The sequence below is a fragment of the Botrytis fragariae genome (genome assembly GCF_013461495.1).
Source record: "Botrytis fragariae strain BVB16 chromosome Unknown tig00000797, whole genome shotgun sequence".
NCBI classification, from domain to species: domain Eukaryota; kingdom Fungi; phylum Ascomycota; class Leotiomycetes; order Helotiales; family Sclerotiniaceae; genus Botrytis; species Botrytis fragariae.
The window spans coordinates 1012688-1134688 of record NW_023501013.1 but is presented as its reverse complement, the minus strand read 5'-3'; the positions used below and the strand labels follow the sequence as shown (position 1 = coordinate 1134688).

Here is a 122001-nt window from a genome sequence, read left to right as displayed (position 1 = left end):
AAGTTTAAAAACTTAATAAAAAATATACAAATATATATAAAATCATTATATCAAAAAAATCAATCCAAATCTAAATATTATATATACTAGATTCTTTTAATATAATTAAATAAAATAAATAACAATAAAGAATTTAAAGCTAACCTCCTTTTGATTTTATATTACCAAATTATTTAATAAAATAAAATATATTTAATATAAAATACAAATAAAATCTTTTCTTAGATTTAATAAAAGTATATAATAATAACAAATTCAAATATAATAATAAAAAATATGATTTCTTAAAAAAAAAGCTTCAAATATTTTATGAATTTTATAGAAAAATCGGAATTAATTAAAATAAATATAAATCAGCTTTTTCAATAATACTTTAAGGCTCTATATTATTATTCTATTTCAATAAAATTAATAATAGAAATCTGAAATTCAAGGAAATAATTATACTTATAAAAATATATTTCGAAATAAAAGAAAAATATTAGAAATATCTTATTAAATAGTATAATATAATATTTCTATAAATTATATAAAAATACCCTAATAAAATATTTTTAGAATAATTAGAAAAGCTTTTTAATATTTTTTGTATATTACAATATAAACTAATAAATTTATATTAATTAGAATTAATATTAAAAAATTAAATAATAAATACTTATTACAATATCCCCGAATATAATATTATATTATTATACCCCACTACATTATATAAAAGCCTTTATATTAATCTTTGAAATACTATTAATCAAATTAAGCAAATATAAATAATAAATACTTATATAATAGATTCAATAATTAATAATCTATTTAATATAGAAATATACTGAATGGATTATATATATAAAAGCTGAGGTTTATATTAGATTTAAGGATAATATTAAGATTGATTAAAAAAAAGATTCACCTTTTCTTATAATTATTTATTAGTAAATTCAATAAGAAAATCTTAATACTTCTAAACAATATTATGTATATTAATATAAAAATACTTTATATACAAATAACCAGAATATTGGTTAATAAATTATATAAATAAGAAATAAAAATTGAAATTTAGTTAATATATAGTAGAATAAGAAATAAATAAAGAAATATTTAAATAATATTTCTTGAAATATAAGAATAAATTAGATTTCGAATATAAAAAAAATGAAATATTAAATAAAAACGAAAATTCTGAATATCTATAAATTAAATCTTTAAATAATCAATTAATTCAATTCGAAATATACTTTATAGAAATAGAATATATTAATAATATATATATAATAGAACTTTTCAAAAAGCAATTCTTAATATATATATACCTATAAAATTATCAATTTAATTAATTATACAAAAAGATTAATAATATAAATAAAATATTTCAATTTCAAAATCAATATTTAACAAATATATTTCAAGGAATTATTTTAAATATAAAAATATTAAAAATATTAATAATAAAAGAATTTCAAATCTAAATATTAAAAAGGGAGAAAGGCATTATATATATAAAAGAAGCTGAATATAATATCAAATTCGAAAAAGGCTTAGTATAATTATAAGATAATATTACTATTTAAATACTATTTGAAAATATTATCTTTTTTATTATATTAATAAATACTCTATTTCTTATATGTTTATAGAATATAGATTATCTATAGATTATTTTTAACAATCTAGTAAATATGTTAAAATAAGGTAATAAAATAATTCCCATTATATATAAATGGGGACACCCTTTTATATTATTTAATTAAATAGAAAAGATTATTATATATAATTATTTAATAAAAATTAAACTTTAATAAATATATTAAAGATTTAAATACTTTTTTATATAAAAACTTATTAATATATTTAATTGTATAGAATATATAAATATCAATTCTCAAATAATTAAAAAACTTAATAAAATATATAAATGTTATTAATTTTATATAAAATCCTTTGGATAATTCAAATTTATAATTAAAAATAATATTAAATTCAATTATTCAATTATTCTGAATATATTTTATATTGAAAAAAAACTAATTCTTTATATTATTAATAAAGCTATTATATATAACATTATAATATTTATATATAATATAAATATAAAGATAATTTGAAATATAATTCGAAAATATTAAATTAATATATATTTTAATTTATTAAATTATATATTATATAATATTGATATAAACTTTATATTAATTAAATTTCAATAAAATATAAAAGTATTATAAATTAATATTTATAAAATTCCTATAAAAACTTATAATATAATTAGCAAAATCAAAAGATTTCATATATTTATATAATATATATATAAAATATTCAAAAAAGAATTGAAAAACGAAAATCTTGAAAAAGAAGTAATTTTGTAAATAATAATTAAAGCAATAAATAATACTATAGAATCAAATAATCTCATCCCAATCCTTTTTATATATAAAATATATTCTTATATAACCTTATATAATTTATTATTCTAATTAATTTTGAAATAAGTAAAGATATATTAATATATAATAAAAGAGATTTGAAAGATTTATATAAAATATATAATATAAGATTTATTTATTATTAGAAATAGTTTAAGTATATATAAAACTCTAAATCTATCTTTAAATTTGTTAATATAAATATGGAGAAAAAAGAAAGGCTAAATAGGATTCTATAAATTAATTATAATTATAAATCAAAATTATATAATCAATTTTTTTTATAATCCTATAGAATTTTATATAATAATAATAAAATTATTTTATAAGAATATATATAAAGAATTATTTTTAATAAAAATATTATTATTATTAAATTCACTTTTAGTAAACTTTTTATTTCTATTAAATTAATAATAGAAAATTAAAAAATCCAAAAAAAAATATATATAAATTAATATAAAAAAAAAGAAAATAGTTATATTTATATTTTATATATTATTTTGAATTGAAATCTTTAGAATATTATTTTTTCAGAATATTCAAGAAATAGATAATAAATATAATCAATTTATTATTATAATATAAAATAATCGAAATCTATTAAAAGTTTTTATTATAAAAAAAAAGTAAGAGGCATTAGATCTTATAATTAATCTTTATATAAAAGATATTATTATAATAAAAAATTAGTTATTTGAAGCTTTATAAATACAAGAAATTAATAATTTAATTATAAAAAATATTTTCAAATTTATTAAATATAATTCTTTTATATATACTAAAAAACTATTTAATTTATATTTTATAAACAAAATTAAAGAATATATAATAGATTCTTTATACAAAAAGTTATACCTAATTATTCAAATATATAATAATTCTAGAAAAAAGATAATTTTGATATAAATATTTATAATTTAAAGATTAAACTAAAGAATTATTATAACTCTAGTTTTAATATTAAAACTAATAAATATTAAGCTTATAATATAAAATGTTATACAAATATATATATAATCAAAAATATTCCTAAATCAAATTGTACTAATAAATTTATTAAAAAAACTTTAAGAAAAATATATAAAAGATATAATTATAATAATCAAGAAATTATTATATGATATTATAAAAATAGAAATATATTAATAAATAATATATTAAAAATATTATTAAGAGAAACTAAATATAATTATATTATTATATAACCTCTACTTACTAATTTCGAATTCAAAGAATATATAATTTGGAATTATAGAAATACAAATAAATAATACTCTCATTCTTATAGATTAATAATTTATAAATCTAGAAAATAAAGAATTGATATATATAGATATTAAAGTTAAACTAAAAGAATACCTTATAGATAATACCCTACTAATCTTTAATAAATATATTATATAATATATAAATAAAGACTTTATATTTATATAAAAAGATTAAAAAAAGAAAATCGAAAAAATTAATAATTTAGAGTAATATTGTAAATAAAGAGTTTAAAGAATATATATTATTATAATTTATTAATCGAAAATATTATATAATCTATTAATTACTATATAGTATTAGAATCTATTAAACAAAAATATTAAATTACTCAATAAAAGATTAGATTAATAAATATTAAATTTAAATTAAGGATTTTGCTTTATTTCTTTTAAAAAAGATTATATAAAGCTATTTATTTATTTTTGTTAATGGATTCTTTATTAATAATAAGGATTTAAACAATTAAATAAGATTTATTATTATACTTATTAATAAGAATATATCGGACAAAAATATCTTTAAGTTAAAAGGTAATATTATTCATTATAGTAATATAAAAAGCAAAAGAGTTATACACAATATACTAATATTTAAAATATATAGAATAATAATAGAAGTAAATATTAATCTTACAATACAATCTACTTTATAAATTATTATTTTATAACTTAATATTCCCAATATTCCAATTATTATATGTATAGATTTATATTCTTTATATAAATACCTTATTAAATTAGGTATTATAAAAAAGAAAAGGCTAATAATCGATATTATAATACTTTATTAATTATATAAATAAAAAAAGTTAATAGAAATGAAATAAATTAATAGATTTAATAATATTATAAATATAATAATAAAAACAAATCCGAATAAAATATTAGAAAAATTTATTAATATTAATATACTCATTATACATATAGAGAAATAAATGAAATAAGAGATTTATATAAAGGTTAATTAAATCTATATATAAATTAAAATAATAATTGAAATATAATATTAATAATATTTTGTTTTTTTATTTTCTTATTATTTTATATTATTTTAAAAAAGTTTTTAATAAATACTTCTATTTCCATTTTTTATTTTATAAAAAACAAAAACATTCTAGATATTATATAAAGCAAAAAATGTATATAAATCAATTAATAATAAAAGGCTTATCTATAAAACCAAAATTAAGTAAAAAAGATTTTTTTATTAAAAAAGAAGAAATAAAACTTTAATTAAAAGAAAAACAAAAAGAAGGTAGAAAATTACATTTACTATCAATAGAACTAATATATAAATAATTAAATTATACACATTGAATTCTATAATCTCTCTATTTACAATTTCTATAACTATTATTAAAATAATTTTATACATAATAATAATCCAGAAAAAATAATAATTTATAATAATAATATTCTTTATAAAATTTTTTAATAAAAATTCCTCAACTTTATATTAATAAACTATTTATATATAAAACCTATATTAATCTAATTTGAATAGATATAATTTGATTATAAATAAAAAAAACAGGATTTCCCAATATAACTAAAAGAGTAAATTAAAGAGCATTATAATAATAAAAAGCTAATTTTTTTTCATTAATTGAAAAAATGAGATTCTGATTATACTATATTACTATATTTGTTATATTATACAATTAAAGAGCCCTATTTATATAAAGATTAGTATATTATATATAATACTAATTTTATAATAAATATAAAGTAAATTTCAATATAAATAACTATTTTCTCAATAATAATAAAATATATATTTCAATTAATTAATAAAATTCGATTTTTCTATAATTTCAAAGATATTAATATTAATCTAAAATCTGGTATATTATCTGAAATAATCAAAGATTACCTATAATATAAAATCTTAATAGATTTAATAAATTTTGATAGATTTTAGTATAATATTTTGATTAATTTAAATTAGATTCTCTATATTTATTTAATAAATCTATAAATATAAGATTTGAACTAATTAATATAATGACTATCTGTTACAAATTCCAAATTGATAATAGAATTTATACAAACATACTTTATATAAAAAAGAAAAAATAAAGTCTATATTGGAATATATAAATAAATTATATAATAAACTATATATTTACCCCACTTTCACCTTTTAAATATAAATAGAATAAAACTGTATTTAAATATATATAACTATCTACTCTCTTCATACAAAAAGAGTAAGCAAGAATACTAATATCAATTAATTCCCTATATATTATATGTATACACCTTATAAAGTCCATCCAACAGAATTAGAATTAAATAAATATATAGCTTATAGAATAAAATCATATAGAGAGAATTGAATTTTATAATCCGGTTCTCTATATAACCCGGTTTATTATAAGTTATATTAATATAAATTTATATTAACGTGGTTTATTAGTATATAGTCTATATTAATAGGTAGTCTATTTCATTTTATATATAAAATTCATCTATATATAACCATGCACTTTCTTTATTTATTTATTAAACCTTTTAAAATCTAAATATATAAAATTTGATTATAATTATATTATAAAAATCTAATTTCTTTTTAAAAATTCGAATTAATATAAGAGTTATTATAGAAATAGTTTTTTTATAACGAAAATCATAATGATTTCTACTTTTTTCAGAATATAATAAGAAAATTTATATTAAAACTATATATTCAAAAAACTAGATCTTAATTATTATTTAATATTCTTTTTTATTAAGAAAATAATAATTAGTTATTAAAATATAATTATTAAAAAAAGCTTAGTTTTGATATATTTTTGAAATGAGCTATCTACTGATATAGGCTACGCACTAATAAACTATATTATATATAACATAGTTTATTATCAAGTAGACTACCCTGTAGTAATAGAATCCGTAATTAATAAAGTGATTCTTTCGTAATTATTATAAATTCTATAATATCTTTATTATATATTAAATAAATCATTTTTAAAGTATTAATATAATTAATTTAAGTTTTTATATTTTATAAAGTTTATTCTAATCAATAAAGACTTAGTGAATTTCTTAAATTTTAGAAAGTTGAATGAAAGTTTCGGTCTAAGGCAATAATTATCTTTTAAATAAAAAGTTTCTAGATTTTACTTATTTTTCAATCCCCCCTTTTTCTCTTCTTTTTCTTTTAAATTGATTTTCTATTATATTTCTATTTTGAATCTTTTAATGAATTCGAATAAAAATTTTGATTTATTGATATATAAATTGAAGTTAGGTTAGATTCTTGTTTATATGATATATTCTATATTATATAGTATAGTGGTATAGTTTATAATTTCATTTGAAAAAATATTTGTAGGTTTTCCTTATGTGATGTAATTTATAAAAAAAACTTTATTTCTTTTTAAATTTTTAATTAATACTTTCTATTTACCCTTTAGCTTCTATATTTATTCCTTTTTTTCTTTTTAGCTTTTATTTATTTCTTTGATCTTTTATATACATATCTTTTCGTTTATCTTTCTTTCAATTTTAATATTCAAAAATCTTAAAAGCTCTAAGGTTTTTCAAAATCCTTATTTTCTTTTTTTTAATCAAAATTCAATAATAAATAGATTATAAAAAAAACCGATTTGATTTATTAATAACAAAGAGCTTTATTTATTACTAACAAATATATATATTAATATTGTAATATATGAAATAGAAATTTGTATAAGGATTTATATTGAATTTATCTTTGTCCGGAATATTAACTTTGCCACCACAGGGCTATATCATTAAGTGGACTACTTTCACCTTAATTAATACCTTTAATTTCATATTATTTAATAATTATTAAATCAATTAATTAAAACTATTAAAAATCTTATAATTTAGAATCTATTATATTATTTTAATAAATTCTTAAATTATAATCTGGTTTTCTATATATATTATAATATTTATTAGAAGATACTTTCTTATTAAGATTTTATTATAGGAGCTGCCTCTAGGGTTATGTGGAAGTAGCTAGAAATCTCTTAAAATAGTTTAAACTAGATTTCAAATAGGAATTCAATAAGATTATAACTAATTATAATTCTTATAATTATAATAATAAAACTAATAATTATTTTTGAGTATAAAACTCTATATTATAATAAAATCTATTTCTTATATAAATTTTTATATTAAAATCAATTAATAAATCAATTAATAAGTTAATTAATAAATCAATTAGTTTTTGATTATATAATACTTATCTTATAATTCCTATTATTCTAATTTGTTCTTTTATCCTAAAACTAATCCCCTAGAATATTATTAATTCTAATAAAGCCTTTTTTACTTATTATATTTCATCTTTCCTAAAATCTATTATTCTAAAAACTATATTCTACAATTTAAAATATTCTATAACTAATATTATATATATACTTAAAGCTTTTTTAAGTGTTTAATATCTCTTAATATATTACAACTAAATTACTAAGACTCATAATACTATTATAGCCTATACATTAGTGATTCTATAGCCTATTACTAATCCGTCGTAACAGATTTCTTCTATTTTGATACTTATTATATTAAATCTGAATATCAATTTCTTATTAAAATAATATATTAAAAACCTTTTATTTAATAAACATTCCTTCTTAATATATTCATATTTTTTTTTATATATTAATATCAGCTTAATACTTTATTAGTTTTCTAAAGTATATGATTTTCTATATTTAGAAATATATTCTCATATACTAATCTTTTTATATCTTTAGCTAAAACTAGTATAATCTCAAATAAAGATATAGAAGAGTTTAATTAATAATAATCTATTCAAGATTTAACTAATATTAATTGAAAAAAAGCTTCTTTAGAATTATAAGGAATTTGAGAAATCTAGAGATTCAAATCGAAAAAAGAAAAAGTAAACATATAGATTCGAATATCTAATTTAGAAAATATTATTTTAGAATCAAATAGAACTAATCCTACTCTTCGAAACTCTGTTTTCATATTTTTATTTGTAATTGATTATTAATATACAGTTTTGAAAACTATAAAAAATTCGATATTTGAGATATAATTGATATATACTCTTATAAATCCTTTAATTTAAATATCATATTCTCGTTTTAGAGTACTAAAATATCCAATATCAAAAGGCTAAGTTAAATAACTTGAATATAATAGTAAATATATACATTTTATATTATTCTTTTTATAATAATTCTGAAATAGTATTGATTTATAGCTTTTATGTTTATTTAATACTAATATTCTATATCTACCCTTAATTTGATTTCTTATATATTTATCAAAATATTTCAATTATTTTAATTCTATTTTATTATTTATTCATTTATTACTTATAGATCTAATAATTCAATCTATAAGAAGATTGGTTTTTATATATTAATTAGAAAAATATATCTATTCTTAAATTATCAAAAACAGAGATATAATATTCCCCTTATTATTACTATATATAATCACTATTACTTATTCTTAATTACCTAATTATATAATTTTGCTTTTATTATATCTCTCAATATTAATAATAATTATACTAATATTTATAATTCCTATTATAAAGTCTGTTTCATTGAAATTCTATATATTATAATTCAATATTCCAAATTTTGTTTTTATATTTGATATTAATTAGAATTAGTTTTTAATAAACTTAGGATTCTTATAGAAAGCTTTTTGAAAGTTATAAATATAATTAAAATATATTTTTAATTTATTATAATACTTTATAAATCGATATACTCAAAGTTTTCTAATATATTTTATATTTCTTGATTCGAGAATATAATTTATTATATTCTTTATTAAAAGATTAAGTGAAAGAGGCCTCTATATTAACTATATTACTTCGTATATAAATATCTTAATTCCCTTTTACTTCCCTTAAAGGGGACTAATATGTTTATCTATAGTTCATTTAATCTAGTCTATTTAAATAACTATATTACTAATTATAATATATAATTAATATTATTGAATGGACTTTATAAGGTATATACATATAATATATAAGAAAATTAAATAATATTATTATTCTTACTTACCCTCTTTATATAAAAAGAATAAATAACTATATATATCTAGATATAGTTTTATTCTATTTACACTTAAAAAATAAAGATAGAATAAATATATAATTTATTATATAATTTGCTTATATATTCTAATATAGACTTTACTTTTTTTTTTTTGTATAAAATATATTTGTATAAATCCTATTGTCAATTTGGAATTCGTAATAGGCAACTACTATGTCGGTTAGTTCAAATCTTGTATTTATAGATTTATTAAATAAATATAAAAAATCTAATTTAAATCAATCAAAATATTATATTAAAATCTATCAAAATCTATTAAATCTATTAAGATTTTATATTATAAATAATCTTTAGCTATTTTAAATAATATACTAGGTTTTAAATTAATACTAATATCTTTGAAATTATAGAAAAATCGAATTTTATTAATTAATTAAAATATATATCTTATTACTACCAAGAAAGTAATCATTTATATTGAAATTTACTCTATATTTACTATAAAACTAGTATTATATATAACATACTAATCTTTATATAAATAGAACTCTCCAATTATATAATATAATAAATATAATAATATAGTATAATTAAAATTCTATTTTTTTAATTAATAAAAAAGAATTAGTTTCTTATTATTATAATACTTTTTAGCTTACTTTTTTAATTATATTAAGAAATCCTATTTTTTTTATTTGTAATTAAATTATACCTATTCAAATTAAATTAATACAGGCTTTATACATAAATAACCTATTAATATAAAATCAGAGGGTTTTTATTAAAAGGTTTTATAGAGAATATTATTATTATGGATTATTATTTTTTCCGAATTATTATTATATATAGAATTATTTTAATAATAATTATAAAAATTGCAAATAAAGAGATTATAGAATTCAATATATATAATCCAATCATCCATATATTGATCCTATTGACAACAAATGCAATTTTCTACTTCCTCCTTGTTTTTCTTCTAATTAAAGTTTTATTCCTTTTTTTTCAACAAAAAAGTTTTTTTTACTTAATTTTAATTTTACAAATAAGCCTTTTATTATTAATTGATTTATATATATCTTTTACTTTATATAATATCTAGAATATTTTTGTTTTTTATAAAATAAGAAATAAAAATAGAAATATTTATTAAAAAATTTTTTAAAACAATATAAAATAATAAGAAAATAAAAAAAACAAAATATTATTAATATTATATTTTAATTATTATTTTAGTTTATATATAGATTTAATTAATCTTTATATAAATCTCTTGTTTTATTTATTCCTCTATATATATAATAAATATATTAATATTAATAAACTTTTCTAATGCTTTATTCGGATTTATCTTTATTATTATATTTATAATATTATTAAGTTTATTAATTCATTTTATTTTTATTAACTCTCTTTATTTATATGATTAATAAAGTACCATAATATTAATCATTAGTCTTTTCTTTTTTATAGTATTTAATTTAATAAGATATTCATATAAAGAATATAAATCTGTATATATAATAACTGAAATATTAAGGATATTAAGTTATAAGGTGATGATTTATAAAATAAACTATATTATAAGATTAATATCTATTCCTATTATTATTCTATATATTTTAAATACTAGTATATTACATGTAACTCTTTTGCTTTTTGTATTATTATAATAAATAATATTATCTTTTAGCTTAAAGGTATTTTTATCCGATATATTCTTATTAGTAAGTATAATAATAAATCCTATTTAACTATTTAAATCCTTATTATTAGTAAAGGATTTATTAATAAAAATAAATAGCTTTATATAATTTTTTTTAAAAGAAATAAAGCGAAATTCTTAATTTAGATTTAATATCTATTAATTTAATCTTTTATTAAGTAATTTAATATTTTCGTTTAATAAATTCTAATGCTATATAGTAGTTGATAGATTATATAATACTTCTAATTAATAAATTGTAGTAATATATATTTTTCGAATTTTTTATTTATAATATTACTTTGAATTATTAATTTTTCTGATTTTCTTTTTTTAACCTTTTTATATAAATATAAGATCTTTATTTATATATTATATAATATATTTATTAAAGATTAATAGAATATTATCTGTAAAACACTTTTCTAGTTTAGCTTTAATATCTATATATATTAATTCTTTATTTTCTAGATTTATAAATTACTAATCTATAAGAATAAGAGTATTATCTATTTATATTTCTATAATTCCAAATTATACATTCTTTGAATTTAAGATTAATAAATAAAAATCATATAATAATATAATTATATTCAGTTTCTCTTAATAATATTTCTAGTATATTACCCACCAATATATTTCTATTTCTACAATACTATATAATAATTTTTTGATTATTATAATTATATTTTTTATATATTTTTCTCAAAGCTTTTTTGATAAATTTATTAATATAATTCAATTTAGGGATATTTTTGATTATATATATATTTATATAATATCTCATATTATAAGCTTAATATTTATTAATTCTAATATTGAAATTAAAACTATAATAATTCTTTAGCTTGATTTTTGGATTGTAGGTACTTATATTAAAATTATCTCTTTTCCAAAATCATTATATACTTAAATAATTAGACATAACTTTTTGTATAGAGAATCTATTATACATTCTTTAACTTTATTTATAAAATATAAATTGAATAGTTTTTCAGTATATATAAAGAGATTATATTTAATAAATTCGAAAATATTTTTTATAATCAAATTATTAATTTCTTATATTTATAAAGTTTCAAATAACTAATCTTTTATTATAATAATATCTTTTATATAAAGATTAATTACAAGATTTAATATTTTTTGCTTTTTTTTTATAATAAAAACTTTTAATAAATTTCAATTGTTTTATATTATAGCAATAAATTAATTATATTTATTATTTATTTTTTAGATATTTTAAAAGAATAATATTCTAAAGATTTCGATTTGAAATAATATATAAAATATAAATATAATTATTTTCTTTTTTTTTGTATTAGTTTATATATATCTTTTCTCAGATTCCTTAATTTTTTGTTATTAATTTAATAAAAATAAAAAGTTCACCAAAAATAAATTTAATAATAATAATATTTTTATTAGAAATAGTTCTTTATATATATCCTTATAAAATAATTTTATTATTATTATACGAAAATTCTGTAGGACTATAAGGAAAATCGATTATATAATTTTGATTTGTAATTATAATTAATCTATAGGATTCTATTTAGTCTTTTTTTTTTTCTATACTCATATTAACAAATTTAAAGGTAGATTTAGAGTTTTATATATACTTAAATCGTTTTTAATAGCAAATACGTTTTATACTATACATTTTATATAAATTTCTTGAATCTCTTTTATTACATATTAATATGTCTTTATTTATTTCAAAATTGATTAGAATAATAGGTTATATAAAATTATATAAGAATATATTTTATATATAAAAAGAATTAGGATAAAACCATTTGATTCTATAATATTATTTACTGCTTTAACTATTATTTATAGAATTACTTTTTTCTCAAAGTTTTTGTCTTTCAATTCTTTTTTGAATATTTTATATACATATTATATAAGTATATAAAATCTCTTGATTTTACTAATTATATTATAAGTTTTTATAAGAACTTTATAAATATTAATTTGTAATGCTTTTACATTTTACTGAAATTTAGTTAATATAAAGTTTATACCAGTATCATGTAATATATAATCTAATAGATCAAAATATATATTAATTTAACATTTTCGAATTATATTTCAAATTATCTTTATGCTTATATTATATATAAATATTGTAATATTATATACAATAGCTTTATTAATAATATAAAGAATTGGTTTTTTTTTAATATAAAATATATTTAGAATAATTAAATAATTAAATTCAATATTATTTTTAATTATAAATTTGAATTATTTAAAGGATTTTGTATAAAGTTAGTAATATTTATATATTTTATTAAATTTCTTAATTATTTAAAAATTAATATCTATATATTCTATACAATTGAATATATTAATAAGTTTTTATATAAAAAGATATTCAAATTTTTAATATATTTATTGAAATTTAATTTTTATTAAATAATTATATATAATAGTTTTTTCTATTTAATTAAATAGTATAAAAAGATATCCCCATTTATATACAATAGGAATTATCTTATTACCTTATCTTAGTATATTTACTAGATTATTAAAAATAATCTATAAATAATCTATATCCTATAAATATATAAAAAATAGAGTATTTATTAATATAATAAAAAAGATAATATTTTTGAATAATATTTAAATAATAATATCACTTTATGATTATACTAAGCCTTTTCCGAATTTAATATTATATTTAGTTCTTTTTATATATATAATATTTTTCTCTCTTTTTAATATTTAGATTTGAAATTTTTTTATTATTAATACTTTTAATACTTTTATATCTAAAATAATTTCTTGAAATATATTTATTGAATATCAATTTTGAAATTGAAATATTTTATTTATATTATTAATCTTTTTATATAATTAATTAAATTAATTATTTTATAGGTATATATATATTAAGAATTATCTTTCAAAAAGCTTTATTATATATATATTATTAATATATTCTATTTTAATAAAGTATATTTCAAATTGAGTTAATTAATTATTTAAAGATTTAATTTATAAGTATTCAGAATTTTTGTTTTTATCTAATATTTCATTCTTTTTGTATTCGAGATCTAATTTATCCTTATATTTCAAAAAATATTATTTAAATATTTCTTTATTTATTTCTTGTTTTATTATATATTAACTAAATTTCGATTTTTGTTTCTTATTTGTATAATTTGTTAATTAATATTTTGGTTATTTATATATGAAGTATTTTTATATTAATATATATAATATTATTTAGGAATATTGGGATCTCCTTATTGAATTTGCTAATGAATAATTATAAGAGGGGGTGAATTTTCTTTTTAATCAATTTCGATATTATTCTTAAGTCTGATATAAGCTTTAATTTTTATATGTATAATTCATTTAGTATATTTCTATATTGAGTAGATTATTAATTATCAAATTTATTATATAAATATTTGTTATTTGTATTCGCTCAGTTTAATTAATAGTATTTCGAAGATTAGTATAAAGGTCTTTATATAATACAATAGAGTGTAATAATATAATATTATATTCGGGGATATTGTAATAAACATTTATTATTTAATCTTTTAGCATCAATTCTAATTAATATAAATCTACTAGTTTATATTATAGTATATAAAGAATATCAAAAAGCTTTTTTAGTTATTCTAAAAATGTTTTATTAGGATATTTTCGTATAACCTATGAAAATATTATATTATATTATTTAATAAGATATTTCTAATATTTTTCTTTTATTTCGAAATATATTTTTATAAATATAATTATCTCTTTAAATTTCAGATTTCTATTATTGATTTTATTGAAATAGAATAATAATATAAAGTCTTAAAGTATTATTAAAAAAACTAATTTATATTCATTTTGATTAATTCCGACTTTTCTATAAAATTCATAAAATATTTGAAGCTTTTTCTCTAAGAAGTTGTATTTTCCATTATTATATTTGAATTCACTATTATTATATACTTTTATCAAATCTAGGAAAAGATTTCATTCATATTCTATATTAAATGTATTTTGTTTTATTAAATAATCTAGTAATATAAAATCAAAAGAAGGTTAGCTTTGAATTCTTTATTATTGTTTATTTTATTTAATTATATTAAAAGAATTTAATATATATAATACTTGGATTTAGATTAATTTCTTTGGTATAATAATTTTATATATATTTATATATTTCTTATTAAATTCTTAAGCTTTTTTTTAATATTTTTTATATATTCAGGGAATATTTCCTTTGGAATAAATTCAGAAAGGACTTTTATATAACTCAGATTTCCTTTAGTTTATTAGATTTGGAATTCATAAATAATAAATTGAATTCGGATGAATTTAAAGGCTTTGTGATATGCGATTTTAAATATAGCTTTAATCTATTCTTTATATTATTTCTGAAATTCGTTTTATAACCTTTATTCTTTATATTATCTAAATTATAAGTTAATAAGTCATATAGTTATATTAGTATTTATTTGAAATTTAATGAATTCTATATTTAAATTTAATTGTTTCCCCCAAAATGTAGAATTTACTTCATATAGAAATAATTTAGGTATTGGAAAAACCATATTAAATAATAATACTTGATATTATATTATATTAAGTGTATTTATCGTATAGTATATATAAAGGCATGATGGATATAGATAGAATCAATATAAATCAAACTATCCTAAAGAAAACATAATTGTAATTAGAAATCTCTTTTTAGTATATAATTCGAAAAGATAGTATAAAAAATATAGTATTTTAATTCTTTTATACAAATTATATGTAAACTAAGTCTAATACAATTTTGTTTATTTTCTTAAAAAGATATCTCTTTTTATTAGGTTTAATTTTATTATTCTATAATTGAGTCTAATCAATTATTAATTAATATTGGATAGACTTTATAAAATATATACATATAATATATAAAGAGATTAAATAATATTATTATTCTTATTTACCTTCTTTATACAAAGGAAATAGATAATTATATATATCTAGATATAGTTTTATCCCATTTACACTTGAAAGATGGAGATAGGGTAAATATGTGGTTTATCATATAGTTTGCTTATGTGTTCCGATAAATATTAATAATTTCTATTCCTTTTAATATTCCCCTATAGAAATTACTATCTTTAATCTCCTCAATTCTTTATATTTCTATTATCTCAATTCTAATATCTTTTTAAATCTTTCAAATATTACTCTTACTAGAGATTTGATTATTCTATTTATTACTATATTCAATATATTAATATAGCTAATTATTACCTTTTCTTTTTCAATAAAATCTCTAATGAAATAATAATATATATTAATATATTTTGATTACTTATATAAATATAGATTTTTAATTAAAACTATTATTTTTTAATTATTATTTAATAACTAAATAATATCTTTATATATAAATATATATTCCGTTTTTTCAAAATCTTTTAATATTTAAATTAATTATTTTTCTTATTTAATAAATATTATTATTAATATATATTCGAACTCAATATTTAATATTACTACTGAATTCTGTTTTTTATTAATTTACAATATCGATTCTTTGTAAAATATAATAATTCCCCTAGAAATACTTTTTCAATTATATGAATTATTTGCTTAATCTATATTAATAAAGACTTTTATAATATCTATTAATAGATTATATTTCTTTACAATTTGATATTATATTCCCTTAAATCTATATTTGAATTTCTAAGTAATTATAGCTTTTAGATATTATATTAAATTCTTTATTCCTATTCTATAGTATTTCACTAGTCTTACTATATATTATAATAATTAGTCTAATATAAAGGAGATATCTGATTTTGTATATATTATTAGGTAAATAAGATTATTTATAGCTTATTGATATTTAATAATATCAATTAATTTATTATTTTCTATAATAAACTATAAATATTTTTTTAATATAATACTAAATATATAATATTTTAAATTTTATAAATATAGTTTTTAAATATTCCTCTTGATTTAATATAAATAATCTATTTGCTCAATCTCTTATAACCCTAATGCCTAAAATCTTATTAATCTTTTTTAGATTCTTAATATTAAAATATACAAAGAATATAATAAAAAACTAATAAAATTAATTTTTTGAGATTAAGAAAATGATTATATTATTAATATAAATTAGTAGATTAAATTATTGAATGATATATATATATAAATATAAATTAATAAAACTTTAAATAAAGTTTTAATTAATTAATTCGAATTTTAAAAGTTAATTCTAATCTTATTTAATTTACTTAAAACTATATAAACTTCTTAATATATATAAAATATATCTATTTAATATATTGACTTTCTAAAATAATATAAGATATATTTTTTCTTTAAAATAGGATTTTATAAAGTATTCTTTATATTAAAGTATTAATACTTTAAATTCTCTTTTATAATAATTACCAAGAATAAATAAAGTGTATTGAATTATATTATAGAAGTGAATATTTTATTATAATCTTTTCTAAGAATTTAACTAAAATCTTTTATTACTAATTATGCTTTAAATTTCTTAATCTTATTATTCTTTGTTTTTATTATAAATACTTATTTAGTTGAAATAAGATTTCCTTTTTTTAATAGAATATATTTTTTTTAAATACTATTTATAATTAATAAACTAATTTCCTTTTCAATAATTTGCTTTCATTTTTTTCTATATTTAAAATTTAAGATTATTTGATTATATATAATAGGAATAGAAATATTTAGACTTTATTTTATAAAAAAGGCTATATTCTTATTTATTAAACTTTTCAAAATTAATTAAAGGTTTTTAAATAATTTTATTTTAATATTTAAATCGATTTTTAGTAATATAATGTATAGAGAACTTGAACATATAAGGAACTCGAATACTTTTAGTCTATTATCAACTTAAAACTATAATAACTTTTATTATATATATCTAATTACCTTCTATATTTATTCAAATTAAAGAAAAGCTTTAAAAGACTATAATTTCATTTCAATTAAAAGAATTTAAATTAATTAAAAAGGCTACAAAATTTTTTGAAATTTTTAAATCTATTTTAATTAATAAACTAACTAGGAAGAAAATATATTCCTAAATTTATGAAATAGCTTAAATTCTTTTAAATACAAAAGAAAATACTTTTATATAATAGATTTCATAACTTATTATTATTAGATTTTTTGTTATACTTATATTAGTAAAGGAAATAGTCAATAAAATTTGTTTTTAATATATTTAGATTATATTATTTCGAAATCTTATTTCAATAGAAATTCTATTTATAGATTTCAAAAATGATATTCAGAATTTAAAATATACTATTTATATTAATTAAAGTTTAATCAGATTAAAGAAGTAATTTCAGAAAATATTTAAGCTTAATTTAATACATTTTGTATATATCTTATTAAGTAAAAATATAAATTAAATAATATATATAATATAAATAAAATCGGATTTGGAATTGAAAATATTCAAAATATTTATATAATAATTGATTTTATTTAGAAATCAAATTAGAAAGTTATAATTAATAAATAAGAATAAATAATTATATTTGAATATATCAATATAATTAGAAATACTTTATTATCTATAATCATTTTTAAGATTTAGAATATAAATTCTATATAAATTCCAAAGAATATATTTTAAAACTAATAGTTCTCTATTAATGTAAATAAATAGATTTTAAATAGCTATAAATTAAAATAATTAAAAAAGGTTTTCAAATTAGAATCCAAGAAAATATTAAATAACTAATCTCGACTTTTGATTATAAATAACTATTTAAATTATATTACAAATAGCTTTATTATTTTCTATATAAATAATAATATTGATTTATTTATATTATTTTATTATTATTTTCATTTACTTTAATTGTTTAATATTATAATATATAAATTAATAAAACAATATTATACTTTAAAGATTAATTGATATTCTTGAATTAATATAAAGTAAATCCAAAGAACTAAATAAATAGAATTCTTTTAAAATATTAGAAAAAAAGTATTGAATTCTTTTAATATTAAAGTTAATTAAAAAGAAATTAATTTAATATCTTTTATTTTATAAAAAATACTTGATTTATTATTATTTAATTTTTCTTAATAATCTTTTATTCTATAAATGAGAATTTCTAATCAAAATCTAGATTTATTTATATTCAAAAGTTTTTTTCTAAATAAAACAAAATTAAAACAAATAAATCAAATCTTTAATATAGTTTTAATAAATAATAATTCTTTTATATTATTAATTTATCGATATATTAAAAGAATAATTAGATTTATAGAATCTCAAAATATTAAGATAATCTTATTTCGGAAATAGTTTTTTAATATTTAAAAGATAATTAAGATTCAAAAGAAAAGAATTAAAGATAAAAGAATCAAATTATAAGGTTAATTTGTTTTTAGTATTAAGAAAATATTGAAAATGATATATAAAGTAAAGAAAAAACTAAAGGAGAAAAAGCTATAAGAATAATTATATAAATATTTAATTAAAGAATCAGAAAAAGAGATTAAAAAAAAAAAGCTAGAAAATAGTTTAAGTAATTCAGAATTGGAATTAAAGGATTGTATAATTTATAGAACAAGATTGTATATAGAATAATTGAAAAAGTGTTTGAGTTCCTTATATATTCGAGTTCCCTATATATTATATTATAAGGGATATAGAAATTATAATATATTTAATAGTATTTTTATCTGAGTTTATTAAGAATATTATTATTATTACTTTTATTAGTTTTTAAATATATTTATTTAATTTATTATTATTTTATTTATATTTTTAAAAAGAATATCTTTTAAAGGGATCTATATTTATATATATAATTAAAATTTTAATTAAAGATTTATTAGTTATAGATATTATATCTAGTATTTCTATTTCTTTTATTTCTAAAAATAGAATTAGTTTTATAGAAAGATTGATTTTAATAATATTTCTTTTATTGTTTTTATTAAATTATTAAATACTATCAACTTTAAATATATTAGAAATTATAACTTTTGGGTATTCAAGGATAATAGTATTTTGTAATAATTTAAATAAGAATTCTTATATCTCTTATATCTTATAAAATCTATCTTTCGATTTCCTATCAAAAACAATATTCTCTATATTTTAAAATCCTAATATAAAGTTTCTTATTCTCAGATTTAGATTTTCCTTTCTTTTAAATTCGTTTATAATTATTTAGCTTATTTGTATAATATAATCTAGCTTTAATAAATATATTCTAATATGCTTATTAGTTATATATAAATATTCTATAAAAATATCTACTTGAACTATATTTTATAATTTGTTATATTATTAATCCTTTAGGATTGTCTTTGAATTAATATATATATAGTATTTACTTCTCTATATTCTATAATAGCTAATATTCAAAATTGATTTTATAAATACTTTAATTAAATTAATAATATTATTATTAATAATTGATTTAGTATTTGTTCTATTCTTATAGTATATATTATATTCAATAATTTTATTTTAGAATTTTAATAGCAATTTAGCTTTTTTAAATATAATTCTTATATTGACTTCAATAATATTAATATTTCTTTTAATAATTCTATTCTAATAAAATGATATTATAATAATCAATTCTAATTAAATCCTAGAATTCTATTCTTTAATAACTTAAATTAATTCTAATACATTATTAGTTCAAATAGTTATTATCTTATTATTAATATCAAATTCTAATTCAGTTTTTTATTTCTTCAATTTTAATATAACTTTATTTTTTATCTTTAAAATTAAAATCTAATTTACTTTTATCTAGCTATTTATAATTAATAGGAAATAATAATTTCCTTATAAGGATTTTGGGAATAAACTAGTAATATTGAAATAAATAAATTTTAATCTTTTTATTTTATAAAAACTAAATTGTTTTAAAATTAGATTCTTTATTTTAATAAATATATAAACTTTATATACAAAAATCTTAAATAAAACTTTAATTAACTTTTTTAATATAATAATTTTATAAAGATTTTATATTTTTTCTAAATCAAAGTAATTGAATTATCTATACTATAATAAATAGTTTTTTAGATTCTTAAATGTATTTGAAAAATTTTTATTATAATTTTATTCAATTCTATATTATTAATAATCTCTATATTTTAAAAAGTAATATCTTTATATCCTTTTATAATATTCAAGATTATATAAATTCCTTTATTTATTTTTATTTTAATAATATTTATTTTATTTTTTTGAAAATATATACAATTTGAATTAAATTTATTTTTAAATTCAGTTTTATAAATCTTTTTATTAAAAAAAAAGATTAACTCCTAATCCTAATATATATAATATCTTTGAAAATAAAATTATATCTTTATTTCCTAATTTTATTATAATAATATCTATTTAATTATAATATATAATTTTCTTACCAACTTTTATTATCTTTTTTTTATTTTTTTAATATTTCTAAATAAAAAAAGTTGATTAAATATATATAAGGAAATACTAATATTTATATATTAATAAAAAGGAATAATTTTATAAATAAGTTTTTTAAAGATATAGTATTCTTTATTATTAGATTTTTTTTTGTTTTTTTAATAAATTAAAATTAATTAAAAGATTCTTATTATTTATAAGATAAGCTTAATTACTTTTTTTCTTAGAAAATAATTTTTATTGTTAAACTTTATAATATTTATAGATCAAAGTTTATATAAATATAAAATCTTTATAATTATATAGAAAATATTTTTTTTATTTATAGAAATAATAAGTATAAGTATTAATTGTTTTTTCTTGATTTTGTTATATTAATAAATTTGATTTTCTGTTAAAAGGAATAGAAGTTACCGATACTAATCACGTGCTGTGATTAGTAATACGGTTACCTAAACAGGCTAGATTAGACGAACTATAAATAGGTATATTAGTCCCCTCTAAGGGAAGTAAGATAGAATTAAGAAATCTATACGCATAGTAATATAATCAATATAAAGACCTCTTCTATCTAATCTTTTAATAAATTATAAGCTCAATTAGTATAGTCTCTAAATATAATTAATGTGATTATTATTATAATCTAATTTATAGAATTAAAGAATATATAGTATTACTTTATAATCAGTATATAGTACTATAATTATTATTATTATTAACTTATAGAGTTGAAAAAGTATATAGTATTATTTATAAATAAAACATATATAATATAACAAAAAGGTATATAATATTAATTATACTTATATTTATAATCTATATGGATTTATTCATATAGAAAAAGAGAAAGAAAAACCTTACAAATTCTTTATATAAATATTAAGATAAACAAAATCAAAAAGTAAACGAAAAGTATTCTAAATTTTATCTAAAAGATCCACAATCAATAATTTCAATAAATAAAAATATAATTGAAAAGAAAGAATTAGTTTTATATAATTAAATTCATATTATAAAAATATACTAAAATTAAAGGAATTAAAATGAAAATCGATAATACTAAAGTTTTTCCGATTTTCAAAGGAAATAAAATTATAAACATTAGGCTCAATCTAAATAAGAAAATTAAATATTTGAAAAATAAAATTAATATATTATTATATATATATAAATTACTTAGTAATAATAATAAAATATTTATTAATAAATACAATATAATATGAATATTATAGAACTATTTAAAATCAAAGTACTCAAAAATTAATAATATTATAGTTAATTTATATTTAATAATAATCCAAATATTTATTTTTAAATCTATTAGTTATTCAGAAATAACTATTATTGAAGTCTAGAATAAATTGAAAGAATATTAATATAAGCTTAATACTATCAATTCCATATTTAAGGATTTATATAAAGATAAAGTTCTGTTTTTAGTTCTAACTAGAAGTTTTCCAAGTGAATATTAAACAATAATTAATACTATAAATATTCAAAGTATACTAATAATAAAAAACAAAATTAAATATCTTATAACTAAGGAGCTCAATATTCAGAAAATAGAACAAAACTATATTACTAATAGAAAGTATATAATCCCGAAATAATAAAAAGAATATAAAGAATCAAGTTTATTTACAAAACAAAATCAAAATAATAAAACCAAAATCTATACTTACTATCTCTATAAGCAAAAAGAACATTTTCTATATAATTATAAAGATCTTATACTTATATAAACTCTAATTCATAATTACTATAAAGCTAAGTAATAAAAAACAATATTCAAAAAGATAATCAAAATATTATTTACTAAGAAAAGAAATAATTATATTTATTTTATAAATAACAAAAGTTTTCTAATTGATTTTGATTTATTAGAAAATAAAGAAGAGTTTAATAATAAAGAATACTATATTTCTAAAGAATTTATTTATAAGATTATTTCTTCTTATTAATATGTAGATATTAATATTTCCTTATATATATTTAATCAACTTTTCCTTTTTAAAGATATTAAGAAAATAAAGAAAAAGATAATAAAAGTTAATAAAAGAATTATATATTATAATCAAATAAATATTATTATAATAAAATTAGGAAATAAAGATATAATTTTATTCTTAAAAATATTATATATATCGAAATTAGGAGTTAATCTTTTTTTTAATAAAAAGATTTGTAAAACTAGATTTAAGAATAAATTTAATTCAGATTATATATATTTTCAAAAAAATAAAATAAATATTATTAAAATAAAAATAAACAAAGAAATTTATAAAATCTTGAGTATTATAAAAGAATATAAAAATATTATTTTTTAAAATATAAAGATTATTAATAATATAAAATCGAATAAAACTATAATAGAAATCTTTTCAAATAAATTTAAGAATCTAAAAAATTATTTATTATAATATAGATAATTTAATTACCTTAATCTAGAAAAGATATAAAACCTTTATAAAATTATTATATTAGAAAAACTAATTAAAGTTCTATTTAAGATCTTTATATATAAAGTTTATATACTTATTAAAATAAAGAATTTAATTTCGAAATAATTTAGTTTTTATAAAACAAAAAGATTAGAATTTATTCATTTTAATATTACTAGCCTATTCCCAAAGTCTTTATAAAGAAACTACTATTTCCTATTAATTATAAATAGTTAAATAAGAATAAATTAGATTTTGATTTTAAAAATAAAAGATAAAGCTATATTAAGATTGAAAAAATAGAAAACTAAATTGGAACTAAATATAGATAATAAGATATTAGTTATTTAAATTAATAATATATTAAAACTGATTTAAACTATTAAGAAATAGAATTCTAGAATTTAATCGGAATTGATTACTATAGTATTATCTTATTAGAATAAAGCTATCAAAAGAAATATTAGTATTACTAAAGTTAATATAAGAGTTATACTAAAAAAGATTAAATTACTACTAGAATTCTAGGATAAAGCTATTAAATATAATATATACTATAAGAATAGAATAAATATTAGATTGATTATTAATAATAACACACCCACTAGTGATTCGTCTAGCGCGAGCACCTCAACGCAGGATGAACAATATCAATCTCTATAGACTAGTCAGACTAATCTCGAAAGCATTAAGATTAGTAATCTCCTCACTATACTTTTTCACAGGGAGCTATATTGATTTTATAAAAAACATAAAGAAAAAAGTAGCTATATACGAATTTATATAATAGTGAAATGGTCTACCTAATAATTATATTATAGTTTTTTTGGATAACACTGAACAATACTATTAAAGGCAAAAGATAATTGGTTATAGTTATACAATCTACCAGGGACAATTTCCAATAACATTCGGACATAGGGCAATTAACCCACTCTCACATATTTTCAACACCGAGGCAGTAGGTGCTCTAAAAGAACTAGAGTGTATTATCCAATTGAAGCCGGCTGAACAGATCACTATATATATCAATAGCACCTTAGTTATTTAGTATATCAGGGGTAATATCTCCAACTCATCCCAATAAACATTTCTATATTATTATAAGATTATAAGGAATAAACAAGTAGTAATCTAATAATCGCCTGGATATACTGGAATTCTTAGAAATAAGAAAATCAATTAACTTACCAATCTAGATGTTTATAATAGTTATATTGAAAACAATAATTTATTACTTCTCATTATTAGTGATATAAGCTTAATGGTCAGAATCCTCAAATAAGGAGCAAAATAGAGATAATAAAAGCGAAATAAGATCACCCTTATTAGCTAATATTATTACTAGCATTTTAACTACCAAATCAAGGAATCTAAAGAATTTACTTTTCCCCACCTTATTTTTTAGCGATTAATAGCACTTAAAACCAGATATAAGGATTTTACATCCTATCACTAACACTTTCAATATAATAACACCACCTCAAAATGCTCCTATAAATACAATAAAGAATCTAAATACCTCATACTTTACTAACACTTTCATACTCAGTTCAATAACTAATCAAACAAATCCAGCTCAATCCCATAAAATACAAAGAATATAATTGATTATCTTTTTCTTCTTTTGAAGATTTCAATAGACTTTACAATCTTCCTAGTGATTACCAATCACTTCGAGTGATTACACTCAGTTTCTTCGGAAATCCTCTGATCTCCTATTTTCACATTTGCTAATTAGGGCTACACCCTTTATCTAAAACTACTTCCTCCCTTTTCCATTGTTATATATAAACTATACTAAACAAAAACTGATAATATAAAGCCCTATAGTTAGTTTCAAATCTGAACTATCTAATATAAAATGAGTTGAATAGTATCAATATTGTAAGCAAAAAACAAATAGTAGGAGTATATATAGTGTTTTTAGTTGCTTTTTCTTTAACCTATATTACAACTGTAGAAAAACGAAACACATAGCTATACTAATACCCCCACTAATATAATTCATCCCTAGTACCCCCTAGGAGATCATAGCGAGCCCCTGCAGCTTGCCCCCTGGATGTAAATTAAAATAAATAAATAAATAAAATTAATAATAATATTATTAGTCTTATCAAAATATTTATAAAATCAATTTCAAATATTAGTTATTATAGAATATAGGGAAGCAAATACTATATATATATTAATTCAAAGATAATTCTAAAGGATTAATAATATAATAAATTACAAAATATAGTTTAAGTAGATATCTTTATAAGATACTTATATATAATTAATAAATATATTAGAATATATTTATTAAAACTAGGCTATATTATATAAACAAACTAAGTAATTATAAACAAATCTAAAAGAGAGGGAAATCTAAATCTAAGAATAAGAAATTCTATATTAGAATTTTAAGGTATAAAGAATATTATTTCTAATAGAAAATCAAAAAGCAAATCTTATAAAATATAAAAAATATAAGAATCCTTATCTAGATTACTATAAAATACTATTATCTCTAAATATCTGAAAATTATAATTTCTAATATACTTAAAGTTAATAATATTTAGTAATTCAATAAAAATAGTAAAGAAAATATTATCAAAATTAACTTTTCTATAAAACTAATTTTATTTCTAGAAATAAAAAAAATAAAAATACTAGATATAATACTTATAATTAACAAATCTTTAATTAAGGCTTTAATTATATATATAAATATAAATTCCTTTAAAAGATATTTTTTTCGAAAATATAAATGAAATAATAATAAATTAGATAAGTATATCCAAAAATTGATAAAAGTAATAATAATAATATTTTTAATAAATCTAAATGAAAATATTATCAAATATATTATAATCTTTATATCTTTTATACTAAAAATTAACTCAAATATTAAAACGAAATTATTCAAAAATTTTTAATTGATTTTGAGAAATTCAATAAATAAAAATATAATTTTTTTTATAGAATAAATTCTAAATATTCTTATTTTTATTATATATAATTAGATAATTTTAAACTTTGAATATAAGGAAAAATAAAAATAAGCTATTAAAGAGGAAATCAGTTTATTGGTTGTAAATAATATTTGAAAAGAATATATTTTATTAAAAAAAGGGAATCTTATTTTAATTAAATAAATATTTATAATAAAAACAAAAAATAATAAGATTAAGAAATTCAAAGTATAATTAATAATAAAAGGTTTTAATTAAGTTTTTAAAAAGATTATAATAAAATATTTGTTTTTATAATATAATTTGATATATTCTATTTATTTTTAATAATTATTATAAAAGAAAATTTAAAGTATTAATACTTTAATATAAAAAATGCTTTTATAGAATTCTATTTTAAAGAAAAAATATATCTTGTATTATCTTAGAGAGTTAATATATTAAATAAATATATTTTATATGTATTATAGAGTTTATATAGCCTTAAATAAATTAAATAAAATTAAAGTTAATTTTTAAAGTTCGAATTAATTAATTAAGACTTTATTCAAAATCTCATTAATTTGTATTTATATATATATACTACTTAATAACTCAATCTACTAGTTTATATTGATAATATAATTATCTCTTTAATCTCAAAAGATTAATTTAATTAATTCTTTATAATATTCTTTTTATATTTTAATATTAAAAACTTAAAGGAAATTAATAAAATTCTAGATATTAGGGTTATAAGAAATCGAATAAATAGATTATTTATATTAAATCAAAAAGAGTATTTAGAAGTTATATTTACTAAATTCGGAATTTTATATACTTAGTATTATATTAAGAAAATATCTATTACTATTTATTTATATCTATAATTTACTATAAAAAATAATGAATTAATTAATATTATTAAATATTAATAAATTATAAATAATTTTATTTATTCAATAATATATATAAAATTAAATATCTTTTTTATATTAAATTGACTATTATAATATATAACAAAATCAATAAAATATTATAAAATAGGAATAAAGAATTTAATATAATACCTAAGGGCTATAATCATTTAGAAACTCAAATATAGGCTTAAGGGAGTATAATACTAAATTCCAAAAAAATATAATTTATTAGTAAATATTATAAAAATCTTTATTAATATAAATTAAATAAATAATTAATATAATCAAAAAAGTATTTCTAAAAGAATTATTATATTTTATAAAGGATTAATATTATAAGCTAATAAGAAATAGAATTTAATAGTAATATTAAGTATTAAATTTAAATATATATTAATAACAATATTTATTAAGTAAGAGAAATAATTAGCTTAAATACTTAAAGATTTTGAAAAAACAGAATATATATCTATATATGAAAATACTATTTAATTATTAAATAATAATTAAGAAATAATAGTTCTAATCAAGAATTTATATTTATATAAATAATTAAAGTATATTAATATATACTATTATTTTATTAAGGATTTTATTAAAAAAGAAAAGATAGTAATTAATTATATTAATATATTAAATATAATAATAGATAGGATAATTAAATCTTTAATAAAAGTAATATTTAAAAAATTTAAAGAAATACTAGAATTGAAATAATAGAGATATAAAGGATTGGGGAGATTAAAAATAATAATTTTTATAAAAAAGTATTAAAAGAAATAGAAATTACTAATATTAATTATATACTATAATTAATAATATAATTATCTAAATAGACTAAATTAAATAAACTATAGATAGATATATTAATTCCCTTTAAAAAAAGCAAGATAGGATTAAGAAGTCTATATACATAATAATATAGTTAATATAAAGGCCTCTTCCACTCAATCTTTTAATATTTTCTATTATTTTTTTATTAATTTAGAATTATATATTTTCTACTAATAATATAAACTTATTCTATTTTTTAAATATTAAGTTCTTTAATAATAAGATATTTGATTTTATTTTCTATTATTAATATACTTTAAATACTTATAATATTAATTATTATTTAATATTTATATAGAAAATTTCTAATTAGAATTAAAAATAGAGTTTTGTTTTTATATAAATCCTTGAATATAGAATTGATAGTATTAAACTTACATTAATATTTTTTTAATTTATTTTAGATTTTAATAATAATTATCTCTGAATAGCTAATAGAATCAAAAATGAATATTTAGATTATTATTAAATATAAATTAATTATAATATTATTAGTTTTTGAGTACTTTGATTTCAGATAGTTTTATAATATTCATATTATATTATATTTATTAATAAATACTTTATTATTATTATTAAGTGATTTATATATATATAATAATATATTAATGTCATTTTTTAAATATTTGATCTTCTTATTTAGATTGAACCTGATATTTATAATTTTACTTTTTTTAAGAATTAAAAAAACTTTAATATTATTAATTTCTATTCCAATTTCTTTAATTTTAATATATTCTTATAATATGAATTTAATTATATAAAATCAATTCTTTTCTTTTAATTATATTTTTATTTATTGAAATTATTAATTATAGATTTTTTAAATAAAATTCGAAATACTTTTTGTTTACTTTTTGATTTTGTTTATTTTGATATTTATATAAAGAATTTGTAAGATTTTTCTTTTTCTTTTTCTATATAAATAAATTCATATAAATTATAAATATAAGTAATATAATATATAAGGAACTCGGATATATAAGAAACTTAAATACTTTTAGTTTATTACTAACTTAAAATTGTAATAACTTTTATTACATATATCTAATTACTTTTTATATTTGCTTTAATTAAAGAGAAACTTCAAAAGACTACAATTTTATTTTAATTAAAAGAATTTAAATTAATTAGAAAGGCTATAGAGCATTTTGAAATCCTTAAGTCTATTCTAGCTAATAGACTGACTGAGAAGAAAATATGTTCCCAAATTTATAAAATAGCTCAAATTCTTTCAAATATAAAAGAAAATACTTTTATATAATAGATTTCATAATTTATTATTATTAGATTTCTTATTATATCTATATTAATAAAGAAAATAGCTAATAAAATTCATTTTTAATATATTTGGGTTATATTGTTTTGAAATTTTATTTTAATAGAAATTCTATTTATAAATTATAAATGGATTTATAGATTCCAAAAACAATATCTAAAACTTAAAATATACTATTTATATCAATTAGAGTTTAATTAGATTAAAAAAGCAATTCTAGAGAATATTTAGACTTAATTTAATATATTTCACATATATTTTATTAAGCAAAAATATAAATTAAATAATATAACATAACTTATAGTGAACCAGGTTATATAAGAAACCAGATTATATTTAGTCTATTACTAACTTTAAACCCTAATAAATTTTGCTATATATATTGAATCACTTTTTATATCTTTTCAAATTAAAGAAAAGATATAGAATATTATTATTACATTTCAATTAAAGGAATTTAAATTAATTAAAAAGACTATAAAGTATTTTAAAGTTTTTAAATCAACTTTTATAATTAGAATTACTAGAAGGAAATTATATACTCAATTCTACAAAATAACTCAAATTCTTTTAAATATAGAAGAAAATACTCTTATATAATAAATTTCATAATTTATTATTATTAGATTCCCTATTATACTTATATTAATAAAGAAAATAGTCAATAAAATTCGTTTTCAATATATTCAGATTATATTATCTCAAAATCCTATCTCAATAGAAATTCCATTTATAAACTATAAATAAATCTATAAATTCCAAAAACAATATTCAAAACTTAAAATATATTATTTATATTAATTAGAATTTAATTAAACTAAAGAAACAATATTAAAGAATATTCAGATTTAATTTGATATATTTTATATATATTTTATTAAACAAAAGTATAAATTAAATAATATATATAATATAAATAAAACCAGATTTGGAATTGGAAGTATTCAAAATATATATATTATAATTGATTTTATTCAAAAATCGAATTGGAAAGTTATAATTAATAAATAAAAATAAATAAATATATTTGAATATATTAATATAATTAAAAATGCTTTATTATTTATAATCATTTTCAAGGCTCAAAATACAAATTCTATATAAATTCTAAAGGATATATTTCAAAGCTAGTAGTTTTTTATAAATACAAATAAATAGATCTCAAATAGTTATAAATTAGAATAATTAAAAAAAGTTTTTAAATTAGAATTCAAGAAAATATTAAATAATTAATCTCAACTTTTGATTATAAATAGTTATTCAAATTATATTATAAATAGCTTTATTATTTTCTATATAAATAATAATATTGATTTATTTATATTATTTTATTATTATTTTCATTTACTTTAATTATTTAATATTATAATATATAAATTAATAAAACAATATTATACTTTAAAGATTAATTAATATTCTTAAATTAATATAAAACAAATCCAAAAAGCTAAATAAATAGAATTTTTTCAAAATATTAGAAAAAAAGTATTGAATTCTTTTAATATTAAAATTAATTAGAAAAAAGCTGGTTTATATTATAGGAGCTGCCTCTAGGGTTATATAGAAGTATTTAGAGATCTTTTGAGGTGGTTTAGACTAAACTTTAAATAGGAATTCAATAAGGTTATAATTGGTTATAATTCTTATAACTAAAATAAGTAAATCGGATTTTTAATATAGTTTTAATAAATAATAATTCTTTTATATTACTAATTTGTTAATATACTAAAAGAATAATTAGACTTATAGAATCTCAAAATATTAAAATAGTTTTATTTTAGAAATAGCTTTTTAATATTTAGAAAATAATTGAGATTTGAAAGAAGAAAATTAAAGGCAAAAGAGTTAAATTATAAGATCAATTTGTTTTTAGTATTAAGGAAATATTGAAAATAGTATATAAAGTAGAGGAAAAATTGAAGGAAAAAAAGCTATAAGAATAGTTATATAAATATTTAATTAAAAAGTTAGAAGAAAAGATTAAAAAAGAAGAGCTAAAGAGTAGTTTAAGTAATTCAAAATTGAAATTAAAGGATTATATAGCTTATAAAACAAGATTATATATAGAATAATTGAAAAGTATTTGAATTCCTTATATGTTTGAGTTCTCTATATATTATATTATAATTAATATTATATATTTTTTTATTATATTATATATTAAAAGATTGGGTGAAAGAGGCCTCTATATTAACTATATTACTATGTATATAATTATCTTAATCCCCTCTTACTCCTCTCCGAGAGAATCAATATATTTGTTTATAATTTGTCTAATCTAGTCTATTTAAATAATCATATTATTAATTATAGTATATGATTAGTATCAATAATTTTTATTTCTTTTAATATTCCCTTATAGAAGTTATTACCTTCAATCTTTTTAATTCTTTATATTTTTATTATTTCAATTCTAATATTTCTTTGAATCTTTTGAATATTATTTTTATTAAAGATTTAATTATTCTATTTACTATTATATTTAATATATTAATATAACTAATTATTATCTTTCCTTTTTTAATAAAATCTCTAATAAAATAATAATATATATTAATATACTTTAATTGTTTATATAAATATAAATTCTTAATTAGAATTATTATTTTTTAATTATTATCTAGTAATTAAATAATATTTCTATATATAGATATATATTTCATTTTTTTAAGATTTTTGAGTATTTAAGCTAACCATCTCTTTTATTTAATAAATATCACTATTAATATATATTCAAATTCAGTATTTAATATTATTATTAAATTCTATTTTTTATTAGTTCATAATATTGATTCTTTATAAAATATAGTAATTCCCTTAGAAATACTTTTTTAATTATATTAATTATTTATTCAATTTATATTAATAAAGACTTTTATAATATTTACTAATAGATTATATTTCTTTACAATTTGATATTATATTCCCTTAAACTTATATTTGAGTTTCTGAATAATTGTAGTTCTTAAATATTATATTAAGTTCTTTATTTCTATTTTATAGTATTTCGTTAGTTTTATTATATACTATAATAACCAACCTAATATAAAGAAAATATTTAATTTTATATATACTATTAAATAAATAAGATTATCTATAGCTTATTGATATTTAATAATATTAATTAATTTATTGTTTTCTATAGTAGATCATAAATATAAATAATTAGCGACAGATATCTTCTTAATATAATATTAAGTATATAAGATTTCGAATTTAATAAATATAGTTTCTAAATACTCTTTTTAGTTTAATATAAGTAATCTATTTATTTAATCTCTTATAACCCTAATATCTAGAATCTTATTAATCTCCTTTAGATTTTTGATATTAAAGTATAAGGAGAGTATTATAATAAATCAATTAAATTAATCTTTTAAAATCAAAAAAATAATTATATTATTAATATAAATTAATAAATTGAATTATCAAGTAATATATATATATAAATATAGATTAATAAGATTTTGAATAAAGCCCCAATTAATCAATTTAGACTTTAAAAGTTAACTTCAATTTTATTTAGCTTATTTAAGATTATATAAATTCTATAATATATATAAAATATATCTATTTAATATATTAACTTTCTAAAATAATACAAAATATATTTCTTCTTTAAAATAAAATTTTGTAAAAATATTTTTTATATTAAAATACTAATATTTTAAGTTTTTTTTTATAATAATTATTAAGAATAAGTAAAATATATCAAACCATATTATAAAAACAAATATTTCATTATAATCTTTTCTAAAAACTTAACTAAAACCTTTTATTATTAATCATACTTTAAATCTCTCAATCTTATTATTTTTTATTTTTATTATAAATATTCATTTAATTAAAATAAGATTCTCTTTTTTTAACAAAATATATTTTTTTTAAATATTATTTGTAATTAATAAGCTAATTTCCTTTTTAATAATTTACTTCCATTTTTTCTTATATTTAGGGTTTGAGATCATTTGATTATATGTGGTAGAAATAAGAATATCTAGAATCTATTCTATAAAAAAAGCTATATTTTCATTTATTAAACTTTTTAAGATTAATTAAAGATTTTTAAATAATTTTGTTTTAATATTTAAATCAATTTTTAATATAAAAAATATAAAGATTATAATATATTTAATAATATTTTCATTTGGATTTATTAAAAGTATTATTATTATTACTTTTATTAGTTTTTAAATATACTTATTTGATTTATTATTGTTTTATTTATATTTTCAAAAAAAGTATTTTTTGGGGGAATCTATATTTATATATATAGTTAGAATTTTAATCAAAGATTTATTAATTATAGATACTATATTTAATATCTTTATCTTTTTTATTTCTGGAAATAAAATTAGTTTTACAGAAAAATTAATTTTAATAATATTCTTTTTACTATTTTTATTGAATTACTAAATATTATCAACTTTGAATATACTAGAGATTATAACTTTTAGATATTTAGAAATAATAATATCTTATAGTAATTCAAATAAGAATTCTTATATCTTTTGTATTTTATAAGATCTACCTCTCGATTTCCTATTAGGAATAATATTCTTTATATTTTGAAATTTTGATATAAAGTTTTTTATTTTTAGATCTAGATCTCCCCCCTTTTTGAATTTGTTTATAATCACTTAGCTTATTTATATAGTATAATCTAATTTTAGTAAATATACTTTAATATATTTATTAGTTATATATAAGTATTTCATAAAGATACCTATTTGGGTTATATCTTGTAATTTATTATATCATTAATCCTTTGGGATTGTCTTTGAATTAATATATATATAGTATTTGTTTCCCCATATTCTATAATAATTAATATCTGGAATTGATTCTATAAACACTTCAATAGGGCTGATAATACTATCATTAATAATCGATTTAGTATTTATTTTATTTCTATAGTATATATTATATTCAATAGCTTTATTCTAGAATTCTAATGGTAATCTAATCTTTTTTAGTATAACTCTTATATTAGCTTTAGCAATACCAATATTTCTCTCAGTAGCTCTGTTTTAATAAAATAATACTATAATAATTAGTTCTGATCGGATTCCAGAGTTTTATTTCTTAATAGCTTAAATCAGTTCTAGTATATTATTAGTTCGAGCAATTAATATTTTGTTGTTTATATCTAATTCCAATTCAGTTTTCTATTTCTTTAGTTTTGGTATAGCTTTATCTTTTGTTTTTAGGATCAAAATCCAATTTATTCTTATTTAGCTGTTTATGATTAATAGGAAATAGCAATTTCTTTATAAAAACTTTAAAAATAGATTAGTAATGTCGAAATAAATGAATTCTAATCTTTTCGTTTTATAAAGACTGAATTGTTTTGGGATTAGATTCTTTATTTTGGTAAATATACAAACTTTGTATATAGGGATCTTGAATAAGACTTTGATTAGCTTTCCTAGTATAATGACTTTATGAAGATTTCGTATCTTTTCTAGGCCAAGGTAATTGAATCGTCTATGTCATAATAGATAGTTTTCTAGGTTCTTAGATCTATTCGAGAAGGTTTCTATTATGGTCTTATTTGATTCTATATCATTAATAATCTTTATACTTTGAAAAATAATATCTTTATATCCTTTTACAATATTTGAGATTATATAAATTCCTTTATTCATTTTTGCTTTAATAATATTTATTCTATTTTTTCGAAAATATATATAATCTAAATTGAATTTATCCTTAAGTCTAACTTTATAAATCTTCTTGTTAAAAAGGAAATTGATTTTTAATCCTAATATATATAATATCTTTGAAAATAAAATTATATCTCCATTTCCTAGTTTTATTATAATAATATTTATTTGATTATAATATATAATTCCTTTACCAACTTTTATTGTTTTTCTCTTTATTTTCTTAATATCTCTAAAAAGAGAAAATTAATTAGATATATATAAGAAAGTATTAATATCTACATATTAATAAAAAGGAATAATCTTATAAATAAGTTCTTTAGAAATATAGTACTCTTTATTATCAAACTTTTCTTTGTTTTTTAATAAATCAAAATTAATTAAAAGATTTTTGCTATCTATAAAATAAGCATAATTACTTTTTTTCTTAATAAATAATATTTTGATTATTTTTTTAAATATTGCTTTTTGTTGCTCAGCTTTATAGTAATTATAAATTAAAGCTTATATAAGTGTAAGATCTTTATAATTATATAGAAAGTATTCTTTTTATTTATAAAGATAATAAGTATAGATTTTAATTTTATTATTTTAATTTTGTTTTATAGATAAATTTAATTCTCTATATTTTCTTTATTGTTTTGGGATTATATACTTCTTATTAATAATATAACTTTATTCTATTTTCTGAATATTAAGTTTCTTAGTTGTGAGATACTTGATTTTATTTTCTATTGCTAGTATACTTTGAATACTTATAATATTGATTATTATTTAATATTCACTTAAAAAACTTTTAGTTAGAATTAAAAATAGAGCTTTATCTCTATATAAATCCTTAAATACGGGGTTAGTAATATTAAGCTTATATTAGTATTCTTTTAATTTATTCTAGGCTTCAATAATAGTCATCTCTGGATGATTAATAGGCTTGAAGGTGAATGTTTAGATTATTATTAAATACAAATTAATTATAATATTATTAGTTCTTAAGTATTTTGATTTTAGATAGTTCTATAATATTTATATTATATTATATTTATTAATAAGTACTTTATTATTATTACTAAATGATCTATATATATATAATAGTATACTAATTTTATCTTTCAAATATTTGGTCTTTTTATTTAGATTAAACCTGATGTTCATAATTTTGCTTCCTTTAAGAATCAGAAAAACTTTAATACTATTAATTTCCATCCTAACTTCTTTAATCTTAATATACTCTTATAATATAAACTCAATTATATAAAACCAATTCTTTTCTTTCAATTATATTTTCATTTATCGAAACTATTAATTATAGATCTTTTGAATAAAATTCAAAATGCTTTTTGTTTGCTTTTTGATTTTGTTTATTTTAATATTTATATAAAGAATTTACAAGGTTTTTCTTTTCCTTTTTTTATATGAATAAATCTGTATAAATTATAAATATAAATATAATTAGTACTATATACCTTTTTGTTATACTATATATATTTTATTTGTAAATAGTACTATATACTTTTTCAACTCCATGAGTTAATAATAATAGTGATTACAGTATCGTGTACTAGTTATAGCATAGTACCATACACTCTTCAACTCTACGAATTGGATTATAATAATAATTATATTAATTATATCCAAAAGCCGTGCTAATCAGGCTTATAATCTATTAAAAGATTGGGTGGAAAAGGCTTTTATATTGATTATATTATTATACATATAATTATCTTGATTCCTTCTTACTCCCCTCTAAGGGAACCAATATGCCTGTCTATAGTTCGTCTAATCTAGCCTGTTTAGGTAACCGTATTACTAATCACAGCACGTAATTAGTACCGGTAACTTCTATTCCTTTTAACATTATATATATTTTATTTATAAATAATATTATATACTTTTTCAACTTCGTGAATTAATAGTAATAGTAATTATAATACTATATATTAATTATAGAATAATATTATATATTTTTCAACTCTATGAATTGAATTATAATAATAATTGTATTAATTATATTTAAAGGCTATATTATCCGGGCTTATACTCTATTAAAAGATTGAGTAAAAGAAGTCTTTATATTAATTATATTACTTTGTGTATAAATATCTTGATTCCCTTTTGCTCTTCTTAAAGGGGATTAATATGTCTATTTATAATTTATTTAATTTAGTCTATTTAGGTAATCGTATTACTAATCACAGTATGTGATTAGTACCGGTAACTTCTATTCCTTTTAATATTATTTATATTTTTGGTTTTAGATAGAAACCCTTTTATATTTAAATTAATTATATATATAATAATGATTTCCTTTTCTATTTTTATAAGATTATATTGATTTACTTAAATTTTAATATAAAAAAATAAACTATTTATTTTATAATTGAGTATTGTATAAGATATATTATATAATTGAGAAACCTTTCGAATACTTAGTTTTTTATTTTTTTAAATAACTTTAATAGCTAAAAGTAAATGTGCCTTATTATTATTAGATTGTATTATAAATAGTTAATAAAATATATATTGAAATTGAAGGTATTAATTAAGGTGAAAGTGGCCCACTTAATGATATAGCCCACTCGATGATAAGCTACGTTATATTATTCATTAAAATATCTCTTGATTAGTAAGATATTAATAAGTGATTTAGTATACTTATCATAGAGTTTCACACTTTCACTGTAAGTTCTCTAGACACTTTGTTCTCTCAATAATTTCGTTCAGTGGTATTGTTTGATTAAATAAATAGATATGAATTGAGGTTTAAGTAAACGTATTTAAAGAGGGGATGAAAGAGATGAAGGAAATGTCTTCTTCTCTTTAGGAAGAGACTGGGAGCGCTATCCTGTATTACTATGTTAGTGGTAATATAATCTCACTATTGGCGAAGGGGCTATGCACATTGAGATTGGAGACCTTTGTTACAATACTTTTTTTTACAAAATGCTTTACTTCGAACCATGAATCATCTAGACGGTACACTAGCGCGCCCTGTCATCCGATGACCCCTGATAACTATCATTTCTGCCATAATAATTCTGAGCTCTTGATTCCGGAGTATCGCGCTTGATCGAGTTGAGATAGCTGCGGAATGACTTGCTCAGTTCGAAAACTCTTTCAAAGTGTCCCTTTTCCACATTAATAGGATCACTCTCTTTATAACCACGTTCCCCTTTGGCTTCAAAATCTGCAAGTGATATGGCAGTTTGAAGTGCATTACGGATTTCTCTTCCGTTTAAACCTATACCCAAGCGTTCGGCATCCTGCTTCACATATTTCTTTGTATCCAGACTCAGTTTAATCTTTCCATCGGTTTCGTTATACATTTTTTCAAAAAGACCGTCCCAGATTTGACGACGACTCTCATCGTCAAGAGGTGGATATTCAATCACAACATGAACACGCGAGGTAAAAGCTTCATCGATCTGTCCAACTCTATTTGTCGTGAGAAAAAGGAGACCTTGAAAATATTCCATCTTACGTAGAAATGCTTCAACAGACGTTAACGTATTTCGATTTTAATATGTGGATTTTTTTTAACATACCCGAGACAATTCCATTACGAGCAAGATCTGTATGTTTACGACGTTCGAGAAAAATATCGGCCTCGTCGATGAGCAAGACGGCTTTCCATCGCTCTGCAAGATAAAACCATGAAGAAAGCTCCGTCTCGATCATATCTTCTTTGGTCCCAATATCTGCAATGGTCAAGGCAAGTAGAGGTCTACCTGTCGAAATCGCAACGCATTCTATTCAGTTCAAGTCAGCCGAATTACTCGGTCAACAATTCAAGAAATCTAAAATCTTTCATACCGACAGAGTAAGTCTTTCCCACACCAGGCGGCCCTAATATTCAATCACATCAGCGGATATAGAGGAGATTTTTGCGTCTCAGAATGGTGGTACGTACCGTGAAGAAGAATGATGACTCCTCTGCCTTTGCCTTTGATAGAGTCCGCATACCACTGCGCTTTTCCGGTATGCTGGCTAGCAGAGAGTGCCTGGATGATTTCGTGGAAGCCTTCCTTCATGACCGGCTTAGGTGGATCCGTAACGGGTTCTATCTCATGCATACGCTCGACATGCCCAGTGCCTATGTAACAATCACTCAGCATTGTACAGATATTACTATCTCCCAGGGGGTGAATCTTAGCAAGAGACAATACAAAAGTACTTACACCAAGACTTTATATCCAAAGCATAGCAGGGAATCGATGGCAACATCAAAAAGAGCTGCTCTTTCGAGAGCTTATCAAGTTCAATGCTTTTCAATTCTCCGAATTCCTCCAATTTCGCAAGTTTAGACGTTCGGGTACGTTCGGCATCACCATCTTCGTCATCTTCGTCATCATCAGAAGAACCATCCTCACGTCCCATCCATTTATCATCTGTCAATCCGCTAGGTCGAGACGTCCATTTAGAAACAGTGTCAGCTTTCATTGCAAGCCCCTGAAGATCATCGACGATAATTCTGCCATGATACTACGAATAATAAGCCTAATTGTAAAGTTTTCGAAGAAGAGATAGCACCTGTCGTTCCTCCTCTTCCGCAGTCTTCCCCTTGTAGTCCATCTGCTTATGTCCACTCTTGAGCAAAGTCATTTTCTTGAGACCTCGGTCCTCAAATTTTTTGCGTCTAGCGTTATTGTCATTTGCATCCCAATACTCTCTTGGTATTACTTTTAGGGAGGTAATATCACGCTCTCCTTCGAAACTCTCAATATCGAATGGTGTTTCGATCCGATAAGCGTGATAAGACCATTCAAGATACCAGACAGAGACGTTCCAGTTAGTTATCTTGGAAGACTTCCTCTTCGCCTCCGGATTGACTCGCAGTATGATACAGCCAATCCACTCATTGTCGAACTTGTAATAAGCAAGTGTTCCTGGCTTGAGAAGATATCGAAGTCCATCAAAGCTCACTGTCGGAACTTTATTTTTCAATAAAGGTAGGATTGGTTGAAGCAATTTCATTGATTGTGGCTTAATGTAATCAAGAAGAGCTTTGAGGTGTTCTGCTTTCTCTTTATCGGTTTCAGTGCATTCCAGTTGTTCTGTCAATTGAGTACGCTTCTCGTGAAGCTCTTTCTCATGATGAATTAATACCCAATAAGGCTTTTGGATGATTACAACTCGACCATCGAGGTTTTGACTATTCGATTGGTTAAAAGAAGTAGAAAGCATGATTACGTTACGGATTTTACCTCGGATAATAATCAACCACCTCTCGAATTACCTCAATGAGACTTTGAGAATGAATGTCTATTCTTGTTTCAAAAATCTTAGTAATTTTAACCAAATTTTTCCCTTGAGCTTTGGTCACCGGCAGCTCCACCGGTTGAGAATTCGGTGTCCCAGTTTTAGGATTGTCGGCATCAGAATCTTGAGTTTCGTTACATTTTTTGAGATTTTCTTCCTTTGAGTTTTCAAGGTGCTCTGCATATCCTTGAGCTACCACGATAACCTCGAAGATTGTGGGCGTTGGGCTTGACTCGGGCTTGTGGTTCTCTTCGTCAAGTTTAAAGTCGCCATTGAATACGGCAAGGTCAAAGAGAGGGCTCTCTTCCCCGATCAGGAGCCGTTCGTTCGCTTTAATATCATCTAAATCTAAAGTATATTTGATTGTTGCGTCGACATTGTTTGAGCTCTCCGGTAAATCTTCAGACAAAGAAATGTGTGAGATCGCTTCTGTGGTCACTTGGATATCTGGCTCCGAGACAGGAGTTGGCATCGAATCTGCAACTCTCTTGGCAGAAGGTACGTCTTCGATTTCTGAGTTTTCCATAGCTGACTGGAAGTCTAACATTTCTGTCTGAAAATAATAAAAGAGATTATCTGCGCGGTAAAGTTATGGTTTTTAAGTCGAGTACTGATTCATATTTAAATTCACAACTGAAAGCCCATCATCTAGATTTCTTGGAGTTGGCTTGCGTTATATGATGTTTCAAACTGAATCACGACGTAATTCATGAACCTATCGTGCCAAGCGTAAGATTCATGACCCATAAAAATGGGGCTCCGGCAAGGGTGTTTATGAGTGCAGGCTTATTAGGATTTCCAGAAGAAGAAAGTAAGATTACCCGGTGATAAGAAATTGTAAGATCAGGGTGTGATTAACCGCATGGCCCCCACGAATCATGCACAGCTATCACCTCTCGTATCACGTACCCAATGGGAATTGCATAATTCGTTAGTTAGAACATATCACGTTACTAGTTCTGGGAGGCTCATACTGCATAGCCACTTGCCTTGAGATGTACTTAATCATTACATACAATATTCAACTGCCAGACCACTTCTCCGAATCATCAGAATGACGTTCAACGCTGAAGGTTTGTACCTTGTGAGACGTTTTAGTGAACTTACTCGCAACGAAAAGATTGCCGAGCCACTTTCCCAAGGACTTGCGGAGAAAGTAGATCACGACATTGAACGGGAGAGGAAGGGGAAGTATTTCTACGAAGAGGTAACTCAAAAATCAAAGAAGGTCAATCAAATAACAGGAAATTACGGCCATGATCTATACTCGTGAGTCTTCCACAAAATTCCCGAAATTGTTCAATGTACTACATTGAGATGCAATTTGGAGATTGGAGATCTAATAAAGCCTAGATTACCTGGCTTCTTTGAAAGCAAGCTTTCGAATCTGGAGGAGAAAAGCGACAAACTCTCAGTGGCGTGGAGAAACCTCGAAGACAAGCTCAAGCTGGATAAAACCGGGGTTCCAGCCACGAGTGCGAATAATGGTACGGATATTCTGCTTTTGACAATACAATTGCAAAGAGATATTTTGCAAAAGAAGCGAGAGTCGAAGGGTGCTAAAGTCAAAAATTTCCTAAAAAGAACTATACAAAGTCTGGAGAATCACAAGTATCTCTTTGCATTGCTACCGAGCGGGGACAAGTATACCAGCGTACTCACTGGTGCCTTCTCTGCCTTAGTCAAGGTACGAGACTATCGAACGTGGTATGAGAAAATCATAGAGCTAACAAAGAGCTTTACAAAGGCAAGCGTAACTCATAGTAAAATCGCCGACGAGATATCTGACGCATTGGACGATGTATCTGACCAAGTCCGATCTTTTGGAATTGCCGCTGCCACCACAAGATATCAAAGATCTGCATATATCAAATGTCATATTACTGAATTTTATATTCAGCTTTTTGACTTCCTTGAAGTTATAATTCGTGAATGGTATCAATCGTCTTGGAAACGCTTTTCGAAATCACTTGGTCGTTCATTCTTAGAGGAAACTGTTCAAAAGACGGTTCAAAGGTTACAAACATATACGACTCGAGTCGCGGCAGAAGAAAGGCATATATCTGAAGAGCAGAATCACATGCAATTGTTACAGATTGGAAACATGGTGCATAAGCTTTTACTAGACAATAAAGAACTGAAGGAGAGATTGAATGAGATCAGCCCTCCAACCACTCCAGAATCGAAAAGGCAGAGGGGCTCTGTTGGGGTTTTGAATCATTCAGGGGACTATAGTAATAGCCCCAACTCTTCATTGAATTCTACTCCTCGCTGGTCGAAAAATAGTATGCTTAAAGATAGCGGGTTTCTTCGTCAATATATACAAGCTTCTGTTGATGTCGACAGATTGATTGTAATGGGCCAATCCCTAGTAGTCAACGCTGATATTTCGACACGTATCCGGCAGTGGATTATAGCACCTTCATCTGGAATTCTGTGGATTGAAGGTCCACATGGCGTAGAACAACCTGGCCAAAACACTCTCGTATCGGCTTTTGTTTTGAGGAATCTTCGGCTTGCTCATCTTCCAGTGATGGCCGAGTTCTGTCATTATGATACAAGAGATTGGAGGAGGTGGAATCCAGCAACAGAACTTCTCAAAGTTGTATATGGTCTAATCGGACAAACCATGAATATGATGGAGGATGATATTGAGACAAATGGAATATATCCCGATTTCTCCGCCGAGCGTTTCCAGAGATTGAAAGAGAATGCTGACGCACTACCAGCTGCAATCCAGTTATTAGCAGATCTAATTTCAGTTGGACCAGCTTTGCAGTTTTGCATCATCGACGGTTTAGAGATATTTGATGGATGTGAAGGAGGCACGTTGCTCAATAAGAGTTTCAAAGATCTGATTACCCTTATATGCAAATCCGTTGTTGCAAAGTCGTTCCCAGGTCGAGAACGGATTTTCAAAGTTCTTTTCACAACCAACGGTTTTGTGAGCGAGCTCGCAGATTGTCATGAAGCGGAATCTTTTGTGCGATTGACCTATGACGATGAGGAGGAAGACGAGCTTCTTACATATCCCTGACCATCGCATAGAAAATCATTGCAGGTGAGGTCCCAGGGTGGCATGAAACCTTTGAACTCCATCACAATCTTCCGGGTCCTAGACCACGTAACCATATTACTGTTGGGCAAATTTGAAATAATGAGTTCAATTACTGCACACTTATCTAATTGCCACAATCACCATAATTCACGAGCTAGCAACGTGTTTGTTCATTACCAATGGGTTAAAAATGAGCAAATTTGTAACCGTGGTTTGCTATCATCTCCAACAGTTGGATTGCGGTTTACAAGGTACACCTGGCCTCGGCTATGCAATTTCAGAATTTAAATGATCTTGAGAAATGGTGAAGATGTGCCTGAAGTTCTCTTTTGCTCTGCATTATTCAGTTTTTGGAATCTATTTCTCTTTCGACCACCGATTATATGTAGGCCAGAATAAATTTCCAGAGCTTATTTGTCGTTGGGCATGTAGACATGCCTTCGGATAGCTTGAATATCATTGTCGTAATTACCATCCAAAACATTCCTCACTTTGCCTACTCACGATCTCGTAGATTGGTGGATCACTCGCAGGCTTGATGCAGGCCGTAATGCTCAACGCCTTGGTTACAATATTCATATCCTCGAACAATATATGATTTCAATCCGGGAAGGAAAAGCCGCTTGGCATGATGGTGACGGTCGAGGATCTGAAGACTGGCAAGATCCGAACTCACCATGGACAACAGATTTTGATGGCACGCTTTTCTTGGTTGGGAAATGCTTTCGCATTCTTTCGACCATCGGCATTACAAAGTACAAATCGATGTACTTTACATTGCCCAATCCCAGAGCAACTTCTTTTGAAGAAGATTACCTTGCAAGACTAGGAAAGAGAAGTTCATTTATGTGAAAATACTCTTCATTGGAGTAGGTAGGTTGTGTATGTATATGAGTAATTCGCAGGCCGACTGTACCACAAAGCCCGCCACCAATTGGCGTGTCAAAGCAGGAGATAGGGTGTTCAGTTGCAAAGTCTATTCTCAGCGATTATTCAATGGTGACCGATCGTATTCGTCTTTAAGTTGGTCTGGATTCGCCTATCTGAGTTTAGTAGTACCTAGACTTCTTGAAATTTCTCATTGGTTTACTCGCTCAATATCGAGTCATGATCCACAAGTCTGCAAATTGACATTTGAAATATGCCGCTACTCCGTAAAAAATGTGTATACTATTACTGTACTTTGACAATATTCGGATGGTACTAGTAAATCGCGGAAGATGATCGGCCCACAGTTATTCAAACATGCCGTTGTTGCCGTCAATCATGACCTATCGAGCCCGAATATTCTTTCAAGCTTTCCATGAAGTTTGATTAAGGTTGAACCTCGATTTATCCATACTCATACCGTTCCTCGAGACACTAAAAGTGTTTGGATTGACAGATAGAAGTTAAACTTCGACCCACTTTTTTCGTGAGTTCCTAACTCCCCGATGAGCCAGGAAACATAACTCCCCGAAACAAGAGAAGGCGACCTCAACATCACACAATGCAAGAATTACGATGAGCTAGCAATGCCTTCAGTGTCATACATCGGAGCTTTTTCAGTGCGAGCGCCGCTCTGGACAGTAAATCATCTCCACTACGGATTTGTGGCGTCGGCTCTAGTGAACCAGACCATCCAGACTTGCGTGCGTCAACGTAAAGTTTCGGAAGTAGTAAAATATAGTCAATGACATGATGTATACCATTGGCACGGTAGATGAAGTTGAATCTTCTCGATATCTATATAAAAGCTCAACAGGCCTTCCATCTTCATTCCCATCATCATCATCATCATCATCATCATCATCATCATCATCATCATCATCATCATCATCATCATCATCATCATCATCATCATCATCATCATCATCATCATCATCATCATCATCATCATCATCATCATCATCATCATCATCATCATCATCATCATCATCATCATCATCATCATCATCATCATCATCATCATCATCATCATCATCATCATCATCATCATCATCATCATCATCATCATCAAATAACCATCTCAAAGATCTGATCATCACATCAATCAAGTAAACTCATTAAAAACCCCCAATTATCTCCTGTTAAGAAAACACCAGAATTACCATCAATATGCTCGGTAAAGTCTCCCTCGAAGAAGCCTACGAGATCCCCAACTTGGCGGATCAATCTCGTGACCAGGCTGCCATGTATATCGCCCCAAAGGACCTCGATCGTTACATGCGCCAGATCAAGTCCATCACTGGTGAACGTGTCAAAGTCTCTGATGCCAATGGAATTGGTTACACCATCGTTTCTTTGACTGTCCCCGGTATTCAAGGAATCACAGACCCAACTAAGGCCGAGAAACATGCCACTGAATGTAACAGCTACATCGCCAATGAGATCAAAGACCACCGAGATCGACTTGGAGCTTTCGCATGCCTTTCAATGCACAACCCCGAACAAGCCGCCGCAGAGTTGGAAAGATGTGTCAAGGAATTTGGATTTCACGGCGCTCTCGTCAATGATTTTCAACATGCTGGTCCTGATGGAGAGACATACCTCTACTACGATCAACCCGCTTACGACGTTTTCTGGAAGAAGTGCGTAGAGCTTGATGTTCCACTCTACATTCATCCTGCCGCACCAACTGGATCCATGTACGAGAAGCAATTTGCTCAACGCAAATATCTCATTGGTCCACCACTTAGTTTCGCTAATGCCGTTTCTCTTCATGTCTTGGGACTCATCAGTAACGGTGTCTTTGATCGTTTCCCGAAACTCAAAGTCATCATCGGTCACTTGGGCGAGCATATTCCTTTCGATTTTTGGAGAATCAATCATTGGTTTGAGGACGTCGAAAAGCCTCTCGCCGAAAAGAATGGTGATATTCCTTGGAAGAAGACTATCGTTGATTATTTCAAGACAAACATCTGGATCACAACCTCCGGTCATTTCTCAACCCCTACTCTCAAATATGTTTGTGAGTATTTAGGTCCTGAGAGATTGCTATTCAGTGTTGATTATCCATATGAGACAATCGAGAATGGATGCGGATGGTGGGATGGAGATGCGGAGAATATCAAGAAGGCGCTTGGTGGCCGCAAAGCATATGAGGATGTTGGAAGGGAAAATGCAAAGAAGTTGTTGAAACTCGGAAAGTACCATGATTCGGAAGCTGTGGTCGAGTAAGATCTAAGGTATCCACCAGACAAAGGAAAGAGCCAGATTCTTTATTCAATGTCTACTTATAAGCCAGATAAAAATAGTTCTAGGAAATCAAACATACGTTCATTTATCAAATCAATCTCACCTCGAAAGGCTTCTTGTGGATGCTCGTCATAAGTTTAAGCCGAATGATTGTACTGATCAACCTTCTCACTGAGAGGGCACTTACTACTAATGTGAGAATTCATGATTCAGCGATTTGACCTCATGAACTATTCAGGTCTCAAGGGCGGACCAAATGCGTACTAGGTAAACTACCTTTCTTTAAGCCACGAGCCTTACTGATATTCCGAAATTAGAAGGATAAATCCAAACACATCTTACAAATATGATCTTCACTCGTAGATAGGGACGGAAACTTTGATTGTTTCATTCACTGGAAAGGGGAATGAAGCAAATGTCGATAATTTGTGGCACAGAATAATGAGTGGACTGGAGATAACACGTGAATATATTGACATATTGTAATGAAAGAGAATGCCTGGTGAGTGAAAGTAGCACGCAAACATTTGAGTAACGAGGAGATGTAACGACAGGATGCGTTGTGTACGGGAGAATCGCACTCTAACGCCTTCGATGATATTAATTGTCAAGCAAGCCATCTATTGAACCAATCAATAGCCTGAGCCTCTGCCTTATTTGCACACTCCAACTCATCCTCATCGTCAGGATGTGTTCGAATAGCAAATCCATGCTTTGCACCTTGAAGAATACTGACTTCGTAATTCCCCTTGTGCTTCACCTGAAGAATTTCCTTCATCTGATCAATTTGAGGAGCTTTCATGGCTGAATCCTTATCTCCGATTGATACACTGAGTGGGATTTTGACTGCTTCGATATCATTTGGGACCTCGATATAAGAAGGGTGGGCAGTAAATGCACAATCGATCAACTGTTCAGAAGTAGTAGATTTGGCTTGCGATTGATGTCGTTGAACGCGCGATGACAAATTGTCTTGTGCAAGAAGTATAGTATGTTTTCCGCCCCAACAGAAACCCGCAACACCGATCTTGAGATTATTCGTTGGAAAGGGAGGTTCGGATGATCGAAGAGCTTGAAAGAAGGAAACGACTTTAGGATGGGTGATGGGAATCTTGGTCTTTGTTTTCCAGGGAATTGCGATAGTCATAGCTTGAAAAACATAAATAGGCTTGAAGAAAATTGTTGTCAACCAAGACGCGGGTTCCAGAATTTTATCAAATAGAGAAATGGCGCGAGGATCCATTGCATTGCCTATGGAGAAGTTAGGTTGCTTGGAAGGTAGATGAAGCTGGAGAAAACGAACCATCCATAAAGTCGGGACAATAAACCAAAAATCCTCCTCCTTTGGCATAACGATCTGCCATTACTCTGTTGTTGACAAAATTCCAACCAAAAGCATCAGTAATGATAACAACTATACCCTTTGGCACAATCCCAATTTCTGGTTCTGCAACATAAGTTGGAAGACCGTGAATCATAGTTTCTTTGCCAGTTGCGATCGTTGTGGTTAACCCCCCTCGAAAGCAATCTGGGCACGACATCTTTGAAAAGTTTTAAATTGATTGGTGGGAACTTCAAGAGATTGGAAGGGAATACAATTGAGATTAAAGATACCTTTTTGACGGACTTACTGAAGATATATAAATACCTGGTAGTTGAGCATGTACTGATGGAAGGATGATAAGTTCCTTATCATACATAAACTACACTTTGGAGGTTTACCACCATCCATCTTTACGGCGTAGCCAATCGGTGTCAGCTTACCTTGAGGTGTCAGCTTACCTTGAATTCGAGGCCACGGTGTGACTCATGAGGTTCAACTGCATCAAAAATATCATCCCGAAAAGAAGTAAAGTGAGAGAGAGCACCGGCGAGACCAATCTGGTTGTGAATGTCCAAACCGTAAATGAAGGGGTAGAAATTGGACAACCATGGAGAGAAGTCTCTAGGTCTTGCCGCTCGAAGACCTGTCACTTCGTACAAGCGGTGGTGTTGTATATGGAAATGATCGCTGAACTAATCTTTGCTCTTAGTTGAAACAATCAAACATCTGGAAATGATTCAATTTAGTACTGTGATCATTTATGTCATTTATGAGAAAGGCTGGAATATGTCGTTCTTTGTGGGAATATTCAAACATGATATCAAAAATAACAATCAAGCTAGAGAAAGATTCCTAAAGACTGGTCTCGTGTAGCACTAACCATATTAGTTTTAGGTCGATAATTTTTTATTCTAGCATGACGGACCGACCCTTCCATCTTCCATCCTCTATTCTGCTACGTAAGGAGTGAGTCGACTGGATTCGTAAAATCATGTGACTGGGACCACGGCCATCGTACCAAGAAGAACTAGGGGATTCTCACCGTTTACCCGGATCACCTTCCTACGGAGTCAAGGAAGAATATCAGCAATTAAATATCTCATAATTTCTCATAACATACGAGGTACATCTTATACATCAAGAATATCATTGATATATAGGGCTGTTATCAGCACAATCTCACCTCCCCTTTACCAACTATTACGTGCGATCCGAGTCTTGGCACATCATCATCCCATCGACTTTTTTTCTTACCTCTTACCTCCCCACTCTTTCTCCCCGAATCCCATTTCTCCATCTCCATCCATGGATATCCCTCACTCCGAAGATGTGCCTGAAGAGTCTCAAAATCAGGACCAACTGCAAACACAAAAACCGGTCCGTAAACGTCGGAGAACTCAATTAGCTTGCAATTCTTGTCGTCAAAGAAAGACGGCTTGCAACGGTGACCGCCCTTCATGCTCGTCATGTATAAGAAGAGGTGTTCAAGACAGTTGTTCTTATGAGGAGGCAACCGTAGGCTCTAAAGCTTCTATCAACACTGGGTGGGTTTTTTCTTGAATTTCCCCGGCTGCACGGCGGGGTCCTTTTGCACGGGATTTCACCCAACAACCAAGGCGTTACTTTTTGACTTTTGATTCCATGAAGCATAATGTACTTATTCGAAATACCTGAATATTTGGGCTCTTTGATGCGACTAAGATATTGGATATTTTCAATTGTAGTTTACACTCAGACAATTGTCCCAACACTATGAAGTTGTGTCCAATCAGCTGATTTGCCGATATTCAGGAAGTCTTTAATGATCGGTAGTCCAAAACCAAACGTTCATTTTCGATCAGTCAGTCAATCAACCTCATCTCCAAGTCCAGCTGCAGGAATTGCAGCTTCTCCTGGAAATGTTGGTGGTTTGGCTATGGTTTCCGATACAGAGACACAAGATTCTCTTTACGGAGGATCATCGACAATTGCATTAGTATCTCAAGTTCGACAAGCAGCGTCAGATCAAGCAGTGCCGATCAATGAAACGCATAAACAACCGATTGATAATCTACCTCAAGCACATGGTGAAGTAGAAATACTCCATAAGCAAGATTTTGCAAATTTTATTTTACCCCAACGTCAACAGGCTGATGAATTCATAAACTGTTACTGGGAATTCGTTCATCCAGTATTTCCTCTTTTGGATCTCCAAACTTTCAATGCCACTTACGAGAAATTGTGGATGTCATCACCAGGAAAAGGATTAGACGGAGATGAGTTGAACGAAACAATCTTTCACGCTACCCTTAATCTCGTTTTTGCTTTGGGATGTCAATATAGTAAGGACGTTCCTCCACAACGAAAATCAAGCTATGCAGATGAATTATATCGACGTTCGAGGAGGTTACTGAACTTTGAGATATTGGATGCACTACAGTTATCTTTGGTTCAACTGTTTTTACTCACGGGGGTTTATTTACAATCCACTGAACATGCAAATAGATGTTGGAATGTGGTTGGATTAGCTATTCGAACCGCACAAGGATTAGGTCTTAACACGGAAAATAACTCACATAGGACCAGTCAATTAAGTTATGAGATTAAGCGAAGGGTATGGCATTGTTGTATATTGCTTGACCGGTCTGTAGTCCTATTTAACTTTTACTACTTCGCGGCTAATCACATGAAAGGTTGCTGGCCATGACATTTGGTCGACCAACTATGATTAGAACCGGATCCTACGATGTTCCAGAGCCATCGATAATCGATGACCAATATCTAACAGCAGATTTCCAACAAGTTCCGGGAGCTCAACCATCTGGAGTTCATTCTCGAATAAATTTGTTCGTCTACTCGCTCAGATTATTCGATATTATGGATGAAATACTTTCGAAGTTTTATGTATTTCAAGGTGGCAAGAGTGAAAGCAATTCTACTAAGTCTTTCAATCCTTGGTCAGTGGGTGATCTGGCCAGTATATTGACCATCAATGCGAAACTTGATGATTTTCGGGAGAGCGTTCCTCAAATATGCAAGGATGTTAGTTCGTTTGCACTTGGGACCGACGCTTTCGCACCTGGCCAACTTCACGTTGTTTTACAGTCAAAAGTCCTACGAAGCAGGTGATTAAGCAAAGCCTGTCGATTTCAGCTCAATATCTAATATAATCTCTCAGGTTTTTACTTGTTCGCATCTTACTTCTACGGCCCATACTCTTAGCATCCGTCTTTAAGGAAAGGTCAACCCTACTCGCCAAATCCGAGCCTGGGCTAACGAAAGATCTTGCCATTGGAGTTTGCACACTATGTGTGAAATCAGCTCACTTGCTTGTAGAGACTATACATGAAAATCTCAATACGGAGTATCGTAGCTCAGGATGGCACACTGTTTATTGTAAGTTTCTCACATAAATCTGCTGTCATCAGACAGCAGTTCATACTCTTTGAAACCAAGGAATATTCCTCGATTCATATTTACTGACAATAACAGTTGCATTCGCTGCTGCGACTATCCTTCTTGCGGCTCAATTATCTCCGCTGATCCAAGCCACTTTATCCACCGAATATTGCTTCGAAACGTCATGGACTTCATGTATTAAAATTCTCGAGCATCACAAAGTGCAGATCCAATCAGCCAAACGAGCCATAAATATTCTAAGAACATTGAAAGAGAAAGTTCAAGCAAGAAAATCGGCTGAATTTACGAATCCATCAAATGGAAATTCGCTTGAGTCAAATATAACTGACGCTCCAGCAAATACCGAAAAAGACTTCGCTAATCCTCAAGGGTCAATTCCCCAGGATTATTCAACTCTTGTACCTGGAGTCCCCAATGGAGGGCTTGGGAATGATAATATCATCATGTTTGATACAGGTATGCAGATGGATTCGATGAATGATGCTTGGTTCACCCAACAACTTTCGGATTTGAATTGGTTGGATTATTATCAAGTATCACCACAGTGAAGTGAAAAGGCATTTATGTTCTGCAACATCAAAATATGCTTCGATACAGAGCCTCAGAAATTTTGCTCTGGTTAGCAGCCATCAAATTTTACCAGTCCTGCTCAAAGCAGTCCTGAGCAATGCTGTGTCACTCTGAAAACCATCGCGGACTTCTTCCAGAATTAATGATGCCACCAGAAATCTAAATGTAACATAACTGGCGTACTTTGCCCATCCTGTTATTATTTGAATCTCTCATAAACGTTGAAGGGGCTGCACCATAATATATTCTTGATGTACATACCACTCGCTGTCTTTTGTTTGTATTTACAACGATTCATTCTTACTTTTACATACCATATTCATGCAATCAACCAATCATACCATCTCTACGTTTTCAAAACCTTTGTTGCAAATATGTCATGGGGTTTTGAATCTGGAGATGGCTCCACTTTATCATTTCTGAGTGCGATAAACAATGCCACGGTGTAGGGATCCGGAAGCGGCATTTTATATGTTTGTGCAACGAGTATCCTACGGTATGAATTTTTTCCACTAACCTGTTCCTTGAGAATACTCACCTTCTAACTGCTAGAGCTCAATAAAGTTCACACCACTGAACAACCCCACGTCGATGAAAATCTTTGCCATTCAAACTAGTCCTTAATGGAAACTTAAGAATCGATAGACTAAAGGGATTAGTGAAGTAGAGGGACACAAGCAAGTTTTACAGGAATGTTTCGAGCTATTCAGGACACTTGAGTGAAACTAGCTTCGTATGGGGATGTAGAGAGAGTGGTCTACACATCATCGTCGATCTCACCTGGTATGCCTCGTTACGGGATGTCTAACTCACCTTCGAACGGTTGAAATCTCAAGCAATAAAAACATCAACGGTACTCTGAGTTTTCAAACAGCAATCTCGAAAGACAAGAACAATTCGGGAAAAAATCATTGACAAGCGCGTACGTGTTGTAACGAAACTGGATTTAAGTGCTTTACCAAACAACTCCTTCAATGCGAGTAATACAGACAAGTAACGACACAAAAAGGAAACGAGCTCTGTTGCACTACTCAAGACTGACTACCCCCAAAGAGAATAAGAGCCCGCCATGAGCATGAGATTTGTAAGTGGAGAGGAGCTTAACTGAAACATTTGCAAATTTGAAGAATTTGGTCGAGAGATTCTCACAGTGCCTACAAACGACGTAGGAAGTCGTCGGCAACCCACAGCAGTAATGCAGGAAAGGCATCCAAAACATTATTGCTCTAATCATGTTGTCTTGAATTTTTATTTTATTTTTAGGCCGAAGCAAACCCATTTATCATGCATCGATTGACCAGTTGTCATTTTGTTCCTTTCCATTCGTAACTCTATGCCTCGAGTCAATGTAACCCGAAGAATTATTGAATCGGCGTACTTTTTTCTTCCCAGCCCGAAAATCCAACCATTGGCCAGTGGCAATTATTTCGTATATCTATACTATCAAATGTTAGCTATTTCCCTATTGCATTTGAGCAAGCGAGATGGATAATTACTTCACCACGCTCGATCCCGCCCTGAATCTGGCCATCCTTATCCAATTGCGCACGAGGCCCATGGACTTCTAATACTCTTCCCATATCTGCAAAGGTCACGTCCGTCCCAAAAGTCTCATTCAACTCCTCTTCCGATGCTCCTCGCGATTTATCTGTATTGTCCTTGAGCCGCTATTTCAGTCTACTCATATCTGTAAAAAAAAAGACTCACCAATTTCCCTATGAAATGTAACAGCATCACGATGAGCAGTCTCAATCGCTTCCGTAATTCTTCTAGCTTCTTTCGCTTTTCTCTCTCTGATTGCCTTGAATAGCTCAAGCTCCTTCGCTTTTTTGGCCTCTTTGGCAATCCTATCAACTTTCCATTCTTCGGTGCCGCGAATTCCGAGATTCTTTTCTGCTTTTACACCTGCTTCATAACCTTTGCGGTACTCTTCCGGGTACTGAAATTCAAACAGTGCCTCTACTCTGTCCTCACGATATGCTTGTTTGCCTGCCTCTTTGCCTTGATCGAACGGTTCGAGAGCTTTGAGTGTTGGTTTGCGTGGGGGTGAAGACATCTTATTGAGGAGATATAGCTGGCGAGGTCACTTGTAATTCGGTGCGACTGTTGCTTCTCTACTGAAATGAAATGAGAGGAGCGTTGACAAGGTTGAGTGCGATGATAGTATTTGATCGCACGCGGAGAAAGAAATCTGCAAACCCTTTGAGGTGGAAGGTAAATTCAGGTTGCGAAAGCGGATGAGTGAATAGCTCGCGGTATAGCAAAGTACGTATTTTTGAGTCCCGAATGCGGTTTCTGAAATTCACTACAACATGATCCACATGCATCAGAATGCGGAGAGAATCAGAAAAGGGAGCCTCGTGCCGAAATCGGTGTTTGAATAAGTAGCCGGCTGGCTACCTAGATTCCGTTGATCGGGTTAGTCTAGTGGATTGAGGTTATTTCAAACAATAATGTATGCACATAGATAATAAATGATAAGTCCAAATGACTGCTCAATAACAAAACAAGTGCTTGTACGCGCCCCTTGACAGGCTGCCTCCGAATTCGACTCTCGTCTAAAATATGAGTACATAGAAATCAAAGTTCAAAAGAAAAATGAAACTTTATCTGGCAGTATTCTACCAGCCCTTGATGATCATTGACACATGTTAGTGAGATATATCACAATTTATAGTACACTACACTTCTTTGACTCAAAGCTGATTCAATAACTTCCCAACAAAGTTCTTCAAATCCTCAACCCTGACATCCTCCTTAACATCCAGCCGTCTACACTGGACCTCACATAGACCTTCCTTCCACTTCCTACCCAGCAAAACAATGACCGGATAACCAATCAAATCAGCATCCTTCATTTTCCAGCCAATCGATACCTCTCGATCATCAACTACTGGATCCATTGCAGCAGCAGAAAGAGTATCGGATATCTGCAATGCATCTTCATTCAATCCCTTTCCCGGGACCACAACGATTTCGAAAGGAGCCATAACTCTTGGCCAATTCAAACCCTTTCCGTCAGCTAGAGTTTCTGCAACGGCTCCAATCATTCTCGTCACACCAATACCATGGCATCCCATTTCCATAGGAACCCGTATCTGATCATTTCCTCCTTGCTGAGGTTCATTATCTTCAGCTTCAAGATTTTTCCCTACAAGGCCAGAAGGTACAGTAACAGTGGCTTCCATCGGCTTACTATATCGTGTACCTAAATGAAAGGTATGTCCAAGTTCAATGGCCTTTTCGACTTTCAACGTCGGTTCTTGACATTTGGGACAAACATCGCCCTCCATAATACGCTTCAAATTTAGCGGTTCCCCCGTAGATGGATCCTGGACGAAAGACGAATTCTTATACTTATTCAAAGACGAATCAAAGTGCACCTCTCGTTCCCTTGAAATTGCCTCTGAAAATTCAGGAGGGACTCGTCCATCAATAAGGTTAATCACATGAGTGATATGGATTTCATCTGCTTCATTGAGACATGTATTCGTAAGTATAAAATCCTCATTGATGAGTCGCGACATTACCACATGTCCAATTTTTCTCGAAGGATCATAGTCCGGTACAAGTCTTTTTATTGAACTTGTGTTCAAGTCATACCCTTCTCCGTTTTCAGAATAAAACCAAGTGACAATGAGCGTAGATCCATCACGAGAGAACCCACCAACCTTCTTCAGGTTTTTAAACTCGTTCTTCGAACTCTCGGTCTCATTCAATTTTGACAAGCCACTTTCTGCTAACTCCTCATTTGCCACATAATCACATTTACTGCAGCTGATAATATTATCTTCTCCAATCTTAGTTGGAAAGTGAAACTCATGACTGAGGTCACCACCTATGTCTCCTGAATCGGCTTCGGCTACAAGATATGGAATTTTCAATTCATCGAAAAGTTTATGATATGCTTTGCGAACATCTTCGTAAGTTGACAGAGCGCAACTATTATTGTAATCAAATGTATAAAGATCTTTCATGACGAATTCTCGAGAACGAAGAAGTCCTTGTCTCGGTCGTAGCTCATCACGATACTTTCGAGCTAGATATGGATGAGCAAAGAACAGAAAAGATGGCAGGTTTGAACAAACTAATCTGGTATAAACGAACAGGAAGTTCTTTGTATGATTGAACCGAGTTTGAAACCAATTCCGTGATTTCTTCCTCGTGTGTAGGAGCAAGAAGATACCTCGCCTCCTTTCGGTCTTCCAATCGGAAAAGCTGATAGTGTTACAATCATGGCAATAGATTCTTTCGATGGGAAATACCTCAGAACTAGAATTCAATCGACCACTTTTAGCCCAGAGCTCTTCAGACGACAGAGACGACAAAGCAAGTTTCGATGCGCCTTTCAGAAGACATTAATATTAGCATGAATGGTGAAAACAATTTGGGGGAACAGGATTGCTAACCTAACGTTGACATATGCTTATCAATAAGTGCTTCTAATTTGTTCTGTACTCTTCTTCCTAGCGGCAACATATGAAAAATACCTGTGTGAGCCTAGTCATGCCGTGTGAGAGCATGCCCTTATGAGTAAAAGGAAATGACTTGACAACGCACCTGACGTAAGAAACCCCCTCGAATAAGTTTAGCATGAGAATCTATCCCGAATCAGTTTTCCAAATTCGATGAACATATCTAGTCTGGATTTTACCTTCATCTGCGCTTGCAGCTATACCACCAGTAGGTATCCAGAACTTGGATAATCTTGCCCTATCATCATTCTACCATATCGATTAATCAATGACATACCCACATGATTAAAAAGCGGTTTCGTGATGAATCTGAACCTACAATTGTAGAAAGACTCGGTTGCATTTGAGAATATGAAAGCCTGAAAGGCCGCGATAAACTCGTTGCACGGCGACACAAGCCCCAAGTGTTTGTTGCAGATCCTCCAAACCGCGAAATACTCCGGAGGGAATGCATCTTGAAGTACTTCCCGGCCCTGCGTCCTACGTTCAGAACGAGTTCGGATGAACTGTAAGGATATGAAAATGCAGAAACACTATAATTTCATTCTTATCATATATATCTTTCGGGTTGCCTTTTTGTTCACATTGACCAACATATCACACCAAGCCAATGAAAAGTTACAGATGAAGCTTTCTAACACCGGAAAATCTTTGTCCCGTCAGTCGTTGGCAGAATAAAAGGCGGTGAAATAAACTTTTTTTCTAATCAAGAACTTCTAAGAGTGTCGCAACTTTGATCAGAAATATTTCGAACACTCCTCGATATTTTCACCACCATCATTTCAATTGAATTACTTTGATTGTACAAAATGGGGTCAAATAATAAAAAACGAAAGCGCGACACCAATAAGGAAGATCAAGATCGTCCGGTTAATAAAGCGCCAAAATCAGAAGGAAATGAAAAAGAAGTTTTGTTGCAAGAAATATTGGCATTGGGAGGAACAGAGGAAGATTTAGATCTTGTACTCGATGCACAATCCGATTCCGAGAATGAAGCAAAACAAACAACTGAATCCACAGACAAGGACTTTAAAAATGAGTTTGCCAAATTTGTAGCAGGTCTTGGAATTGAAGGACAAGCTCCAGAAGCAGAAGCAGATGAGGAGGATGAGGAGGTAGATGCTGATGATTGGCGGGACGAGGCCTTACAATCAGAATCAGAATCCAGTGAACCAGAAGAGGCGCCCAAAGTTCCAGAGAAAAGTGCCACCAAAGTCAAAGAATCTTCAAAGACTCCCAAAGTGGCAGAGAAACCCGCGGCCATCCAAGTCAAAGAATCTACAAAGGATCAAAACCGCCTGGTTTGTAGCTCCTTACCTTTATTTTGAGTCCACTGACCGATTATAGAATTTTGAAGCGCGACCAGACTGGCATGCAGCAGAACTCCCCGTCCTTCCGGCGGGAGACTTCAGCGAAACAGGACCATACCGATCGTCAATCAATAACCTAAACGAATATGCCAAAGCTCTTCTTGAAGCCGACAGTACTCTATATGCCTCGAAACATCTTTCTGCGACTTCTTCACATCGTTTCCTTGCTACTATTATGTCCTCCGGTACATTATCCGATAAAATTTCCGCTTTGACTTTGGTCGTTCAAGAATCCCCAGTTCATACTACAAGATCGTTCGAAAGTTTATTGGATTTGGCAAAGAAAAGAAGTAGAGGACAAGCCGTTACAGCATTGGGAGCTATGAAGGATTTGCTGGGAGCTGGTGTCGTGCTTCCTGCGGATAGACGTCTTCGTACATTTGCTTCACAACCTGGACTTCTCGGTACATTGCAAGAAAGCGATACTGGTGTTTGGAAATCCGGACAACCCCTACCAGGAAACATGACCAAAGCACATCTCATTTCATGGGCATATGAAGATTGGCTCAAGGAGTCATATTTCGATATGCTCAAGATTCTGGAAGTTTGGTGTAGCGACGAGGTAGAATATGCTCGTTCCAGAGCTGTTATGTACGTCTACGAATTATTAAAGGATAAGCCAGAACAAGAATCTAATTTACTTCGACTCTTGGTCAACAAACTGGGAGATCCAGATAAAAAGATTGCTTCACGATCATCATATCTCCTGATGCAACTTCAAACCTCCCATCCTGCGATGAAAGAGATCATTATTAACTCAATTGAGAACGAACTTATATTGAGACCTGGACAGAGTTCTCACGCTAAATACTACGCCATCAATACTCTCAATCAAACTATTCTTAGTTCGAAGGAGGAGGTTGTTGCGAAAAAACTTTTGAGCATATACTTTGGCCTTTTCGTATCTCTTCTCAAAAAGCCCGAGGTTATCAAACCTACAGGTCCTAAACTCAATAAAAAAGGAGAGATCCAAGGAGGTGGAGGTGCCATGGGAAAGAAGGCAAAGGAAAAGTTGACAGCAGAAGAGGAAGCAAAGCAGGCGAGTGAGGAGACGACAGAGAAGATGATCTCTGCTGTTCTGACCGGTGTCAATCGTGCATTCCCATTCACAAAGACTGATGATTTGACGTAAGTTTAAAGAATTATATTGGCCGAGGACAATACTGATTAGATTTAGCCTTGAGAAACATATGGATACTTTGTTCCGAATCACACATTCATCCAACTTCAATACCAGCATTCAAGCTTTGATGTTGATTGAGCAATTATCGACAACAAAGCACCTTGCTGTCGACAGATTCTACAGAACTCTCTACGAATCCTTGCTCGATCCTCGTCTAATCACTTCTTCGAAACATGCACTGTATCTCAATTTACTCTATAGGGCTTTAAAATCAGATGTCAATATCAAGCGCGTAAAGGCTTTTGCGAAGAGAATGTTACAAGTTGTTACCCTTCATCAACCTCCATTCATTTGTGGTATCATTTATTTGTTAAGAGAGTTAGAAGTCACATTCCCTGGACTTAAGACTCTACTCAATACTCCTGAAGCAAATGATGAAGAGGAAGAAGAGGTATATCGAGACGTGCCAGAGGATGGAGAGACTGCAGATATTCAAGCTACAGTAGCCCCATCGAAACCTATAACAGACACATATGATGGAAAGAAGAGAGATCCAGAACATAGCAATGCTGACAAGAGTTGTTTATGGGAAATTGTGAGTTGCGTTCTACTGAACGAGGGAGTTTTACTAATAACATTAGATTCCTTTCTTGCGACATTTCCATCCATCTGTATCTCTGTTTGTCGACCGCCTTATTAATGACGAAAAAATGCCACCTAAACCTGATCTTGCTTCTCACACCTTAACCCATTTCTTGGATCGTTTTGTCTACAGAAACGCAAAAGCAGCAGCTGGGGCACCAAAGGGAAGTTCCCTTATGCAACCTCTTGCTGGTGGGGCAAGTCAAGGTATACTTGTATCCAATCGTGGTACTAAGGTCCAACAATCTGTCAACTCGGAAGCATTCTGGAGAAAGAAGGCAGAGGATGTTGCTGTTGATGAAGTCTTCTTCCATAAATACTTTAACCAGATTGGTAAGGGTAAGGATGCATCTAAGAAGAAAGAGAAGAAGAAGGGTGAAGATGGAGAAGATGATGAGGATGAAGATGAGGATGAAATATGGCAAGCTTTGGTTGAAAGTAAGCCAGATATCGAGGGTCCAGAGTCTGACGATGATGATTTGGATATGGATGACTTTGACATGTCAGAGGATGATTCTGAAGGTGGTGTTGATATTGAGGGATCGGATGATGAAGTCGATGTTGAAGGAGAAGATGAGGATATGCAAGATGCTGAGGAAGATGACGGAGAGGGTATCTTCTCAGAAGAAGATGATGACCTCAAGGACAGTGATGATGAAGCAGGATCAGATATGGATGCATTATTCGAAGCTGAATTACAGAGAGCAAAGAGTCCCGAAGCGGAAGAAGAGAAGAAAGAGACTAGCAGAAGTAAGAAGAGGAGACTTAAGAATCTTCCAACATTCGCCAGTGCGGAGGATTATGCGGCTATGTTGGACAAAGATGACGGAGATGAGGATATGGGTATGGGAAATGGAAAGGGAAGATAAAGTAGTAATATTGAAGATAGGGACAAGGAAAATACTCACACAGAATTGTGATGAGTGTTTTGTAAAAAATGTTTGCAAGTAGTCAATATGGATATATCGAGATAAATTCAAGAGGTTATACCCATTTCAAATCATGAGTTTAGGATGCATAGTGATTGATGGAAATATCCTGGTTCCAGATCCATTGCTAATTTCCCTGCTCATGTGCCCATGATTTCCTATCGCCAAACCACAATCATCGATAACCCCATGACTTCTTAATTCCATCCATTCCCTCGTCCCTTCTACCCTTCCTGCACTGGAAATCTATTCATCAAACCACTTCAACTCATCTTCCTCCCCAAATATTGCTCTGAAAAACTTTCCCTCCTCACCTCCAACATCCGTTTCTTCCATGTGTATACAATGAAGAGTAGCGGTATCTGAATCTCCTGGGATGAAAGCTCGGAACATGAAATATTTATCTTCGGTCTCGGGAATGAGAACTTTGCCGAGGAGGTGAAGTCCATAGGCACTAGTGGCTACGCGGACGGAGGTGAGGGAAGAGGAAGTGAAGGAGGTAAGGGTGTGATCTGGGAGGTGGGAAATGGGAGCGAAGTATTGGGGCTCGTGTTCTATGGGGGTGCAGATTAGTGATGGGGTTGAGGAAGAGTTTAGGAAGAGGAGAGGAGAAAAAAGGGAGACAAACTATTGGTTTCATGGCGGAGATGCTGAAGTTTCTTCTTAAGTTCTGTCTCTATTTTCTTGAAGGCAATGATGCTATCTTCTTTTGGGGCATGGATATCGCCAAGTTGGACAGTCTCTGCGGTTGCCATGATGAACGTACGGATAGTGTTGTTTAACTTGATGCTTTTGGATCTGTACTCGAGGAAGTGCTTGTGTAAGATGCAGAAGATAATTAAGAGTTGGAGTTCAAATCAGGTTTATTCAATATTGCGAGATCAAGGTGAATATGTTCAGACGTAGAGGTCAGTTCATGGTGGATATTCTCGCCTTATAAGTAAATGGGTTGAGGTCAAACAGGGGTAGCTGTAACTGCATAAATTGAGGGGCTTTAATGTTGATGATTATGCATCACTTGAAAACAGGTGTTGACTTTTGACTTCCTTGGCTACACTTTTCTATGGCTGTCAATGTTCCAATACACGTGATGATTACTGTTGAGTGATAATAGTTCGGATACAGAGCAGGCATTATATAACTGAAGGTTTGAAGTGATTAATGACCAGAACTTTCAGAGATGACGTCGTTGTTCGGTGGTTTAAAGATGTGCTAGATTTCCACCACGATACCCGTTCACATTTGCGATATCAAACTTGTTAGGTCTTTGTATAACATCATCCAAACTAAAGCAGGTACAAAATGTATCAATACATACCTAATTTGCTAGTCTAGTCTAATTTGTTAGCTGGCGAAGGCTAGCTGATCTCTTAGGATAAGATAAGATAAGATCTCGGCAGAACATATCACCGACTTTTTATGGGCCGTCCGGGAAGCCATTATGCTCGGCTTGCTTCCTCCATCAATTGCGATAGTTATCAGGAAATACACCACGCACGAATTGCTTTATTAGTCGGCGTTAGTGTAAGAAGTTTTACATAGATCTGCCCATTTCTTTTGTATACCAGCATGCAAAGATCGTAGCTTGAAAATAGCACAATCTGAAATGTCTTTCTCTCGCCAAATTTTACAGCCTCGAGCTGGTATACACAGGGCTGTAACTCGCAGTTCAGGACTTGTACAATGTCGTGGAACAGCGTTAAGGAACTCATCTCCCCTAAAATCTTCTCGAACATTTACCGTAGCTCGTCGATTATGCAATGTTGAAAGTAAGTTCTTCCCTATTCCCCTCTCAGAGCTCTAGCTAACCTCACAAAGCTACTATTCCCCCGCCTCCACCTCCGCAACCCTCATTACTCTTACGAACTCTCACTTTCTTTGGAATTGCTATTGTCTTCACATCCGTCGGCTTCTCAATAGCTGCTTATCCAGCCTTCAAAGCCGCCAATGCCATACTTGATCCCCCATCTGATGAGGAGTCTCTTAAATTATATACACCAACCGATGCGAAATCTATAGAAGTCGAAGCCTATATAAACAATCATCCAGTTGTGAAAGAACTACGAAGCCGACCCGAATTCACAGAATCAAGACCACACATGAAAATCCCAGAATCACAGCGAGGACATAATCTTACAGGTGGAACATTGATGGGCCCGGGACGTGTTCAAGTACCACCATACGTATGGACTGAGGCAGGCGGGAAATCTCTTGTATCAATCTCATACCTAGGAGAAGATCTTTGTGGACATCCAACAATTATACATGGAGGATTTCTAGCAACGATGTTAGACGAGGGACTAGCACGATGTTGTTTTGGTGCATTGCCGAATAAGATTGGCATGACGGCTACTTTGACAGTCAATTATAAAGCTCCTACACCTGCGGGAACTTTTGTAGTGTTGAGGGCGGAGACTACGAAAGTTGAGGGCAGAAAGGCTTGGGTTGAAGGAAGAATTGAGACTTTAGTTGGGGAGGGAGAGAAATCGAAAGTCTTATGTGAGGCAAATGCATTATTTATTGAACCTAGACAGGCTAAGGTGAGTTCGAAAGCTAGGATGATGTTACGATTGATACTAATTGATTTTCAGATGATGGCTAGAATATACCCGGTCTCATAGAATGTTATAGAGGATGTCTCCTCAGTCGAAGGTCGGAGGGGACCAACGTTGTTAAGTACAGAGAAAGGATGTGCATTCAGTGTTCTAGACGCATATATGATTAGACAAGAAGCGTGAGATCTAGATTTAACTTGTGAATTTACCCAGCAACCTTGCTTACACAGAAAAATATTAGACTCGTGGCCTTGTTTTATATCAGTACCAACTTCCAATTTTCAAACTCCCGTATCTTGGACGAAACTGTTCGTCTCTTCAGCGTCTAGCGTCCAGCCATACCACCATGTAATAAAATGCAGGAGATAAATTACTTCCCCCTGAAGGATGCTCGCAAAATAATCCCCACGTGATCCTGAAATCCCCACCATTCAGAAACATATTACGCGTTTGCCAACTTTATGTGTAGTGCGGGGCAGATTTTTATAGTGCATCAGTAGCGGGTTAATAAGGGGAGACATTCGGCTTGTTAACGACGGCAGTCCATTGACTTTCGATTGCGTGATTGCGTGATTGCTCTTCTCTCTTTATTCGTTAATTCTCACAACTTTTTCGAGAAAAAAAAATACTCTCAATCTTCTCATACAAATCTTCAAAATGTCTACGTAGGTTCTCCCTTTTTGCGCTTAATCTCTTAATTGTATCTTTGTCCTGAGTTTCAATGGGAAGCAAAATAACGAAAGATACACAATACTAACCCCCCTCAGAAATATCACTTGGCACCCTTCCCTCACCCGCGCTGAGCGCACCACCCTCCGCAAACAACGCGGCTTCACAATCTGGTTTACCGGGCTTTCTGCCTCTGGAAAATCCACCATTGCCACAGCTCTCGAGCAACATCTTCTCCATCTCGGACATGCCGCATATCGTCTCGACGGCGACAATGTCCGCTTTGGACTCAACAAAGATCTCGGATTCGACGAGAAGTCCCGCAACGAGAACATTCGTCGTATTGCTGAAGTCGCAAAGTTGTTCGCAGATAGTTGTACCATCGCTTTAACATCGTTTATCTCTCCCTACAAGGCAGATCGAGCTGTTGCCAGAGAATTGCATGAAAAGGCCGCCAATGGGGATGAGGCCATTCCTTTCATTGAGGTTTTCATCGACATTCCTGTTGAGGAGGCAGAGAAGAGAGATCCAAAGGGGTTGTACAAGAAGGCTAGAGCGGGTGAAATCAAGGATTTCACTGGTATCAGTGCGCCATATGAGGAGCCCGAGAAGGCAGAGATTCATTTAAGGACGGACAAGCTGAGTGTGGAGGAGTGTGTGCAGAAGATTGTGGAATATTTGGAGAAGGAGAAATTGTTGAAATTGTAGATTTAGATACCTTGGGCATGACATTTCGAGCGATTGAAAAGGATTATTTCATCAAAAATGCTAGACATTGTAGAATCCAATGAACAAAACATTGATTGATCTGAAAACAATTGCTTTGTTGATATCTCTTACTACGATACAATAATACAAATGCATGCTTCAACAAATATGTTCCCACTGCCATGCGCCAACTTTCAATCGCCATATTCTTATAATCCCTCCAATACTATCTATATGATTTCGAATTCGTAATAGACATAGGCCGTGTACTCGTTGCCTTCTCCTCCACCAACTCCCGCTGCAGCTATTTCGGATGATAATGCCGAATCATCTTTCAAAGCCTTTCCTTTCTTGTCTCGACCGAAAGCATTGCCTCCGAGATAACCATATGTCGAATCAAGTGCCGCTTTCGCTTTCTTGGCTCCTTTGGGGTTTGACTGGAATGAATTAGTAAAACTTGACAAAACTTGACAAAACTTGGGCTCAATTCATACCTTAACCAAACCACAGACGAAATCCAGGGGTAATCCATATCTTAGGACCGTCTCAACGAATACCCTCAAAGTTAAGACATGAATCCATATCATGACAGCTTCACTCCAACCAGTTCTACCAAGTCTTAGAGCTTCACCCCATACCTTGCGCTCATCCTTCTCTACTTTCTCGGCCTCCTTTCTTTCTACCTCCTTTCCACCCTCTACGTATTTGTAATCACGGGGTGTCCATTTATTTTCTCTACATTTGTGTTGGAAATCTGCGCTATGCTTTTTGAATGTTGTGACCGCAAATAATGTGAACTCGTCGTCATGGGTTACTTCCACGGAGGATCTTGGAACAACCATGGGCGATATGGTTTCATAAGTCTTAAGGAAATCCTTCTTAACATTTGTTGGAACAACGACAAGGTGAGTTTCGAGGTATTCGGAATCTTGTACCAGTAATTTGGGATCGACGACTGGAGTAAGGGATTTCGTAGAAAGATTTCCTCTTCGCATTGTTAGCCTTTTCCCTTATTTCTAGATTTTGAGCTCTTACGTTTGTTTCCGTTGTAATGTTGTAAGATTCGTCTTGACTTGGTTATATTGGTTCATTTTACCCTTAACATCATTATCGATACTAACAAGTTCCTATATCTCATCAGCAATGCATCAACTTTTCCTGTAAATCAATACCAACCTTTTGTAACGAATCGATTAACTCTGCGAGTGGTTTGTCGGCACGATATTTGACTTTATTCCATGAGAAAGTACGTAGGTATTGATCCGCAGGCTCTATAATCAAACTATTAGCCCATGATCGCAATCACAAGCTCGTAGATCACCAGACTCACTATCATTCACAGTCTTCTGTTGTGCAATCTTGCTCTCATCTCCTTCCAATAAATTGCGAAGAGATTCTCCAACTTTTGCTACAACACCTTGACAAGCGCTTTCCAACTTCGCAAGATCATCTGCTTGCCCAACCAATGCATCTAGTGTACCGATTTTGAATTCGGGGATCTTGAATGGTATCGTAGTCCCATTATCGGGGGAGATTGTAGACCGGAGAGCTGTTAAAGCTTCTTCTTTATCGCTGGATTGAGAGATAGATGTTGGTAAAGATACCAATATGTATTTCGTAGGAACAGACATGGTTGGAACTTGCGAGGGATTTCTACTCGATATAAGTAGTAGGTAGTATTGGAGAGAATGGGATCAAGAGAAACCCAGTTGCGCTCCAGCTAAATAACTCGAATGTATCACCTCGTCGTCGTGGAGTTTCTTGGATTGTTGTAAGTTGCTCTTTGTGCTAGGGATTTGGGAGCTTCGAGCTTGCTGTGAGATTGAGGAAGGACCGTGCACGATAAACTAGGGAGCTGCGGACAACCTCAATCTCTTCTCACCACCGAGACCACATGCTTCACCCGCCAGAAGTCACTCGCTGAGAATGTTTGATTTAACACTTTTGGCTGATATTATCTGAAGGTGCAAATTCTCATATGCGCCACATATAGCCATCTGACTGAAAGTTGTCAATGAATTTTGAAATTCACTTCCTTCCCAAGCCTCCTCCTGTTTTCACTTCTCAAGTGGTATGTTTCCAGATAATGCAGTCAAGCAAACAAAGCGAATGGGCATGGAGCGAGTTATCTGGAGAATATCCTAGAATATCTTTTGAACCATAACTTCTTCAAGATTCATGACATTTACCGGCTGTATTTTTCCAAAAGTGCCATAAAAGTTAAGCAACTTGCTCTTCACCTAGAACTCGAGATCTCACAATGATGAAGAGAAGTATTCTTCTAGAATAAGTGTACATAAATTGTTCTTTGACGACTCATGTTCCCCCTTTGCTATGCTGGTAGCCTGCAGAGAGCTCGATAGTAGCTCGGATTTGAGCTCTGAAAATGTAGCCTTCCGCACTGATGTGCCTACTTCAGGACAGCTTCAAATGATCGAAACTTCTAGATCGTGGCTACTAATAAGTCTTGTGGCTTTTTTTTTGCATGTTGAATAGAAGAAAATCCAAACTTCTTGCTAAACCATGGATATTCATGAAGCATGGTGGATGTATTGGATTCTTGCCCTTCGACTTTTCTTTCAGTTACTTCGTCATACTTTCGATCCCTACTGATAGTTCGGCATGATAAAAGTGGAGCATAACAGCAGTGAAAGATGTAGTGCATCAATCCCTTGTTACCCAGCATGCAGTGGAACCTAGGTTCCCTTAGATATTTCGAGCTTTCATAGCTACTTGACACCATTGTCAGTCGAATAGCATTGTGCAATAAAGGGTCAGCCCCTTACAATGTGCAGTGTGTGTGATAAGATGTGCTCTACACTTATTCTTCGAGTGCTTCCTCATTTGCGAATGATGATACAAAGATCCCCTATTCATTCATCTTTTATATCGGGCGTATCGAACTGAAAAGTTCCCCAGAGACCACTCTTATTTTCCAACAATGCACCGTTAAGATCGTCGAAAGCATCCAACAAATCTGCGCATGGGGGCGAGAACACCACACATTTGCTTCGCTCCGCATTGTCGGTATGGCTGCCAGTGCTTTGTTGATCGACTCTGGCCATCGCGGTAGATAGAAGGTTCCTCGAATCGATATGTATCGTGAGTGAAATGTTCCACAGGCTCGCCAAATAGTGTTAATAAATATTGTAAATATGATTGAGAGGGCTGCGAAATGAAATGGACAAACGCCAATAAGAGGGCGTGATCCATATCGCAGGGGAACTTCAAGTCCACTGTCGCGAGAATCAGCTTTACCTGTCTAAAGATCAAACATCCCTTGAAGAATAGATCGGTCATTCCGTTGTTATCGTTGCTCGATGAGAATAGGAACGGCTGTGGATACACTCCTTATCTTGAAGTGACTTGAGCTGTTGTCGGGGCTTGTCAATAGATGCTGGCTAGTTGACGGAAGGAAATAGAAATCAAATGCGTGGGATAAGGCGGATCACATTCTGAGTAGCTGAGCCGTCGAGAAATGTTTAGTTCAAGTCAACCTATACAACAGCCATCCCGAACTCCAAAGGCAATGAAGAGTACAACTGTATGGCTAGCTTGAAGTCAAGTGGAATAGTGTATGCTGTACACTATATATTATTTCACCGTGATATCATGGGGAAGGGTTCAAGTTCAAACATATAACGGCAGTGTTCAACATGAAACTAGATAGGGCTGACAATTCCTCAAAACTTGTGATACTCATCGTACCCAGTAACCTTGAAACCGGAGTAGATATACATAAAGTGCAGTATTATCGACCTCATGTTCACATGTCATCGATCGACTGGCTGGACCAATGCTGTATTACGAGGACCGCACCGAATATCTTTGATTTCCATGGAATAGTTACGGCAGCATGTCTTTTATGGCAACTATTTGTGCCCTTCAACCAAGTCGTTTATTCAATCATAAACAGTCAGTACGGTATCGTATCAAACCTATACATGTTAGCGTCTTTGGGGACTTGAAACGGTTGCTCTATCCTACTACTTAAGTATTCTTCTACTTCATCCTAATCCCTTTAACTTTATCTTGACACACTACTTTACGAAATCAAAGTAATCACAAAGCAATTACAACTGCTACTTTCACGCACTTCATATTTCCCAACACAATTAGTATCTTGTATCGATCATCGACTTCTAATTTACTACTTAATCATCTTCCAGTATCATCTACTTGTTGGTATCTTTCTATCGCATAAAATTGCACGCAATATCCACCTCTTTACTACACATCAGTTCAATCTTGGGCATTGTGCCCACCACAACAATGGGTTTCAGAAAGGTCTTCCACTCGGTCGCTCACGTTTTCTCCATCAAGGACAAGAAGATCGCGAACCAGAAAAACATCAGGGAGTCTAAGAAGCTCACCAAGAGCCGATATACTAGCAATACTACCAATTTCACTAAGAATAGAGTCAAGAATCTCGTCGACTTCTTGACCGGTAGCAGATCTAGGAAACATTCCACTGGTAAACAAATCCCTGAAATTGAAGCATCAATGATGTCAGATACTAACATCAACTCACCAGAATCGGCACCCGAATCAGAAACACTTGTCGGTTCTTCAAATCCTTCCTCGACAGGTAATCACACAGTCGAGACATTTGAGCAAGTCCCAGACCATGCTGGCGCAGAGAATGCGAATAGCTATCACATTGACGATGGACTTACAGGTCCTTCATTTGCACAGAATGTCTTGCCAGTGTTGATGACGGTTGTTGGTGGTAACCAGTCGATTGAGGACGTGGAAGTTGCAGATATTGCTGCGCTTCCAGTGGAACCACCCAGTCCTGCAATCAAGTCGGCTCTTGACGGCGACTTGAACGATATCAATGATCAATCAGTTTCGGTAGTAGAAGCCGCTGGCCTTGCTATCTTTGTCAATAATGATGCTGTTGATAGCCGAGGTAAGCCACTCGAAATTTCCATCCCTTGCGAGAAGACAAATACTAATATTCAATTTTCCAATACAGATCCAGCAGTTGAGACTTTGATTAATGGAGCAGATGCCGCAGAGCTTGCTGCTTCCATCTTCAATGAAAACACAGAGGATAATATTCTAGCCGTGGTAAAAACTGAATTGTCTATCGATGTTCCAGAACATTTTCATTTGTCCTTCGCACCATTGGCTACACCAAATGAAGATGGCAATTTACAGGTGGTAGTAGAAGTATCAGAAGCAGAACTAACCGAACCAATCGGAAGCGATACCTCGACTTCTGATTCGATTCAAATCCCCTCAGCCGAAGTTTCACCAAGTATTGAAGCTGCAATTCATTCATCTGTGGGATCCACCAATAACATCGAGATTCCTGCCATCCGGGATGAAACGATCATTTCGAATGAGGAAATTGTCTTAGTCTCTGAGGAAAATCCCGTTACGTTCCCAGACCATATTGATGGGTACCATTTGAGTGGTTTATTCGCTGAAGCTACTACAATTTCACATAGGGCACGCAGCTTCTGTGTTAGGGTGTTCACTGCTCTTCAGCCAGATGAACGATCATTGAATGAGGATGAAGATACTGAAGATGTGGTCCGTCAACGACGCAATTCGGCACCTTCAAATCTAGTTTCGCCAGACTCGCATTATCCAACGGGGAGACGTGCCAGTCTAACTCCATCTGATGCGGGGAATGAGGCAACGTTCAGTGATCCCAACAATTACATTGTTCGTGATGACTCTGACATGTACACTGAGCCTCAACTCAATATATATCCCTCCTTTTTTGTGGAGCCTGCCGTTCCGATGGTTACTGCACCAATTGGTTTCCCTGCGGAAAACACTTCTCTTCAAACTCCGACACCAGAGATCATTTACGCTCATGTTGATAGTCCAGTCCCTTCGCGCTCTGTATCTGGACCACTGTCGCCAAACAAATCAGACTCAGTGGAACAAGAAGTCTTCACGTCAGAGCTTGGGGAGCAGTTTTCGTTGGAGCTTGCGAAACAAGAAATCTTTCTATCAGAGCTTCGAAACACTTTCCCTGTCGAGGAGGATAGTTCTAATGTAGTCGATGAACAAGCTGAGGAGGTTATTGTACCTCAGAAAGTCCACCAACCGGGTGAAACCCACGCGGAAGAAATTGTACGCATGTACCGAATTCCGCGCTACAGTCAATTCAGATCAGTCTTCCCTCTTCCTGGCTTCTCCATTCCTTGGGGTCCCCACAACCCGATTCCAACCAGAATAGATGATTTCAGAGGTAACGACCCTTGGCTCCCAACACCATGGACCAATCCAAATGCGTACCACCAACTAAACGGAATCCAGAGGCGCTGGGTTCAGTTGGAGGTACGTTACCAGACAAGATTATTCTGGCTGGGCATGAACTTCAAAGCAGTAATCGATCTTGAGGAAAATTCAGAGGATAAATTGTACGCCTTTAACAATTTCTGTGGGTGGTATGGATGCCCGGCCAACAAGTGTAAACATCCTCGAGTCGACGGACGTCTCTATTTCTTCGATCTTAATTGCTACTACCCTTTGTGGAAGAACCTTCGGAATCAGCAATTGCTACTTGACAATGAAACGAGTAGCGACTACGTTACTCATGAGACTGAGACTGATACAAATACTCTTGAGCAGACAGCGCTTCGCGATCAAGAAGCCCGTGTGCAACAAGCCCGAGAACAAGAAGCTTCTCAAGTGGAACCTGATGATGATCGATACGCTGATCTCAATTCCTCGTTGAAGTTTACCAAGTCGGTAAAAGCAGCCAGAAGAGGGATGCTAAGTCTTATGGATTCTGAGATTGCGGTGGCGAAGGCGAACTCCGTCACCATTCAAGAGGATCTGGCTCAGCAAATGGAGTCGAGACCTTCACAACTTCCCAATGCTCACTTTGGTCTCACGATGATCAATTTACAAGCCGAACCAAAGCAATCTCGATGGGCTCAATTGTTTGAAGCACAAAAGAAGGATGATTGCGCTAAGGCCGAGGTGCCACAGGATGTAGTTCCAAATACCTCTGAAAATCCTGTCACAGTTGGCAATTTTGGTTTGAAGATGGTTGATTTCCCTGTCCAACCTAAAAAATCTCGCTTTGCAGAGTTCTTTCCTGTGCAACCTAAATCTGAGCAAGAAACACAAGACTCAGTTGCAGAGGAGACTTCTAGAGATCCTGCTCCAGAGGCTCACTTTGGTCTACAGATGATTGAGATATCTTTCCAACCAAAGAAATCTCGATTTGCATCGATCTTTGAAGCGCAAACATCGACTGAGCAAGGAGGCACCCCGGCCCCAACATCGGACAGTGAAGATTCCAGGGAAACAATTGACTCTCTCAACGGTAGCAACAGCGATGACTTGTCTACTCGTGATATCAGTATTGAGCCACCGCAAAAGTCAAACTGCAATCTAGAGGCAAACACTGTGTCAGGCATTGATGCTCAATACGAGGAAGACGAAGGTGATTCGTACAGTGCTTCACCACTAAGAGGACCGTCTCCAGCTCCAAGTGCGCCAAGTCAGTTGTCTTCAATTCCAGCCACAGAGGAGTTCATGGATGGCTCTCTTGCCTCAAGGTATCAAGGTAATTGGCAATTGTACGATGACCAAGGATCTTTGCTTGATGGTCATGTCGATAACGTCGGTGGCTTCGTCATCAAAGACACAATGGAAGGACTCGGTGACGATGTAGCCTTCGTGTTTGGACAGATTGGGTTTCCTATTCAATCACCTCACGAAGAATCTCGCGAGATGCTTGGTGGGGAACCATGGATACTCATCGAGATTGAGGATTGCCCTAGAGATATTGAATTCGAGGAAGTTCCAGAAGGGGTCGAACTTCTACAAGACTTCTACGAGGAGGGCTGGCCACTCGATGAACGCGAGGAACATGTTCTGACACAGGCCATCAGAGAGGGATTGGAAGAAGAACATTTTTCAGTCATTGAGATTGTCAGTGATGTTGAGTACTGTGCCAATGCTCCTGGTTCTGGATGGGAAGCTCCGGAGGATAGTGATGCCACTGAGTCCGGTTCCGATGATTCTGATGAAAATGGCGGCGACACCGAGTCCGACTCTGAATCTCGAGAGCTGGATAAAAATAGCGATGCTGCTGAAATAAAAGCCTGGGGATCAAATGAAAAAGACAATGACCCTAAGTTCAAAGCCCAGGAATCAGCCAAGATTCATGAGGACACTGAACCCAAGTATCAATTTAGTCGTATTCCTGTCCAAGCCAGACCCGCTGCCTCTGGACTAGCTCTAGCTTTCCAAGAACCCACCGGCGGAGAGGTTGGATACCGTGTCAATGCGCATCTAGGTTTTACCAACGATCCAGACGCTTTCATCGACAGTGAGCCCCTTCCAATCCTGCAAGAAGATGCAAACATGGTGCACTCTTCCAACATCATCCGACAGATTGACCTCGCGAGAGATGAGCTGATCAATAGATGGATGAACAAGGAAGACCACTATGATCTCGATGAACCAACTTGCAGATACGTCCTGAAGGAAGGAGAACAAGATGGTGAGAGGGTCTGTGAGAACATGCCTCAAGTATTGGTTCTGCGGATTCAAGATGCCGAGAATAAGCTCTGGACTAGCGGTGCAACGTTTGCAAAGATAGCACTTGCTAACAAATCGAAAGGTCCCGAGAAGAAGATGAATTTCGAGACGGAATTTGCTCTCCCTGGCCAACTCAATAATCCCTGGAAGCCAGAATTCATCGCGAAGTGTGTCAAAGATCTGGATATCACAGATGCTTCTGTTTTCCTTGGGAATAACGATCTTTCTGATTTTGATGAGAATAAGTCAACGTTCTAAGTCGTCCGTTCATTTTCAACATCTCCGGCACTGTTTCGCCACGGGACAGTATCTCCTGATGGCTCTCGGGTCTCTCTTCTGTGTCTTTCTGGTGCACAAGACCACCTCTTAGCTTTGTTCTTCCTTTTTCTGCAGCATTCATCTATGACAAGCGGTACCTCCTTTCAACACTTCGCATCGTATGATACTAGAACATGTGGATTATTAGGATATTTTCGAAATTGCATTGTGGCATAAGGCATTCGGTCTGGATGGTATTGCATGGTTGGCGATAATTATGGATTTGGCATTTTCTGGGATAGCATGGCATAGTATGGTACGGAGTTAAGGTAAACTTTGCGTGTGAGAGATTGAGAGATATGGAGTATGATAAGGTTTTAGTTTGAAATCGAGATATCCAAGTTTTTACACGGAGTTCACAATTTTAGGGTACCCATTTCTTTTGGAGTGTTTGGCTTAGTCCCAAGATACCCAGTTCTTATACAGTAACAAGCAATACAGAAAATATGGTTTTAATTGCAAATTTTCATGGTGATTTTGTACGTTTTCTCGTGATATGGTTATGAAATTCTTCTGAGATGCGGTAATACAACGATGATGCGATGGATATATTCATAAACGATGTCAGTAACAAGATTATTTGTTTATCCAATTCGCGTGCTCCCGTTTCTCTCTTTCTCCAATTACGTATGTACTTCTGATTTCCTATCACATATACCGTGAGCAATCTCGAGAAAGATTACCAATCCACCCCTCCCTAGGATTCTATCTCCAAAACTTACAAACACACCCTCATAATACGCCCAATCCACATAGTTTACTTTCCGAAAGCAAAAGGACACCCTGGAGTTCTCTCCTTCTCCAATTTCTCTTCCATGCCCCTCATCTCGTTCCCACCCTCCCCTCGTTTCCTATCCGGCCCCACCTCCTCGAATCTATACCCCTCTGTAAACCAATCGCTCCTCTTCTCATCCGGTACAAATCCACCCATCACCCTCGTAACCAAAGCCACCGGTCCCCAACGATTCCAGAAGCCCGGAAGTTGATAGTACGGATGCACGAGATAATTGGTACTATGATACCTCCCATCTACCCCCTTGTCATCCGACTTCGAGATTTGTCTAACTCGCATCCATTCTGGTCTTGGGAGTGATAGGTAGCGGAGAGATAATTGACGAGTGCGTAGTATAGAGATAGTGAGTAATTTATTGAGGCGCGAGGGTTCCGGGTAAATCATTGCGGCGCGAAGAAGAGGACCCATAAGAACCCCTACTGCATCTCTCGCAAAGGGCAGTAATGCCTTTGGAACAAGAAACAACAGAAGTGGGACCAATTCATCCGCCGTTTTCTTATTATACTCGTTCGGAACCATGAATTTCCTCTCATAATCTTCTGCCCACTTCTTGATATCTTCGAAAAATTCAATTCCATCTCTCCATTCATTGAAATGACGAAGATCATGATAAGAAATACCCATGGCATCACCAATCCCTTTCCAAAACGTAGCAATTGCGCAAATCTCCATCTCATTCAGTTTTCTCCACTCCCAATCCCCAATCCAACCAATTGGTTCCGTGATGAAAACGCTCAATGTATAAAGCAAATCCTCATTCGAAATCTTCCCTGCTTTTTGATATCCCGAATGCAAATAATTCATTCTCGAAATCGCTTTCAAAACTCTCGGGTGAAGAGGATGATGAGAAGAGAATTCTGCAATCAATACTGATGTATCCGCGTAACGTTTACTCGCTGTTTCCTTGGAACTGAATTGTTTTGTGTCGACTAGGAGTTTGGAGATTGTAGGGATACCGTAGGTTTTAAAGAGAGCGAATTGAAGACTGGTAACGTAGAAACGGGGAAATTCTAATTCGCCTATGTGACCGATAATTGCTTGCGCATCCGTATTTGTCATATTCTTCAATGATTCTCGGGTTTTGTATCCGAACTTTTTAATCATGTAGTCCTGTCTCGAAAGGCGAAGGATGTGGACTATGAGGAGATATGTAGAGATGATGAGGAGCATGGTGGTTTTAGAGGGAGTTCCCACAAATGAGAGGGAAGTGGACGGTAGGGGCGTCGACGGTATTGTGGTGTTGGTAGACATGGTGAGAGGTATCAGAGGAGTGAAGTAAAGAGGTGTGAATTTCGAGTTGGTGATTAAGATATTGGCATAAATATGAGATCACTATCTCGGGAAATTTCTATCCCTTTGTTCGATAAACGAGGAAACAAAGTAGCTCCCCATTCACATTCGAGATTGACCGCAGTGATAACTCAATAACCAGTTGAGTATGAAATATCAACAAAAGAGCTGAAGATTTCGGACCACAAGAAATAAAATGACAAACGTGAGAGGTCTTCAAATGAAATAAGACGACCACGTTAACATTATCATGATTATTTATGACCCACACTTTGTCAGATCTTTTCCCATTGATAAAAGTTCATCCGGGCGTTCTGTCTTGATAATTCCCAACGGTATAAAAGAAGAATATCCGTTCAACTAGTCGTTAATGCAGTAGCCACTTAGGTTGGAAAAGGATCTTAAACAACAAATGCAAAACAAATTCATGAAGCTATCACAAGGGAAGTCTGAAATACCTCTCGAAAGGACCCCCAGCTATTATTTGAAACGAGCAACAGTTGCGAGACCTTGGTCATATGTAGATCAGAAACAAGATTCACTCTTATAAGTCGTCACGTCACAGTGGCAGGTCTTATTGAACTTGATAAGATCAGGATGAGGCGCAACGATACATCAATATCATTCGTTGGATCGGGTAAAGATGCCCCGACCTACATTTTATCCAAGCAGTGGGCACGAGCCATACGGTTATTCACTTATTAACGAATGAAGAAAGCCAGGACCTAAGTAGTTGAGAGGCGATTCAAATTGTGAACACATCCGCACTTCGTAATAATCGCAAGATGTCACGAGGAGCGGGACGGGCTATTCTCACACGTGGGGGTGGGGGGGGGGGGGGGTGCTAAAGAAAGTATAAATAGATATTCTAGCCAAACCTTGTGGAAAATTTTCCAGACTGAAGGTTAGACAGATATGTAGTTGAGTACTCAGCAGTTAGTTGAACGGAGCAATTGTGGCTTTTGTATATCACTTTTGGATACTAAGACACATACGAAGACATATGAGGAATTTATAAAGCTGATTGGGACAATAAAAGTGACTCCGGAGTCCGGAGGTGTGTTTCGGTCCGGTAGTGAATTAAATATGTAGGAACCTTGGTAAGACACGGTGACAGACCTAGATCCAAAAGCTCTCAATTAATTCAGTCTTAGGAATAAAAAATAGGTATCCAAATAACTATCTAAAATAGGTCGCTAAGACCTTATCCAAATCCAGAATTTTGACGACCAAAGTAGTGGGTATAAAGCGAGTGTTCTCGTAGCTTTTGAAAATCTAACCTCCCAATATTGTGTGTACTTTGTCAGATCAATTCGTTCAATTCTTTCGTTTGTTTCATCAATCATATCGTCATAAGTGAATTTCTGGACTCTCTTCCAAAAACATAGCGATCGAGTTTACTAATTCTTTTGAGCCATACTCAAAGCTACATCCTTAGTTGCGAAACTAAAAGGACTTTTTGTCATCTCCGGACTTCTTGGACTCATTTTGATGGCAAATAATTCATCTTCGGTTTGATCTTCTGATGCTTTTCGTGACACATCACCAATTGCAAGAGCATTTAGAGAACTCATGCCATATTGTGAGGAATGATTAGGTGGATGTTGAGCGACAAGGCGTGGTTGATGGCGCGAAGTTCCCCCATGAAACAAGGAGAAAGACGATACAGCGACATCACCCTGCTCAGGAGATAATGGGTTTTGCTGACTTTCGAATTTGGGTTCTAGGACTTGTTAATCTCACCATTTTCATTCTTGGACATTCAATTCTATACGTACCTGAAACATTACTTAAGTCGTGGGCACTAGTTCCTAATTTCAACCCCTTAAGCTTCTCGGATAACCTACCACCACTGGGTGTTTTTGGACTAGTTGGAGTAGCATTCTGTTGTAAATCCGGCTGTGTAACTCTTGGCCCAACACCAAAGTTCTCCTCAATCCATTGCTTTTCCTGCATGGCCATTTCTAGACCTATTCCCTCTCCATTTGTTTTCATTTCCTCATCGATTTCCCTTTGTAAGACGGATATCCTTTTCTTCGCCCAGATTGTATGTAACACACCTTTTCGTCCAGCTTGTCGTGCAGTCAATCCTAATTCGGGTGGGAATATCGCAGGTAATGGATTTGTTTGAATCATCTTCCCTCCCACTTGTGATAACTTTATGATTCTTGGTATGCTAGCTCCTGGAGCCAGTAGAAAGTAAAGTCGATGAAGTTTCCCTTCTGCACCATCTCGTGCGGATAGAACAGTACTTTTTCCTTCCCATGATACCTCCCAATCTCCCATATTTTTGATGGATCCTTCGGTAGATTCATCTTCCCATTCTACCATCAATATTTTTGTTCCTTCATTTCCTCGGCCAGATTCGAATTCGAAACGTGCGAGAGCTGTCGAAGACGATAATGCAGGAGAAGCCGGTTCTGCATTATCAGATGAAGTAGGTAACGGTACACTATCAGGTTCGAAGTGCAATCGTGGTGAAGAAGTTGAGACTGCCATTTTGTGTAATGGTTCTTGACGATTTGAACGAGCTCTAGGGGAGCTTTGGGGAAGCTTCGTCTGAAGTTGTATGGGGTTTATCGCAGGTTCATCCATTCAGATTAAAAGTCGGATTAAATCGCAAAACAAAAAACAACGTAACTATCTGCCTCCCAAAGTTTAGCCAAGAAAACGCACGCGGCTGCTATCTCTTTTTGGGATATCAAAGGTGGAGATAGTATTGATCGCAGGTGTTCATGGGCAAGGTATAGAGGGAACAGTGACAGTGGTATTTTAATGTGGCGCAGTAAAAGGTAAATTGAACAACTTCTTAAAGAGGGGTTGGATAAGGTGGGGATGACATGATTTCAGACAGAGCTGAGAAAGTTGATGGAAGGGTAGGAATAGAGAAATATGGAAGAGTAGAAGAGTAGAAGAGTAGAAAGGTAGAGAATTAGATGGTCGATTTAAAATACCTTTACTTTGTTGGTGGTTTGTCTCCTAGTACCTTCCCTTCCTAGACCTTCTCTTTTTGATGTTGCAGATGCTAGACTTTTTTTCCCCTTCCACCTCTCGGGAATGTAATCATATCTATATTGGATGTGAACATTAGTGATCACCTATACTTCATAGATTAGCCAATAAGAATGACACGGAAGTATCTTAAGAACCACTTTGGAGTTTCCGTCTCAAATCTCCAGATTCAGCCAAGAGCACCTAGGTAGGTATCAAAGTCTCCAAGCCAATATACATGTTGATTCATTTCGTCGTATCAGGATGACAGGAAGAACATATAAGGAGGGGCCAAGAAACCAAAAGCTGGTGAAATTTACAGGGAAAATTTGCAAATTGATCGAAGTCGCGTGGTAAGTTATTACTTCTGTTGTCTTTCGTTGGTTGCTGGCCGAGACAGGATATCAAGTATGTGAAGGATTCTAATAATAGTTTGAACTTTTGGTGGGTAGTATACATATAACCATGTATTCCCCTACAAATGCATAATATTAATCAATTTTGAATCAATTTTTGGGGTCTCAAGCTGGGTCAGCCATTCGGTCGGAACCTCTCAATGGAGAATAACCATGTGTAGTCATGTTGTAGCCATGTTGTAGCCATACGCAATACACTTACCACCAAAGGAAACATTCTGCTTGTCTTACCAACCACATCAAACTTAACCGACATAATCAAATAGCACCACGCTGTCAACTATCTAGTAAAGCTAATAAAAAGGATTCATGTACTAATTGGCACCAGTTTTTCAATTTAGATCTCTAATCCTGGTCCCTCGACCAGCTACAGCTACCACTGCAGCTACCCACAGCTATATAGCAAATAGATCTTGTGCGTGCCTGGTTCTACACATGTTGCGGCATGGTTGTTAGAGGTCCTACTCCACAAATCTAATCCCTGATAGCATCTTATCAAGAAAACAAAACGGCTGAATGAAACTTCCTTCAAAAGCCCGAAAGCCATTTCTGTTAGTATTGTCCGTCTTGAGGAGAAAACTCCCCTCAATGCACACCTACTGTTGTATCACTACATGAACAAGCCATTATTTCCAATACTTTGTCGTATAGCTTATGTACAGTATACATAAGCGGAAGTTTCTCGAAACTCAAGGGGGATCAAGAATTTATCCCAATCATTGATGTTGGTAAAGCGGGGTAGAAGATTATCTAAGGTCGATGTTACCATGGCTCCATGGATTCATTGTTCGCACCGTTCCGTGACGAACACCACGCCTCCTAGATGCAAACAAGCATTCTTGGGAGGACTTCAAATCACTTCTTGTACACACCACACCCGAAATAGATTTCTCTCAGTTCCGACGGATTAAAACCGTGTGCTTCCATAAGATATTAAATGTAACATTGTCCTTCCAACACCCTTGCAAATTACACTCCTTTCACCTGTCTTTACAAGCGATCAATACAATGCGCTTAATTTTCTTCTTATTTTCATTCGACTGGCTGGAACAATTCCGAGTCGTCAAGATCATTAGTATGATCTAGAAGTCGGTATTTTGCATATCTCAGGTCAAATTCGTTGTCATACATGTGGTTATCTGAGTGAGATCCAGGGACAATTATCACGAGCTTATTACATTCAATTCTCAAATCCTCAACAACAATATGGTCTTAAATCGTACCTCGCTACATGATTTGAACAAATTCTGTACCAAAGTGGTATATCTGTGCCTTGAATCTCATCTTATCTCATCACGTTTCCTATGCATCAGTATGCCCTGGTCTATGGACTGCGCCGACTGTATCGGGATTGCTTCATTCGACCATTCTGATATCTATGGTCTCTGAAGTGCAGTAATGAATTTCAACCCCGACTGAGGTTCTAGGATTTAATTTGTGTGGATTAAATCCAAATTACAGAAGGGATTATCACAGTGATTTCAACACGGCACCGAGGTTCTCTTTCTCGGTATCGACTGCCGGTCGTCTACAAGGCACCAGTCTTGTTCGGTATAATCGCCTTCAATGAAGAATGTTTTGATCACCGGAATAAAAGATTTGTTTTCAACTGCAGGAAATGATTCTCAGCTGTCAGGGCTCATTGATGACTGCAGACAACGGGCTTATCTTTCGAACAGTATCTTCACCGCTACATCTTCAAACTCTGGTCTCTTCTCAATCCTCATATCCATGTTTGACAAGATCATCAATGAGATCCTTCAAATTTAGGCATCACTTTAGGTGGTCGCCGGTAATACACGAGGTTGCTGTTTATTTCCTGAACATAAGGGGTTGTCAATCGAAGTCGGTAGGCGATTGATGGATGTCATGCGGACGAAATCAAAATTGGGAACGGAGTATGTTTGATTTGGCCTGTGAAGATTGTCATCAGCTATTGATGAGGTAGAAATGACTTACTATTCGTATTGATGGAGCTAAGCTGGTATTGGATACTGTTATTGACCTTATGGTCACTTGGTGATCTGGATCAGATGCTCTCTTTATAGACTACTTTTCACTTTCCTGTTTCTTTCGCATTCCGAATGTAAAACTCTCACTGCCATCATTGAGAACATATCTTAGCATAAGGTCGATGGGGTTAGGCGTCTTATTTGTCCTTTTTGATACGATATTTAACTGCTCATCCTAGGTGAGTTGAGGCTCAATCGAGGGTTTTCACATCTCTCCGTTCTCCGAAAGAAATTTTGAGGGCAAATTCTGCCATGTCTTGATGGATGCAAGATCCAATTCTTGTGTTCAATATGTATATCATAAGAGAGTATAATTTCATGAAGACGATTACGGACATACATGGCTTCTATTCCCCAGATCTCCGATAATTTGCGATGTGTGTCAAGATATCCAAGCAAAGTTTGTACTTTGATGCCCGAAACGGAGCAATCCTAGGGAACCTCACCATGGTGTAACGTACTTCACCATGTTCAGTGAAATGCTAACTCCACAGACCATTCTACAATACAGCTTCGCGTATGCACTATCTATACAATGCTACAAAGATATTCAGCGATGGATTACGAATTCCCATTTTCCGGCACAGTTACAAAAAACGGAGATCATCAATGCGTGCGTTAGATTTGATGTGACATGTGAAGATTTATCCAGAATCTCGTCATCTAATTCCAAGGTTGGCTTTGGATGGGATAAACAAGGGGCAAATAGTGGTCAACCATCTCCAATATTGGTATGTGTGAAAACAGCAAAACGACAAGAACTAACTGTGACGTCCGTTATTCAGCACAACAAAAAACATGATTATATCCCGCATAAACTACCGGACCATGATTTAATTCAGCTTCGACTTGATAATCTCCGCTTCCAATTCTCAGCCCCTTATTTACCCCGCAATCAGCACTCATACTAACTAACTAATAAACCGAATTTCATTGGACCTGCTTGAGCTTAGCTCCCCGAGAAAGACGACCTTCTGACTAGCTTCCATTCCAAAAATATACCGAACCCTTTCCCGACAAAACTAAGACGACGCCAATGTTACAATTATTTGATTTAGTGTATTACTCTCGAGCCACCCCACCATGTGTTAATCCACAAGTGTCAATACATAGCCCAATTATTAAGAAGAGGAGAAGCCAAGCGGGCGAACGGGTTGATTCCGTGATCCGTGGACGGAACTTGTGTTCAGATATCCTTGCATATTGGTAGATCCTCCATATACTTTATTATGCCTTTATTATCTAGGTGATGTTGATGTGTTGCAAGTATTTGATATTCGGATTTCATCTAAATATAAGAATCACAGTGTTCATTTCTTACACAGCTTGTAGGGATTGGACTTCGATGATACTGACATAAAGTAATCGATTATTACGCCAATACAAATATACACATAATCGGTAAGTGATCAGTAAGCCCCTTGCATTTATGTTGTTTTGTGGATTGATACTTCTAATTTAGGTATCGATTGCGTAGCATATTTTGTAATATTGATCATTAAGAGTGTCTTCGGGTTATTCGTCCTCTAGCCTTGATATCAATCGTAAGTAGATGATTCTCAATTTCCAATCATTTGACTTATAGACCTTCTCACATTCTACGTAGAAAACATATATCTCACTTTGACAAATAATACCCCAAAATGACATCTACACCACACAATAATTACGATTTCATAATTGTAGGAGCTGGCCCAGCCGGACTATCCCTCGCAGCACGCCTCTCGTCAGCTCCTTCTCATCCATCCGTCCTCCTCATTGAAGCAGGAGGTCCCAACAATGACCAAGAATATCTTATTCCTGCTGAACGCTTTACTCTCTTTGGCACTCAACCCTCTTTGAATTGGGGATATAAGACAGAGCCCTGCTCTCATCTAGGAGGTCAACAAATTGATTATTCACGGGGAAAAGGAATTGGTGGTAGTACCGCTATAAACTTTTCCTGTTGGGTAATCGGGGGAGCGGAAGATTTTGACGCCTGGGCTGAAAAGGTTGATGATGATACATGGTCATGGACGCATGTTAAAGAACGCCTCAAAAAAATCGAACATTACCATGATGAGGTTCCAGACCAATATCGCGAATTTGTGAATCCAAAACCAGAAGATCATGGAACCGAGGGGCCACTTCATCTTTCTTACGCTCCTGTTTGGGAAAAGGGTTTGACAGATGTCTATATAGCAGCTAAACAAGCTGGATTGCCGTTGAATACTGATATAAATTCTGGGAATCCAATTGGAATGGGTATGGGCTCTTCTTGTATGCATGATGGGCTGAGAACAACTGCTTCGTCTTATTTACCATTAATGGGTCCGAGATTCGAAACTATCCTCAACGCCCCCGTTGCGAAAGTCCTATTTAATGGAAAGAAAACGATAGGTATCAGAACAATTGATGGTCGAGAATACTATTCCCGTAAAGATGTCATCTTATCAGCCGGTGCATTGAATAGTCCTCAACTTCTTCTCCTTTCTGGAATCGGTCCTGCTTCCGAACTCAAGGAACACAATATACCAATCATCAACGATCTTCCGCAAGTAGGAAAGAATCTTCAAGATCATTGCTTTTCTACCACAACCCTGTTACTGAAAGAAGGATCAAATGATCGCATGGAATTTGAAATGAATGAAGAGATGAAGAAAACTGCAAAGGAAGGTTGGATTAAAGATAAGAGTGGAAAGTTGGCCGAATTATATTGTGGTGTTCCAATGGGATGGTTCAAGAACGAGAAAGTTTTGGAATCAAAAGAATTTACTGATTTATCGGAGGATAAAAAGGCTTTTTTGAGGCAAAAGAATGTTCCTATTTTCGAAATTGCTACGGTATGTGTTCATTGTTGCTTTTGTTGCCGCTCCGCTGGTCATTACCATGGGCGCTTTTTCGCTTCACTTCCCCTAAATCATGAACTGATATCATTCTCTAGCACGTACCTCCCCTTTTCACAGGCACCCACGTCCTCTCCCCAACAGATTCCTACCTAACCTGTCTCTCCTTCGTCATGAACCCTCAAGCAACAGGCAGCGTCACACTTTCTTCTGCCGACCCCTCTGTACCACCGAAGATTGACGCGAATCTAATTAACCATCCGTATGACCGACGAGTTCTTATTGAAGCAGTAAGGAAAACGATGGAATTTTTAGATACACCTGTTTTTAAAGAGAAGACTGTTAAAATGATTGGAGTTCCCGAGGGTGGCGTTGGAGCGAGTGATGAAAGTATCTGGGTTAGTTTTCATTCTCATGTCGTTACATGTTTATCCTTCATCTTGATTTCCCTACAAATGATAAAGACTAAGAAGAATCTACAGGAACACTGCCGTAACAATCTCTTCAGCAGTTGGCACATGTGCAGTACAGTCCGCATGGGTAAAGATAAAGATGAGAGTACAGCATGTGTAGATACGAATTTTAGGGTATTGGGTGTGGAAGGACTGAGAGTGGTGGATTTGAGTGTGCTTCCACTTTTACCTAAGTGAGTCTCATTTATCCCTTTAAACTAGTGATTTGTTCCAGGTTATCAGGTCCCCTCTTTGTTTGACCCCTTTTGGGACGAGCGTCCGAGATCATGGGGTTGAGTATGGAATATGAATTGATTCATTGAGGATCTGGTTACCTCCTCGCTTATCTTCTCTCTTATCTTCTCTCTTTCATCGCTTGGATGGAGTAGAAAAAAATGGAAAAATGAAGGAGGGGGTTTGAGTGAGCAGGGGAATGATTTCGCTAATACAAATGTCAAAAATAGTAATCACACACAATCAACAGCATACTTAGTGGGTGAAACTGCAGCCGAGAAGATGATTGAAGAATATGCATTGAATTCACCTGGTACTGCTTCTACTCGGAGGGATGCTGGGGGAAGTGGTGAGTTTAGGTCCAGTCTTTAAACTTGAGGGCTTATGGGATTGGATATTGGTTGTGGGTCAATGGATGTGAGATGGAGTTATCGAGTTTATGACACATTTCGAGGATGTATACATTGCCGGGAGTCTCCATGTTTTTGGTTCTTTAGGTTTCAGGTTTGCCTTGGATTGGTTGGGGAAATTGGGAGTTTCGACCTATTTATTGTCTCAGCCTTTAACATACATCCTTTCATTTTTATTTCACTTCAGTTTTTCCTTCATAGATTCCCAAATTTCTGAAAAGAGAGTCGATACGATCCATCCAAGGGCGCAAGCAAAGAGGTGTCTAAGTAATATGGGCCTTTGTTCGGTAAATAGATGACTTGAAGAAAGAAGAAATAGAAACTACATGAACTATCACCCGTACATCACCAAAATCTACTGATGAAGAAAGAATGACATAATCCCAAGGACCCCACTCATATCTCAACTCAACACTTTCCCCCCTCGCTTCAGTTCGCCACTCCTCCCAAAACCGATTCTAACCCCTCTATTCACTCCCCCAAGTTTCCATAGTCCTCCACATAGATACTCAAAACTCACCCTTGTCTATAAAAACAAACCGCCCGCTTAGCGTAGTGGTTAACGCGCATCACTGTAAGTACAACTGTTACCCAAAGGTATAGAGATGGATAATGAGCTAACGAACGAATGATAGCGTATCGATGAATACAAAAATGATGAGATCCAAGGTTCGAATCCTTGATCGGGCTTCTATTTTTTTTTTGTTTGGGGTTTGGAGGAGAGGAAATCTTGTGGTGTATGGAGAAAAGGAGAGGTGTTGAAGAAAGAAGGAAGGGATGAAAGGAGTGAGGCTGCTTGTGATTGAGGTGTAGTATTATATCTTGGTTGAATTGTCGATAGAAAATTAGCGGGTATTTCTTATCTTTGGAACTCAGATGTCCGGAGAACTGAGCACGGAAGATCTCAAGGGTTAAGTCTATGGAAAAGATAAGTACCCAGACTCAGTTTGAGTATATGAGTGTCTTAGTTGTTACATTGATCCATTGAGAATAGAAGGTATTCCAGGCAGAGGAAAAGAACCAAGAGAAGCCAATACATAGGTTTGAGCATGTGGAATGAGATATCAAATATCACTGCAATATCATTAGAAAGTTAATGGCTATACATTAAGAAATTTCAGAGTTTAATTATTTTTCTTTCACAAATCCAGGAGTCGTAGGATTTCAGAAAGAGGAACATTTGATTCAATGTCTCATTCCTCCAATGATCTATTTTCGCTTATTGTCATTTCCCCCTTAAAAAAATTATCTCTCACATCTTCAGCACTCCTCTCCTTCTGACCTTTCACTTCCGCCCCTTTCTTCACCTGTCAAATCTACCAAATATTTCATTCTAGTCCCTTCAATTTGTATATTGATTCATCTTAGGCTGTTTCCTTCACGCATCCCAATAGCTTTCCTCCTGTGTCCCCCCAGCCTACCCCCTCGTTTCCTTATGCCATTAAAGTTAAGCAATCAACTCAACCAGTCTATACAAACATGATTATCACCCATTACTCATAGCTTTCAAACCTCCGTTTTCGATTTCAAGCTGTTATTTAACTTTTATCTTCGCATGACTGTCCCAAATATCTGAGCAGAATTGAGGTGAATCCAGGTACATCGTACCCGTCCCCATATGTCAATCCAAGCCTTCACCCACTGCTGAGATTCGATCCTTAGTCTTGGTCTGCTATCTAATTCTTACCATTCTACGCTCTATCTCTAGTAGCTGTAAGACTTTACCATCCGCCGCTTAGACTCGCATCTCGCATGTGAGAAGAGCATAAGGAATCCCACTCCTCACTCACCACTCATTGAACCCCTTCCTCCTTTCCCAATCGCCCTCTTCACTCATCACACCAATTCCCATCATAAATAATTCATCCCCATAAATCCCAATCCCAGCCATCCACTGATTCTCATCCCAGTCTTACCACAGTGCCAAACATCACCGCCAGCTCTCAAATTCTACTTCCATTACTCGCTTCCCTATCCCCTCATACTCAACCAATATATATATCCGAATCTCCAAATTTCATCATTCAAACCATGGAAGATCTTCTCTCGAGTTCTCTCAATCTTTCAATCTCAAAAAGTAGAGGTATAGATAGATAGAGAAGTGATCTGACAGACCTAGATGCAGAGATGTGATGAGATTCAACACACAACTCCGTACTCTATGATTTCGAGTCTGCACTGAGAGGAGAATTAGATAGTGCTATCATCAAGTAGGTGAGCAAAGATCGAATAAGAACAGAGTGTGAAATTGTGGAAAATCGGAAATGAGAAAGCTTCCAAAAGGTGCTAGAAACTGGATACCTTAGACTTCAATATTGCAAAGCGATGCAGGAGGAGGAACAATACAATTCACGCAATGGAACGAGCCAGACAATTCCGAAATAAGTAATAAATGGAGAAGATGATACAAGATGAGACAGAAAAATCATCATCTCATCTCATCACAAACCCGCCAGATGTCATTGCACAATCTACTATTTATTACATACCATATCACAGACTATCCATCCATTTGCTCAATCATCCATTCCAACCTCATCTTCTTTCCATCTTCTAATCTTTACATACCTAGCTGATAGTATGTATAAAGTAGTATTCCTTCTTCCATTTTCCTCCCTTACTTCTATCTCCATTCCCCTTCTTTCTTCCTCCTCTCCTATCCCAGCATACTATAGAATACAATACAAACACAATCTACCAATGAATTAAACCCATACTCCTCCAGCCATCTATTCAATTATATTCAATCCATTTCCAACCCCATGATATAAATAAGTACATCAATACATCAATACATCAATACCTCATCGCCAACAGAAACCCTAGCAACTATACCACAAACCACACACCACACTACCAGTATCCAGTCTCCAGTATCCGGTCTCCAATCTCCAAACTCTAGCCAAAGATCTCACTTCACCAGCAGAACCAGAAAAGTAAGAGAGAGAAAGAAAAAGCAAAAAAAGAAAATCTAACCACCTTGTCATACATACATCATTGAAGCAATGAACAACACACTCACAAACCACCTGTTCTAATCCGTAGTGTGGTTTATACATACATACATACATACATATATACATACATACATACATCTCACCTACCTACCTACCAACCCACCAACCAACCAACTTCCTATATCCCCTCCCTCAAAAACAAAAACCAAAACAAAACTCAAAAAAAAAAGAACTACAAACCCACCATGCAGAATGCATTGCATGCACCATCTCAAACAGCCGTCCACCTCGACCTCGACCTCGTATCAACAGCACACCGTGATCAATCGACCGATCGATCCAAATCATCCCCTCCCACCCCATCCCATCCCATCCGGTGCGGTCCGGCACCTAACAAATGACCAACCGCTCCAATCTCGTATTCATCTATCTCACCCAGTATCCAGTATACAGCACATCACAACACGACACAGCACGACACAACACTATACAGCACAGCACGACACAACACAACACTACACTACACAGCAAAGGAAAGCAAAGCACAACACACCATCCAACCGAGTCAAGTCAACTCGCCAAAGTCCAATTTCCCCAATCATCAAACACCTCTATTAATCGCGTGCTAACAGCTATAGCTATAGCTATAGTTAACGTTACAATACCTCGGGATCTCCCAAGAAATAATCTAATCTATCTACTGTTGTGCTCCCCCAACCCAACCCAACCAACCTTAATTGCATGAGAAGCCCCCCTCCCCCCAAAAGACGTAAGACCATAAACCACTTTGGCAAATCTAGAAGAAGAAACCGACCACCCACTAAGAATTCAGGCAAAATCTCTAGTGTGAACGGAAATACCCGTCCGATTCACACCTTTACACTGCATAATCTACCCTCGTACTGCGTCTTTGCTACTTTTCATACCACAAACTACCTTGAAGAGAGATAGAGTTTCGCCGCATCCATCTTTATCCCAAACATGTAACACAAGATACCATCTCACCAATCTTTCCCCTCTCCCGGTAGTTGCATTTCTTGTCTTTAATTGGTTAACTACCCCATCTATTCGGACCTTTACCAACATTCGAATTCCCTTGGCTATTTTCAAGCTCTCCAATCAGTCGTACAAAACTAGAGGTAATAAATCTTGGTTCTTTAAGAAGCCGGGGAAGTGTGAATGATTGCCGATATTGCGTTATTGGATTGATTAATGTCTTTCATCCAGAGCCGGCTAAGTCCATTTCCCCATTCCTCTCCAATTCTCCACGTCCATCTTTAAATCCCCACGTCCCCACGAATTCTATCCTGTGCACAATGTATCGATATATTATACTTTTCTCCATCGCCTTCATTCGAGAGGTGGCACAAACTATGTTTCATAACTCGTCACCTGTAAAAATTCGTGGAAGCCGGCCGAGAATATGTACATAAGCGTTATCAAAATATGACGTTCTTGTATACCGGTATTTGTTTATCGTTTTGTGTTCCCTGTCTTGACATCCGTAGTCTCTCGTCGGGAAATATGCTGTCCTTTCATCTTCAGCCTCTTATACCACACCCGACGTCTCCATGCCTTTTTGTCACCGACGCTGTACTACGTTTTTGAATCATTTACTGCTGATAGTCTGTAGCCTGCAATATAATACCTCAAAGATTCCTGACTGTTATGATCATGCTGTATTTCCAGATGGTCGTTTCGTCGCCGATGGCAAGTAAATGTTGACCGCTCAAGGTTCCAACCAAATGATATAGTGAGACCCTCTACATCATCTCCAACCTCCAACTCTTCCTTCATCCCACCTGTCTTTCCTTTCCCTCCTTGAATAATAAAGTTTCTTCGATTCCCTATACTTTCTAACCCAATCACTAGCTTCCCTTTCCGTAGCAACTCCATCACCTTCTAGGAAACTTTCTTCCATTGCTCTACATATCATTTCTTGTTCCTGAACACCTTGTCCTAATCTTTGATATAACGAGCTCGGTGAGAAGGGAGCTAAAGTTCTATCCATCTCGGATTGTTTTTGTTTCCATTGACGCTCCAATGCATGTGTAGATAGTAATTGAGCTTGTGTTGAGGAGCGCAGGTGATCAAGTCGAGACTCAAGTTCCAATAGATGGGTTGCTAGCGCGATATTGTCATGCAATGCAGACTTTAATGGTTCTTGTGATGTGGAAATGGATGGATGTGCGGTCGATGTTGAATGTGTGAGGGCGGCTAGAAGGGCAGGGTTGGATAATGCAGATGCGAGGTCTTGTTTCCTGAATGATGTTAACAGTGTTCACTAAACAATCCAATGTTGCTATCCTCCTTTCGCCAAACTCTTATTAAGCCTGTTGTACGCCAAAGGGAGGATACATGAGATTAATAGAGACATTCATGAGAATCGTGATAGGTAGGCTGAGAAACACCTGCAGAAGGAAATGTTCAACTGCATATGGGAAGGTAATACATACGATTTATCCATCAATATTTTCGGAAGCCATTGATCTCCTGGATCTTGTATTTGTTGTGGTTGTTCTCGTGGAACATTTTCTTGTCTTCCTTCGTATTGCGTTGACGATTCTCCAGGTCTAGGAAATGATTGATTTCCGGTTCCCGCAGGTGTACCTTGACGACTCACATCTCGAGAATTTGGTTTAGGCGGTGGTGGTGGTGGTGCATTTGGATCTATACCAGAGTAGGATTGGGAATTTCGATGAGGGGTGTAGCTTGAAGTAGGATATGGAGATGGCGAGGAAGACATTATTGAGGGTTGGTATTCAAATTGCCAGATATGTGGAAGATTGAATTGTGTATTATGTGCAACTTTGATTTAATGTATTTGATTATGTATTTCGATGCATGGGTAAACTCGACGTCGAAAGTTTAAGACTTAGTGTAAGAAACGTGGTTGTTGATGTGGATGCGAATGTTATATTGCAAGATGGATAAAACCTTGTGAACCGTGATGCATCATCACATTAAGCTTCAACCCCACGATTTGGTTGATAGATCTCCACAATTTCACGTGTATGTATGTGTGGGAATGCGTTTAAATTGTTGATGAGTGTGTATAGCCATTTGTTGACATTTGAACTTGAATTTCCAGTGGTCAGCCTTGAAAATGTGTTTTAAGCTCACACCTAGTAAATAATAAAGTCACTCTGCTCTCATATCTTCCCTGAGGAGTATTCATGGGTATTCATGGGTATTCATGGGGGCAAGCCCCCAAACCCCCATAGCTCGCTGCGCTCGAAAGGTTGTTCTATACAATATGTTCACTCAGCCAAATAGTCTGCCTCCACGGCAGTGGCACCCAGAGGGCCAGCGGAGCGTCATCTGCATAGTAGGTATATAGTCTCGAATGGCTATCAAATCAGTAACATAACCTCGCAAGCTTCCGGAGAGCCAGCAGAGTGTCATTCAATAGCGTACCTGAAGCCAGGAAAGAAAGAATTTCCATTCATCAAGCATCTTGTACGACTATCAAGAAATACATACGATAACATACACCTACTGGTAGAGTATTGTAGTTCTGTTTCAATCAAACTCAAATTCGTACGTCCGTATGGAATTCATCAATTGCTGACAATCCATTTCCCCCTAAAACATTGGCAATATGCCTACTTATCTCTACAAGGAAATGGGGCCGATTTTGGTTCGAAAGCATTTATCATACCTAGGTATTACAGCTGAGTGAGTTGAATCTCTAAAGTTCTCTTCCCTGATATCTCGTTCCCCCCTTCCCTCCTCCAAAAAAAAAAAAAAGACACCAAGTCGCGTCTCTTTCCGTTTCGTTTCCAAACTTCCACCAGTAATCAGAAAGCTCATCCATAATTAAAACTCCCATATTAATAAAGATCTTCCATTATCTTTCCTTATATATTTTAAAAGATCTTACCTAAAGTGTTATTCCAGGGAAAAGGTAAAAATAAGAAGGGAAATCAGCCGCTCAGTTGCGTTTTTTGCTTTCCGGATGAAGGTTTGAGAATAGGGCCGAATGAGTTTTCTTTTTTGATCCAATTGTGTGATTTGTTGTTACATTTTTTTGTTTTTTTGTTTGGAATGCTTTCTCATAGCAGTTAGATGCGGATAACAAAAAGGTGAAATGGAAATGAAGTGCCGAGAGAGATTGGGATTTACTCCAATAGTATGTTGGATGAAGTTGATGGTGTGAGTTGGAGAGGTTGGATTGGGGGGATATATCCTCTTTTTGGTTATTCTTGAGAAGGATTGGTTTACATACATAGCACCGGTGTCTGCACATATAGATATACTTGTCTAATTTGGATACATTTGATCATAATTCATCTAATGAACGTTACAATTAGAGTATATGTTCGTGCAGCTATCCGTAAATGGCTATACTATAGCTGATGATTGAGCATATATCTAGCTATCTATCGTTCCCTTCTTTCACGGCACGTCGCATGAATGAACTATACTATGCATCATTGAGTTTCATCCAAGTCCGATCATCAAAATAGCAAGCATACGTACTGCAGAACTTGTGTTTCTTCATTCTTTCTGAAGAGATCTTCCGCTCGGAAAACCTTCTACCTTGATTTCCTCAAACACGATACCGAGTTAGCTCATGATGCTCATCGTAGCTTCTCGGTCATATAGTGACATGTACTAGCATTTAGCACGATGTAAGATATTGCACAGCATCAAAGATTCGAAGAAAACATCCTCGGCTTCACATCATTATGGGGCAATGGGGAAAATCCACACTTTTTTGCCCCAGATCCCGTTTTGCGTAGAAAATTTTAAGAATGTCATGTGTGTGGGAAAGAGTGGGTTTGGGTTCTCCATAATGATGTCCCTTTGTCTTTTTCTCCACCATTTGAAGGACGTTTTGATATGGAGCATTGGTGCGGCTATGGAGCGGCGTTACTTGAGGTAATATAAAGTCCTGATAGGGATTTGGTAGGAGAATTGGGTGGGAGGGTCTAGATGTGTAATGGACAGCGCTAGGTGCAGTGCAGTACGTACAGTACGTACAGTAGCTAGTAGTCAAGTTTGCCGATAGCTTGGGGTTTGGGGAAAGCATTGCAAGGCGAGGAGGGAATGAGGATGATGGGTGGGAAAAGTATTAGGTAGGTGGGTGGGTGGGAACGGATTGCTAATCAAAACACTGCAGAAGTTAGTTGGGTGAAAAACAAGGGATAGCAAGTACTTTAATAATAGGTGACATCTGAAATGTGCCTTTTCCAAGTACCGACATATGTGATGATTAGATCGATGTACGAAAATCCAGTCTCGAGACGGTACAACATTGATAAAACGGAATGAATTGAATAATACCTACATCGTACGATTCAACTTTTCAAGTGGCCATGAATTGATTTGGTATCATATTCTGTACACACCTACAAGTGCACCATCCATCCACCCCCATCGTATTCAATACGCCTTGGCTCATTAACTCATACTCATGAGATCTCATCATCTTTCTCGGTCAAATATCCTTTTTCCATCTTTTTTTTTTTTCTCTTTCCAAAATGGATGGTCAATATCTGGGGCAATATTAAGTAAGAATACTGATGATCTTATTGGGTTCGGGGATAATCACGGAAGAATTCGAAAAGTGCTATTTTCGGTACAGCCGTGGGTGGCACTGATGGACGGATAGGATAAGGAAACCCTTGCCCAGTAGAAAGGGTCTTTTTTGGTTGTTTCGTAAGAAGGAGAGGATAGGATAGGATAGGATAGAGCAGAGCAGAGTAGAGCAGAGCAGAGTAGAGCAGAGATGTTATCTATCTACTAGCTGAGATCTTTGGAATGAAGGATTGTCGACTTGATACCTATTACCTACTAGGTTGTCAAATCTGTACATACCACATCCCACATACCCATCGCTAAGAAGTACTAGTTGTTGATGTTGTCGTCTTGCATCTGTATATAATTTGTGGTTATCTACTAGGTAGCTAGTAAGTATATCGTGATTCAGATCTACTTGATGCCATACCATACCGCAAACATTCTCCTATGATCATCAACCACGATTCAATCACGAGTGCACAACTTTCAAGCGCAACCGACAGGACTAGTTCTTGTATCTTCAATTCTAGCATTCTACTCGACCTGGGTACATATCCCATTATCAAAATCTCTTCCTCTTCGGAGGCTCTTCCACTTCATCGTCATCATCACCATCGTCATCATCATCATCATCTCCCCACTCTCACTCCCTCTTCGTAGTCACACCCGAATCCCCATCGCATCGAATTTCATCAGTCATGTTTTCCTTATTTTTCGTCAATTCATCAGTCATATTACCCAGTCCCTACATTTCTCGTCTTACTTTATCCGGATTTCAATGTGCCTGGGTCCTGATGTTCCACATTTCCAATCAGTGGAGTGTGGAGTCTCCATAAAGACGCCGACCGAATGTTCCTTTGATGCTAAACTCAAAGTGGGTATAGATTTTGATCGGAATTGGGAAATAAGATTTTGGAGCGATGTCCGTTGGGCGAATTGGGGGGAAGGGATTGAATAATTGGGCCGATAGGGAAGAAAAAGAGATGGATGGGGAAAGTTGAAAGGAATAATAAAGAAGAACTTGAGATTGTATGAGAGTAGGTAGTATGAGAGTGTAGGTAGTATGAATGTAGGTAGTATGAGTGTATAAGTGTAGAGCGAAGAAAGAACGAGAGGCGAGATGGGAGAAGAGAGGAAAGAAAGAAATAAGGATGAGAGTAGAGAAGATAAACAAGTACTGTGTACAAGAAGAATAAGAGAGAGAATAAGATAATTGAACAGATAATTAAATCTAGAGAGAGAGAGAGAGAGAGAGAGAGACTTTTACTTTAATCAGAACTCAATCTTCACTTAACCTTCACTTAACCTTTACTCAACCTTTACCTCAATCAACAGCCACCTTCTTGATACTTGTAGTTGAATTCATACATATCACATATATAAGAAAGATATCCGAGACTTCCTCCTCCTCCTCCTCCTCCTCCTCTACCTGCCATGCACAGCTCGGCTTCATTATTTTGGTTAGGTAGCATTTTTCAATCTACCATATCGGTATTACTATTAGCTGCGTGGACCAAGTTACTCCATACATGAGCACTACCCAAACACTACCTACTTGTAATCTTGTACCTAGAGAAAATAAGAAAATAAGAAAGTCAGAAAATCATTAAACGTCAAGGGGAAAACGTGTCTATCCCTTCAAGATCCCACAATCCCATAATCCCCATCTATTTCCTTCATTAGTTCACCCGATATACCGAATTCCTTTTAGTCCCTTTATTTCGGGGAAGAGACGAGAAACTTATCTCACCCATCTATCTCATCCATCCATCTCAGCCGCCACACTTTCCACACTTACTCTTTTGGAGAGACCGAGAGAGATAGAGAGATAGAGAGAGAGAGAGAGAGAGAAAGGTCCAGATTTCCCTTCGTTCGTTGGTCGTTCGTTGTTCATCCTTCCCCCTTTCTGCCTTTTCCCACTTCCACCTACCTTCTCATCTTATTTTCTATTTGTCTCTCTGTATCGACAAAGGGAACGCCTGGCATCTCCCTTTGAGTACATGGCTACTTGAATCCAACACTCGACAACGGAAAAAATCAGAAACCACACACCAAGAGAAGAGAGGACCAGGATTGATAGAGCATTCATCTTACCAATTCAACATCTCACAACATTAAACCAGTATCAGAAGTCACAAGTCATCTACTTGAACTTGTGGTTGGAATAACACAGATATTGTACTTCCTTCTCTTCACATACACCATATCACAGTCACACTCGAAAAGGTCACCTCAGCAATCATAATCAGATCAATTCCAATCGAATTAAAAACGGCCCCCAAATAGACAAAGAAGAAAAGATATTTCTTAATTCGGATCAATTTCATTCTTGTCAGAATATCAGAATATCCATATATCGGTCTGGACTTTGGACATATCAATTATACCATAATCTATATAGCCAGATAGGATCCCTTAGGTACAAGACTTGTTATCTCGGCACTCCCTTCAATTTGACTCCGATCTCAACCCCAATAATCCCTTATTGTTTGACCCTCCAACCCTCCAACCCTCCAACCCTTCAACTTTCGACTTTCGACTTTCGACTTTCAAACCATCTTCTCACTTCTTCAACAACTACCCATCGTACCAGACTTCTCGATTCCTATTCAAACTTTCACCACCTTTCCTCAATAACTCGAATTGATATTGTTGACTTCATAAATACCTCAACTGGTGTTTTCAATAATGCATGAAGTTCAATCGTGCGACGTCGTTTCCTCAACTTTATTTCAACTCGGCGCAACTTGGGCGGCCCTCCCTCTCGAAGAGCGTCGTCCATAAATCTTGATATGATTTAACACTCACGAAGAACTTCAACTCTACGACCTATTGGTACCAAAGACCAAGCGTAGGGGAAGAAATGGAACAACTTCATCCTCCTGAATTCGCTTCAGAGCAATATTTCGATAAATTACGACAACATGATAGGAATGGACATGGGCATGCTGAGAATGGATCAGGGTCCGGGTCTGGATCCATTGCTGCTGGGACTGCAACTGGAACAACACAAAATTCACAGATTGGTTCTTCGTCGATCCCTCTAATTAATCATGAGCCATCACCATTAGAAGCAGCCACATTCAATTTACCTTCAAGGCAGAAAAATGTCAATCATGAGAATTTGGCTTTCCGACTTGGCGATCAAAGGAAACGTTCCCTCGGACACGACCTCACTTCTTTACGAACACAACGTCGACCAAGTTTTAGTGGTTCGTTAGGTGCTCTGAGATCCAAAGTGAACATCACCCATCGAGCTCCATCAATTGTCGAGACACACCCAGACACAATCCAAGAAAGAATTGAGAGACAAAGGTAAACTTCAAGAAACCAGGTTCTCTTGTGAATATTCGGATAAGTTGCTAACCTACATAGTGCTTCCCTCTCCGACCTTCTCCTCACTCTCCCAACTGAATTACAAGCTCAAATTATCTCACCTTTACCAATTCACACAATTCTTGACTTGCGACAAGTTTCGAGATCATTTCATGCTTTGGTTACCATAAACGAAGGACCAATCGCGAGATATCATGCAACCCACACACTACCTGGTTACACCATACGATTATTTCCTTTGCCAGAGGCTGCGAAACTGAACTTACACTATCTGGCTGGAATATGGCATCGATTACATGTTGCATCAAAATTATCTACCCTGATCTCTCTACAAGCTCGAAAGGAGATATTCTTACGGACGACTGAAGCTCAAGTCATGGAATTCCAGCCTCAATATGAAAGGATGCGTCAAAGATTAACACCACTCATCTTTACAATCTTCCATTTTTTCGAAACTTACCGAAAAGTATATGCTTCACATCTTGAAAGACGCGGGGCACCTTTAACTCGACTTCCATACACACTTAATCCATTTGAGACCTTTGCGATGAACATGTATGATGACAGAACTTTATTGTATGTCCATCAGGTATTTCCTTTGTTCATGTCATCATTTTCTCGTCGATTAAGACCTCCTTCATATGTTGGAAGAGTGGAAAGATCAATCAGAGGTTATTTGAAGGATCGACCACCTGATGAAGTTTACTCAGCTGTCCTTGCTATAGGCGGGCTCGGACAAGCTGAAAAGTTCTGGCGGACAAAGGGGTACAATGCGAGGAGAGCCGCCGTCGATCAGTGGTATGGTTCTCTACAAAGTTGTCGTTTCCCGATTGTCGAACCTAGCACTGCTGCACCGAAATCCAAGATGTCAAAATTCGCTCATCTAGGAAGAAAGAAGGCACCCCAACCTATCGCTCATTCTCAGTCTGATACCTCAGCCCACGATTCTTCGGGATGCACCGAATGGTTCTGTGACAAGTCCAATTGTATAGCCTCCAGACGAAATCTATCGGATGATAGTTTGGTATGGAGAACAAGTCTTTCAGAGGGTCCACCAATGCGTCCCTTAGGAAGAGAAGTACTTGGATTGCTGGTGGAGGGTGTGCCTGATTTACATGAATTATGGGCCAAAACAGCTGAAGCCTTAATTCTTGAAAGAGGAATTGTGGATAGACCTGAGAGGATCAAGAAGAATAGTATGGTGCTATTGGACTTGATCAAGGAAGACGGAAGAGATGAAATGGAAGGCTGGGAGCCAGGAAGGACTGGAGATAATGCGGTGGACAGATCAGAGGTTGTGGATACAGGATCAATCTCGGACTGAGAGGTCAATGAGAGGAGTCATTTACGTGCGAAGCTACGAGAAACGATGCGATGACTTTTTGTCTCGTGGCGGAAAAGTTATTCGAGCATCGTTGAATGGATGCTTTGTGGTGCGGTTCGATGCGATGCGATGCTTTTTATAAACGACAAGAAGTGATGGAAAGTAATTATTGGGGGTGAGGAAGCGAACGAGTGGATTTGAAAAGTGGAAAGGGAAAGGTTGCATTGTATGGAGTTTTTGAGCGATATCCTTTGTTTTAGGTGCACCAACGTCATATCATGGATGGTCCAGGATTGATGACTTAACCAGGTTGGGGTTCTATAGGTTGAGTCTATGGCGTTTTTTAGGTTTGGGCGCTGGATTTAAGATTTGAATGTCAATCGACATAAAGGGCGGGAGGAATGGGAGGGAATGAATGAACGGAAATGGATTGATGCTGTATTGATTCGGAAGTATTGACTCGGTAGCATGGTGTTTGTGTTTGTTTATATTGATTGGGGGGTATGGGACTTGGCCATATCACTTCGGGGTGGATGGGAATTGGGTTGGATTTTATGGGTGGAATGGATGGCATGGGGAGACGGGATGGGTGTGGTGTCGGTGTATGTCGTCGATGCGGAAATTGCATGCATGCTTGTTGCTAGGTGGGAGAGGAACGATGAATGGGGCTTGGGGTCATAGATGAAGGGGTTGATTCATTTTGTATGTAGTACTGTGTAGTGAATGAAGTGGGAAAGGAAGTTCAAATCAAATGAATACATGACCAAAGATCAAATTTTCATGATAATGTCTCTGGTTCTTGATGTCTGTGTGTGTGTGTGTGTGTGTGTGTGTGTGTGTGTGTGCTTCAAAGGAGATGTTTATGACATGTGATAAAATCAAGATGAATTAATGAGTTATAAGAAGCAGAGATGTGATGGGTGAAAACATGAAGAACCATAACCTCGATTCCTCCACGTAAGAGTTTGCGCTATCGTTCTAGTATTTCCTTAGTGTCTGGACTCTGCATGCTATCGGTTTATACCATTCTTCTAGAGAATCGAGATGAGCAGATCATGTTTGTAAGGTTCGATTGTCACGACTTGTCAACACATACGCATATATATGCACGCATACACACTCTCCCTCCATCACTCCTAGCCTCAGACTGGCTGAGAGCTTCTCACAGCATGAGTTATCAGATAAGGAGAGTGAGGGCGTATAGCGAGATCCTCGATTACTCTTCGGGGAGGGGACATTATCTTTCAGCTACTGATGCTACTTATATAGTCACGAGGTGCGCAATGTCGTTGTGAGATCTTAGAATTGGAAAGATGCCAAGCTGTTATATCTACACACCCAGACTCGCTTCGCTCCGACCACCCTATCGTCACTCTAGACGATATACTCAGACGCAGCATCACGTCCCTTTGGGAGCTTGTTGAGCCCCAGCCATCTTCGCAATCCTCAACTCCTCCTTCAGACCCCTAATTTCCTCCTCATACACACCCACCTGTTTCGCCGTCTCCGCCGACATCTCTTCCTCTCTCCTCTTGAATCTCATCAATCTACCCTCTAGCGATTCATTCGTCGCCTCCAGCGCTCCGCTCCTCTTCACCACCTCCTCATACCCATCATTCGTCAACTTCTCCGCCTTCCTCGCCTCATCCCTCTCCTCTTCAATTGTATTCAAGCGCAGTTTCAGCGTCGCGTTCTGAACCCGCACTTCGCCAAGCTCATATTGCGCCTTTTCCATTTCTTTCTCGTGTTGTCTCTCTGCCCAGAGACGATGAACCTCGCACTTTTCAGCCTCGCTAACTAGCTTATCGCGGAGAGAGGAAATGGTCCCCTCCTGCTTCATAGTTTTTTCACTTTCTTCCGTGAGCTTGACGCGGAGTTCGGACATGATGTTTACGCGCTCGTCGTTTTCTTTCGACACGGTGGTTATGCGTTCGCGGAGCTCGGTTACTTGTTTACTGTGCTGTTCGGTCAAGATGGTTACTTGCTTGTGAAGGGTTTCGATGATCAGGTCTTTTTGATCAATGGTCTCTGATAGGGTGGTTATTTGAGTACGGAAGTCTTCGATGGTTGGGTTGTCAAGTAGCTTGGCTGTTTTCTCCCTGAGTTCTTGGATGGTATGTGCATGTGAGTCGTTCTCTCTCCTCACCTCTGACATTTGGGTTTGTAGTTCCTCGATTGTCCTATCTTTCTCTCCTGCTGTGGCTATCTTCTCCCTGAGCTCTCGAATAGTTTGTGCGTGTAAAGAATCTTCTCTCCTAAGCTCCGATATCTGAATGCGTAATTCCTCAATCGTCTGATCTTTTCCCCCCAATCTTTCTACCTGTTCCCTGAGTCCTTGAATAGTATGCGTTTGTTTCTCATCTTGTCTCCCTAATTTGGCTAATTGGGTACGTAGCTCCTCGATAATCTGATTTTGTCGATCGGCTTCTCTGTCCGGTCTGACATTTTGATTTCGCAGTCGTCCAACTTCCCTTTGCCATGATTCACCTAGATTTCGCAATCGTCCATTTTCCCTTCGTAGGTTTGCATTTCTATTTTGTAATGTAACAATACTCTTTGAAACGACCGCATTGTTATTTGATCCCCAGCCAAGCCAATGTCGTCCTAGTCCTGATGCTGTCTCTGGGATTTCTGGGATCTCGATCTCGAAACCATCTAGTCCAAATACGGGTGGGAGTGGTGGGAGGGTTGGAAGGCCTGGGTTGGCACGATTCGCGGCGCTGTTGAAAAACATATCAAGTCTCTTACATGATTTGTTATTGTTAAGTTTGTGGGATTCGAGTCGAGTGGTGAGGTTTTGGCAATGCAGTAACGATTTTAAGCAATTGAAGATATCCAGCAATGGTTCCTTGTAGGAACAAAGAATTCAGTTTCGCCTATGACTATTTCATGCTGAATATAAATAAACAAAAAGGGTGTTTAATCTCATCAAGTCCGCTTCGAGTGAGACAAAGAATCACCTACCCGCCTCGCGATCGACAGAAAAAGCCGAACACCAAACCCGCAAAGACAAACGAAAATCAGAAAATGAGTCTTTTTCAAAATGAGATATCAAATTTGTTTATATTTTAAATATTTTTGAATTATTTGATAGAGATTATTAATTGATAAATAATCATTGTGCAAAACTTTGAAGAAATCATATTGAATGGTTGTTTTGAAGTCATTCAATTGAGCTGTAAATTTCTGGTGTTCGTCTTTTCTGTCGGTCGCAAGCCCGCTTATGAAATACATTAGGAAAACTTACGTTGTTTGATCTGAAATTCATTAATCTGAAGAGCAAGTGGAAAAGAGCAAGAAATGTAGACGTATCCCCTCATTATTGTATGGATCAGTTATAGAGATGGTAGAGAATGGAGCATTGAGTTTTGGAGATATTCTCGGAAGCGCGAATCCAAGAACCGGGCTGAGAATACAAATAGCAAGAATGCACACGGGAAAATGTCAATTTTTATGCAAGAAAAATACATTACCAAAGTATACGACTTCATGGAGAGGCTGATAAATGATTCTGGAGAGGACCGGTCATGCAGACCGAACCTGTATAACTAGCCAAAATCTTCCTATAACTGGTCAGATCGATATGGATGTTCTCACTAATGATAATCGGAAACCGTCAGATTCAGCCCAATAGCACTACGAGAACGCTACTGAGAAAGAAATCGTATACAGATCTCTATTGAACTTCGAGGTGAAATGTCAGGATAGATTTATACCCAACCTTCCCAATTTGAGAACTGGATGGATGAGCATACTGCAATACCATGCCTTATAATAGTGATTGGCACAATACAAGAAGTTCCTCTCCGATCTATGATATGGAGTTACTTGGCCCACGTGAGACGATTTGAAGAAAGGGCCAGCTCAAAGGCACAAAGACCCCACTCAGGCCAGAAACACACGGCAAACGAAGGGTAGAGTTCGTGGAGACAGATATAAATGAGTCTATTCCCCTCAAACCCAGAGAGAGATGTGGAGAAAGGTGAAATTTTCTCTCGGGGATCACAGAGTTTGTCGCTATGCTCAAACCAAAGGAGTCAGTATTATGCACTATACATAATTGTTCAAGAAAAAGGATCTTTCGCAAGTATACAGAGTTTTTCTGTGAGATGTCCCAGTGCCACGAAAGAGCTGCGTTAAACGTAGACTTTGTATAAAAAATTGATTGACTTGATCTCTGCTCTATCTTTAGCAACATATGAGATCTAGGTGCGCATATAGAACAGAGGGTATTGGAAGCTTGAGATTCATCAAATGCAAATTTGATGCAGTTGTGAATTGGCGCAGTTGTGAATTGGCACACTAGCCAACTGTAACGTGATTTGGGGCGAAACCCCTTCCGAGGTCAACTCTTGTGTTCAAATGTAGTATAAAATGCCATTTGGGGTTCAGAGATGCGGAATATAGATGAGCATGTAGTAAGATAATATCTCAGCCTTCAAAAGTTTCAGTGTTTCTCTCGTAATTTTGCCAAAGCTGCGGCGACCCCTCCACTGAGCTCTTCATCCCTCCTCGCCAATTCTCTCTTTTTCTCTCGGGCTGCTTCTTCTTCTTCTTGCAGAGCGGCCGAGATTGCAGCCTCTTCGTCGTCATCACCTGGTATCTGTTCTTCCTGTCGTTCTTCAGGATGATTTTGGCTTCGATGTGGGGGTTCAACAGATTTTCCTCCTAAGGAACTCATTTCCCTCAACGGAACACGACTCAAAGGTATAGCACGTTCTAAAACTCCTTCTGGCCGTTCCGTCCCATCGTCTGTTACTTCCTTCCTGCTCAAATCTCTACGAGCTGCTTTCCGTGCCCTGAATGGTTCATCAACAATCCCGCACCACTTTCTAACCTTTTTCTCTCCCCATCCATCAACAACAGCAACTTCCTCAGGTCTTGCATTGATAGCACCTCTGATACTTCCAAATGCATCAACCAATGCCACAGCGTCTCGTTTATTGATGCTCCTTGGAACGGTAATGAAATCTACCATTTTATCTCCATAACTCTTACTTTCAACACCTTTTATAGCACTAGCATTTGCATGCTCGTAGCTCTTGTATAACTCAAGGTATCTTGCAGCCTCAGGAGCGGACCAGCATAATATGACGGTAACATTGTTCACCAGACTTGTCTTGGATAATTCCTTTAAACTCTCTTCATGATTTCCAATATCAACCATTGTAAGAAGTACTCGCAGATTGTATTTACCCTGTAAACCTTTTATTCGATTGTATATATATTCGGGATGTAATCGATGGTATTTGAGTGATAGGAAGAGTGCGCATGTTGTTGTACCAAGCACATAATCGGCCAGGATATCTGAGTATTCCCATGGAAAGGATTTGAGATTTGTCAGTATTGGATTGCCTTTCTGCCGCAGAGATACTTGAATTGTCGAGCCAGAAGAGCGCGATGCGATAGCTTGTGGAATTGGTTGAACAACCTTGGGACCTGCGGAGGCATTATTTGTTGGTGGTGCTCGATCAAGACGCTGTGGAGTAGGCTGTTGGACGCGTTGCGGGGTAGGTTGTTGAACGCGGTTTGTAGATGGAGCTGTAACAGGGGTTTGTGCGAGAGCTGTTAGGAAGTCCGCATCTGCACCAAAATCATCATCGTCGTCCATTGTGAATGTGGTTGTTGCTAATTAAGAGGTTGTCGTGGTTGAATGTTGTATAAATATTTGAGGTGGAAGGAGGGAAGCCTGTTATTCACTGTCTTAGGCTAGCGAACGCTAATTTTACAGGTGTTAATCTCGTACATCTAAATCTAGAACGCAACTCATGTTGCACTACAAGATCATGATCTGATTGATGTAAGGAATGATCTTTCTTATCAATATCAATGCAATAGGCTCCTATCGAAACTGTCTTCCGATGCACTGTTCTTATACGCGAATGCGAACAATTCTGAACAGAATCAATATCGATATATTTCACGAGGTTATTTTCAGATCAAGAATGGCGTCTCTCGCTGCCACTTCGCCGTTGCTTGCGCATATTCCTGATAGATGACCTCATGGGTTCTTCGATACTGTAGCCGATTGATACTAAGCACGTAATTCAATTCCCACAAGCAGGTTCATAGAACAGAGTCCTACGAAGAAATGGCTGCTCCTCAAATCATGTACACATTCGGAGCCTACACATGTCTCTCTCGATGATACTGGTACATTACTTTAAGATCACGGTTTGGAGAGTCATCATTGGTCACTGCTTTATCAGTTAATAGGGCTTCTATGTGGTTTTCGTTATTTGGCTCCGACTTTCGTCTCTTGATACTTTCCAGGGTCAGCTAGTAGCTGCGAGTGCAGATTTGACTTCCCTAGAGGTTCAAATACAAGCTCTGGAGACAAAATCTTAAATCTCTCAATGGTCATCATGCTTCGGAATACTATTGTATATGGAAGCCCACCTCTCGAAGTGTGATTAGTCCAATACTTGTTCGGGTGTAACACGATCTCGTTTTTTTTTCGGCCGGAGAGAAGGGGGCATCGCTTAAGTCCTCGAAAGTATTGAAAAGAGGACTTCAAGGGCAGGTGGCCCAATCATTCACCAATAACTATCGTACTTTTGTGAACATATTGCTGTTAGTCTCACTATTCCCCGGTTACCATGTTACTTCCTCCTGTTTCATTTCATAGCTAAGCCTTTGAGCTTTCCAGAGCATCTAAAAGGCACGCTGGAGCTACTCCGCAGGCTCCATTAGGATTGCTATTCTTAGTTCCTCTAAAGAGTGTGGTGTTGCTACAATTGGCAATCCGGATAATTTTTATCCTGTACACGCGGGATGCTTGTCTAATAACACAAGCCCGCATTCACCGCACATCTAGATGGATCCACCAATTCCAACGGAGGCAAGCTCGCTGCAAACTTCCTACGCTCCACATTTTTCTGCTGGACATACGACGAATCGAGGGCTGCGGTGAGAACCCAGAATAAACTACCTCGACACATCTCGTTGCGAATTCCCAGCCACAGAGTTATGGAAGGCATTCTTGATCTCCGGCGCATCAATCACAGATAGTAGTCTCCTGGAATTCATTGATAGTTCTCTATTTCTCAGTGCCACTGTCACTATCATCTCTACAAACAATAGAGGTTGGTTTACGTCCTGATCAGCTCATCGTGATATCGTGATCCTCGTCATATCTAAGCATCCTTTACTTTTGGGTCCAGAGCCGAGTATCGGTCCAGATTTGCATGAATATGTTTGCGTTGCTAATTCTTCCTCATAGGTGACTCCGGGTGAAGTTTGACCAGGATGTTGACCAGGCAATCTAACTTATGTTAATCATTTGTAAGATTACATATTCCTCACCAATCTAGTCATAATTGGCATGGCGTAAACGGTATAAACGAGAATGTGGAGATGTTCAGGTACCGCCCCTTAGAACAGGCTGTCACTTGGTATCAGTGACCAGATCAAAATCCCATCAATCACCTGGCTAATGGTCACGGCAACTTCAACGTACAGGCAAGTGACGTAACGGAATCATTCTTCATCCACTTGCTCTCCTAAAAAGAATCTCTTGCGACTCCCACACCATCCAATCCTCAACCACGTCCCTCCAACTCATCCAAAACTCCCCCAAGATTCTTATATTAAGACATCGTATCCCACTTTTCACTTCTCAATTTCCATCTCATGTTCCAAATCGTCTCTTCCTCCATACTCTCTCCAGAAACCCTCAAAACCTCCACAGCATCCCCAAAACAAAACTGGCCTTCCCCCCACACTCACCCAACACCCCTATCACCTCCCGCTCCACGCCTCCCACGGCTCATGACTCGGTAGTCTTGCCCCCAAGCCTCCAAGACATAAGGTTCTCTCTTTCCGAATCTTACCCCACAAACTCCATCTATCCGGCCCCACATACCCAGTCTTCACACCTACCAAGCCCTGAAGCCCTGGATCTCCCAGGCTCGGAAACCCCCATTCTCGGGCACTACCGTTTATCTTCGGCTTGGCTTTGAATTTCAACTTTTCGTGAATGATGAATTGATAAAAAAAATCAACATCATCCGGAGTGACGGCACAAGATCAGCCAGCATACGTGGTTTTCATGCTCGCGATTTTCTAAATTTTTATTCATGATTTCAGTTTTTTTTGTCTAAATGTTGTACATCTATAACTTGATGTGTCTATGATGCATATACAAGTATTTTTATCGTAAAGTGTCGAGTTCATTTGACTTCCTTTACATCCCCAAAATCTGCACTAGGAGTCCCACTAGTTTCATCACCAACCACTATCCCCACAACTTCTCCATGTTGCATAGCATCCATATCGATCCTTGGACCTGTGAAGTTTTGCTTGCCGTCGATGTACCATTGTATTACTGCAATGACGAAGACAAGGAAGAAAGCTACTACGCAGTAATCTGTGTGATGTGTTAGTATTATAGAAATTAAGGTTGAAGATAGGGAGGGAACATACTCATATTGCTTCCTGTAACTGGCAATTCGGGTGGGAAGAGGAATAGAACTGTAGTAACCATCACATATGCAATGCCAACCTATTTATCTCATTAGCATGTATTTTCTTGAAAGTATGATCAGTAGATTAGAGAGAACTCACCAAGTTGCAAGCCCAGCCCACAGGTTCCGACAATTTGAATGCTCTCGTCTCCGGTAAACACTTTCTCCCCCTCAAACAATTGACTGCGACAGGAATCGCATAACTGACACCCAAAGCCACAACACTGGCACTAACAATTGCGTTGAAAGCCGATGAACTACCCAAGAAAATGAGTCCAAAGAGGAATACACATGCCATTGTAAGGTACAATGCATTTAGTGGAAGAGCCAACTTTGGATGGACTCTAGAAAAGACTCTTGAGAAAGGAAGACCGTTGTCACGAGCAAACGCATATGTCATACGCGTGGAGGTTGTAGTGATGGAGATGGTCGCGAATAGAAGGCAGACGAGTGGAAAGATAAGGAGACAGATAGCTCCGGCCTTGCTACCAGTTGCATGGTAGAAAGTTTGAAGTAACGGACCCGCAGCGCTTTCAATAACATCGTTGACATCACCTCCTACAAAGAGCAGGACCATAAGGAATATGAATCCTGTAAAGACACCAATCAAAACACAGCCAATCATAATTTTTGGACCCTGAACTCCTGGGTTTGGAATCTCTTCGATCATGTGAGCGACAGCATCGAAACCAGTCAATCCAAGACCAGCTTGGAGCAAACCAAGAAGCCACGCAACTCCATCAGGCCATCCTGTACTATTGATAAAGTCGGTGAAGACGAAAGATGCGTCGTTGTAATCTGGAGAAGCTGTTGCCAAAACGGTAATACAAATCACGACAAATCCGACAATCGACCAGATGAAAGCCGATTTTGTGATGAGAGGTAATAGCGATGTCATGAATGCATTGACGATAAAGGCAATGATATTGTATGCGACGTATAGGAGGAATTGATGCCAACGTTGGGGCTCATAATTTGGGTGCATGAGCGAAATGACTCCTCCTATTAATTGTGAGCCTAAAAGACCACCCGAAGCGACGAGTGCAATCCAGCCGGAAACATTGATCCATCCAGTGATCCAACTGAGAATAGGAACATATTTCTTCCAACTTATGACTGCAACCCAGTGGTATTGACCACCTGCCGTTGGGTAGGCGGAAAGGAATTCGGAAAGAGAGACGGCAAGGCATAAGTTACATACTCCGGCGGCTGTTCAAACCATAATCAGCACCAAGTCCATAGATTGAATACGAAATTGAGAATAAACTTACTAATCAATCCCCAGAGTACTGAAGTTGGTCCACCACTTGGTAATGCAACACTTAAACTCGCAGCTAGAGCAGTCCAAGAATTAAGAATTGCAAATGCAAGACCTAACATAGAAAGCAAAGAGAAATTGCGTTCCAATTCTTGTTTGTGACCATGAGCAGCCAGTTGAGCCGCATCAGCGTCGGCATCATGATGTTGAGGCATGACTACCGGTTATAAAAGAGAAAATTAAGAGAAAAGCTGAAGATGTGCAGGAAGAAAGAAACAGGAAAATCGACAGAAATATCTACATATTTCTCACTATCTAAATTTGAAGAGATACGAGTAATACCTAGAAGGTAATACTTTACCCACCGCGTACGTACAAGGTTATCGACCCCGCAAAATGATAAGAGAATGACAAGAAGGAAATAGTCAAGCGCCTTTGGATGATCAACATGCAGTTTGTAACAAGTCAAGGAAGTTGTTATGTAAAAAGATTTTGTTTAACTGATTTTAGTTTCCACATTAACACACTGACACGGGGCCGTGAAGGGTTAACTGACTAGTAAAGATCCACTCTACTGTAACCTTACTCTCCGACCGGGGAACGCCCTATCTAGACCCCTGGCACGTGATGGCTAGATATGAGAATGTATCATTTTGTAAATCGTAATTATGCGAATGAAGATAAGGGTAAAACAAATGGTTGTGAAACTTGAAAGTTGCATGGCATTCCAACTCGTTAACGTGGCGATTAAAATTATAATCATCTTACCGGGCAAATATCCAGGAAACTCTGAGTTCATGTAATTATAACGATAATTTTCCAGAACACACGGACGTCATCAGCGGGATCTCCGTACAGGGGATAACGCATAACGTCTGCGGCGTATGGACAAGGACGTCAATTGACATTCTGCTGATCTTGCTAAATATGTGAGTAGCCCAGAGTCCTGAATGATGTCAAGATTTGAGAGAAATCCAGCGAGAAGTTTGATCAATCTAGACTTCTAAAATCAATCTCGTACTCACCAGAAATCTGGCCTCCTTCGATTGTCATTTTGGTTTAGTCGTTTTGACTGAGCAGGGTGGCCAGGTGAGAAAAGAGTGATTGGTGGCCACTGAGCATGACATAGCTACTGCAGCATGGGTACAAATCCTGCAGAATATCGGACGATTACTATGATATCGCCTTCTGATAATACGACAACTCCGGCGCATATGTTTGTAATTCGTTGATATGTTGGTACAGTAAGAGAGAGGAGTGCAAAGAAAGGCGACCTCGATTGATATTTACCACCATCCCTTTTTGGTTGCCTCCTGTGTCTTTTCTTCTGTCGCAACTTTCACGCCACTGTCTTTTGGTGTGGCTCTGGGCTTTTTCAACTCAATCCTCCAGGTCGTTCCGCCATGTCGTCTTTTAATATTCACAACTTCAAGCCCACTCTCTTCGACAATCTTTCCCAAATCTCTATTCCACCAACATCCGAAAAGCTTTGCATGCCCTTCTGCACTATTGTCCAACGCTCTGTTTAACCAATCCCATTTTGCTCTTCCATGCTCCAACAATAGTATGCGCCCTTCATCTTCTTTCACACACTCCCCCAGATTCTTCAATAGTCCTACCGGATCAGCAGCGGAACATAACCCCATGGTTTGAATTACTGTATCATATTTTGCGGTTTTATTCCCGCTTGTTTCGTTTGCATTTCGAGGGGGGCCTGGTATTTTCTCGGAAGCATCTTGAATTATCCATCTCACACCCAAGACTCCTGGAAACATTGTCGAGAACTTTTCATGGGCAACTTCCAACATCTCACCACTTTTATCAACAGCCGTAAAACTCTTAACTTTCCCCTTCTTAATACCCCCCACTTTTTGAAGTTTCCCAACACCATTAAATCCTTTGAAATCCCAGTCATAATACTCTAAATTCCTGCCTGTACCAATAGATACTTCGAGTACATCTCCACGTGCTTCTTGCGCTAATTTTTTGCGCATCTTCGTGATTCCCATACTCCATTCCGTCCAGTCAACTTCCGAATCAAATGTAGACGCAATGGTGTCATAGCGGGATGAGACATCAGCTTGAACTTTGGAGGAAGAAGATTCGGTAGGTTCTTTATTGAGTAGAACAAATAAATAGGAAGAGTAGCCAGCAAATATCAAAGCAGCGATACTACTTCCTATCAAGGCGAATTTCCTACCTCGAAGTGGATGTTGTTTCGCTGATGATGGAGGGGGAGGAGGGGGGGTGGAGCAGGGTCCAAAACTTGTCTTGGACTTGGAGTTCTGCAGGGGGGGTTAGCAGGAAATCTGGCAAGGTATGTTCTGATGGAAGCTCTACTTGTATTGCTGTTGAGATCTCGAGGGCTTTTTAGGTATTTGTATTTTTTGTTTCGCAGTTCGAACTGTCGTTGTGCTTATAGAGTGGCGAAATAGACCAGAGCTACGATTGACTTCATTCAAACAACGCAAACGATTGACCCTCAGTCCAGTGTGCATCATCCTCTTCCTGATGGTTTCCATCATGACAGCCTCGCCCCTGGCAATACTTTATTTTCGGGAGAGTGCGGTGATTGCTTAACTTCCTCTGATATATTTGTAATATCAAATAATCCTGCAGCTCACCAATATAGATTATCTGGAGACATGTCGCATTGATGTAGATTGAATTAGTTGTGTTGTGTTGAGATAGAAGTGAAGTGATGGATTTATTTTATCCGGCTCGGCACTCACAAGGCTGTGGATCACAAGGCTGAATGAGATTCTCTCAAACATAACGATGGATTCTTATGAAATGGCGGATATTAATACAATTTATTATTTGATAAGGAATCGTGAAGACTTGATCTCCCAAAGCCGTATGAGTTGCTTCTGTCCTTTTCACCATATTGAATGCGCTCATCCGAAATTCTGCTTAGCCAAAGCCTTGAGCATAGCCATAGTCCCATCCTCCTTTTGTTTATACTCCTGTAGCCTCTCATCTCTTTCGGCTTGTCTAGCCCTCATTATTTCTTCCTTTCTCAGTTCTCTCTCATTCTTCTTGCGCTGAAATTCTTCTTTCTTTTTCTTAAATCCTTCAATTCCTTCATCGCCGCCCATCAACTCAGTATCCGGAACTTCTGCCGCACCAGGAGATTTCTCTCTAAATGATCTCATCTTTTCGTTAACTTCTTTCTTCTTTTCCAATTGCCGTTCTCGTGTCCCAGCTTCAGCACGAGGAATCAATTCATCCAGCGCTTCCTTTTGTTGTTTGCGATCAATTTTTCGCTCGAACCTTACGTCGTCGCGGCGAGCTAATCCATCTTCAAGAGCCATTTCTGCGAAACAGTTAGACTTTGCGGTACTTCTAATTATCACTGACGTGTGTAAATACCTCTCCTAAGCTCTAAATCTTCCATATTTGGTATACTGGGCCCTGGCCTATTCCTTCTATATTTATTAATCTCCCCTGGCAATGTTGGGCCCATCGAATCATCACTATCATCTCCATCACCTTCTACTTCATGGTCTTTCTGTTCTGGTTCACACTGACTCAAACTCGACGAAGGTTCGTTTGGCTGGACCGGATTTGACTCTCGAGCTATTTCTTCCTTGTATTCCCTCGCCGATTCTTGGGCTTTTCGCAATGTTGATGGATCATACCAACCCTCCGAGAGTTCTCCACGATTCCTCACACATGTTAGCCGGTATTCCAAGGCTTTCTTGGGCCGAAGCCAGAATTCGTGATTACCATTTTCCAAGGAAACTCTTCCATCTCCCTTTGACTTCTGTTTCCCCTAACTCATCCAGAAATATGCCTTTCTGAATATCCAAATACGATGCAAACATTGGTTCGAATGTCTCGTAATCATTTTTCGTGATCGGCCTACAATTATATGGGAGTTCTGGTGCTGCTTCGGTCGGTCGTTTGCTTCGATGATGATTACCATGCGGCGATCGTCTCCGATGAGAATGCGAGTGATGTCGCCTAGGTGATCTGGAACGTGAATCTCTTCTTCGACCGTGTTCGCGGTCTGGTCGTGTGCTATCCGCCATAGTTAATGATTCAGTGACCTTTGTTGTCGTGAGAGCCTGGTTTTAGGTTGTGCTGTAACGGCAGAGAAGAAGCGTAAATATATCAATCACGTGAATACAAGAAATCTTTGACTTTGAAAGAAACTTTTGAATATTGGTAATTAGTTTGCTTATATTAATGGAATTCAGTTAATCATGCTTTTTGTGTCTAAGGAAAGATGCAACAGAAAGGCCTTAGAGTTACAAAATCCTCAATACTGCACTGCACGTAACAAAAATAGCCGAGGCTCTAAAACAGTACTATGACATTGACAATTGCTTTAAAAACCCGCTCAAACCTCTAAGAATATATACCACATACGATTATAGAATGTCACCAAAACAGCTACCAGGAGTTGATAAGAGAAGACTTGTGATGATTTCAATATCTGGATAACCAGTGCGCTACCAAGTGCAGCGGTCAGATTGAGCCTCAAGCTTAACACTATGGTGTTTAAGTCAAAGACCATCTATCGCTCTAGCTTGATGGCATCGTGTCACACCATTAATTCTGGAGTTGAAGACCTCTGTATTAAGATTCATGACCACCATTCGAGGATTCAAGACCGCCATTTGAAGAGGTTTGCTTCTGAATGTTGATGCGGCGTAGTTGGACGTCGATAACATCAGATGGGGCCCGCAACAACCATTTCAAAAAGACAGAAGTGTCACCCATTCTCAATCCTCTTTTTACAATTCCAATATTGTACACTGTATTCGCGCCATCCGAGAGTTCTGAAGACTGGTGAGACGCGGTGACCAGGGCTGGCAACAACGGTTCGAGCATGATGGATGTCCGATAGCCGTCGGATGCCAACGTGCAACGAACGGGTGTCGCATTTTTTTTGCGGTTCGGGGAATTCCTTTGACGAGTAAGTACTCGATTATACAGTTCAGAGACAGACACAGCTCCTTGTGTTGCAGCAGGATACAGTTCCTGTATGAGTGCGGACGTGAAAGAGTTATCGCCCGATCGGGTAGTTGTCTCAAATCCACATGCCGCGATTAACTCCGTCACACTTCCTGCTGAGTGGTTGAGGGATATAGCAGTATTTGCAGAATGGCACGTGTCGTACAACAGAAGGGCATCTGATTTAGACTCCTCGAGGAGGGTCTGGATACCACTAGAAGGCATACGAGGACCACCATCTCTTCTATGTTGTCGTTAGCCAAAGAGAGCAATGGTGATACGCCATGAGCTTACCCAGACCAAATAGCGTCATGGCTCTTGTTTTCAATGTTTCCGTGGCCAACGTACACAAAGATGAGAAGCGTATCCGGAGAATCATCTCCAATGGACTCTCGCACTCAGCTAGACAATGCATTCGCCGGATCAAGATCAGGTATGGTGAACTTCGCCACGTTGAACTTGTATGATTGTTCGAATACTCTTGCCAAATTTTCGACCGGTCTAGAAAGACCTAAATCATCCGAAGCCCATCTAACAATTAATACCTTCACGCTGGTGTAACAGTTTGAACGTCGATCCCGAAACTCCCTCTTCAATTTTTCTTTGAAATTGCCGTCCCATGCAATGTCGCAGTTTTCCTCCAGACCATGTTCCCGAACCATTGCCTGCATACAAGCTACTCTCCTCTCTTGTTCTTGCTTAATCTCTTCGGCGTCTTGCTTTTGCTGCTCAAACTCTTTGAGATATTTGTTTTCGAGCTCCTGCCTCTGCCTGTCGATATCTCTGCTGTTTTCAGTCAATCTTGCAACTTCTCGTTCAAGTTCTTCGACCTCCTTTTCTTTCTGCTCAAATTTGGACTTCTCCCGTTTCAACTCCTCCAGGTATTCTTCTTTATCACGATGCTAGAAACAGATCGTTAGAGATTTGACATATACATACAGATATTCAGTCGAGGAACTTTGAACATACAGTTTTATCAAGTAGTACATTGTACTGTTCTTCGGGCACTGATTTGGCGGCCGTTACTGGATCGGGGGGTTGAGGCTTGGGCGCGGCACAAAATCTGCCAGTGACAGGATCTCTCGCCCGAGTATTCGTCCGTTTCTTACCGCCAGGCATGATTACTTTGCTTCTGCTCGATAATCTTAGGTTGAGGTAGTAGATCCAAGATATGACTTCCAAAGTGTATGTTAGCACGTCTTGTGTATCAATTTCTTGGGAGCGGTGGTATATTGTTATCCAATATTCGAAGTTATGAATTGGTGGAAAATTCTATGTAACAACTTCTAGACATTAGTAGTGCGCACGCTGGTGCTCTACGAGTTTCTGTTCGAACGAGACACGCGCATCATCTAATCTCATATCTGATCGTATCACCGCCTCCATGGCACAGCAAGCAGAACGTCCTGAGCAAAACAGGACCGACAAACTGATCAGGATTAAACGATTTCCTTCTTTCTACACGTCCTCCCATTATTCTTAATCCTTCTATTTAGCCAATAAATTCTGCCGACTGGAGGTATGCCATCGTTGCGAAGACATTGTAAGAGTCGGCGTTCGTCAAAGCCTTTGACCTGTCCACAGCTTCTTCTCCAGCTTTACCACCCAGCATCCAGACTGCAATCAGACCATAGGCTGCGACTTGTCCCCCAGTATCACCAGTAACTTTTTGATCGACAACTATTTCTTCTTGTTAGCGGGATCCCAACTAACTCCCAGAACAAGGAAAAACTTACCATGTGGTTTCAAATCGAGGAAATGCATCATTTCGTGCAAGAATGTTCCAGGAAGTGATCGAACATCATTCCATTCAACTTGAGCTGTCGAAGTTCTCATGCTTTTCAAGCTAGTTTTGTAGTTTGCACTGTTGAATGCGTTGGGGCACATGAACATGTTTCCGGTTTGCCAGTATGTGATAGCTTCGGCAGATTTTGTTCCACACATTTGACCTCCGTTATATTCGTCAATGATGAAGTTGGAGTTTTTACCACGTTTGTGGTCGGGATCTTTCCATAATCCTTTGACGACACTGGTATCGGTATAACCTTGAGCCTTGACTGTGATGCTCCATTAGCCAGTGCTCCATAATACATTTCATTTATTACTCACAGTACTGTTCAGTAGTCATGGTACCTCCATCTGGGAAAATATCAATTGCTTTCTAAGGACGTTGTTAGATTGAGTATTTCTTCAAGCAATGATCAAGCATACAGTAGTCCATTTTAATGTTGAATCATCACAGAATAATGTGTTTTCGCTCGCGGTCATCCCAGTTCCGGAATTTAAGGCAGAGTAAAGCTTTTGATAGTTTGCTATATTCTCATCAGATTTGGTGCCTTAGTTGCTGATTTAGACTGTGCTTTGGTACATACCTTGAGCTGCTTTTAGTTGAGAAGTGTCAGCTGCACTTAATGAATATGACCACCATTTAGGTTCTGTAACTCCCCAGGCGGTGGTGGCAGCCTTCGTAAGGGATTTTATGGCAGCGGATGCAACATTTGGGTTGAGTTTAACTCCAGCATTGAGAAGTGTATCAATCCCTTGAATGGCAGTATCTACCATGTCGATCGTTTCACTCAACATGTCATCCACCTTGGAGGTTGAGCAAGTAGATGAAACAGTGAAGCGACTGCTCATGCTCACGGCCATGGCATGGCCAATTAGGCCTGTAGTCAAAAGATACGGTAGAAGCTGCATTTTGTTGTTCGAAGTCCCTTTGGGAAAATGGGAAAGTTGAAAAATACGTGAATGAGAAATGAGAAACGAAAATGCTAAACGAATTTCAGTACTCCAAGGTAAAGACAGACAATTGCTATGAAAGCAAAAATAAGAAAAATGAGTGTTTTGACGGATTTTATCTTCTTCAATTACTTGGGAGAAGAGAATATATACAGTGTTCAACGATCTGAGGCGTCGTATCACAATATGCTATATCTGTATGGCTTGTTTTACTCACTGTACAAATTCCCCACAACCCAAAAAAAGCCTATGCCAAGGCATTACTACATGGCTTCAATTTGATCCTATTTCATCCTTCTAGAGATACAACATAAAATGCCGAGAGAAACCTTAAGTTTGTCATATTGGAGGATCTTAAGGTTAAATCGCTTGAGGCGCAGTTCATCAGCATATCATCCACAACACTTACGACTCGCTTGACATAATCAACAGCTACGCTTATTTTGTGGAAATCTGCTTATGTCTTCATTTCGTTTCTGACCCCTAATCATTTATCTCGTGATTGAAACCAAATGATAACAATAATAGATACGATCCTGATCCTTTGTACTACCGATAACATGATTGTGACGATTGTCCACGATGTTGATCAGTGTTCCCGAATGTTACCTCTATCATATAAGATGTAGTACTCCAACTTGGAATCTTCAATTCAAACTTTGCTTGAACATTTTATACAGTCTTTTCTGTTATTACAGTCCTTACAGTCCTTGCAATCCTTTTGTTTTTTCCATTCTTTCATTTCAAAATGTTCTTTTCTTCTCATTCTCTCATTGTTTCCGTGCTCTTGGTCTCTGCCGTTCAAGCATATCCAGGAGTTCAAGCAGATCCTGTTGATGTCCTAAATAAAGCGACATCTGCAATTGTTTTAGAGACCCCTTCACCTTCGAATGGGATTCTTGAGAATGTAGAGTTGTTCAAATTCTTCGCAAGAGCCGCGAAGAAAACAACAGCAAAAACCACTGCCAAAACTACCGCTAAAACAACGGAGGCTGCACCGACAACCCAGAAAACCACGGCTCCAGCAACAACGCAAAAGACTACGGCCGTGGTAACTACACCTACGACTACCTCGGTGAAAACCACCGAGACTCCCACTACCACTTCAATCAAGTCAACTTCGATTCCAACCACGTCATCTACATCCACTAAACCTACTTCTACTTTGACGAGTTCGACATCGACTTCGGTTGTGGCACCAAGTAGTACGAGTACTATCTCCAAATCCTCGATTTTAAGCACCAGCCCAATTCCTACTTCGGTAGCTTTAACTCAGACATCTCAAGTCTCATCTTCCACGGTTTCTTCGCTCTCCAGCTCATCGACCTCTAGCTCTTTGGTACCCAGTAAAAGTTCCATTTCTGTAGCTACGTCTGCTCAATTATCATCTTCTGCATCTGGTTCATTGACCAGTGTTAGTGGAATCTCCGGATCCATTACTAGCACTGGCTCCTTGGCATCTGGAACTGGTTCTACTTCAGCCGGTGGATCTATTTCTTCTGGAGTCGATTCAAAAACCATCGGATCTCTCACCAGTACTGGATCAGCACCAACAGGGACTGGCTCCATTACCAGCACTGGCTCCTTAGCATCTGTAACTGGTTCAGCTTCAGCTAGTGGATCTCTTTCATCTGGAACCGGTTCCATCACCAGTGGATCTCTCACCAGCACCGGACCACTATCATCAGGAACTGGCTCCATCACCTCCAGTGGAACCATATCATCAGGAATTAGCTCAAGCTCGATCTCAGGAAGCGGAACCATAACTTCTTCCTCCCTCATCTCCTCCTCCAGCAGTTCCATCTCCTGCTCCGTCTCCAACACCGTAACCGACATAACCTACTTCGTCTCCCCCGCCACCAACACCCTCGGATCCGTAACCAAACTCTCCACCATCTCTTCCACCGCCATCCGAACCATCGGTTGTTCCCTCAGCGCCACAACCGCCACATCCACCATTTCCTCCTCCGCATCCATTAGTAAAATCGTCATCCCCACCGGCTACGGAGATCCCATCGTGAGCGCCGAAGCTGGAAATGCTGCGTTTTACAAAGCGGGCGCGGCGGGATACTCAAGTCAGTTGAGTGTATACAGCGCGGCGTCGACGAGAACGAGCGGGATGACTACGATGGCTTCTGCTACGGGAGTAGTGTCTCGGGTGTGCAGAGCGGGTCGGGTTTGTCGAGTGTTTCGAGTGTTTCGAGTGTTCAGAGTAGTCCTGCGAGTGGTACGACGAAGGAAAGTGTAAGTAGTGTTGCCACTACGGATATCTCAAGCATTACTAGTGCACCAACTACCTCGGCGACGGCTGCTGCTACGGGGATTGTGGGGGAGATCTCTTCGCTTCTCAATATCTTCTGAGTAGGAAATGTAGATATGTGAGGGGGTTTGGACATTGGTATGGGAATAGATTTAGGCGCTCATGAATTCGTTGTAGTTATATTTGAACACTAAGCTGCTTTATCTGATAATAGATTATTTCTCATATGTAGTATTGACAGAGAAGTGTGATTTCCTTAGCACGATGAATAAGAAAAAAGAAAAAAGAGTGTAGACCCGCCCGCTAACGTTCATAAATTAATGAATAAGAAAGGTACTAAAAGAACAACACATATAAGCACCCTCCCCCGAAGCATACAAATAAGTGCCTCTTTATAAATGCGGTGACGTTCTAAAATTCGAGGGCTAGGAAGAACTAAATAGCAGATGGGACAGAACATGAGATAGAAAGAGGGCGCGTAGACTCTAGAGATACCCAGATATCAAGATACCAGCCTAGGACAACTTTAATAAGATTCACGAAAGTTGTTCGTCTCACATTTTTATACACTCGAGGCTCCTCATATTGCACTCTCACATTACAATCATTCAGATCAATCAATTACCATTTTCATTGCTAATTGCTATCAAAAAAAAGTGTCATCCACGTTCCCTTTCACATCCCCATTCACTCTCTCTTTCCTCATTCCACTCTTCATAAACCCCGTCTTTATTCAAATCTTGATATTCATCCATCCGGCGGTACATCCTCCTCTTTCATAACCAATTCCTTATCAAATACCCCATCTTCTCCATTTTAACATGTCCAGAGAGATATAGAAAGAAATAGCCACAACATATAATATAACCTAAAAAACCAAACCCAAATCCTACATACCCAAAATTCCATTGCTTCGAATAACAATACTGCAAAAGATCAAGAAGGCTTGCTCTTGCTATGCATATCCATCCCATGTTCCAAACGCCATGTTCCCAACCGAGTCCAATATACAATAGATATCCTTCCCATTTGAAAACCCCCAAAGTCCCGCCAATCCTCATAAAGTACGCCCATAAATTATTGAAAATCAAGTCTCGTCTCGCGTCCAAGTGAGATCAAAGTTTAAGATTCCAGCCACACACAACCGCAACTCTCATCCCCGTCTCGTTCCACCAAATCTCGTTTGAAGAAGTCCGAGACAAGACTTCGAGACGACAATGGCGAGACACTTGTGGGTTCCGTCTCATTTAAATAGATGGTAATTGGCTGACCAGTTGAATTCATTAATGGTTCAGCGTCACCATTTGATAAGATCTGATGAGCTACACAGTAAGCTGGAACAGTTTGACCACCTCGAGGGATACGGCGTTCGGCGATTTTGTAAACTTTAGGATATTGAGGTAAGAATTGAGGGCTATTTTGAGAAGATCCAGATGAAGAAGACTGTTGTGATTGAACTCCAGTTGTAGATGAAGGTACATCTGATGAGTAAGTGCTCGTACCATATGCATTACCGGTTTCAGTTGGAGACGAACCACCTGAAGTGACCGTGGCAGAAGAACCCGAGCTACTAGTTTCATTGACATAAATGAATGCCTCTAATAAGGTTCCATTCCAGTAACAAAACCAAGGTTGATCTCCAGCTTGAGCTACTCCTTTACGATTCATGAAACCCGAGGCAGGTTGTTGACGCTTCATGTTTGTTGAGAGAGCCTTCTGTGGTAATACAACTACCTTATTGTATGGCACTTGGAAAAACCATGCTGGACCTCGACTAGGATATTCCGAATCATTGACGAGAGATAGAACCTGAGCAGACGACAAAATCGGTGGTTGGGCGCCGTATGGATAGAAATTCAAGGAAGCATTGCCATAATTCATGGATATTTCCTTATTGGCGAGTTCGTCACCACCTGGAATGTCTATAATAGACATTTCAAGTGGTGTCATTGCTATGGAGCAACTCCAAGCTGAGTTTTCGGCGGTGTTCATGATGCAACTACTCTGGGCAGTTGAAGGAACGGTGAGGGGCATGTTGTACGTTCCAGTTGGAAGCGATGGAAGCGAAGCAGGTACAGTAGACAGAGGAGTTGCATCGAATGTGGTGGTCATGGTCGCATATACTGTTGTTTGGCTTGATCTAGAGAAAAATTAGTATCCTGGTATTAGGTATTAAATGATGAAAACTAACTGGTCATGATGTTCCTTGCTAGAACTATTATTAGGGTCACCACCATGTTTCGGCTTCAAAACGGTAAAAACGGTTCCAAGTACAATTCCAAAGAGAACGAAGACCAAGACTATCAAAACAACAACCCATACAGGAACGATTCCACACAGTTTTCTTTTGGCAACGACTTGCCATTTCTTCAGTGGAGGCTTTTCGGAATATTCCATATCGGTGTGATTGCTTTGATGTGAACTTCGATCTGACATTATACTCCTTGATGATTGGCGTGATTGCGATGAACGAAGATCTTCATTAGAGGCAAATTCGGGATTTCGAGTCGCTAGTCCCATACCACCAGCACCAGATATAGGAACGATAGGAGCTGGCATTTGAATGGTAGGTACAAGTACGGGTGTTGGTACAGATGTAGGTCGTAGTTTTCTAGCAAAAGCCTCATCCGGATATTTGGTATAAGGTGGTAATTGTTCCGTGTGCCCATCAGGCCCGATAAGATCCGCGGCCTCCTCACCTTCCGGACCTAATCTTCGTTGATAATCATTATTAAGACCTGGGAAACCAACAGGAATGGGCGCAATCGGCAACTGGTCGGAATCACTTGAAACTGTACTCTGCGGGTACATGCCGTAAGGATGTGTTGGTCCGCTTGGTCCCGTGTACGACATTTCCTGTGGTGGTGCCGGCATTGTTGACGTCGTCGCTATACTCGCTGTTCTCGCTAGTCGTGAGTCTTGATTATACATATTATATGGGTGTGATGGTCCTGTAGGTCCTCTATACGGGCTTTCCGGTCTCATCATAATTGATTCGCTCGATATGCTCGATATACTCGTTGCAGTAGATGTCCTCGTTAATCCATAACCACTTCCACTTCCATTCTCCCCCGAGTACGCGAATGTTGGACCCCTCGACATTTGACCATTCCCACCATCATTTCGTAATGCGAACGAATCAATTCCTCTTGGTTTTGTTGTACTCGAAGGTCGTGGCGGTGGTGTTGATGCTCTTCGTCTTTCTATGGGTGATAATGGGGTTTGAGTTTGTTGTTCCTGTATTGGTTCTTGTTGTGGTGGTGGTGGAGTGTAAGTATGTTGATGTGAGTCCGAGGGTCTGTAACCACCACCATTCGATATTCCCATGGCCGCCAAAGCATAATCTTCTTCATCTTCGTCCTGCATTTGCATCGATAATCGCGTCGACCTTTCAGACTCCCTTCTATTATGTTCGATGTGTGAAGAATGATTAGATTCGCCCATTTTTCACGATCGAGTGAGCGCCTATATGACCACGGATGTCCGCACTCCCGAGTGTTCAACACTCTCACGACACACACACACACACACACACACACAACACGCCTCAATCAAAAGTCCGTAAGTACAACTTTAAATGGTATTCTCCTTCTCGCAGTAAGTGAAGTTATATATAATCGGTCGTTTATTCATCAAAAGGGTTCCAGAAAGGGATCGAAAGGGTATAAATGTCAATTGTCGTAGTCGTTATTCGCGTTAATATCCAATGATGACCGAA

General features: G+C 34.0%; 26 protein-coding genes across 26 annotated transcripts; 9 read left to right on the top strand and 17 right to left on the bottom strand.

The window, feature by feature from the left end:
- Positions 1 to 38918: 38918 nt before the first annotated feature.
- Positions 38919 to 41743, bottom strand: Bfra_010718 (putative p-loop containing nucleoside triphosphate hydrolase protein; the record flags this gene model as incomplete). The annotated part of the gene is made up of 7 exons (XM_037341054.1): positions 38919 to 39427; positions 39483 to 39686; positions 39751 to 39783; positions 39848 to 40030; positions 40116 to 40419; positions 40468 to 41089; positions 41142 to 41743. The coding sequence occupies 7 exons, from the start codon at positions 41741 to 41743 to the stop codon at positions 38919 to 38921; spliced, it is 2457 nt and encodes an 818-aa protein (XP_037186697.1).
- A 507-nt stretch (positions 41744 to 42250) lies between these two features.
- Bfra_010717 (uncharacterized protein) lies at positions 42251 to 44233 on the top strand (the record flags this gene model as incomplete). Its single annotated transcript, XM_037341053.1, has 3 exons — positions 42251 to 42465; positions 42550 to 42883; positions 42944 to 44233. 3 exons carry the CDS (start codon positions 42251 to 42253, stop codon positions 44231 to 44233), a joined length of 1839 nt encoding a protein of 612 aa, XP_037186696.1.
- Positions 44234 to 46351: 2118 nt separating this feature from the next.
- Positions 46352 to 47413, top strand: Bfra_010716 (putative amidohydrolase family protein; the record flags this gene model as incomplete). The annotated part of the gene is made up of 1 exon (XM_037341052.1): positions 46352 to 47413. The coding sequence occupies one exon, from the start codon at positions 46352 to 46354 to the stop codon at positions 47411 to 47413; it is 1062 nt and encodes a 353-aa protein (XP_037186695.1).
- Positions 47414 to 48038: 625 nt separating this feature from the next.
- Bfra_010715 (putative dienelactone hydrolase family protein) lies at positions 48039 to 48972 on the bottom strand (the record flags this gene model as incomplete). The annotated part of the gene is made up of 2 exons (XM_037341051.1): positions 48039 to 48682; positions 48735 to 48972. 2 exons carry the CDS (start codon positions 48970 to 48972, stop codon positions 48039 to 48041), a joined length of 882 nt encoding a protein of 293 aa, XP_037186694.1.
- Positions 48973 to 50060: 1088 nt separating this feature from the next.
- Bfra_010714 (putative transcriptional regulatory protein) lies at positions 50061 to 52702 on the top strand (the record flags this gene model as incomplete). The annotated part of the gene is made up of 5 exons (XM_037341050.1): positions 50061 to 50299; positions 50547 to 51377; positions 51428 to 51859; positions 51913 to 52130; positions 52227 to 52702. The coding sequence occupies 5 exons, from the start codon at positions 50061 to 50063 to the stop codon at positions 52700 to 52702; spliced, it is 2196 nt and encodes a 731-aa protein (XP_037186693.1).
- Positions 52703 to 54006: 1304 nt separating this feature from the next.
- On the bottom strand, positions 54007 to 54780 carry Bfra_010713 (uncharacterized protein; the record flags this gene model as incomplete). Its single annotated transcript, XM_037341049.1, has 3 exons — positions 54007 to 54159; positions 54221 to 54372; positions 54432 to 54780. 3 exons carry the CDS (start codon positions 54778 to 54780, stop codon positions 54007 to 54009), a joined length of 654 nt encoding a protein of 217 aa, XP_037186692.1.
- A 640-nt stretch (positions 54781 to 55420) lies between these two features.
- Bfra_010712 (putative prolyl-trna synthetase protein) lies at positions 55421 to 57653 on the bottom strand (the record flags this gene model as incomplete). The annotated part of the gene is made up of 7 exons (XM_037341048.1): positions 55421 to 56763; positions 56813 to 56942; positions 56990 to 57069; positions 57134 to 57224; positions 57285 to 57325; positions 57379 to 57448; positions 57519 to 57653. The coding sequence occupies 7 exons, from the start codon at positions 57651 to 57653 to the stop codon at positions 55421 to 55423; spliced, it is 1890 nt and encodes a 629-aa protein (XP_037186691.1).
- Positions 57654 to 58008: 355 nt separating this feature from the next.
- Bfra_010711 (putative ccaat-box-binding transcription factor protein) lies at positions 58009 to 61203 on the top strand (the record flags this gene model as incomplete). Its single annotated transcript, XM_037341047.1, has 4 exons — positions 58009 to 58500; positions 58547 to 59697; positions 59747 to 60287; positions 60334 to 61203. The coding sequence occupies 4 exons, from the start codon at positions 58009 to 58011 to the stop codon at positions 61201 to 61203; spliced, it is 3054 nt and encodes a 1017-aa protein (XP_037186690.1).
- A 306-nt stretch (positions 61204 to 61509) lies between these two features.
- On the bottom strand, positions 61510 to 62018 carry Bfra_010710 (uncharacterized protein; the record flags this gene model as incomplete). The annotated part of the gene is made up of 2 exons (XM_037341046.1): positions 61510 to 61817; positions 61892 to 62018. 2 exons carry the CDS (start codon positions 62016 to 62018, stop codon positions 61510 to 61512), a joined length of 435 nt encoding a protein of 144 aa, XP_037186689.1.
- An 851-nt stretch (positions 62019 to 62869) lies between these two features.
- On the top strand, positions 62870 to 65195 carry Bfra_010709 (putative thioesterase family protein; the record flags this gene model as incomplete). The annotated part of the gene is made up of 4 exons (XM_037341045.1): positions 62870 to 63032; positions 63082 to 63803; positions 63885 to 63997; positions 64586 to 65195. 4 exons carry the CDS (start codon positions 62870 to 62872, stop codon positions 65193 to 65195), a joined length of 1608 nt encoding a protein of 535 aa, XP_037186688.1.
- A 230-nt stretch (positions 65196 to 65425) lies between these two features.
- On the bottom strand, positions 65426 to 66826 carry Bfra_010708 (putative vacuolar atp synthase subunit c protein; the record flags this gene model as incomplete). Its single annotated transcript, XM_037341044.1, has 5 exons — positions 65426 to 65632; positions 65690 to 66182; positions 66231 to 66322; positions 66372 to 66466; positions 66526 to 66826. 5 exons carry the CDS (start codon positions 66824 to 66826, stop codon positions 65426 to 65428), a joined length of 1188 nt encoding a protein of 395 aa, XP_037186687.1.
- Positions 66827 to 69467: 2641 nt separating this feature from the next.
- On the top strand, positions 69468 to 73973 carry Bfra_010707 (uncharacterized protein; the record flags this gene model as incomplete). Its single annotated transcript, XM_037341043.1, has 1 exon — positions 69468 to 73973. One exon carries the CDS (start codon positions 69468 to 69470, stop codon positions 73971 to 73973), a length of 4506 nt encoding a protein of 1501 aa, XP_037186686.1.
- An 817-nt stretch (positions 73974 to 74790) lies between these two features.
- On the bottom strand, positions 74791 to 76077 carry Bfra_010706 (uncharacterized protein; the record flags this gene model as incomplete). The annotated part of the gene is made up of 1 exon (XM_037341042.1): positions 74791 to 76077. One exon carries the CDS (start codon positions 76075 to 76077, stop codon positions 74791 to 74793), a length of 1287 nt encoding a protein of 428 aa, XP_037186685.1.
- A 1439-nt stretch (positions 76078 to 77516) lies between these two features.
- Bfra_010705 (uncharacterized protein) lies at positions 77517 to 78615 on the bottom strand (the record flags this gene model as incomplete). The annotated part of the gene is made up of 2 exons (XM_037341041.1): positions 77517 to 77839; positions 77895 to 78615. 2 exons carry the CDS (start codon positions 78613 to 78615, stop codon positions 77517 to 77519), a joined length of 1044 nt encoding a protein of 347 aa, XP_037186684.1.
- Positions 78616 to 83178: 4563 nt separating this feature from the next.
- On the top strand, positions 83179 to 85418 carry Bfra_010704 (putative glucose-methanol-choline oxidoreductase protein; the record flags this gene model as incomplete). The annotated part of the gene is made up of 4 exons (XM_037341040.1): positions 83179 to 84357; positions 84459 to 84758; positions 84843 to 85006; positions 85277 to 85418. The coding sequence occupies 4 exons, from the start codon at positions 83179 to 83181 to the stop codon at positions 85416 to 85418; spliced, it is 1785 nt and encodes a 594-aa protein (XP_037186683.1).
- A 4763-nt stretch (positions 85419 to 90181) lies between these two features.
- Positions 90182 to 91159, bottom strand: Bfra_010703 (uncharacterized protein; the record flags this gene model as incomplete). The annotated part of the gene is made up of 2 exons (XM_037341039.1): positions 90182 to 90674; positions 90870 to 91159. 2 exons carry the CDS (start codon positions 91157 to 91159, stop codon positions 90182 to 90184), a joined length of 783 nt encoding a protein of 260 aa, XP_037186682.1.
- Positions 91160 to 94154: 2995 nt separating this feature from the next.
- Bfra_010702 (uncharacterized protein) lies at positions 94155 to 94499 on the bottom strand (the record flags this gene model as incomplete). The annotated part of the gene is given in 3 exon segments (XM_037341038.1): positions 94155 to 94202; positions 94214 to 94293; positions 94379 to 94499. The coding sequence occupies 3 exon segments, from the start codon at positions 94497 to 94499 to the stop codon at positions 94155 to 94157; spliced, it is 249 nt and encodes an 82-aa protein (XP_037186681.1).
- Positions 94500 to 96802: 2303 nt separating this feature from the next.
- Bfra_010701 (putative f-box domain-containing protein) lies at positions 96803 to 98599 on the top strand (the record flags this gene model as incomplete). The annotated part of the gene is made up of 2 exons (XM_037341037.1): positions 96803 to 97254; positions 97315 to 98599. The coding sequence occupies 2 exons, from the start codon at positions 96803 to 96805 to the stop codon at positions 98597 to 98599; spliced, it is 1737 nt and encodes a 578-aa protein (XP_037186680.1).
- Positions 98600 to 99998: 1399 nt separating this feature from the next.
- Bfra_010700 (uncharacterized protein) lies at positions 99999 to 101333 on the bottom strand (the record flags this gene model as incomplete). The annotated part of the gene is made up of 1 exon (XM_037341036.1): positions 99999 to 101333. The coding sequence occupies one exon, from the start codon at positions 101331 to 101333 to the stop codon at positions 99999 to 100001; it is 1335 nt and encodes a 444-aa protein (XP_037186679.1).
- A 1713-nt stretch (positions 101334 to 103046) lies between these two features.
- On the bottom strand, positions 103047 to 104210 carry Bfra_010699 (putative mating-type switching protein swi10 protein; the record flags this gene model as incomplete). The annotated part of the gene is made up of 1 exon (XM_037341035.1): positions 103047 to 104210. The coding sequence occupies one exon, from the start codon at positions 104208 to 104210 to the stop codon at positions 103047 to 103049; it is 1164 nt and encodes a 387-aa protein (XP_037186678.1).
- Positions 104211 to 106770: 2560 nt separating this feature from the next.
- Bfra_010698 (putative gaba permease protein) lies at positions 106771 to 108537 on the bottom strand (the record flags this gene model as incomplete). Its single annotated transcript, XM_037341034.1, has 4 exons — positions 106771 to 106967; positions 107024 to 107102; positions 107165 to 108273; positions 108336 to 108537. 4 exons carry the CDS (start codon positions 108535 to 108537, stop codon positions 106771 to 106773), a joined length of 1587 nt encoding a protein of 528 aa, XP_037186677.1.
- Positions 108538 to 109608: 1071 nt separating this feature from the next.
- Positions 109609 to 112356, bottom strand: Bfra_010697 (putative ubiquinone menaquinone biosynthesis-related protein; the record flags this gene model as incomplete). Its single annotated transcript, XM_037341033.1, has 5 exons — positions 109609 to 110607; positions 110728 to 110830; positions 111287 to 111638; positions 111695 to 111990; positions 112052 to 112356. 5 exons carry the CDS (start codon positions 112354 to 112356, stop codon positions 109609 to 109611), a joined length of 2055 nt encoding a protein of 684 aa, XP_037186676.1.
- A 550-nt stretch (positions 112357 to 112906) lies between these two features.
- On the bottom strand, positions 112907 to 114403 carry Bfra_010696 (putative tyrosine-protein phosphatase non-receptor type 6 protein; the record flags this gene model as incomplete). Its single annotated transcript, XM_037341032.1, has 4 exons — positions 112907 to 113528; positions 113579 to 113673; positions 113737 to 114186; positions 114254 to 114403. 4 exons carry the CDS (start codon positions 114401 to 114403, stop codon positions 112907 to 112909), a joined length of 1317 nt encoding a protein of 438 aa, XP_037186675.1.
- Positions 114404 to 114776: 373 nt separating this feature from the next.
- Bfra_010695 (uncharacterized protein) lies at positions 114777 to 115981 on the bottom strand (the record flags this gene model as incomplete). The annotated part of the gene is made up of 5 exons (XM_037341031.1): positions 114777 to 114964; positions 115021 to 115341; positions 115394 to 115445; positions 115496 to 115596; positions 115657 to 115981. The coding sequence occupies 5 exons, from the start codon at positions 115979 to 115981 to the stop codon at positions 114777 to 114779; spliced, it is 987 nt and encodes a 328-aa protein (XP_037186674.1).
- Positions 115982 to 116771: 790 nt separating this feature from the next.
- On the top strand, positions 116772 to 118384 carry Bfra_010694ia (uncharacterized protein; the record flags this gene model as incomplete). The annotated part of the gene is made up of 2 exons (XM_037341030.1): positions 116772 to 118181; positions 118235 to 118384. 2 exons carry the CDS (start codon positions 116772 to 116774, stop codon positions 118382 to 118384), a joined length of 1560 nt encoding a protein of 519 aa, XP_037186673.1.
- A 1021-nt stretch (positions 118385 to 119405) lies between these two features.
- Positions 119406 to 121727, bottom strand: Bfra_010693 (putative glucan 4-alpha-glucosidase-like protein; the record flags this gene model as incomplete). The annotated part of the gene is made up of 2 exons (XM_037341029.1): positions 119406 to 120423; positions 120475 to 121727. 2 exons carry the CDS (start codon positions 121725 to 121727, stop codon positions 119406 to 119408), a joined length of 2271 nt encoding a protein of 756 aa, XP_037186672.1.
- Positions 121728 to 122001: the final 274 nt, after the last annotated feature.